The 144,179-nt window shown below is 43.0% G+C and overlaps 4 protein-coding genes and 1 pseudogene across 10 annotated transcripts in view; 2 read left to right on the top strand and 3 right to left on the bottom strand.

The window, feature by feature from the left end:
* Positions 1-13,714, bottom strand: part of LOC139749741 (homeobox protein aristaless-like) — a 297,440-nt gene extending 283,726 nt beyond the window's left edge. Inside the window, exon 1 of the mRNA XM_071663980.1 lies at positions 12,505-13,714. Coding sequence (XP_071520081.1) covers positions 12,505-12,712 — 208 coding nt within the window. The 5' untranslated portion in view covers positions 12,713-13,714. The remainder of the gene's footprint in view (positions 1-12,504) is intronic.
* An 18,740-nt stretch (positions 13,715-32,454) lies between these two features.
* Positions 32,455-38,387, top strand: LOC139747316 (uncharacterized). Of its 2 annotated transcripts, none has more exons than XM_071659611.1 (9): positions 32,455-32,945; positions 33,062-33,128; positions 33,523-33,663; positions 34,665-34,795; positions 35,012-35,188; positions 35,614-35,806; positions 36,914-37,135; positions 37,771-37,975; positions 38,069-38,387. In XM_071659611.1, the coding sequence occupies exons 1-9, from the start codon at positions 32,500-32,502 to the stop codon at positions 38,083-38,085; spliced, it is 1,599 nt and encodes a 532-aa protein (XP_071515712.1). In that variant the 5' UTR covers positions 32,455-32,499; the 3' UTR covers positions 38,086-38,387. The 2 variants fall into 2 exon arrangements, with proteins under 2 accessions (XP_071515712.1, XP_071515624.1); XM_071659523.1 differs by having other exon boundaries at positions 32,457-32,945; positions 37,750-37,975.
* Positions 38,388-39,495: 1,108 nt separating this feature from the next.
* On the bottom strand, positions 39,496-59,021 carry LOC139747189 (major facilitator superfamily domain-containing protein 6-like). Of its 3 annotated transcripts, none has more exons than XM_071659303.1 (11): positions 58,886-59,021; positions 54,316-55,221; positions 50,142-50,241; positions 49,049-49,491; positions 48,658-48,786; positions 47,784-47,884; positions 46,935-47,093; positions 43,662-43,836; positions 43,239-43,478; positions 41,966-42,124; positions 39,496-40,669 (listed from the first exon to the last, which is right to left on the bottom strand). In XM_071659303.1, exons 2-11 carry the CDS (start codon positions 54,371-54,373, stop codon positions 40,527-40,529), a joined length of 1,707 nt encoding a protein of 568 aa, XP_071515404.1. In that variant the 5' UTR covers positions 54,374-55,221; positions 58,886-59,021; the 3' UTR covers positions 39,496-40,526. The 3 variants fall into 3 exon arrangements, with proteins under 3 accessions (XP_071515404.1, XP_071515325.1, XP_071515490.1); XM_071659224.1 differs by lacking the exon at positions 58,886-59,021 and adding an exon at positions 58,180-58,236; XM_071659389.1 differs by lacking the exon at positions 58,886-59,021 and adding an exon at positions 58,180-58,227 and having other exon boundaries at positions 54,316-55,205.
* A 130-nt stretch (positions 59,022-59,151) lies between these two features.
* On the top strand, positions 59,152-78,240 carry LOC139747399 (galactoside alpha-(1,2)-fucosyltransferase 2-like; annotated as a pseudogene).
* Positions 78,241-83,605: 5,365 nt separating this feature from the next.
* Positions 83,606-139,591, bottom strand: LOC139747034 (probable G-protein coupled receptor Mth-like 3). 4 transcript variants are annotated; one of them, XM_071659002.1, is made up of 9 exons: positions 139,342-139,449; positions 106,664-106,966; positions 95,132-96,270; positions 93,074-93,152; positions 91,627-91,790; positions 89,451-89,583; positions 88,319-88,411; positions 86,461-86,542; positions 83,606-85,918 (listed from the first exon to the last, which is right to left on the bottom strand). In XM_071659002.1, exons 3-9 carry the CDS (start codon positions 96,195-96,197, stop codon positions 85,811-85,813), a joined length of 1,725 nt encoding a protein of 574 aa, XP_071515103.1. In that variant the 5' UTR covers positions 96,198-96,270; positions 106,664-106,966; positions 139,342-139,449; the 3' UTR covers positions 83,606-85,810. The 4 variants fall into 4 exon arrangements, with proteins under 4 accessions (XP_071515103.1, XP_071515008.1, XP_071514921.1 ...); XM_071658907.1 differs by lacking the exon at positions 106,664-106,966 and having other exon boundaries at positions 139,342-139,591; XM_071658820.1 differs by lacking the exons at positions 106,664-106,966; positions 139,342-139,449 and adding an exon at positions 130,471-130,508.
* Between the last annotated feature and the right edge of the window lie 4,588 nt (positions 139,592-144,179).

Below are 144,179 nucleotides of genomic sequence, written 5' to 3'. Positions count from 1 at the left end.
TAAGAACAGACAAGGGAAAGTATTTCCTAATTTTAGTGGAAGGGAAATTTTTGTCGTGTAGAATGTACCAGGCCATAGGTGTTAGGAAGGACATTGAGAGGGAGGGAGAGATAATTCCGAAAGCTTTGATATGTAGGGAAGGAAATAGTTATCAAAACGGCCCACCCTTGAGCTGCCAACGGTCCCACATTAATCATGTAACGCAGTAGCTTGCCGAGAATGCTTTCATCCACTCTAATTGGTAAATCTTTCCATATATTAACATTTCTGTTAAAGAAAAGGCGTGCACGGAATAGAGTGAATTGGAAAAATATGGCATACTCGGGTCGACATGCTGTCAAATGACTGAACCAGGGCATGTGCAACGTAAACCATGAAAGGTCTGTGGGGCCTGGTTGTGGATAGGGAGCTGAGGTTTTGGTGCATTACACATTACAGCTAGAGACTGAGTGTGAAAGAATGTGGCCTTTTTTGTCTGTTTTCTTGGCGCTACCTCGCCGATGCGGGGGACAGCGATGCTGTTTCCTGTGGGGCGGGGTGGCGCCGGGAACGGATTGAAGGTAAGCAAGTATGAATATATATATATATATATATATATATATATATATATATATATATATATATATATATATATATATATATATATACAGAACACCTGTTTGGTGGATCTATAAAGGCAGCAATGCGGAACATTTGCAGAATAAGTGGAGCGAGAGATAGCAGTAGGTGTCGCAACTGGCAATACTTGAGGAAAAATTCTTATTCGAAATACATAATGTAGGTCAAAGGTGCAAGTCGCAGGTCAGCTTACCAAGAACATACAGTTAGATAAATACTAAATACCAGCAATATGCAACAAGCAACTCAAAAACTAGACGAAACAGGAAGAAGAAAAGTAATGTGATGCTTCTATCTAACACATATTCGATGTCTAGATATTCTATACAGCAGGTCTATAATGGTCTATAACAGCCAGGAAAGTCAGACCGTCAAGAAATACTTTAAGAATTACGATGAGCTCCTTATTGTAAACAATGAACAGAAAACGGAGGTTAAAGCATTTGGGTAATGGATATCACATTACTTAATTGCAAACAAAATCTTTTTTTTTCCCTGTAATTCACTGAACTCCCCCTACGGCAGTAAGATGAACAACGAGTTAATATCAAACTGTCTTCACTTATTACCCAGGCCGATAACTAAACGATTTCTTCATCATGCTTAATTTCATTTACCCAAAACATTTCCATATAAAGAAGCCAACGTAAAACTTAGAGACACGATACCGTCAGCAACCCATTAAAGAGAATGGTTTTACGTTGTTGGAACAACTCCTGAAAAGTATTTACTTTCAGTGCCATATTATTTTTCACTCAAATACCCTGATTAATATAGGTTTGTACAAACTGATGGTTTACAGGTCTTTTTTTTGGCGTACGATGCAAATCCATACATCATATATGGGTACTGTACCAGGATTTTGACTGATGTACTTCTACAGTCCAGATCTCGAGTTCAATGAACCTGGTTAGGTAAGGATAGTCTTCGAGAGGGCAATATATTCCACTTGAGAAAAATCAAAGCCTTAAGAGCCTTGAAGAGAATGTAAGAATGCTAACGAAACTCCTAGAATGTCCGGCAATGTTGCTTGTACATAACCCTCCATAACTGAGTGCTGGGGTCTGCGCATCATGTCTGCAGATAACTAGGTGTTCAGATCTGATACAATCGAAAAAAAGGAGGAAATAAGCTTAGATATTATTTATCATTTCTTTTCTTTTTTAAGATACATTGATATCTTTACGTTCAACGTTTTCTTTTGATTATACGTTAGCTTGGATAATGTAAGGATGGTGCTCACTTAAAATCCCTTCAGATATGATCCATTAAAAAGCATTTTTCCGGAATATCTTACATGCACTTAATTTCCTGTGGTAGTACACCATTTCTGTTTTTTTTTAAATTGAAATACCGTCTAATATATGCATTTGTTTATAAACGTAACACCAAGAGTTACCAAAGAACAAAAGAAATAAAGAATAAACAACAACTGTAAAACTAGAATCTATTCAAACTCGAAACCCTTTTGCCTTTTTTTTCCTTTGGGATGAGAATGGCCTCTATGATATATGTCTTTGAAGGGATGTAGGCGTGTTATCTTTTTTCCCCATTTTCTTTGTCAGTTCCATCAATATTTGCTCATATATTACCCCCACCTGTTGTAATGTCCCGGCGAACCCAAATATTACACCCTTGTATTAAACTCCACCTTTCCGGTACATGATTGACCCACGCCCCCACCTGGAATAGTTACAGTTATTATGGCTTTATTTGTCTAATTATGCAAAGATAAAGTGTCTCTCTGACAGTTTAAACTGAGGGTCACATAATAAGGGGGATGGTTGTAGATGGGAATAATCATGAAGTGTACACTGAATATCTTGGAATAATAACAGGGATTATTTTCATGGGGTCATTCATAACCTGTGAGAGGCGCTGTGTAGATTTCGTAGCTGATGCTGAGGATTCTGAGACACTTGGCACTAAAGGTAACACTGAGCCCTTTGATAAGTTCATTGTCAATGCTGGTTGACTTAGGATAACATTGGATAAGCCAAATGAACCTTATTATAGATTATGTCTAACCCATATAAACCTTATCATAGATCATGTCTACAGAGCAGTGCAGCACTTGATCAACCATAGAAAACTCATTGGTACCGGTAGGTGACGAAAAAGCTCCAAGAATATCTAGAATATCTAGTGCTGAAGCCACTCCCCTTGTGCAAAGAGCACCGAGAGTGGCTACGCAAGCAAGCAGTCCAGTCTTCAAGCCAGGGAAGTAAGCTTAGGGATCACTTAACCAGCGACAGTGTTCAGGTAGTTGTGTGAGACGTGTTAGTCAATTGAATCCTTGCGAAACACGATTTGGGGTTCCATTTCCGATATGGAATTCACGAATTGAGTACTATGGTTTCGACAGTGTTGATGGCAAGGTTATTACGCTGGGTGACAGAGCACATGTACTGGCCAAGGAGGACGAGGAATCTCTCTTGTGAGGGGGAGCTACAACAGAAATCTTAAGTAAAGAGTAATCAGAATCAAGACCAAATTTGGGCACTCTGAATCGCATCTTGGAATGAAGATCTGACATGTAACCGCTCTATCTGGGCACACGACTTAAAAACCTAAGGTAATGAAAATTTGACATGTATATATTTCCAACATCAAAAGCAGACTTAAGGTCTATGAAAGCTGAGCATATATTCACTTACTGGTATGGCACCACCTCCAGTCAAAGAGCTACAAAGGCGAGAAGAAAGCTTGAAAGTACTTGGTATACAACGAGTCTGTTGAGGAGGATCCGGTCTAGGCCTTTACAGAATCAGGACGTAAAAGAAAAATGTTGGAATCTGTTCGAGTTGAGTTTGGGTATAGGTACCATGCCGAAGCACAAGGGAAGGAATCTTCCTTAAGGATTCATGTTCAGAGAGAATAAGAAAGAGGAACGTGTGCTCATAATATATATCGTGCGAATATGAGCGGTGCATGTATGAGGGAATGGCCCCTGCAGGTAGATGATATCAAGTGTGTTTTGTTATACGTACTGAATTATGTCATCAAGTCTGATGACGGCGTATATTCTGGGAAAATATCCGGCGCTCAGGTTCATATACCACCCAAAGTATATCAATCATACACAGCCTGACATCCCACTCAAGTAATGTATGTTACTTGTGACTGCACTATCCAATGAGGAATTTTCCAACAACTTCTGCAAAACTCTGAGGCTTATGAACCGCTACAGACTGAATTATCTTAAGGAGCTGTGGCCTATCACGAGTTTACACGCGTTACCAGGACTGGGCTCTTCGTGGGTTAAAGTGAGGAGAACATGAATACTAGTGGCAAAATTAGTTACCATGAGAGCTTGTTCCCCTGTATTATCAACTACTTGTTTTATGGGGAGAGAGCTTCTCACCCGTGCAGCTTCGTCTCTTAATTATGTATCGTGTCTTTACTCCAACACACACACACACACTCACACACACACACACACACACACACACACACACACACACACACACACACACACACACACACACACACACACACACACACACACACACACACACACACACACATCTACACCAGGTCCGCTTGTACGTTCGTTGCTGTTCTTGTATGACTATCACACTAGTTACGAGTCTTTCAGCCGAGTCTTCAATTCATTTAGGATAAAGATGCCAGATGCCGCTGAGATGTTCCCTGACTCCCTAATAGCAAGAGCCTCAGTAAGGGGGGAAGGGTAAGGTTAAGAGGTTGAACCTTGTCTTTGGTTACTCTGGGGTTCAATTAGAACCTGGCTGCTTAAGTGGAAAGTGTCTCTGTTTACCCATGCAGTCTCAATGCCAAGGGGTAGCATCTTCTGTTTGACATCTTGAGCATCTTTGACGAGAAGACAACGGTGCAGAGATGATATCTGAACCCCCACCAGTGGTTATATAACTTCAGTAACCACATCAAGATGCATGAGGACAGTACCTAGAGAAAGATCCAGTACCTCAACGGCTATAGAAGGGAGTGGAACCAAGTTCTTTGTGAATTTCTACGTTTGGGAGATTGTGTTTCTTGAGTAGCTACTTCTCCCTTCCAGGTCAACCACAAGGAGGTTAATTCGTCCTATGGCCAAAAGTATCGAAAGGACCTGACCCTCAGGTATGGTCCACCCAACCAGAAGTTCACGAGGGTATTGAGTAACCAGGTACTCAGGGAGCTCCCCTGGGTGGTGAAGGAAGACAGAAGTAACCCAGGTGCTTCTGGTTTATTCAGAGGCGATTTTGAGTGATCATGGAGTGGAGTGTGCAAGGTTCAAACACACACGTGAAACCCACAGAATCACGGCAAAGAGCACCTCCTGAGATATTAGGAAACATTTCTTTAATACTTTGAATGTCTAGCAGTCATTTCAGTCCCAGATGGGTGATACAGAGATCTTCAAAGGTTTCATGTGACGCAGAGGAGGTGTCACTGGTGGGGTAACATCTTCGGCGTCCGCGTCCATTTCTAGTGTCAGATGAGGTGTAGAAGTTGTTGCTTGCTCTACATTCCCTCAATTCTCATTTTCTGCTGTGCTCATGAAGATACTAAAAGTCGTCAGCAACAGTGTCGGGAATGACTGACTCCCTACTAGGGCAGTAAATATGGGAGGTAAGTGGATGAGATGGTCGAAACAATGGATCCCAACCTAGAAAAGGAAGCAACAAGTCCTCCAAAAACAGACTGAAGCACTGACTGAAAAGAAGAATAGAAGACGTCCTTACGTACGATCCACGGGATAAAAAGTGCCAGCTTTTCCCTAATGCTCTCCACGTCCGTTTCCCCTACAGACCTGAGCCAACAGTGAAAATCACTGCCTGTAGAACCAACAGGTCCCCTTCGAGGGATCATCATGCAGCGATGAGGTACTCTCGATGTCACACAACCGGCTTAGAGGTGTTGGCTATTTGTAACCATCCCATGACGAACTCAGACCTCTCAGCAAGCGACGCACAGAGACATAGATAATTCAACCAACTTCTTACAACCGAAGACCAGCCCACCTACAATATGTTACCTCACCTGTGGCCTCCTGTGATTCGCTTTCTAGTCGCTACCCAAGGTTCTTTCAGCTGTCACCTTTTGGGTCTAATTTACACGTAACCGGGGAGGAATATCCTACCAGCCGCTACATGATATTCATTTACCTTTCAGTACCTAGAGTTACTACACCCATCATCATCTAAGATCCTGCACAGAACACCACCTGACATTACGCTACTTGATACCAAGGGACTTTAACCCATCTGTCATCACCTGTGATCAACCATAATGAGATTACCCAACCCACTGTATTGCCATTTGAGTTTCGTGAACCTGTTGTCCCTTGGGATTATATATAAACCGTGTGGTCATACATGGAATATACTACATGTAAACATTTACAAATCTATCCATTCGTCCATACGTGAATGAATCATATGTATGTTCCTTATGTTTCTCTTTTTACATTTCTATACATTTGGTGAAAAGAGAAGAGGTATTTAAAGAACTGCGTAAGATGAAGGATGGAAAATGTGCAAGAATGGATTGGAATGCAAATGAATTTCATAAGAAAAGAGGATGATGGTGTCTGTCATTGATATATCAGGCTTATATTCATTGTATGGACCAAGGTGGGGCTCCTGAGGTATAGTGTCTGTATATAAAGGCAAGGTGGATAACGTGATTGCTCGAACTACAACGGTATACGCCTCTTGAGTGTGCATTGAGATGGATGGGAGAGTAGTTATTAACTGAGCGGTAGCATACACAAATCATCAGACCAGAGAGGAGCGAGCAGAAGCAGAAATATTGTGGACTAAGTGTTTGCTGCGAAGAGTCTGTGCGAGAAGTATTTGTAGAAAGTGAATGGCGTTTATCAGTATAGAGAAAGCGTATGAGAGGGCTGACAAAAATGCCCTGAGGAAGCTGCTACGAAGTAGATGGGAAGTTATTACATGCAGTGAGAAATTTCCACCAGGACTGTATGGCATGTGTGATGGTAGGAATGGCGGAAAATGAGATATTCTCGGTGACAGTGGGTTTGTCTCCATTTTTGTGTAAAGTGCTTCTAAATAGAGGTGGTGAGGGACGTTTAATGCAAGGATCGTAAAACGAAGGGACGGGCTATGGCATACTGGGGTTGGAGTGGGAGGGGAACGTGTTGGGTAGATCAGCTGCTGTTTGCAGATGACAGCTTTGGCGAAACATTTTAGAAAATAGAGACAGAATTTAGGAGAATCTGTGACACGTGTTTGTTGAGAGTGAATGTGCACAAAAGTAAGGTGATGAGACTCAGCAGAGTGATCAAGCAGAGTGACTAGGTCCGGAGGAAGTAGAGTGCGCTAGGTACCTTTGACAGGACGTGACAACGGATTGTACCAAAGGAGGCTGAGCTGTGTGTCTCAGGATGGATGACTGGCTAAGGTCTTGGGTGCACTGAAGAATGTGCGGCGAGAGAGAGAGAGAGAGAGAGAGAGAGAGAGAGAGAGAGAGAGAGAGAGAGAGAGAGAGAGAGAGAGAGAGAGAGAGAGAGAGAGAGAGCAGTCATTGTCTGTGAGAGCAAAGATGGGCATGTCTGAAGGTACGAAGTTAACGCAAGTGGGTGCACGTGTTGGAAATCAAGACTGTGGACTTCTTGGAAATCAAACACCTGAGATCAATATGTGGTATGGGTAGGGATGAGAAATCAGCGCAAGAGAGAGAGATGTGGCAGCAACTGGCTGCTGAATGAGAGAGCAAACATTGGTGTGCTGAAATGGTTGGGAACTATGGAAGAAAAAGATAAGCGAAGAGAGATCAACTACGACCTAATGATATCATCAGAAGCAGAAGGAGTAAAAGGGAGTGGACGACCGATGAGGAGATGAAGAGTTAGAGTGAGAGTGAAAGAGGCTTTGAGGCACTATGGTTTGAACATTACAGGAGGCTGAAATACGTGCTTCGGATACAAAGAATTGAAGCGGTGGGGTATGTAGGAAGCGACGTGATATATTTGGCCAAATGAAAGGCTCAGGGAAAAAAAATAAAAGCGAACGGTCTTTATAGGTTCATTATGGATAGCGAGCTCTGGTTTCGGTACATTTTTCATGACAAAGAAAGGTTGGATGGGTCTGTTTTTGGCCAGCTTTGGAGCTACTCCAGTGAAGCAGCGAACGGCATAAACCTATACGAAAAAACATTACATTTGTATGATATATATGCATTACATTATATATATACATATATATATATATATATATATATATATATATATATATATATATATATATATATATATATATATATATATATATATATATATATATATATATATATATATATATATGTATATATATATATATATATATATATATATATATATGCATATATATATATATGCATATATATATATATATATATATATATATATATATATATATATATATATATATATATATATATATATATATATATATATATATATATATATATATATATATGCATATATATATATATATATATATATATATATATATATATATATATATATATATATATATATATATATATATATATATATATATATATATATAACGTAAGGGTAAGAGAGATGTGTGGAATTAAAAGAGCGTGGTTGAGAGAGCAGAAGAGGGTGTTTTGAAATGGTTTGGTCACATGGAGAGAATGAGTGAGGAAAGATTGACCAAGAGGATATATGTGTCGGAGGTGGAGGGAACGAGGAGAAGAGGGAGACCAAATTGGAGGTGGAAAGATGGAGTGAAAAAGATTTTGTGTGATCGGGGCCTGAACATGCAGGAGGGTGAAAGGAGGGCAAAGAATAGAGTGAATTGGAGCGATGTGGTATACCGGGGTTGACGTGCTGTCAGTGGATTGAATCAAGGCATGTGTATGGGGGTGGGTTGGGCCATTTCTTTCGCCTGTTTCCTTGCGCTACCTCGCAAACGCGGGAGACAGCGGAAAAAAAAAAAAAAAAATATATATATATATATATATATATATATATATATATATATATATATATATATATATATATATATATATATATATATATATATATATATGCTCTGTGGATGGTATTGAGAATATATGGTGTGGAAGGCAAGTTGTTAGAAGCAGTGAAAAGTTTTTATCGAGGATGTAAGGCATGTGTACGTGTAGGAAGAGAGGAAAGTGATTCGTTCTCAGTGAATGTAGCAGGGGTGTGTGATGTCTCCATCGTTGTTTAATTTGTTTATGGATGGGGTTGTTAGGGAGGTGAATGCAAGAGTTTTGGAAAGAGGGGCAAGTATGCAGTCTGTTGTGGATGAGAGAGCTTGGGAAGTGAGTCAATTGTTGTTCGCTGATGATACAGCGCTGGTGGCTGACTCATGTGAGAAACTGCAGAAGCTGGTGACTGAGTTTGGTAAAGTGTGTGAAAGAAGAAAGCTGAGAGTAAATGTGCCTAAGAGCAAGGTTATTAGGTACAGTAGGGTTGAGGGACAAGTCAATTGGGAGGTAAGTTTGAATGGAAAAAAACTGGAGGAAGTGAAGTGTTTTAGATATCTGGGAGTGGATTTGGCAGCGGATGGAACCATGGAAGCGGAAGTGAATCATAGGGTGGGGGAGGAGGCGAAAATTCTGGGAGCATTGAAGAATGTGTGGAAGTAGAGAACATTATCTCGGAAAGCAAAAATGGGTATGTTTGAAGGAATAGTGGTTCAAACATTGTTATATGGTTGCAGGGCGTGGGTTATGGACAGAGTTGTGCGGAGGGGGTAGGATGTGCTGGAAATGAGATGCTTCAGGACAATATGTGGTGTGAGGTGGTTTGATCGAGTAAGTAATGTAAGGGTAAGAGAGATGTGTGGAAATAAAAAGAGTGTGGTTGAGAGAGCAGAAGAGGGTGTTTTGAAATGGTTTGGTCACATGGAGAGAATGAGTGAGGAAAGATTGACCAAGAGGATATATGTGTCGGAGGTGGAGGGAACGAGGAGAAGTGGGAGACCAAATTGGAGGTGGAAAGATGGAGTGAAAAAGATTTTGAGTGGTCGGGACCTTAACATGCAGGAAGGTGAAAGGCAAGCAAGTGATTTGGCACGATGTGGTATACCGGAGTCGACGTGCTGTCAATGGATTGAACCAGGGCATGTGAAGCGTCTGGGGTAAACCATGGAAAGTTCTGTGGGGCCTGGATGTGGAAAGGAAGCTGTGGTTTCGGTGCATTATTACATGACAGCTAGAGACTAAGTGTGAACGAATGTGGCCTTTGTTGTCTTTTCCTAGCGCTACCTCGCGCACATGAGGGGGGAGGGTGTTGTTATTTCATGTGTGGCGGGGTGGCGATGGGAATGAATAAAGGCAGATAGTATGAATTATGTACATGTGTATATGTACATGTGTATATGTATATGTCTGTGTGGGTATATATATGTAAACGTTGAGATGTATAGGTATGTATATTTGCGTGTGTGGACGTGTATGTATATACATGTGTATGTGGGTGGGTTGGGCCATTCTTTCGTGTGTTTCCTTGCGCTACCTCGCTAACGCGGGAGACAGCGACAACAAAAGCAAGGACTCGAACCCGGACCTCTTGCTTGGTAGGCGAGAACGCTAAACGCACGACTATGATTGCCCCTAATAGGTAAATGACTATTCAGTTGCTGATAATCGAATACCCTTCGTCTCACGTCCATGACAACGGGGTCTAGACAGTTCAAATCCCATCAGGCTCACATTACAAGCTGTCAGCAATTTCACAGAACGTACTATCAACACGGATGAAGTGCATATGAACGCGCGCTTTTCATAGGCAACGCATGAAATGCCCTCCAAGAGCAAGCATTTGAAACCCAAACCTTTTGCCTGGTAGCTCGGAGCGCTAACCGCCCAGCCATGATCGCCCCTAATAGGTAAATGACTATATATATATATATATATATATATATATATATATATATATATATATATATATATATATATGTATTGCAGGAGATCACTCACAATGGTACCCGTGATATGCATGAAACCACAGGAAAATGAAGCACTATTGGTAAACGCTACTGGTAAACAAGCTTGTTTGCCAATGGCGTCTTTGCTACGTCGTAGCACATCCTTGTTTCTCCTAACAATGTGATCATTACAAGAAAATACACACACACACACACACACACACACACACACACACATATATATATATATATATATATATATATATATATATATATATATATATATATATATATATATATATATATATATATATATATATATATATATATATATATTATCCCTGGGGATAGGGGAGAAAGAATACTTCCCACGTACTCCCTGCGTGTCGTAGAAGGCGACTAAAAGGGGAGGGAGTGGGTGGCTGGAAATCCTACCTCTCGTTTTTTTTTAATTTTCCAAAAGAAGGAACAGAGAAGGGGGCCAGGTGAGGATATTCCATCAAAGGCCCAGTCCTCTGTTCCTAACGCTACCTTGCTAATGCGGGAAATGGCGAATAGTATGAAAGAAAAGAAAGAAATATATATATATATATATATATATATATATATATATATATATATATATATATATATATATATATATATGTGTGTGTGTGTGTGTAAACCTAGTCTGCGATGATAGTTATGAAGGTGAAATCGCAATTCAGTGGCTCACATAATTTCATTCAAATTACATGTTAAATAAAAATTATCTGAAGCCCTACTGAACTGCGATTTCACTCTCATATATATATATATATATATATATATATATATATATATATATATATATATATATATATATACATATCTAGTTGATACTTTAACTGGGGCAGATTTTTTTCAGCGTTGTGTAAGCCATAATAGAAAAGAAGATTGAAGAAGAAAAAATGAATAGAAAAATTACATTCGTGTGTGCGCGTGTGTGTGCGCGCGTGTGTGTGTGTGTGTGTGTGTGTGTGTGTGTGTGTGTGTGTGTGGGCGGGTGGGTGTGGGTGTGATTGCTTTCATGAACTAATAAATTGTTAGATAACTGTTTTACTGAGAATACACAGTTGAGGTTATTACAGATATTATAGACCTGGGAGGTCACGATAGTTACTTGTTAACGAATCACGCAAGAGCTTAAGGTGAGGTGGTGTATTCCCACAACTTTAGACGTCTATACGTAAGAAACACTGAGGAGTATCCCACATATAATCCTGCATGGTAACCTATTCACACTGGCACCTTATACATACGCCAAACTTTTTATGTCTACACTTAGAAAGAAAATATGACAGGAATTGCTTTTAAAACGCCTACCTAGCCTATCCCAAGCGTTTGAAGATCGCACCAAATGCAATTCTTATCCGACTCGGCCATTTTCTGTACATCGAGTGATGATCTGTGTCTAAAAAGACATGAGCGAGTCAGTGACTAGAAATATCATCAACAATGAATGTTGCAAAAAGGGGGGAAAAAAAAGTATTCTTTTTATGCCTCTTGACCTCATCATTCTGATGTGTGTATGACCTTGCGTCTCGTATCTAAGAAGGCCTAGCCAAGACCTCACCCAGCCAAGACCTGTTTTATGCCACAGTGACCTACTGAATCGGCAAGCATGACACCCATGACATTGTCTTTGCTGACAGTGACCCATGACACTAGACCAATGACTGCTGAAGTGGCATTGTTTTATGACCTGCGACGATTGACAGTGACCTGATGTGGATGGCATTCGCTCATTACCTGTTAAGATGGCAGTGGTCCATGACCTGGTGGCCAGGGAGACACTAAACCTGTGACCTGACTGGCGTGGCACTGACCCTCGAAGTTAGATGAGGGTGGGAGGGGGAAGGTAGTGCCATCAGGGGGGGTGGGCGGGGGTAGGATGTGTTGGAGAGGTGGGGGGGAGGGGGAGGAGGAAGGGGTGGGTGGTGGTGTTGACCTGGCTTCTGCTGACACTGACCTGTAACTGTGGGCGGCGGGGAGTCTGAGTTGACGAGCGAGGAGATGGAGAAGACAGAGGGGGCGCTGCGCCCCCCACCGCTCATGATGCCGCTGTTGTTGGTGCCGCTGCCGCTGATGCTGCTGGTGGTAGTGACGCTGCTGAGCCCCCCGCTACTGCTGGTGGAGGAGGGGTTGCTGCCCCCCACCAGGTTGGGCACCTCCATCATGGCACTGTGTTAAGGGGAGGAGGGCCACGCCCACTGTGGCGGCCTCACGCACTCTCCACACACCACAGTCCTGGGCTGGGCGGGGTAGAGTGGCCCACTGAGCACGTGGTGGGGGGGGGGGGAGGGTTTGGCAGATGATGTCGCGGTAGCACGTGGAGGGCTGGACGTGCACCCAGGAACACGTGTATTCAGTAGGGTCACCGAGAACACGTGTACTTCGTAGGACCACCGGTAACACGTGCTGGCATTAGAACCACCAGTCACTCAAAGCGCGTCGTCGAGGCCGCTCGAAACACGTGCACGGAGCCGGATCGCTCGGAAAACGCGTGCACGCGCTGGAGCCGCTAAGAACACGTGCCCGTTCTTGATACGGTGCCGCCCCCCTCTCAACACTCGCAGGCCCCGCGCGTCGCCGCCACACCGTAATTGCAGGGCATCAACTGACGAGGAGACTCCGGCACGGCGCCCGCTACCTGATGGGCGGAGTCTGCCAAGCGTCCAGGCCACCACACGCCCCCACGCTCACCTCCACGCGGGTATTAAAGAAATCGCAGTTTTCGCCAGTGGACGCCGGCCATGGCGTTCAAGGAGGTGGCGGCGAAAGACGGAGGTGCCCGGCGAAGCGAGCGGACGTCGGCGCAGCGGGAGACGCGTCGAGATAGTCCCCCCACGCAACTCTTACAGCTCCGCGAGCGACGGTATGCCAGCGTTTAATATCACAGCGCCGCGTTCATTACCGCGGAAAGGGAGAGAGGGGGATGGTTGGGTGTGGGTTGTAATAACTAGTGCGGTGACCATCAGTGGCGGCATCCTCGGCAGGTCTGCGTCGCTCCTCGCTGACCGCAGATAAGCCTCAGATATCTTGCCGTATTTTTTGATTGCTGCATTAATTGGACAAGCACCTTGCGGTGGGTATTGGCCGCGGCTGCGGTTACAGGGGGATCTTGAGCGCAGGTGGTGGCAGGTGGGGTGTGGATGCGGGCCAATAGGCTGCAGCTGCGGGGCGGGGGTGCAGTGGGCGGAACAGCGTGTCCGTGTGTCAGCGGCGCCGCGTCCATTACCAGGTGATTGATGGTCCTCAGCGTCAGCCAATGAGCGGTCAGTGTGCACTCGTCCCGCCCCCATCCCCGCGCAGGTCCCGCCCTCGTCCCGCCCATCCCCTGCTGACCACCCACCTATGTCCGCCTGAGTGAACACCTGCCCGCTCAGGTAATTGATTCTTCGTATCACTGTGGCATTTAGATTAGGGAATTTAATCTGACTTGATATCGAGAGCGAGCACTTCAATTACCAGCAGCCGAGAGGCACCGTCCGGCCCTCCACGCCGACGATTCGCACTGGCCCCTTCCTTCCCTCCCTCCTCCTCCTCCTCCTCCTCCAGTGTTTTGCATACGAAGGCGGCGTCGTCTTTCACCAACTTATAATCACCGTGCGTAAGTGATTCTTAATAGGCTAATTCAGAATTTACCAGGACTCGAGTGGATTTGATAATACCCCCTCTTGGCCTAATCTGCTATGACCGCTTCGAGGCTAATAAGGGCTGTGAAATGTCAATTAATGAATGGTTTACAGATAAGGTGATATGTGATTACATGATAATGACAGAGGTTACCATGAAATGCTATGAGTTGGATGCTCGACCGAGAGTTTATTCCCACCCATGAGTTCCTCTGGGACGATCAGGTGTCGCAAGCCTAGCTTCAAGGACCGAACTGTTTCGTGTGACTATGGATCATGTCCCTCTTTGAAAAGGCACCAAAGGATGAGGACAACTGTCTGGGATACGTCATAAAACAACCCTGGTACGGTAGGATTCCGTTCTGGCACTGCGAAGCATGGCTGAGCCAGGCACCGCTGGACATGGCTGCTCCCAGCATCGTAAGACGCAGCTGACTGTCACCGTGGGACACCTCCAACCCTGGCACTGCAGATTACACCCAAACCTAGCACTGCGGATTACAGCTGACCGTGGCACTGCAGGTCACAACTGATGCCAGTCTAATCAGCTGTATTCACTGATAACATAATCTCACTTTTCTCTTGTTAGCCTAATAACCATCTCGTGTCATGATCGTGATTTAATAAAAGAAAAAGAAAAATCTGCTTTTATAAAACTGTTTTACACAACAGTAACCAGACGTGAGGAAAGTTATGAAAAAATTATGAAGTGTCACAAACATATATGTAAAAGACCTGTAAATAGAATGGACTTATTTACAAGCCTCCTTAAACCATACGTATATATATGAATAACTGTTTTCATAGATGTGTATTTCTATTTAACAGTTCATATGACGTGTCCAGAAGTGAAGTACGCAAGAAATGTATGTATATATGTCAACCTCATGTTAGATCTGAGATAGCATATTAGAATTATAACACTAATTCATTGAGACTGTGATGATACATACTAGAAGTAAGATATGATGTGTACGATAGATGACAATGGGTTGGAAATATGGCTACGTGTTGGAAGTAAAGGAACTTAGGTTAGTCGATATGACTATGTGCTATGAGAATGAGACCACAAGTATTATATATGACTAGATAGCATGAACCTGAAGGTTAATACCATGAGGCAGTATTATGAAATTATGATACAATTTGTGAGAAAAACGAGTCAGCAGATCCCATACATAACAGTAAATCGTTCGAATGCCATCATGTGTTAAGAACATAACCTATGTTAAAACGATAAGTTTGGGAACTTCCCGTGTTTCATTTTCCCCGTGGACTCATAGGAATATACTTGATCATATACTTGATCACGCGCAAAATTGTGATCCTTTCCAATATATATATATATATATATATATATATATATATATATATATATATATATATATATATATATATATATATATATATATAAAACGAAATCAAGATGGAGTGTTGAGGAGCAACAGGCATAAGAAGAGGTTGAATCCTGGAAAGAACGTATGGAACAGAAAGTTCCTGGCGATCCATATCGTAGCTTTAGTTTGAAGTCACTCACTGCATAAGCAGCATTGAGTGGACAGGAAGGTGGGTACGGAATGGCGCAGACCTAATCAACTCCTGTAAGTGGTCCAGGACAGCTTGATGATCTGCCTTGAGGCTGTGTGAGGGAGTGTTAGGTGCGGTGGGAGCCGAATAAAGTCACTGCGAAGACCGAGTCATGAGACTTACGGGTGTGAGGTGACTAATTAGTCCTTGGGGTAGGTTTCGCCATCGCCGCCACCGTCACTGACACGCTGGTGACCAAGAGACGCATCCGTCGTTCCCAAAACCCTCACCCTCACCCTCTACTGCTCTTCTCCATTAAGAAGTTAACAGGTGGAAAACACGGCGTTGGGTGGACGGGGGAGGGTAATGGCGCCTCTATGTAATTTCTTGAGTCTTCCTTCTATATCTTCTTGGAGTTTGCTAAATTGTTTAATGAAAAAGCTTCTTATCCTGCAGAGAAAGAGCTCCAAAAGTTTTGGAATTTAGACTTCTTATCCTGGAAAGAAGGAAAGTCAGAAGCTCTGGAATTTCCAGGTGCTCTGCTATCATATACGTTGACTGGAGCATCACCATGATGCTGGCGGGAGGAAGGCCAGCATACTCGATGCTTTTATACGTTGGCTCCTTCCCTGGGTACACCGTGGACGCTACAGCCACCTCGAGGCTGGCTGATGAGTTGCAGCATCCTGGGGCAGCAATCAGAAGTGGTTCACCCCACCTGCCTTAGCCTGGTCAGCTACTGCTACCTCCGGTTTAAGGAAGCAGGATCATGTGAGACTCCGCGAATTAGCGGCAACCTATTCTTTCTCGTACATTGACGAGAGATATGGATTGCTTACCAGTAGTCAGAGCAGGAGTCAGGGCCAGGGATCCACTTGCGAAACAGGCATGAGGGCATATATGACATTCCCATGATGTGGTATAAGGGATCAGGTAGCTTTTCTCCCCATTCACTTTAACTCGAATACGACACAAAGCCTCTCCGTTGACGTATAGCCTTCCAGCTTTGTGCAAGACTGTTGGATTTTTTATCATCTCGCTAGGGGTTAACCTAGGATACTGGTAAACGAAATAGTCCAGAAATTTTCAGTTCCTAGTACAAGATTCCTTTATGATGAGGAACAGAGAGGCAACTGCTCTATATTTTTTCTAGCTTTTCAACAAGATTGTGATAACAGTGGGCGATGCTCACAGACGGGCATTTTAGTGCCGACTACTTGACAGGAAGGAGGAAGTCAGATCTTTGGGTAGTGCCATGAAAAATTGCATCCTACCGCTGTTGAGTCTGACAAAGATTAAGGTGGTATTTGTTGGATGGCTGAGCTTAACGGAGCGCATCCTGACGATGAAGAGCACGATCGGCATCAAGTCTCTCGCTCGATAAAGCTAAAAGCGACCCTCAGGAGGCAGCCACCTGGGGTTGGATTGCACTGGTTGCATTCTTCCGGCCACAGGTGTCCATGGAGCATCAATAGAGCGTTGTCGCTGGCACTGTCAGTTTCTCCGGGAGTCCTAGAATATATCAGTATGTATTCGAAGCGGGTTACTTCATCCATAGACTAAGGAGAGTGTGGAGACGTAGCAAGTATCAGCAAATGGCAGCGGCAGCGGCGCCAAATACAGCGTGGTCCTTTCTTAGGGAGCCAGAAGCCATGCTCTTCACTACCATCGTCGGACACTTCGTTAGTCTGGTAGCTTAGACGTAAACCTCATTGATGTTACCCACGCTCTGTCCTCCAGCGGACGAGGTGAGGCTGATGTGCAACATATGGTATATGATGAAGTCTACTGATTCTCAACGTTGCTGGTGGTGGAGCGGCACGGTACAGCGTGCCGAATGGCGGCACAAAGCCACGAACTGTGAGTGTGAGTGCTGACTGTACACACCTTGTCCTTGCGGGAAGGAAGACGCACGTCTCCTCCCAATGGGTGTAAAACCAAAACTGAGAGAAAAAAAAGACAGACAGACAGAGAAGCGGCATTAGTGAGGAGTGCTCAGCGATTTTCAAGTCCCAGTGTGAGGGGGAAATCATGTATGAACACAGTCAGAAACTGACAAATCCCGTAACACAAAGGAACACCGCAAAGCAGGATAAACATATTTCTCATATAACACGTTTCTACATCACTACAAAACCTACGAGTTTACTGCATCATTCCACTGAGATAATAACATACAGAGTACGACTTCCTGAAACATCCAATGTCACAGAATCATACGACATGACATATAACCTAATACGTCCATTGACTTGAACAGATGTTGACCGAAACACCTGTTGTGTTTTCGTGCGTTTGAACTGTTCAAGAGCAGTAGGATCCTCTTAACGCAAAGTACCAATATGGCTTTTGCTAAATAAAAGAATTGGATTCATATGAGTAATAGAGAATTGTTTGTTGATGAATGGCCTTTGAGTGATGGATTGCCTCAGGCGAGATATAATACAGTGCTTGACCTCTTGAGCAAGATGTTACGGACCTTTAGCCCTTTAGGTCAAAGGTCACGCAATCATACCTAGGGCCCCATATGCCATGCTCGAAGGGTTAAGCATTTATGACCAGGAATTAACATTATTTTTGTGCGGGTCTTGAAATATGGGAATTTTTTAAAGTTCAAGCCAACAACACTGCATGAGAGATGGCGTTCTCTAACATCCTCAAGATAATATCCATGAAATGAACAATATCTAAAGATACGAGAGATGCAATCATACTTTCAATCGCACTTTTGATAACATTTTCCATCACAAATGATATTAAGATAACGCGATAGTTTTGTACAAACTGAAAATAGACAAAGTATCATTGTGCTTAAATAAGGAAAAAAAAAATTCTTACTTTAAGCGTAGAAAATATTGATGATTTTAGAAGAATACCCTGAGAGACTTTGATTTAGAGGCTGTTGGTTCCATCTTGCCTTCGGCTCTGTCGTTGGCACTGGCCTTCGTCGTCGTCGGCGTCAGCATTATCATCGTCGTCGTCGTCGGCGTCAGCATCATCGTTGTAGTTCTCGTCGTCAGCATCATCGCCGTGGTTATCGTCGTCTTTACGATGCTGGTCGCAGCGTTCGTCAGAGGGTTCGTTGCGACGCAATTTGACATCCGTGTGATTGTAGTCTTCCCTGTACGTTCCTAACGTTAAACACACAACATGGCCACATCAAAACTCTATACATAACTGCACATTGGTGGGTAACGCGTTATGTGTATGCATAATGCTGGCGTGTGATCAAATATGTATACATATCACTAGGATTTGATAGCATGTTTACATAACACTTATGCGTGATAATGATATATATATTTGTACCAGGATAATACAAATGTTACTTGTATGCATGCCATTAGCGTGTACTAACGATGTTTATCCATGCCAATGGGATATAACAACGCCGTGTATCACTTGGGCGTAATGATAATGAATATTGAGACTACGCGTGTACCATAACCTTGTGTATACATACTACTTGAAAAGATATGTTTTTTTCAAAATATATTTCATAATCAAATGATCTGAAAGGAAGGAAGAGATATTTATACCCAACGGCTATGTGCCGGTAACTTGACAAAGGAGTGAATGCACGACTTCTTCCACTTGCCAAACAGCCAATAGCCACATGCACTGCGAACAGCTACGTATAACCAGCCAACAGCAAATTCATTGCCTCACCATCAATAGTAATACTCCTCCACCAGCAGCACCAGCATCGTACCTGCGTCACCAGAATTTACCTCACCGCTTCTAACCCTGCCGCCACACCAGCAGCGCTTCCCTTGTATCTCCAGTGTTGCTTTCAGTACCCCCATCACCACCGGTGCTGCCCGACCTGGCTAGTAACAACACCACCACCACCACACTCCAACCGCTACGTCCTGACCACCCACACGACCTTCGCCACCACAGCCATTGTTGTGTCCTGACCACCAAGACTACCGTACCACAACGACCATCACTACGTCCTGACCACCAACACTACACCAACACCACCCACCACTATGACCTTACCACCAACACTGCCCCCACCACCAACACCACTACCTCCTGACCACCAACACTGCCCTACCACACTACAATCTTCACAGCACCGCCAAAAATTCCTCACTACAGACAGTACCATGTCATTACAATCTGACCTGCTCCATTATCACCAACACTGCCTCATCACGACCTACACTGCTCCACCATCACCAACACTGCCTCACCATAACTTGTACTGCTCTATCATCACCAACACTGCTTCATCACAGCCTGCATTTCTCCACCATTACCAACACTACCTCATCACCACCACATCACCACCGTCACCACTTCCCCATCAACACTGCCTCGCCACCACCAGAACTTCCTCATCAGTAACACTGCCTCAACACTACCAACACTGCCTAATCACCAACATAACTGCGCTGCCAACGACACTTTCCCATCACCACCAACACTGCAGCACTATCACTCGTACCGATCAACACGTACCAACACTTTCCTCACCACCACTATTACTGCCTCGCCAAAGTGTCCTATAAATTCCAATACTACACCACCACCACCACCACCAGCAACTCTACCACACCGCCACCAACACTGCGTCAACACCACCACCACCAATGCTGTTATTTACACCACTAGTATTACCACACCACCACAATTATGGCCTCATCTTCTGTAACATTGCCTTGACACCGAGAACACTCCTTTGTCACCACCATCACTATACCTCACCACCAACATTGCTGCTTCACTACCACCACCACACTAATTCGTCATCAAAACCTACCTCACTACCACAGTCACCACTACCACCGACCACCAAGTCTGACCCATTACCACGAGAACTGCTTCTACACTGGCATTACCCTACGATCAAGCAACACTGCCTTACTATCAGCAACATTGTTTTCTCACCCTCGGCAACACTCTCTAACCATGAGGAACACTGCAACACAACACGTAAAGCTACCACAACCCAAGCAACACGCTCTTACCATAAGTAACACTCCACCACAACCCGTGGTACTACCTCACCCTTAACAACACTCCCTCAACATAGACAACACTATCTCACCATCAACAACACTGCACCACCATCATCCCCAGCAACACTGCACTACCATCATCCCCAGCAACACTGCCTCACTATTAGTAACACTACTCCACCATCGGTGTCACTGTCCTACCATCAGTAACACTACCTCAACATCAGCATCACTACTCCACCATTAGCAACACTGCATCACCACCAACAACACAGCAACACCAACGGACGATCAAGAAACACTGCACCACAATCAAGAATACTACTCCACCGACATCAACACTCCCTCAATATCAGCAACACTCCCTCGCCAACACTACCCTACCATCAGCAGTGTTACCCCACCAACAATGCCTATCCACCACCACCAGAACCAGAACAACCCCTCCTCCCCCACCATTACCACCAACACCAACCCACCTACCATTAGCAATGCCTTAACGCCACGTCCCCACCACCAACACCACCACATCGCTTCTGTCTTACCACCACCACCACATTTTCCACACCTCGGGCGCTCCTGCTTCACTGTAATTACCACCACAACCCCTCCCACAGCAAGCAATGGCTCACTAGCCTTACCACCAACTGGGTATAATAAAGCAAATATATCACACTTAAAACCTGTGGCGGGGAGGGGGTTTTTTTCTCTTATACGTGTCGAAATTATTTTCTTTTTCTTTCTGAGTAGGTGTTCTGTATCTACATAGCCCTTCACTTGCCCAGGTTTGGAATACTCTTTCGCATAGCCTGGGTAGCTCTTCCTCTACGTCTGTCTTAGTCAGAGTGGAATCAGATGCCTTCCTTCTTATTAACTCTTTTGTTATCGCCTCCCACGACCATCTCTCTCTCTCTCTCTCTCTCTCTCTCTCTCTCTCTCTCTCTCTCTCTCTCTCTCTCTCTCTCTCTCTCTCTCTCTCTCTCTCTCTCCTTTAATGCTACTGTTTGGGAAGCCCATTATGTCGAAATCGACCGAAATCCAGACGATAAAGTTAACTCGAAACTAAGTGGGTGAGCAAAACGAGATCTGTGTCGAATGATATGAAGCATCTGTTACATAAGATTATATATGTGCATCACCGTGTGGATTACCTCTTCACCAACACTGCCCCAACATCGTTAATCCTACCCCACTAACGTCACTCTTCCACCACCATCAAAACTGCTTCACCATCAACAGTGCACCAACAAAACTCCACTAACACTTACAAAGCCCCATCACCGTAGGGACTATCTTATTGTCCCATCACTTCCCCACCACCATCAACGCTACAGCAGTACCACCAACATCGTTCTAACCCTATCAGTGTCACCGCTCAACCACTGACACCGTCGCACCATCACTACCACTGCCCCAGTGGGTCACATGAACCCACCACCCACAACATAACTACTCCATCTACTACCACGGCCTCAATACCATCAACACTACCCAACCATCGCCAACACCTCTCCAGCATCACCATTACTACACCACCATCATCAACCATCATTATCATCATTGCCACTATCCAACCATCTACTGTGCCTCAGCTCCAACACTACCTCCATCGTCCACATTCTCTACCACTGGCGTAACCCTCTACATATCTCTCACTGTGCCTCAGCTCCAACACTACCTCCATCGTCCACATTCTCCACCACTGGCGTAACCCTCTACATATCTCTCACTACTGTTTTGCTCTTCTATCCTCACTGGTATAGAGAAGGCATTCAGTCTGATATTACTGTACCTCGACAGATGATCATCTCATAGATCATCAGGTCTTCTGTTATCTGTCCTTCCTCATGTACGTCCCCAACGCAGTCAGCTTCCTCCCCCTCACAACCATCCTCTCCACGTCCACAAAAGTCCTAAAACGCCTTCTCGTTCATCCTTAGTTCTAACCACCCCTCCCTCTCCCAGAATCTTCACCACCACCACCACCACCACCACCACCACAGCTGACGGCCAACATACACACGGGAGTCGGGGCAAACCAGAGGCCGTCCTTCTGGCTGACAGCCCTGCTATTGTTTGGTAATTTGGGCTGGCCATTGCGATAGAACTTCTTTAATTATACAATTGGAGGCGTCTGCTGAATTGAAAATAGCGTTTTATATTTCTAGATCCACTATCACAAAGGGATAGCAGAGGCAAGCTCGTCGCCGTCACTCATTACAGCTAGAGTTATGGTGCCAAGGGCGTGAGATGGGTGCCGAGTCATGGAGGTCAGAGCTGCTAGTCCCAGACACCTCGAGTGCTGGCCTTGGAGGTTCAAAGTTTTGGTCGAGGAGGAACTCTTAGAGTTGTGAGTTGTCGGTCTTGTTAGTCTATAGAGATGGATCAAGTTTGGAGTTTCTGGATTTGAAGGTCTACTAAAGTGCTGGTTTTGGAGTTCAAGTGTTGTTTAGGAGGATGGTATAGGAGGTCTAATGTGTTTATTCTATTTTTTCCTACTTCTTTTCCTCCCTCACATCTTCCTCCTGCTCGCCTTCCAGTATCTTTCTAGTCTCATTTTTCTTCTCGTCGTTATCCTTCCCTTACCACTCCTCTTATCCTCTACCCCTCATCTTATTCTCTTCTTCCGCCCATTTGTTCCCGTCTCCTTCCCCCTCCACTGTCTTTACCTGCCCATTTTCAGCCTCTCCCTCCTCCAGTTTGTCCCTCTTCTACCTAAACCATCTCCAGTGTTCTTCTTCTTGTCCACCTCCCATTCATCCATCTTGTTCCCTTCCATCTACGATTCTTCTACTTTTCGACTCTTTCTCTCCATGTTCTTCCACCTCCTTCACCTCCCTTCACCTTCACCTCCTGAGTAAGTCGTGACGAGGAGGAGGAGGAAGGAGGAGGCGGTAGCAGCAATCTCACCCGCTGTTGTCCACCCACTGTCCGACTTTCCCCCACGCCCACCGCCCCTCCTTCCCCACACTTAGGGTTTAACCCTCCCCATGCCCAAGACCCAACACTCCTCACGCCCAACGTCATCGCATCCAAACCTTCCCCCCGCTGCCCCTCCACACACACACACACACACACACACACACACACACACACACACACACACACACACACACACCTTCACCATCTCAATCATCATAATTAACTTGAGAGAGAAGTGTTACATGTCTAACAGTCACACCAAGCACAAGATAATTCATGCTTGATACATAACACATGGCTGATGGGATTATGCAACAGATACAGTATTTTTAGGGTAATTCACATCAACTATGAATCGAATGTCCCAGACCAAGACAAATGAGTTCAAACGCAGGACAGAAAAGGTAATGAATCCACAACCATCAGATCTCACGAAAGAACGTACGATTATATCACGGTGTTGGAAGCATCAGTACCTTGTATGAGGTAACAACGGTGGAAGGGGCTGACGGCAGAGGCTTGTAAGATTGGGTTAGAATAGATGGGAAAGAGAGACGTTCGTACCCTTGCGAGGGTAGAACCATTGTTCTCAACTGCTGGGGTTGAGAGCAGCGCCAGGTAGCCAAGACAGCGGTTAACCCCTTAAGCTGTAATTAAGGAGTAAGTTTAAGACAACTATATGATTTGTTGAGGATGAGAAGAAAGCGAATGGATTATCATGAAATATATATATATATATATATATATATATATATATATATATATATATATATATATATATATATATATATATATATATATATATATATATATATATATATATATATATATATATATATATATATATATATATATATATATATATATATATATATATATATATATATATAACCTATCATCATAGTTTACTAATCTCTGATTTTGTTGTCACTCACCTTATGACTAAGTCCATCAGTTTTGAGTCCTCAACCTCTGTACCTCTTGTTTTCTCTAAAAGTCTTCCTTCCTACTAGCAAGCACTGATCCTACATGCTCTTCACTTTCCTAAACATTTCATTCACTGGATTGTAAATTTTCCTCATTGTTTTGTCGCTGACACTGTATACTCCTCAATCCACCACAGTTTCACTTGATCTCCTGGGCACCTCTCTTATAATGCCCCCAGGTTTCTGTCCCACTGCATTAGTGACAATGTTCTGAGACAATTGACCAGCCCTAGAAGCTCATTCTGCTCCTCCCCCTTGCCCACTATTTTCAATAGTTACTGTACCTTGTACTATGGGCATATTCTCTTGTTCAATAGCCTCAGGGATATCTAGAATATCTATGGGTGCATCGCCTTCTTCAACAGTCTGTAGGACATCTAGAATAGCCCTTTCTAACCTCTTTTCTGATTTGATTATCCCGCCTCCTTTTCTTTGGCAGTGTACTCTCTCATCCCTCTCACCTGATGCGTATCTGTTCCATGATCATTTATTCTATTTTCCAAATCCCTGAGTTCCTCTCTGATCCTATGACATCCATGGTGGCCATCTAATTGTGTTAACTTCTGATCCCTCTTCACTTTATCTATATCAAGTTAACACCTCCAAACTTCATTTCTCGGTGATTTATCTAATATTTTTTCTTATTGTCCTTTCCTTGCGAATCTAATCACAACTGACTCGTGTTGATATTTTCCCGTGTTTGAATCCTATCTAATTAGAATACATTCTAAAACTGTTTCTGTGTGTGTGTGTGTGTGTGTGTGTGTGTGTGTGTGTGTGTGTGTGTGTGTGTGTGTGTGTGTGTGTGTGTGTTTGCGCTCCTTTGTGAGCTGATGGCAATCAAGAGGTCGACTGAGTGTAGAGGGTAGGTAGACCTGCGCTCAGGAACCATTAGCACACAATCTACATAATGTTTGTTAATGATGTCCACTTTGTGCTGGGAGGCAGCGTCACCGGAGGGTCCAGGAGGAAGTTGTGGGTCCAGGGGTACTGGAGGTATTGTGGGGGAGTGAAGGGTGTGAGGGATGGTGGCATGTGACTGAAGGGCTTTGGAGACATGATGGTCAAGAGCGTGTGTGTGTGTGTGTGTGTGTGTGTGTGTGTGTGTGTGTGTGTTGGAGATATGGGAAGAACAGATGCCAGAAGCCTTGATGGTCTATGACTAGGGTCTCTGCTGATCTGCTGAAGGACAGAAATAGCATCCAACGATCGTAATCTCTATACTGATAACGAATCAGCTGGCAGGATAACAGGTATCGTATGGAGACAGTAAACAAACAGAGAGTTTCATGGGAAATGATGAGAATTGTACATTCTAATATCATTTCAGTCACCGGATATTGCAGCGTGGCTTTGATATATCAACTAACCTGAAGAGGAAGATGAGGGAGTAATACGCGCATACTATATGTTCATTCTCGAAGAAGCGTTGTTCAATGATAAACAGTATCATTAAACGTTTGTATCATATCCTCTTCCCTTGAACTTAAATACTTGTATTTCTGGTGCTTGTAGCTCTTTATAACGTGAGGGTGTGGAGGAGAGTTGGAGAATTGAGGTATGAAGATTACTGAAGGTCGAAAGTGTTGGAGATAGAGGGATTAAAAAGGTGTTAGAGGTGTGGGGGTTGAAGAGTGTTGGAGATGTAGGTGTGAGAGGTGGTATCAGGATAAAGTTTGTTGGAGGTGCAGGAAGAGAGGAGTGTTAAAGGCATTGTGGATGAGAGGTGTTGGAGGTTTGGCAAATCAGGGCAGTTGGAGGTGCTTGGATTAATGTGTCCTTTAAGGGGTGGATTTAAGGGGTCCTAAGTCCACAGGTGAAGTAGAACAGAGATAAATGGAGTGACTGAACACCAGGGGGCAAGGGTGGAGAGCAGGAAGGAAGGAAGAGATGAGGGAGGATAAGAGGAAGAGAAGGCGAGAGAGTAGTGGGATTGACAGAAAAATAGTACGTGGGGCGAGGCGGAGGGTAGGTGTGAGGGCCGATAGTAGGGAAAGAGGCAGGGCAAGATGTAGATGGTAAGGTTGGCAAAAGGGAGAAGGAAAGGCAGGAGGAAAGCTGGGAAGGAAGGCAGGGCATGAGGGAAAGCCGGAAAGTTCAAGAGGGAGGTTAAGAGGGAAGGGCAGGGCTGGGGGAGGGCAGGATGGACAAGAGTACATGGATGGACAGATTACAAAAACACCATATGAACAGCGACGGCATTATCTGCTGGAGGACACTTACAGATAACTTGAGTTCCTAATCTTGTAAGCGATAGAGGGTAGTGAAATGGAAAGCCCCTACCCACCCACCTCTCCCTCCGGCTCAACAACGGGAGAGAAAACAGCTAAGACGGTGCATCATGAACTGCAGGGAAAGTACACTGACAGGAAATGTGTGAATAGGAATGCTGAAGGTGGACCTCGCAGGGAGGGGGCTCAAATCTAAGATAGAATACCGGGGGAAAACATATGTTGAGAATGTGTTAACAAGAAACATTGACATGTGCTGTCCCCTCCTTTCCTTCTTCTTCCTCTTCTTCCTCTTCTTCTTCTTCTTCTTCTTCTTCTTCTTCTTCTTCTTCTTCTTCTTCTTCTTCTTCTTCTTCTTCTTCTTCTTCTTCTTCTTCTTCTTCTTCTTCTTCTTCTTCTTCTTCTTCTTCTTCTTCTTCTTCTTCTTCTTCTTCAACAGGGTTACCCACTGATTACTTTGTTATCAGCGAAGCATTCGTCTGCGAGGAGAGAGAGAGAGAGAGAGAGAGAGAGAGAGAGAGAGAGAGAGAGAGAGAGAGAGAGAGAGAGAGCTCAGCACCGCCACCAGAGTACACCAAGGCCGACCAGTTTGCTACCTCACCAGATAGATATAAAGTCCCCCTCCCCCCTCCCCCACACACCCTCCCTCCCTCCCTACCTCCCCCCCCAGAGGAGTACTGATAGCATGTACGGCCACCACGTCATGATGGCACGATATCACACACGAATTAAAACACCCCCCCCCCCCTCCCCCCCATAACCACGTCGATACTGACCCTTGGTGGCTTACGGGCGTTGAGCACGACTAGGGTCGGGCTGATGGGGGGGTAAGGGCGTGTGGTAGCGTTTCATTATCGTATATTCTCCCTTAATCACCGGCATTTACACGAGTAGCCGAGTTTACTGGGCCTAATGACTGATGGGTAATTACAGGTGTAATTGCCATTGCTTATTAGTTCATTAGATTATTTTCCTTTTTTTTTTCATACGAAATGTATAATTCAGCCCTACGTCTATAAATCATGTGTTTTGTCATATTTTTTTCGTATCTGAATCAACAAGTAATGAGGTAATGACGGGATAAAGAGTTATGAAGGAAACAAGTGAGGATTTTCCCTTCGCCTCAATCCTCTGTTCTTAACGCTAATTCGCTAACGCGGGAAATGGCGAATATGCATGAAAAAAAAGAATTATATATATATATATATATATATATATATATATATATATATATATATATATATATATATACACACTACAAATGAATTATGAATGTTAGTTGAACAGCAATCAAATCATCATCTATATCAAATTCAAAATGGATGCATATATATAACAATCATTGAATTTGACAAGTACGACTTACCCCACCTGTATGCTTGAACTAAAACACATTGCATTAATGACTATAAATATATACATTACACAGAACACATTGCATTAATGACCATAAACATTTGCATTACACAGACAAGCCATTTGCTACCACACCAGTTCTGTAAGTACTTCTTCCGATAGGGGTATCATTACTTCACGACGGAGGCGATGTAAGAATAGAAGGAAGAGTTGAGTATGATATCATCCCCCCCGCCGGAAATAAGGAAAGCCTAATTTTCATGTTAATATCAGATAGCAACTTGCCCCCCAAAGAAAATTAAGTGCACTGAAAGCCGTCAAATCATCTCCAGTGACGTGCTTCAGCTGGCCCGCTGGGAGGGAGACCTGTGTATATCGTCTTCAACAGAGGAGTTCAGATGTGGATGAGAAAACGAGGCCACGAAGGCTTCTTGTTGGAGTCGAGGCGACATAAAGTCCGCCTTGTGTCCCTCCACCTCTTTATTCAAATAAGAGTCGTGGGGCCCGCATCCAGCAGATGTTGGGGGACGACCGGATAATTGACGCCTTCATTACGAATGTCCGCTGATAACGCCGTGTGTGTGTGTGTGTGTGTGTGTGTGTGTGTGTGTGTGAGGAGGAGGAGGCAGATGTCCCGGACACCTCCTGCAGGGGGAAGACTTAGAAATGAGGATATAATGAAGTCAAAGGATGATGGAGAGAGATTAAGGTTAAGGATTAGGATAGAACAGGGTGAAGGTGTGATGTGGAGTTAGATGGGGAGGAGTCAACAGTTCTAAAAGAGAAAGCGAGTCGAGAGGGTGTGCGTACGTACGTATGTGTGACGAAGACGAGATAAATAGTAAAACACGACAGTTAGATGAGGTTCTAGGTCGTGGTGGTAATAAACATTTGGTCCCTCAACCCACATCTCTTACCTCCCATCATGCACTTAGCACATCAACGAGACGATGGGTTTGTTTACGAGTTGCGAAGATGGACGAAAGGAATGAGGAAGAAGGAGCATGAGGATCGGAGGATGAAAGAGTGATAGCGAAGACACACCTAGGGAGCAGAGGAGAGGGAAGGTGGGTTGAGGAATCCTTGGGATTAAAAGCTTGCTCTATACCAGGAAGATCCGCTCATCATGATAGAAAATCTGAGCAACGAGATGATTCGATCAAACCAAAAAATGGAACCCATCTTTGCTGTCGACACGAGTATTTCTTAAGCACTCTTCTGATTCGTAAGCTTCAAAATCTGCCTCTAAGAGATTTTACTGATGTCTCACTTTTTCACTTAATCTGGAAATTCACTGAAATACAAAGCTCATATACAATGAGTAGCCAAGATCGTATTTGTTTCTGGGAGGACTTGGGGATTCTGTGGCCTTCTTCGTCTCATCCTTGACTAACTGGGTCTGTATCATCACTCAACATTTCCTTTGGAAGTTGATCAATGTCACCTCACACATGAGATATGTTAAGTCATTCATGGTATCAAGTAACACTAGTTCTAAGGTCAGAGAATGGGAATCATCTTGATAAATTTCAGGCCTCTGGCCTTCATTAACTTCCTCAGATATTCAGCAGAAATTCTTATAGAAGTCCCTCTTCTCGTAGATTGTTTTCATAGTCCTTGTAAGCACATAGTACCGTCCTCCACCTGATCAATATTCATCATAATTCATTAGACAGTTTATCATGAACTGCTCTAATACTCCTCTCAGTTAACCTTCCCATTAATCCAGTTTTTATCAGGTTTCAGACGTACTTGACGTAAAAAAGGACAGGAAGGTCATGCGCATAGATAAAAGCAGTTGACAAAAAGCAAAGTTAAGATTGCATTTCTTTGGTTCTCCTTATCATCCAGTGTCACAGTAATGATAAGGGCATCAAGAGTGTCACTTTCAATGACAACTTTAGTTCTCAAAATCATTATCATCATTATCATTATTATTATTATCGTTATCATTATTATCATCATTATTGTTTTATCATCATCATCATCATTTTCATTATTGTTATTATTTTCATTATCATTATCATTATCATTATTATTGTTATTATTGCTATTATTATCATTATCATTATCATTATCATTGTTATGATTACCATTATCATTATCATTATTACAATTATTGTTATTATTGTTTTATTTTTATAATCATTAACATCATTATCATTATTGTCATGATTAATATCATCATCACAATGAAAGAAGGAAGACTAGCAGTGGGGATGGAAGCAAAAGTCTTGCCTCCATTTCGGAAATTCTCAGTTACGAGAAAATCCGTCTCTCGTTCGTCACTGGTCCTCAATGCCTTACATACGTGTAATCCAATCCTAGTTAGCAGCCACTATGGGCCACATGATCAGCGCGGGTGCACGTCGTCTTGGCATTATCATTGATTGACACCTGAAGAAGGTGCTAGAGACTTTCCATTTGGTGGATATTGCTTGACGTTTAATGCCATACTAAACCTGGCCTAAAAGGCCGAACAAGCAACTAACCAATTACAGTAAAAGCCAATGGACTTGTTTGAAGCCATTTAGTGAAAAAAAAAGGGTTGACTGCAAAAACCAATGGACTTGTTTGAAGCCATTTAGTGAAAAAAAAAAAAGGTTAAGGACCGCAAAAGCGAATGGACTGGTTTGAAGCCATTTAGTGAAAAAAAAGAGAAAGGTTTAAGTCCCCTTTTATCTAAATGGAATCATTACCCATCATTACAAGGACACACAGTTTATAGGACAAAGAGATATGTTAATGTCTTTAGCCCAGGGGGGTTCCGACAAATGGGTAGGTGATTACGGGTAATTCATTTGTTAATTACCTCCGGAATGAATTCTATAGGTCCACTAATGAGCACTCGACCACCTGCCAGAAGTCAATTTGCTCTCATCACTGGCTTCTAACTCAACCCTAACGTAAAACCCACTAGAAACCAGTTCGAGGAGTGTACCCCTGATATCACTCTCGATAGAAACCAGTTCAACATCAACATCAATAGTGATCAGTTCCTGCACACGTATATCCCTCTGAAGTTAGAATTAGAAGATGGTCTGAGTTGTGTACATTATCGTCAAAACGATTTGAAAACGATTTGAGAAGTGTATCTCTAATGAATATCGTTGGAAACCGATCTTAAGATTGTACCTGTATAATGAATACCATTAGAAAACAGGCCCGAGGAGTGTATGACTTTAGAACAAACATCATTAGAGATCGATTTGAAGCATTAGAAGCTAGCTCAAGGTTTGCACTATCATTTGAAGTGATTTTGTTGTGTGTCTTCAACAGAACACGTAGAGCACTTCCTCAAAAGGAAGATTCCTCCTCTGTGTTCGCCATTGTCTCGTTGGACATTTCTTAGAAGTGATGCAATTTAGTGAAGGATAGTTTGTCAAGTGTGGTGCTAGTCAAGGGTACGGAGGATGCAGTGCGACTGGGAGGTAAAGCAGATATGGTGCAGGTGAGTAGAACAGCATTTGTGATGTCAGTGAGGAGGAGGTAGGAGGTACAGTGCTAGTGAGGGGTGCAGCACATGTGGTGCCAATAAGGGGTATAGCAGGAGTGGTGCCGATGATAGAGCATCTGGACTGGTGCCAGTGAGGAGTACAGCTGATGGTTGCAGTGAGGGGCACAGCAGGTATGGTGCAGTGAGGGGGATACAGCAGGTATGGTGCATTGAGGGGGATACAGTAGGCGTGATGCCAGTGAAGGGTACAATAGGCGTGATGCCAGTGAAGGGTACAGCAACTGTGGTAAGAGTGAGGGGTACAGGCAGGTATGGGGCAGTGAGGCGGACAGTAAGTGTGATGCCAGTGAGGGATACAGATGTGATGCCGGTGGAGGGGAGTATAGCAGGTGTGATACTAGTGGAAGTACAGTGGATGTGATGTTACAAGCGGAAGGTTGATTATGGCACCAGTTAGGGGTACAGTAAAAAGTGTGCCAGGGAGGAGGCAGCAGGTGTAGCGCCAACGGTGAGAGGCAGCAGGTGTCATCTTCCGCAATCAGTAATGATAAGATTAAGGCAAAGAGGGAGATTATCTGTATCGTTCCACAAGGTGTTTCCCAGGCGCTGCCAAGACCTTTCTTATTTCCAACTTACGATGACTATATATATATGTTTTGTTTACAAACTAGCAATACAGTTTCATTCGCTTTCGCCATTCATCCATCATGAGTTCATCTAAAATCTATGTCAAAGAAAAATTTTCTCTTTTTCATTTAACTTTGAGGATATTACTTATTGGTAACTTTGCAGACACCAGTTAAATACGGGAATGAAAAGATCTACAGACGTTTTCTGTTTGAGTTCGTGGCTAGGGTCTACCAGTGTCGAAAAGGTCAATATGCATTTCTACCTTGTGTTTTTCGTAGCCAACACTGTCGCTGTGGCTCTCCACCTGCCTTTGGTCGAGCTTCCCACCTTATTACACGAGGAGCTGAGCACCGTAGACTTCATAGATGAAAGCTATCAGCCTTTGGTGATCAGCGGGTCCTTGGGGCTTGGCACAGTGGCCGCCCTTGCGCCATGGACGTTCGCGAATCTCAACACCAGCCTGGAAGCCACCACCACCTTCTGTATCGCTTCGACGGGCTTCCAGGGTCTTGAAGTCAAGTCAGGGGACGCAGGAGGCCATAGAGGGAAAACCACCGCGGGAGACGAAGGTAAAGAAGTGGACGATGATCAGAGGAGTGTGGATGATGGGGGCTCCCAGATGTCGCTGAGGAGGTTTGGTGTGGAGGGTAGTGGTCAGTGGCTCCATGCTGTCACCAACATCACTAAAGATATCGGGTAAGTTGCTCATCGAAGGGTGGGAAGGAGAAGCTACTCGGGAACGATATGAATGATTCATATTTATGACAGCTGTTTCCCAGCAACTATTTTTTGTTCTTTATTCTTAACTTCAGGTCAGTGGTGGCGCTGCCAAGGCTGCTGGACGACGCTGACTTGGCGTATGTTGACCTTACCAAAACAGTGAGTGTTTATCATTCTCTTCTATGTGATCATTGATGATAGCGCTAGAGGTTAGGAGAGACTCAAATGTTGATGTACATTCTGTCCTCATGGAACATCATAAAATTCAGTTAGTTGAACAATCTTATTTTAGGGACAATAAGTATATTGTTTACCAAATGGCGTCCTAGCTACGTCTCTTCGTTGTATATCAACTGACTGTTATATTTCTCTCTTGTGTTCTCCTCTGATGATGTGATTATTACACGAAAGTGCACTTGGGAACTTATCGTGTTTCATTTTCCCCGTGGATTCTTACATATATATATATATATTCTATATTTTCCTCTGTAACCATCATGTTATGCTCTTTATAACTCTACTTCCTCCTTCCTCCTCCCTCCATACCTCATAGGGACTCCACCACGTCCGTGCAGGGTGGACGGAACAGGTATCAGGTCGAGCCTCCGTCACCGGCGCAGCTGTGGTGTGTGTACTGGAGGGCCATGTGTCTCTCACCCTCACTCCTTACGAGCTGCCTTGGCAGCATCTTAAGGTAAGTGACGAGGGAGACTGAGATTTTCTACATCATTTGATGTTACGTATCATTATCTGTTGGTTTCCCCTATAAATTGTTTGTGTTCAGAACCTTCTGTTTTCATATATTTCTAACTACGGATCCTTCTTAATGTGGGTTCAGAATATATAGAATGCTTTTACAGTGAATTTGTAATCAGATGAAGTACGAAATACTATTAAATCAGTACCATGATCACTTTGTCTCATTTACAAGCTTCCTAAACAGTGAGAAAAGTTTTCTTCTTCTAAGATTATAAAGATATGATCACAATATTCGTATCTTTAGGTTATGAATTAGATTGAAATGAAAGACGTTAAATGAATCCCTCTTTTGTTTGAAGTCTTGCTAGAATCCTGTGGTTTGTATGGGAATCATTCTAGAAAATACAAACGAATCTATAACCCTCTCCATGTTGCTGACCGTCATCACAAAACTACATTAATGTTATCATCTCATGTCGAGATAAGCCATTGGAAGATGTCATACATGAACAGGACACTCAATATTTTTCTCCACTGTCAAATGAATTTACCATATAGTCACCATAGTAACCATCTACCTTCGAAAGATCACATTACAAACTGATGATTGCTACATTCACGTGGTTTTAAAGCAATATAACCTTTGATTTTCGGTCATTGTCTTTAGCTACACTCTCAGTTTCATGGTGTGGACTAGGTACATACAAGATCTCAAATCACTTATACATATATCTCCAACGCTCGACCCATATGCTACAGTAAAACTGAACTTCGTATGTTATATTATGATGATATGCTTCCACGTCCACAGAAATTTCAATTATGTTATAACTGCATCAAATATACAACCAGGTTGTAATCCTTTTAAGATGGAATCGTATGTGATAAGTATGGTAGATTTTCATGATATTCCTTAGGAGACTCCGTATCAATGTGTTCTTCCTAATGTATGATATACTCGTTGACATGACGCCTCTCTCCCCATGGTTACCCCAGTGTGCGGGGGAGTGGTGTGAGGTGCTCTTAGCCACAGAAGAGGGAGAAATGAACCTGGAGGATTACGCCAACGCCTTCGTCACCCAAGCGTCTGTCTTCGCCCGCGCCTGTATATACGCGCCCCCAGGGTGGTGAGTTAGTGTGTGGAGGATGTAAAAAAAAAAAAAAAGTCAACCATATGATATTGCTTTATTCTGATTAATATCTGTTTTTTTTCATTTAGTCATTTATCTCTCTACTTCATTTACGATTTGGGTCAGACGCAAGATAATGATAAGGATGATAAGGATGATAGATAAGGCGGAGCTTTGCAACAACATATTTGCCTCATCTTACTCCCGGTGTAGGCAGTGGTCCACCACCGCCACCCTGGACACCACCTTCATCTGGCTAGCCTGGAAGGAGGACGTGGTCCTCCGAGAAGAGGTTATCGACGGCCTTTTCCCTCCTGACGAAGAATCTGCTCCTAAAGTTGGTTACGAAGAGGAGGGGATCTCCCTGCGGAGGGATGAACACACCGTAAAGTGAGGTTCTTCATAGCATACCGTCGAGATTAGTTTAGGAATCAGTGATTTATTTGTGATTACAGTTTGTGATTACCATTTTTGTGTGTTATGGGAAGAGAGAGAGAGTTTTGTGTGTGTCTGTGTGTCTGAACAAAGGCACTAATATACTGAAATTCTGTGCGCGATTTATTATAGCTAGACCTTCCTTGAAATCGAATGATATCGTGTGAAATCATGTGTGATATCTGGTCATCATTTCATCTACGATTACTTCATATGTTTTCAAGAAAAACTTGAGAGTATTTCTTCATGACACGACAGGCAAATATATGAAATATATGAGTATCCCTTGGCATTAATGATGCAATATAACAGACTACCTCATAGAGACACAAACATAACCTGATTCGTACAATCCTGCAGCTCAGTGTGTGAATTTCCAGAACGGGTGGTACTGGAGCCAGCCATAGGCGTCGACGAAGGCGATCCTCGACACTGTGGGACGTGCTGCCGAAGAGCCCCTCGCCACCCCTGCTGCTGTGGGGTGACCAGAACCCACTGTTACACCTCACACGTCGTTACCTCCTCACTGACCAGGACTTCGATGTCCACGCCTTCCTAGACATGTTCCGTATTGTAGGTGGAGAGTTCTTTTTTAACATCAGGTGCTCCATATTCAATGGTGAATAGTTAACCCTTTATTTGTGACATTGGATGATAGGATCTGTCTGAACCTGCATGTTTCGTAGACAGGGGCTCCTGTGTTGCTGTATGGAGGGATGTTGCGCTGTTATATGTTGAAGGGTGGAGGTGTTCTCATCCGATATGTGTAGGGAGGGAATGTTTCTCTACAGCCGATTTCAAAAGTAAACGGTCATCTATTGTTGTGTTGAACGTAGATGTAGTTTTCCTTACTCTGTATTTTTCATTGATGTGTCTCTGAGTGTTCAGAGGGTTTATTGTGAACAGTAGATCTGTACGGTTGTAGAAGCATCTATACTGTCTTCTGTCTGCCTGTAAATATGCCGCAGAAATTGCCAGACTCACTATGACTAACCTCAAACACAAGTGCTAATAATTCATCAATTTCCTTAGCAGGAAAGAAATTACTGGCTAATGGAGGTGGTATACTTTTGGAAGATATTTTCGTTGTTGAACGGTAAAGCTGTGCCGTTAATATGGTAGGTATGAAGAGAAAAATAGCAGGATGGATAATTGATTATACCAATGAAAGAATGCCATTTCGCCGTTCAGGGTGTAGCCAGGGGAGGGAAGGCTGGCGATGGTGAGGGAGGGTGCAGTGGCGAGTAGCCAACGGAGTGGTGGTGGTGTGGGAAGTTATGACAGCCCTCCATAGGGATGAGCAGACAACAACTAATACTATCACTATTACTATCAACTATTACGACTACTACTGATGCTACTACTCTTACGACCAGTGATGCTACTACAATACCACTACGACTATTGTTCTTACTACCAGGAACGTGCAGAAGGGGAAAGGGAAGGGGTGAGGTTCATGTTACGACAAAAGTTCTCTCTTTTTTGTCGTGAAAAGTATTTCCAAAGTGCCTTTTGCTTCTTCTTCTCATAAGCCCCTTCTCTTTCAGGGGTGTTTTTGTGGCATTGTTCACACCCACCCTACCAAGGACTCCCTCACCTCTCACTATCTACACACCCAACAGACGATAAGACCAGCTTCGTTATACAAACAATAGACGATACAACGAACTCCTTCCGCAGGACCGCACACTCCTCCCCGACCTGGTTGACTGCCCTCGAGAGTGCGTATCTGTGGCCACTACCATCTTTGCCCTCCTCGATACGGACGCAGACGGGGTGCTCACTCCTGGCGACGCCACCTACTGGACGCAGGAGACCTTCGCGTCCCTCAGCCACCAGCTGGATGACCTGGTAGACGAACTGAAGGAGCTGTCGAGGGACCAGTGGGTCAACAACGTCGAGGTAGGGAGCCATATCGAAGATAAAAGTGCTCTTGATTTAGAAGTGAGGATTTTCCAGGTCTTTAAGACCTTTATCATTCTATAACTATTGCCCTGGTTGAACTCATATTGCTTTCTCGGAATCAGTAAATCTGTTGAGCCTCTTATATTTCTGTAGAATCTTATACCTACAACAAGGCATGCATAACCCTTCAGTACAATCAGCTCATGACTCAATCCTCCCTTCACTGTATCCATTCCAAGACGCTCCATTCCCCTTCAGTACACCCATCTTAGGATATAGGACCACCAAAACCAACTAGGGACACACTCTTTTTCCAATCACAACACCTAACCCAAGACACAGTGTCAGCCTTACGGTTTTCACCTCCCATATCGCTCACAGCACAGATGTATAAATATTCCTTTGGGTATTCTCACAATAGTTGTAAGTGTTACTTCACAGTGTAAGTAGATGTAGTGAGATATCAAGTCGCATTATAGGTGGAGGGAATCCTGGTGTTAAGGTTAGTTGAAAGTATATTTGTACTGAAGATAAAGCTGACTGTTACCGCGATGTGGTAAGCTTATGCAGGTGGAAGAAATTATCAAGAGTTGTTCACGTATTGTAACCAGAGCGACCTTCCTCCTCGAAAGCACGGTGGAGGCGACACTCGCCAAGCGTTCTTGGAGCGGGCTAAGGAACGCTTGACGGCGTCGGCTCTGGCGTCGGTGAAGCGCTGGGTTGCCGGAGACCTGGAAGACACAGACGAGCAGACGCTGAAGGAAAAACTACCGGAGCTATACGACCAAATCCTCGCCGCTAGAGGCACCTCGGCTAACATCACACCACTTTCTTCAGGTGAGTAGTTAGTCGGTTAGAGTAACCCAATAGTGAGACACACACTCTAGCAGATCATCCTGGCCCGTTAATGACACGTGTCTCCTCCTGCAGGCTCGGAGGAGCTGTGATGTCGCTCGGGGCTTGTTCCTGCCTCAGAGATGCTGCTCAGCTCCCTCTGCAAGGTGTTTGAGGCAAGCCTCGTTTCTATCATTCGTACTCACTTGTATATTTCATCATCCTTCGTGTGTATGTTTATCCTAATCACTTGACAGCTTTCTAATATAAACAAGTATGAAATTTTTTAATAGATTAGGATTTTACATCTTAATGAAAATATAAAAAAGTTTTGCACTTTACCTTATTCAGACAGAAAAAGAATAAAGGTACATGAAAGTGGTTATTGTATAAAAAGTAATAAAAAAACTAAAAATCTACATGAAAAAAGTTACTACTCCTATGAACATAATACAACAACTACTCAGTATAAAGACTTGATATTAGAGGTATCTATTCTCCAGACCATCGGCTTCCTATTGACGGACAGAAGAGCTTCCCTGCACTGCCATGCTTTGCATGCCAATTTCGTATTATTGATAGGTTACTCATCTCCAGCCTTGTCACTATCCAAGGAGCAGAAGAGCACAGAGTGACAAATGAGGGGCCCTAATGTCCAAAAGGAGGCTTGGGAATTTCCTAGGATCTCAGAAAATCTTTACATCTATTGAAGACTAGCATTTCACCCCTCTCTCACATCTTCCATACCCCCTTTTTTGGCCTTACAGCTCATGGCATAAAACCGTAATGGATGAAAACAGGATGATGACCAATGGAGAAGTGAAGGGAGCCCGAAAGAAACTTTGTACCCCGTGATAAAATTCCACTCAGAGGTCCTGCCCAGGCGTCTAGTGAGACAGGTAAGAATCTGATGTGGGCTGGTTTCCTGTCAATTGCCAGATTATTTAGGTCATCAGTGTCGACGGTCATATAAACACAAACTGAAATATGTTGAACACTTTCTTCATGTGTTAGTATGATTTAACGCCACACATACTTTCACTATATATAACAAATTACACAAGTAATAGAAATAGTTTGTAGAACATAAGAAATGTGGCTGAAGAGAAGCAATGCCTTGAACTTCCTTATAGAAACATTAATATATAGATATATGAATGGTTCAGAAGAAATAGAAACATCTTCTTGCTTTGGTCAGAACTTTCTAGAATTTCTGTTTCCACTTATCATGCTTGGGAACATAATACTCACGTTTAGTGCTAACTTGTAAGTTCTTGTTTAAATGTTATAGTCACCCTTATATATCATTTTCTGTATCATATAGACGTACTACAAAAATAATTCTTTCATACTAAACTAAACTAGAATGAAGAGCGAACACATGATTACATGCAAGATTTTTCCCTAATGGCAAGATTATAACGCGTGGCGCTCACCGCAGATAAAGTCAGAGTTACAAAGAAAGACTTGTCTAAATTACATGCTGTCCAGTGTCGTGTGAGGTGGAAAACACAAACGCAACAATTCAGCTTTTCTTTATTAAATTATTTTTATCATTCTCAAACATAATTCTAGATAATATAACTAATCATACAGTTTGTATTGACTTATGCAAGCGCTCTCATGATGGCCTTCATACAGTCTCGTCTCAGTGTCTCTCTTTGATAATGCTAAACTCGGTACTTTGCCTCTCCGAGTATGAATATTTTATCTCGGTAAAACACATAGTTAATCATTTCTTTTGTTCACGGTTAAATAAGTCAGTAATATTCTTATCAGTTGCATGGGATGTCTAATGACTTCACCTCGTTAGTTAAATGGCATTCTGAGTGTTCAGGATCGCATCTGGAATCCTTGGAAGGAATTGTGAGAGTCTATTCCAGACCAAAGGACTTAAGAACGTTGGAACAAATGCCATCACCTGCATACCAGGGCGGTCTCTTGCTCAATTTGATCCTTCCCATATATCATCTGCAGACCAGGGTGGTCTCTTGTTCAGTCTAATCCTTGCTGAACCCTTTACGATATTACTTGAAGCTTAGTATTACACTGAATAGGGTGGGAGAGACTGACTCGAATCTCTATCATGTATCAGACCTTGATGAAGCAATTGTTCAAGTCCACAAGACGGTGAGAGTATTTTCGATTCATAATTCCCTCACTCACTTGGCACCCTAGGTATTGTATATAGATGCTTTCACAACTTCGTACAACGAGTTGATGTCTCCTTTCGTTACGACGGAGAAGGTTGAACGCACTGGGCCATCGACCCCATTTCACAGACTTGAAGTAAGTCGATTATAACGTCTTTATGGACGTGTTGTTTGCATAAAGAGGAAGCAATGTTCTTTGACACCATTATGTTTGCCAATGGCAATTACATTCTAACAAAAACCCTTCAAGTGGTTTTCTTTTGTATGAATACATGTTGTTCCAGCTGATTAAATTCAGAGTTATCTCCTATCTACCTTTCCATCTTCCTCTTTTAAAACATTTCCAGAGTCTAAAACCTTTTACGAACATCATAGTCTACATGTTTATACACGAGGTTTTATCAGGTGGTCTGAGGGCGGGTCCTCGAGGTGTCCTCGGAGGCCTTCGTCAAGTTATCTACCAGCTGCACCTCCTCGAAGTCCGCCTCCTCCGCCACCACGGCCTCCCTATCTGCCTCCTCACACGCGGCTCTGTTACCTTCATCTGGAACAGGAAAACCTTCGTGAGGAGTGTGCGTCTCGGTGGAGATCTAGGAAGGTGCTGAGAGCTTGACTTACCTTGGCGTGCATACGGTACTGCGGAAGTGGAGCCTTCAGAAACGGCTTGCTGTAAAGCATATAGGCAAATCATCTTCAACAGCAATTATGGGATGATGTAGTGATTATGGATGATTCCTTATTCGACTGATACTTTCAATGTTATAATACTGGAGACAGGATTTCCTAGCGCTACCTCGCGCTCACGCGCGGGAAGAGGGTGCCATTTCATGTGTGGTGGGGTGGCGGCGAGAATGGATGAAGGTTGCATGTATGAATATGTCTGTATATATATATATGTATGTATACGTTGAAATGTATAGGTATGTATATGTGCGTGTGTGGGCGTTTATTCATATACATGTGTATGTGGGTGGGTTGGGCCATTCTTTCGTCTGTTTCCTTATGCTACCTCGCTAACGCGGGAGACAGCGACAAAGTATAATTGAAATGTAATAATATATATATATATATATATATATATATATATATATATATATATATATATATATATATATATTCTTTCTTTCTTTCATACTATTCGCCATTTCCCGCATTAGCGAGGTAGCGTTGAGAACAGAGGACTAGGCCCTTGAGGGAATATCCTCACCTGGGCCCCTTCTCTGTTCCCTCTTTTGGAAAATTAAAAAAAAAAAAAAAAAAAAAGTGAGAGGGGAGGATTTCCAGCCCCCCGCTCCCTCCCCTTTTAGTCGCCTTCTACGACACGCAGGGAATACGTGGGAAGTATTCTTTCTCCCCTATCCCCAGGGATAAATATATATATATATATATGTATAAGGTGACTAACATGTCTAAAGGGGCCTGATCATGCAGGAGAGTGCGAGGCGTGCAGGGAATAAAGCGAATTGGAGCGATGTGGTTTACAGGGTAAGACGCTCTGTCATTGGGCTGAACAAGGGCACATGAAGCTGTCGGGGAAAAGCACGTGGGGCTTGATTGGGTGATCTGATTTCGCTTCTTTATTCACGTCTGAAAATAAAGAGTATGCTTAGTATGTGGCTGTGTGAACTATGATGTCAGATTTTGATGAGTGTTGATTGTTGTAACCAACACCATTAATAACTTGCATCATGCTTTGAAAATACGAAGAACATGAATGATAAGAGGCCTGATCCAGACAAAGAAACACCAAATAAGCCAACGAATGTGAAAACTAGATACAGAGACCAGAAGATGGAATAGGAAGGGGGGAGTGTGTGAGAGGAGGACGTGCATCACTCACCGTGGGAGACGTGCCCGGGGCACTGGCGGCTGATGAGGGTGTACAAAGCCAGGAAGACCAGGGCGTACACGCCGTCGAACACGCCCATCGACAGGAAGGCCCACCAGCCTCCCATGATTTTGAACAGCCAGCCACCTACCAGACCGCCTAACCCAGTACCTGCCAGGGTTAACCTGAACGTTATTTTGGGATGGAAGTCTTCCACTTAGTACTCGAGTTTCAATTGTGACTAGAGAGTGAATCTACATATATGAAACATGTCTTCATTACACTCAAATCTACACTGCTTGTACCCTGCGGCTTTTGGGCTCAACTGCAAAGTGTTATCATGAAGGAAAGTTGTGGAAGATAAATCAAACTGTATGCAGTTCTTAGTTATGTCCTAAGATTTTGATTCATTGATATCTCATACTTCTTTCAAACGTGGCACTCCCTCAGGATGACCTTTCTTGCATCGTCATATGAGGACTCTTCTCATGTGATTATAACTCAGGGTCTGAAATCTGTACTGCAGAGATCTTAATAGAATGCTCTATCAGGTCTACAGACATCTTAAGTATATTTTCTCTTGAGGTTGTCTCTCAGCGCTCATGATGAAACAATTACCTTATAGTGACATGCTGAATACGACAGAGCCATTATGTCAGACATTACCAGACACTGCCTAACAAGCAAAATGTCTGTGTATTGGAAATGGAATATATGACGTTAACTTTTTCACTAAGAAAAGATCTGTGGGGCGTGGTTATGGACGGAGAGCTGTGGTTTTCAGTGTGTTATACATGAAAGTTTGCGAATGAGGATTTTCTTCGTTTGTTCCTGGCGCTACCTCATTAACGCGGGAAACTGTGAACAAATATGAGAGAAAGACCCTTTTTACTATATGAGAGTAACTTAGGGCTGTCCTTGGTAAACTGTGGCCGGTATAACATCAACGAGTTGTAGATCAAGTGTCAGGTCCCATGGAAATCAGGTGGAGTAGCTATTTTGGAAAATTATCGAGTGTACTACTGTCAAAACAGTATCATAACCATACCTAACGCAGAGCTAAAATGGCTCCTCATAAAACCACGTTCATAAAGAGATACAAAATCAATCATATTATGTATATGTACAGTGTGTTGTCTACTGAATGAGCAAAACGGGTTATTCTCGCAAACCAAAATGTTTTGTGTTATATCATTCACAGTTCTAATTATACAACTGCATTTTTTCCTCGAGCATAACAAGCATCAAGCACACTCCAATAAAAGTCAATGTCCTTCAGCCTCACCGCCGAAGAAGGCGGCGCCGAAGATAGCCTGGGTCGTAGCGGCGGCGCCCTTGGGAGAAACACTGTTGGCGTAAGAGGTGATGCTCGGGTAGGCGATGCCGAAGGAGATGCCATGGAGGAGATCGGCCGGCAGGAAGCACCAAGGGTTGGTGATGGCCGCGTATACACACAGGCGCACGGCGAACCCTACCAGGCTAACGAAGAAGGCGTGGACGTGGCCGATCCTCTTGATAATGCGACCTGTTGAGGTGGCCGCCGATGTGATAACGATAACGTATCATTAACATAGCATAATCACTATTACCATTACCATGATCATTATAGTCATTCCCAGTAACGCCATTATGCCCAATAAGGAATTTATATTGAGATTGAAATTGAAAATTATGCTTCTATGCTGACGATAGCTTATGTGCAACTAACCTGCCAGGAAGAAGAAGGGCGTCTCAGCCAGGAAACACTGGACGCCCATGACGAGGCCCAGCAAGAGCTTGAGGTGCGGGAACTGTGGGTGCCACAGGAGGGCCACATGCTTCACCAGTAGTAACTGGAATGTCCACAGCATCCCACAAGTCGTCCCCACCACCACTGTGCTTACCTGCTCCTCCCCACGGAATTGCCATGGGTGATTAGTAGTTGTCCATCATGGAGGAAGGGTTTTATACTCACACTACTCCACCACCTCCTAACTTTGTATACACACCTCTCATTATCCTTCTACCTTCGTGGAAAAATGAAAACCTTAACCCACATTCTCACTCAGCCACTTATAGTCATGGGTAACCCAAGAGGCAAACATCATAATGACAAAATACATTCATGCTGATGTTACACACCTGAAAAAAGCCACTTAACTCATTCTCGAACGCTGTTCCACCTTATGTACACCAATCTTAAACTGCACTCTCCAGCTAAATGCGAGTCACATCCTCACATGAACGATTTGGACGCCATCCATTTTTTCAGTATGAAAAGAATCGTTTCATTACAATCTCAGGCCACATAATACTTAAGATGGAGCTTCCACACCGAAGACAACAAACGCCTATTCCTTGATTGTCTTGTACTTCACTTTTCCCGTCCAAACAAACACACAACATCACTGTAACTTCATACTTGTTCACACTGCAACTTCATACTTGCCCACCGCTTCTTGTGTTTAGCGAGATAGCGTCAGAAACAGAATAAAAGGCCTCGCTCACTCACATCCACTCTCTAGCTGTCATGCATAATGCACCGAGACCATTACCCACTAACCACAGCCAAGCCCCACAGATCTTTCCGAATTCTCTCCCCTGATCACTCATAATGCCATGGTTCAGCACAGAGACAGCAACTTACCCCATGTATACCACATTGCTCCACTTAGCAATAAGAGCTTCTCTTTAGGACCCTCTGTCACCACGAGAATCATGTTTCTCCCTGTTTACCTAGAATCGAAGTCCTACATTATTAGAACAGTGCCATCTCTGAGGTGTGTATGTTTCACTGCTTGATGAACCTCCTAGATTTGCCCTTCTTCATAATCTTTGTGTATTGGTTATAGTGAATAAACATTGTTTGGAGGATTGTAGATCTACCTTGCTCTTTTTTCCTAACAGTTACTTTTTCCCATTATATGTATGTGTGTGTGTGTGTGTGTGTGTGTGTGTGTGTGTGCACGTGTGATTATTACTTGTGGCTGCTATTTCTGTGTTACGGGGGAGAGACTTTTACATTCATGTTGCTCCTTATCTTAAACTTGTCTCATACCAAAAAAAAAAAAAAAAAAAAAAAAAAATATATATATATATATATATATATATATATATATATATATATATATATATATATATATATATATATATATATATATATATATATATATATATATATATACCAGTCTAAGCAAGCCAGGTATCGATTTATCGACAAACCCGGAGGGTAAAATGAACACCTGGGCTGAATGTGTGCCGCCTGCTGCACCAAGGATTTACAGTTAGTAACTCTAACCACTAAACCACAGAGACCCCATGTGTGTGTTGTGTGTGTGTGTGTGTGTGTGTGTGTGTCACAAGACGGTACGAGGGAGGGAGTGCACAAAGCAACGAGACTGTTGGCCAGGATACAATACAGACCCAGGTATAAGGCGCATGACGCTGACGAAACCTCACCATCCCTACTCAAGTGTGTGTACAGGAACACTCAAATGGCCACTTGAAATGCTTAGGTCGTTAAAGAAGAGAACATTAGTGAAGGAGAGGAAGAGAATGATTGTGTGCGTGATTCTTAAAAAGGTGAGGGAAGAATAAATAAAACACTAACTGCCCACGATTATCCATTTAATTTTCAATCAAACTTTCGCCTTCACAGAGTTTTCAATAGAGAGATGGTAGAAATTGGGTCTTGGAGGCATTAGACTTAACTAGATTTCGTCTGCTCCATTGAGATATCCTGTCAAAGTCTGAGTTCAGTGAGGAAGCTGTGTGAAGACGAGATGCAGATCGAGCGAAAGAAGGAACAGAATTGAAGGATGTAGATAAATGCAGTGTTGAGTCGCCAACGCATGAGTGCATTGGATCATTTGTGGAGGATATAAAATCGTTGAAAAAAGAAGAGAAAATGTAGGGGACAGGACAGACTTTTGAGGGACGCCGCTGTGAAGAAATGATGTGGGAGATAGGCTGATCCATCAACAACCACAGAGATAGATCGGCCGGAGAGGAAGCTAGATATGAAGGAGCGCAGTGAGGGATGAAAGCCAAAAGATGGGAGCTTAGAGATGAGACTCTGATGCCAAGGGCAACTACACATGACTCCACAAAATTTTTCAGGGATGATGAAGTAGACATTTAGTAAGATAGGAAAGAATATCACCGATAGATCTCGCCTCACCGAAGCCATACTGGTGATCAGAGAGAAGACTGTGAATTCGAGGTGTCTAAGGATATGGGAGTTGAGGAGGGATTCAAAGACTTTGGAAGCGATAGATGTCAAAGCAATAGCACAATAGCTACTAGAGGGGTTTACCTGCACCTTGAACGAAGACATACCACGTGCAGCCTCATCCATATCATCTTCGGAGAGGAGCAAAAAGCTTGATACAATACATGACTAACCAAGAAGTTCATACGATGGATATCACGGTACATCGCAATCAACCGCATACACAGTACTTTACCGCACCGCTTATTTGATGCGATCAGATACCTCACTCCCAGTGTGATGGTATTTACCACACATTTAACAGGTTCCGTGCGAGACGTCGCTTTTATAGGTTTTCCCCTTCGGTGTGGGACCACGCTTTCGTAATGGTAAACTTCGAGCTTATAAAGGCACGCTGGTGGGGTCATCAAGAGCCATGATACATTTACCAATGTAAAAGAAAACGACCATAAGCTACCGCCTAGGAAGTTGATTCTAGTTTGTTTTAGCTATGTTTCGCACTGTACAAGGTATGTTTTATATTCCTGGTGATCCGTAGGTGTAGTAAAATGGGTATCCACGAGCCTTATGACAAATGTAAACAGTTGTGCAATAACAGTATTGGAATGTCTTAGACTAAGTCACCAGTACCGGCAGAACTCAGACTATCTCACAAATGCTAGAATATCTCAGGTTATCCCACCAGCACCGGAATAACTCTCAAACTGTCTCGCCAGCAGCAGAATGCATCAGGTTATCTGACCAGTGTTAGAAGGACTGAGACTCTCTCACCAGTATGAGGAGGACCTGGGGCCGCCAGAGTGCTCCGTGCACTGCCGCTGGGCTCATCTTGTCGGGGACTGAGAATTTGAGGCGGGCCACCACCACCAAGTCCACCAGCAGGAACACCGCCGTGATGACGTGCGCCGGCCAATAGTCCTTCTGCGACCCCTGCAGGAACAGCGCAAAGTGGTAGATATATTCCTCCTCCGTGAGTGGAAAATGGCATCAACTACGTGTGTACCACATACTTAACTGGAAGTATTGACTGTAATGATTCTAACTGGAAAGAGAACAATTCTACCTTTACTGAACCTTACAATTCTAGATGATTTTAGAATATTAGTTACATAACATCCCTTGTAGAAATTGTTAGTTAAGTGAACAGTGATAATCTAACACCAGTAATAGAAATTGTTAGTTAGGTGAACAGTGATAATCTAACACCAGTAATAGAAATTGTTAGTTAGGTGAACAGTGATAATCTAACACCAGTAATAGAAATTGTTAGTTAGGTGAACAGTGATAATCTAACACCAGTAATAGAAATTGTTAGTTAGGTGAACAGTGATAATTTAACACCAGTAATAGAAATTGTTAGGCGAACAGTGATAATCTAACACCAGTAATAGAAATTGTTAGTTAGGTGAACAGTGATAATCTAACACCAGTAATAGAAATAGTTAGGTGAACAGTGATAATCTAACACCAGTAATAGAAAGGTATAGTTGAGTGTTATTGATATCTTCATAGGTTGAAACTGTTCACATACAGTTGATCAGCTCCCCTTAAAGAGCCCTTGATTGATGGACTGACTCATAGCTTCTGCGTTTGGAAGAGGCCGGACATGAGTCAACCTACCACGGAGTACCAGTCGACGAGGGCGCCGGAGACCACGGCAGACAACCCCCAGCCCAGCGTGCCCCACAGCCGCTGCTCCCCGTACTTGTGGCGCGCCTTACCTGCAACCAATACACTGATCAGGACTCACGTACACACACGTCAGAGACGCTCCTCCCGCATCGACAGTCCAATCAGTAAATTGTGCTGTATTTTGTTGTCTATTTCTTTTTTTTTTTTTGCTTTATCAAGGTGCATTCAAGGAGGCCTGGTCTCAGCGACTGACGACTTCTCTCCATGACTGGAGTCTCTGACTTGTCAAGTGCTCCTAACTTAACAGAGTGACTTGACTTATCTTTCCTCAGTCTAACATAACCATTCCTCACCTGAGGTGACGCTACCCTACCTTATCTACTTCAGGGCTCGTTGTTCCACTGGTGTACCACGTTCTTAAGCGTGACATAGAAAAGTTCCCTACAACTGTAATGGTGGTGAATACGTAGTATCTATACTTCAGCATCTTACCAGAAATGTAAACGTAACCGAGATTTGGCTATGGCTTTATGATCTGACAAAGCTACTTCGAAAAAAATGAAGCATTTGTCTGATAAAATGCTACAAATAGCATTGGTCTTCGACAAAAGGAAAATGATTTTAGGGATTCATAAGTCTATATATACTAAGATGTTCACGTCACAAAGGTTACAGCTAATACTTAAAAGAAAAGGCAAAGAAAGTATCCTCAAACCAAGGTCATAGGCATGGGAAATCTTTGTCATAATTGACAACTTATGACAGTATCGAACACCTGGCTTGAAAGATGACAGAGGAATAAACCAAGTCTGCATCACACAAAACCTCAAGTAGATCACAATATCTCATTAGCTTGACTGACCGAGCATCTGGAAGCACACTGTCTCCTGCATGGTGATGACGGTGACGTGTCCCAGGTACTGCAACATCAGGCACAAGAAGAGCATCCAGAACTCGTAGTGGCCGGCCAGCTCCCCAGCAGAACGGTTCACTGACAACCAACAGGAAGGTTACCACCACCAGTAAGTGAAGTGCATGTACTCAACAGTGAAATTTGTGAGCAAAGGCCTTAATGTGGTTGGTGTTATATTCGCAATACTGATAATCAAAATATTCTATTACTCGCCTCTAATTACCTTCATACATCTTGTACTACGGTGTCAACACGTTTCATCTCCTTTGGTCAATAACTTCCTCATTTCATGCAAGTAATTCATTTCTTAATCATAACATTTTCTTCACCATCTCATTACCTGCGTGTGTGCGTTCTGAAGAGGAGCAAGGCAGAGTTCCTGCAGCCGCTACAGAGTGGTTGGAGAAAGTATCATTACCTAGGCTATACACAGGAGATATCCCAGGGGCATCATTGTCATTGCTTCTATCCTCAGAGCCATTTAGAACCCCTAAGGTCCCTGTGTCCACAATGTCCTGTAATAGTGCAGAGTCTCGAGACGTAAGAGTAGTACTCAGGTTCATACGGTCCTCCTCATAGGTCCTGGAGTCTTGGGAAGCCACAGGGGACTGGGGATGGGCGAAGTCCCTGACAAGTGTGTTGTTGGAGCACCGCGTAGGCATGTCGGGGATCCAGTATAACCCTGTGAGCGCAGAGAACATGAGAACGACGCCCCCAAGGAACACCACACGGTGTGCCCGCAGGCAGTCTGCGATGGCTCCTGCCAGGGTCTTCGTCACAGGGCTGTCGAGGGGAAGAATACATGTACAAAGGTGGCGGGTTAGAAATGCCACGTAATTATCATACTGGGGTATGGAAAGGTTATCTATATTGATAGTCCATTTCTTATAGATATTCTTTTTTCATGCTGGACCACGTTTGCAAGGAAGCGTCAAGAACAGACGAAGAAAGGTCACCTTCGCTCATATTCATTCTGGATTGCATGTATATACGTTATGCCCTGTGCAACATCAATAGGAATGTTGATTGTTTAACGCTATCATATTACGCTGAGAAATAATGAATGTATGAGCAAACATTATGGGAGAGGGGTTATGTAAATGCTGAATCTAGCCTTGTATACTCTACGGATCAAATCAATGTAGGAATACTGATATATGGTATTTTCTAATGCCACAGTAAATTTGTAGGGAGAAATTTTTGCAGACTTTCACTCGCTAGCCAGATACAAAGTACATAATCTACACATCAAAACCAGACTGCCTTAGAGAGTATACTGTCCCTCGTTGATTTAGAATGAAAGAAGAATCATACGAAGATTATTTAGAGCTGGTGAAAGAGGGTTACCCATCGCCATACCAGATATTTGAACGTGATATTCTCTGATGTTCACAATATTCCACCAGCCACCTGTACATCCACTCGGCTATTACCTGATGAAGGGCAGCACCGTCCAGATCAAACCCACTACCTCCAAGGGCACCCCCTTCTGCTCAGCTATCACTGGGAGGAAGGGTGTCAGCGGCCCCGTACCTGAAAGAGAGCCGACCATTTTATTGTCCTGCTTCGTGGCTGTCACTGTACTACAAAACAATAACAGAAAACGTACCATTTCGAAGAGGGGATATAGAATAGACAACCCATATCCCCTTTTTCCTCCTTCTCTTACGCCCTTACCCATGGAAAGAGAAAAGAAAAGAGGAATAGAAAGTTCTACCACGTAGGTACAACTGGCCTGAGATATACACAGTAAGCTAATAGCAAGCAATGCGTCCGAATATGTTAGGAAGTGAGCGAATGAACCGTGGTTAACAGGTTTAAGAAAGAAAATGTACATCAAACGTATATCTCTAATGTGTATATAAGTCATGGGAGGCAGTGAAGCATTCGTCTCCAATGAAGTTTCGAACTGTGACATCATCTCTTGTGGGAGAATTATAATGGCCCTACTAAAGACATTAAGTATAAGATTAAAAGAAGAAAAGATGGTTCAAAGGATATTATTAGTCAAGCTGACCAAGCTAAAGGTGTGTAATATTTCACAACAGATTACTTTTGTTCGTTGTCGTGATAGAGAGGAGATATTTAAAGGAAATTCCCGCAGGAGGTGCCTACTGCAGGAGATGCCTCCTACAGGAAACTCAAGAGGTTGACTGAAGAAGGGAGATATATGAGAGAGCCTCACTGTAATGGCTGATATTAATGGAGTAGCAGTAAAAGAGTGAAGAAAAAAAAAACGCAAAAAGTGAGTCTTGGCTCTTAAAGATGGGTAACATCCACACAAATGAAAGCACTGAAAACCAACGTCTACAGCTGAACATGAAACCCGGCAGAAGCGTGTTCAAGACTAGCAATGCCGAAAATATAGCAGAAACTAGAAGACAAGGAAGGATCTCTCAACGTGGATGTCCAAGATCTCGACATCACCATGAACATGATAGACACTTGGTTCTTGGGGACTCGTGAAATCGTAAAGCCCTATAAGAAGCACCAATCATCCAACACTATCAGCTCTTTCTAAGGCAACGTACAGCATCGCTGCTACGCAGGCGCACATCGTATTACAACAGTATGAAAATGACCCCCAGAAATACATCTTGAGCAAAACACTCACTCAAAAAGCTTTATACCATACACCTTTTCTCTTTAGAACAAACTTCTACTTCTTTGATTAACACTCTCTATCCAACCTCCTCCTTGTAACCAACTAACCATCCAATTAAAAGAGAGTGAAGGAGGCGAGAGGAACCTGTAAAGCAGGAAGAAAGGTTTAGAAAGGGATTAAAATGCTTCGAAGATACGTGTTCCACTGTGCATCACCATTTTAGGTTCATCCGTTTCAAGAGCTCAATCTGCAACGTCAGTGTCGAAGGTCATCTCTATCTCAAGCACCTTCATTTGCGAGACGGATCTGCCATTCACATCCTTCACAAAATACTCGATAGATCGATGAGGTATGAGGGTCATCGTTCCAAGCGAATGTTCGGTTTGGTCCTGTGAATCGTCAATGGACAACGGTGCTTCTTAGAATTGGTTTAGTTTTGCCGTTAATAGCTGTTGTTTTACCACACTCCAAGCTCATCCTGTAAGCTGTGGCTAAGAAGAATTATAAAGGCAAAATAAGTCTTTATCACACATCATTAAACTCTAGACGTTACAAATTTAGATCATTGTATTACCTTACGTCTTTCCATATCCTGGACTCATATGATAGATGCAAAGATTGGGTACAGCCTCAAGAGGACCACAGCTGATTATCCAATTTCTCGGCTTTTCACTTCACCTCTGTGTCTGTTTGTCACCACAATACCTGTTCTCGGCAGTCATCCCATTTTACCTAAATCTTCAAATCCTTGTCCTCCTACAGTTCCCTGTTTGTACAAGGTAAGATTCTGTCCTCAATTCGTGTCATTCCTAGCGTGATTAGCTTAACTAGCAGAAGGTAAAGCTGCAGGAACCTCTGCTGAACTCTCGGAGGATGTGTCAGGATCCATTGCTCTTGGCGTCTGACGCCCCACTCGACGGTGCTTGAGTCGGCCCACTCACATTAACAAAGCCCAGTCGAGCGGTCGCCTTGTGCAATACCGCAACGTCACCTGATACCTTCTTGATGCGCTCATCAAGAGTGGCCTTAGGCTAGAGGGATTTTTATCAGCTCCCGACATACACTGTTGCAGCCGCTGACTACCGCACAACCATCGCCAATAGGCAATGCGTGCTGTTAGCATTCCTATTCATAATCATAGTTTGAGAATCGAGAATCAGTGCATGAGCTTTAAGATTGGAGCCACACAGGGATTGGTGCATCTGTATGTAGCCTTTCCTATGAAGACCTATGGATCAAGGTCGATATAAGAACGTCTTTCAAAGAATTTCGACATCATGTTATTGATCATTCCAACAGGATCATCGATCGCTGACCTGTATGTAAGACTTGGGTTAGTAGCAGCTCTTTCACGTAGTGGGAGTTTCCCCAAACATGGTGCACCAGATGACCAAATGGTAACGCCTCAATATAGGGGCTTCTCGCATGTGAAGTAGTGGGAGGGATGAAGGATTTATGATTTCAAAGATCGGGTAATGTGGGAGCTAACAGTGGTGTGGGTTGACGTGATACGCATATGAAACTGCCACAAAAGCTGTACATTCGATGTACCTCAGAATAAGCGGAGCCAGAAGGAGAGCTATTTCCTTCAAGTGTACCGAAAGATGTTGAGAGCAGATGCAAGCAAGAAGGGAAGATTTTTCATGTCTGAAAGCACGAGGTATTCCCGACACTGTAATTCTTTGCACGGATGAAGAAAAAGCTATAGACTGAATTGTGAGGTAGGGTCATGAGAAAAGTGGCGAAAGCTGGAGATGCTGTGGGAGCCTTTGCAAAAAAAAAAAAAAAAGGATGCACTTATGTGAGGAATGTGCTAGAGAGACGCACTAAGGACTACTTGTGCCATCTCGTCTGCAAAAAAAAAAAGCGAACATTAATTAACCCTAATTGAGCAAGCCTCGGAGAGGGATAATTAAAAACGTCAGAGCAACTGATCTGAAAGAAAAAAGATATGGTAATTAGGACTGAAGGGAGGGGTCGTGGATGAAGAACAGAGACATGAGTGAGAAACATACGTGGGTCGAGGTCGTCATGAGAGAGTGTCATGAAGGAGAGCCTGTGGTATGGGATATGTCGGAGGAGAGATTAGTAATGACGGTTGATGAAGACGATGTTGAAGATGGAGAGGCTAAGCAGACGCCACAAGGGACAGATTGTAGATCAATTTTCTGTCAAGGTCTAGTTGATATCTTGTAAGATGGCGTTAATGGAAGGGGAAATGCACCGTAGAATTTTCCCTTTTTTTTTTTTTTTTTTGAGTGAGAAGTTCTTTGATGAGACTGTTACACTCAGTGACACGGCCTCGCCAAAGGTGACTTTTCACTCGCGGTGTAATCCGCATCAGCAAGGTAGCGTTAAGAGCAGAGGACTGAGCCTTAGAGGAAATATCCCAGCTTGGCCCCCTTCTCTATTCCTTCTTGATGAGGGCTTCAGTTGTCCGTGCCGTCTCACCTGACATCAAGACAAATATGAACAGTTCAGTAGAATTACATGTAAGATCACAATAACCAAACAACAAAGTCTTGATGATCTCTTGAAAGTCATTTTCAACAACATTAGGTACCCACCAGCGTGTGGCGCTTGCCCTGTGACCCCAGGTATGTGTGGTATGGTAGACTAGTCCAATGGTCGCCACAAAAGGGAGCATACTAATCTACCATATAAGATCCAGGTTATCTATTTGCAAAAAGACATATATGCATTTCTATTCCCATTACATATGACATCTGTAGACACGGTAAATATTTTGGAATTATAGACCACATTTACCTCTAATCATAATCAAATTGATATTACTACCAGTCCTGTATCTACCTATCTTCATCTTGTGTTAGTATCACTGAGACAAAGAATAATCATGAGGACTATTCTCATAGACAGACATGAATGAAATACAGCGAAACGAATATTCCTGAAATGAAAATAAGCTTCCAATACAGTTAAGTAATAATATTCATTCATTGTAATATTGAATTTTTGGAGGGGAAAAAATCGTGACTTACCTGCAAAACGCAGGAAGTAGTGGAGTTTCATGGGAAACATTTTCCAGTCGATGTTCATGGTTGCTGCTCTTCCTTCTTGCCGCTGTGCACGAAGTCGTGTCCTGATCGCCTGGTCACCCACCACCAGTCAACATGAGCGTGTGTGTTGCTGATCCATTCGACACCACGACGGTTTCTCTCCTCTTTCTTTTCTCATGCAGGAGGATACTTTATCTTCATGAGATAGTCACCATGATACAGTGTGCTGACCACTATAATGTTATGTTAAACGTTCTCATTGCCATGAATGTATTTAATTCTTCAGTTTTTCCAAAGTGACATTTGAGTCACCTCACTATTGTGTGTTACTGCACCAGTCACCTCACCACTGTGTTGTAGTGGACTAGTCACCTCACCACTGTGTTGTAGTGGACTAGTCACCTCACCACTGTGCTGTAGTGGACTAGTCACCTCACCACTGTGTTGTAGTGGACTAGTCACCTCACCACTGTATTTTAGTGAGTCAGTCACCTCACCATTATGTTTCGGTGCACCAGTCACCTCACCACTGTACGTCACTGCACCAGTCACTTCCACACTGTATGTTACTGTACCAGTCACCACGACTCTATGCTAAGTGTCACCTTTTACAAAGACTTTGGCACTTCTTATCAAGGAGTCGGAGGGACAACATGCACAAAGATTTAGATAAGTTTGTGCTACCTTTTCGTTTTCTTGTCCCCACTTGTCACAAAAGATGGTTCCTATGAGACAAGCTATTGTGAAAGGTAAATCACCAGAAAATGTTTGTCGGTGACACATAAAGTACCATTCATTAATCTCTTCACTTATTTAGGATTTCATACTCATTCTTTACTTCCTAGGAAGAAACCTTAGTATCTTTGCGTCCTCTGCAATGATAAGAAGCTGAAGAAAGATTACACATATGTGTGGGTACTTGTGTATTTTAAATTCAATTTGTTCTCTAGTATATCTAAATATTCTAGAAATCAAACGTTTCAGAATAACATAAGTGCATGACATGAAATCTGAAGCTCCACTGTGTAACAGAGTCCCTTCAAAGATCGTGGCCTATCGCCAAATTGAAACAAATCCATTAAATGTGGACAGTGTACATGTATAGTTTACTATAACTTATGTGGTACAGATTTCATTAGAACAGAGAGCAAATAATGACAAACGAAAAGATGAAAGCGAGTCACCAAGCAAATATTTGGTTCAGGTTTAAGCGTCCACAGATCAGATTAATACAGTTTTAATCCTAATCTAAACTTGGATGCGAAAAAGTAAGAAACTACCTTAAAACTTCCCACTTTTCTGTGTGTGTCCATACAGTCTGATGTTTAAGACCAACCAACATTACTGAAAATAGGACGAAATAGAAAACGATACATTTCCAAGAAATGTCAGAGAGCGCAATACATGTTAAAAGAAGATTTAAAAGATATAAATCTGCTCTTTATGGTTGCCATTCGTATCAGAAGACTTAAGAAATTATACTCATTGATGTTTTCTATTCGTAAACCTGTTACCATCTGATATCTCCATGTTATCCCTGTATTGGTAAACCTCTCACCATCTGATATCTCATGTTATCCCTATTTTGGTATACCTGTCACCATCTGGGATCTTCAGGTTACCCTGAATCAGTAAACCTATCACCATCTGGGACCTCCAGTACAATATGTTGTGTGAGGTGGTTTGATCGAGTAACAAAGCGACAGGAGAGAGGTGTGGTAATTAAAGGAGTGTGGTTAAGAAGGCTGAAGAGGTGGTGATGAAATGGTATGGACATATAGGGAGAATTAGTAAGTAAAGGTTAAAAAAAAGAGGTTATATATGCGTCAGAAGTGGAAGGAACAAGGTGACGGCGGTGACAAAATTGGAAGGGGTAGGATGGAATGAAAAAGATTTTCAGCGATCGGGGACTGAACATGCGGGAGGGTGAAAGATGTATGCAGAACACATTGAACTGGGATCATGCGGTATACAAGGGTCGACGTGCTGTCAATGGACTGAACCAGGGCATGTGAAACGGCCATGGTGAACCATAAAAAGGTCTGCGGGGCGTGTTTGTGGACTGGGAGCTGTGATTTCTATTCATTGCACATGACAGTTAGAGACTGAGAGAAAATGTGACCTTTTTTCGTCTGTTCCTGGTGCTACCTAACTTGATACAAGAAATGACGATCATATATATATATATATATATATATATATATATATATATATATATATATATATATATATATATATATATAATTTCCTGATCTTGAAATCTTGGATCCCCTTTTATGGTGTTCCGGCAACACTCAGGGTTCTGCTGACTTCCACTGGACGGGCGCACGGGTAAAAAAGTATGATGTTGTTGATTGTGTGTTTGTGCAACATGTACACAGGACAGCTGGGAGTTTGTGTTTCGTGTCTTCAGTATAGATGAAGCATCTTGAGAATGAGAGGTCGTGCGATGCGTTTGATTGGTGCTTGTAATGATGGAGAGATGGATGGTGTTCAGAACGTAGACGAGAAAGTATAACTCTTACATGCATGTGGAGGGTACTTTTAGATAGGTTTGTGTCTGTCAAAAAAAAGAGAAATATATATATATATATATATATATATATATATATATATATATATATATATATATATATATATATATATATATATATATATATATATTGCAACATCGTACAACCTCGTCGAACGACTTTCCATTCCAAACAAATCTACGATTTCCCTGCAACCGATTGTCGCGTAGTCATGAAGCTTTCGGGTTATGTAGTCGAGTCTTTACACACACACACACACACACACACACACACACACAAGGACAGCAGAGCTTAAACCTTCCTGGTAACTAATTTCCTCTATATTAGGTCGTGATTTCCACTATATTAGGTCGTGCGGTAGACCAGGACAGCATCAGAGACCAGATCCGGTCGCTCTTGTGGCTAGATCTTAGTATCAAGTTCCACTCCAACACCTGAAAACCTGATTCCTCCTATCCCCCTGTCCATTCATCGAGCGAACACACCTCAGAATTTTTGTTTTTTTTCCAAGAGCCAGATTTTCGCTTTTCAGTATTTTCCTTGTGTATGAATGCCTTTGTTATCATTTTTTCCTTGGTGTTAACTGAACAATATTTTCTGCAAAGGTGTTTTTCTTCACAGCCTCTATCTTCTTCAGTCTATGCGCCCTTCATCCTCACTATCACGTAAATGCTTTGTGGACAAAGAGTGTATCTAGTTACGTCGCGCGTGGAAGAAAAAAAAATATTAACCTCGGTAACGTTGCATCACTGTCAAAATAGAAAAAAGAAAAAAGAAAATCTCGTCAATAAACTTTTCATTCCTAGGGAGTCTATTATTTCCCTGCTACTGTATGTAACGCAGCTTTGAAACTGCATCCACCCCTTCAAAGGGATCCTAGGATTATATGATAACAATAGATAATAAAAGAGTATCTGATCAATATCATGCACTGCTGTTGAGAGCATGTTATCAAAACAAGTCACATTACACACTTCGTCTACATGTACACAACTGGTGCTTGGAAAATAGGTAGTTGGGCTAATGTGATGATCATATACAGTGCGTGTCGGTCTATTGCTCTCACAATGGGTGGTAGGGCCACTCCCCTGCCTTATTCCTACGGCAGTTACTTCGTGCATTAAAAATGGAGTTTAGATTTCTTCAATGAAACCTAATGGTTCTAATGAAATTCAATGTTCAAGATTCGACATCACTATCCACCTTCGTTTTACATTTTCTAAGCAAAATCATCACGTGTGCTTATCATTCACCTCACAGCTGTAAACACCGAGTCACATTCACAACCACAATTTAAAAAAAAAAGAAATACCACAACGCCGTGGGGTGTGTTACGCTACCACCCTCACCAAGCTATACCCAGCATCTCGAGGCGAGGCAAGCCACAGCGCCGGTGTGTGAGTTCAGTTATTAGCTATGAACATCCATCCAATTACAGGCTCTTTCATTTTGCTACATACCGCATACCCAACCCATCTCATGATCACATTTATACGACGATCATCCCTGCATTTAGTAATAAATGTACTGAACGACCAGAAGTTACTATTTGTTATAGGATTTTAAAGGAAGAAAAAGGCTAATAGGCAAGTCGACCCGGGCTTGCTTGGCAAATGGGCTGCCCTCGGCTATCAGAACAGGAGCCCACTCGTGGTTGAGCGTAAAGGGTGAGGAACTCTTAATGTACGGCGGATGTTTTCGAGTAACTGTTGCACCAGTGACCATGATCTACGTACACCAACATAGTCAGTTCATGTGGCAGTCATTGGGACACAGTCGTCCACTCTCATGCCCTCTGTCTAGACCAAATTTATCCAGAATACTACACCTATTAAGGTGTGATGGATGGGATTCCTCGTTTGTACACTATACTGCGTAGACACGTCCATAGAATCACTATCCACCATTTCCAGATTCTATTTGCGTCGGTCATCTACCATTATACACTGTAATCAATACATCTAAAGTAGATAACTGGTGAGAAAATAACTGAAAATAATCTTGGATCGACTGGTTACTAATTTTCGTCCAATTTTCCTCTGTTGGAGACGTCATATATGGCAGCAATGCTGGCTGGTTCCGTCCTCGCCTCCCTTAACGCTCAGTCGTGTCAGGTCGGGCTCACGGTTCCCTGTGGCCGAGCGCTTTATAAAGTGGACGCCCGCAGCTAGACGACGCCTCCTCCACCACCGCCTCCACGGGAGGCCTTTCTTCGTCCCTGGGAGCAGCAACCCGGTGCAGCCAGTTGAATTAGGTCAGCAAGTGGGACATTAGTTTTCATAAGCTAGTTTGCGCGCCACGAGTGGTATACAGTTGAAAATCCCGGTCCAACTCATGGGCTGACGGCTTCACCCATGTGCCATAGCGTTGATGTGAGGATGACACCGTAAGAATAGCATCGTAATGCCCCGGAGGCCGTTTGGTGAGTCTAAGGGGCTCCTCTCCATTGTTCTTTTATGTAGATATTTCACCTGTTTAATGGACTATACCTATGTGTTTTTAAAGTCTTTTTTCAGCTCTTTCTTTTCACGTACAAAGTTGAAATACACACACACACACACACACACACACACACACACACACACACAAACACACACACATCATATTGTATTTCTTTAATGTATCCAAAAAAGACTCATACACGCCCATGAATCCGCGTTCTTGCTCTCTGTTCACGAACCGCCCTGAGCACATGCTCGCCCAGTAGCGTCATCAGTCACCAACACACCAGAGACCCTTCGTCATAACCCTGTCTTACCTTACACACATGAACAAAATCAACGTAACCAACACTATCACGGCTTCGTATCATGACCTGTAACCTCGGCAGCGGTGCTTTGAACGAATCACCAGTTACATGCATATTCCCCCATCCCATCGGTGCATTTCGTCACACAGTCACCAGTGGATAAGAAAAGAAGATAAGAACAGAAGTCGTATCGGTTTCAACCTCTGAGGATTTTTTTATGCACGTGTATTCATGTCGACGGACCAGACCAAGGCCACAGCAGCCGAGCAGTTATGATGAGGCAACGTGGAGATTCAACAGATGTTACATAGTGTTGTCTCGTCAGGGTGCTGTTGTTCGTGTTATGTAGCTGTAGACACAAGTGCGGGGGAGGAAGGAGGATGTGCAGTGATCTGTCGCAGATGGGTATGACGACTGAGACTAGTTATCAGATAGGGTTATGAAGGACAGTTGGATAAGTCGTAGTTATCAGATTGGGTTATGAAGGACAGTCGGATAAGTCGTAGTTATCAGTTAAGGTTTTGAAGGACAGTTGGATAAGTCGTAGTTATCAATTAGGGTTATGAAGGACAGTTGGATAAGTTGTCATAAAGGGGTTAGGGAGGATGAACTAAAGAATAGAAATCCTCTATGTCATATCGTAAATATACTGTAGTATAATGTAAGAGAGGAAAAAAAGACAATCAAATCTCTTTAATCATGAGAGACACGGAACTGGCTTTATATCACTTCATGCTCAGGCTGGGCGAAGCGAGCCGTTAAGGACAAAAAAGTGTGGTGCATGATGTAAAGAGCCTTGAGGATGTACTAGAGGCTTAAAACAAGTTGTTACGTCATGAAACGTGAAGCTTATATCGTGGAGTCTGATCTTCCTCAGAGATTGAATGTCATACGAGGCAAGAATACTAAGCATATACAAAGTGGCATTCGTATATCCAGGGAGATATAGACGAATGAATCTCTTGTGTTCTCCTCCGCAAGCACTCCTTCCTCCATTGTCTGGCTCTGTGGTTGGCACGGGCCGTTGTCATACTGACGCACTCAAGCACCTGATGGAGCGAGTGTTGCAGCGTGTGATGGGTTTTGATGGTGGCCCGGGAGCAGGATGGAGGGCTGGTAATCAACACCTCAGCAGCGTCACTCAGTTCCTAGTACAGTGGTGGTGTGGTGTGGTGTGGGCGAGTAGAATACGACTCTCCACTCATCCACCGCTCGATATCCACTCATGCCACCCCTTCTCTATCCACTCATGCCGTCCCTATTATCCACTTTTCTACTTCTCTTCTACAAGTGCAGCTTCGTCTGCCCGTCTCCATCAAAATTCTTCCCCTCGTGGTCCACTCATTCAGCCTCGCCGCCCCCATATCTACTCACGTCAGCTACAGCTCTACGCCACATTCGCCACCCACACTACCTATCTCACCCGCGCCTCCTTTTCCACCCGCACTATCATAACCGCCCGCGCCACCTCTTCAATCCGCGCCATCTCTCCCACCCACGCCATCTCTTCCATCCACACCATCTCTCCCACCCACGCCAGCCAAGCAGAGGTCGTATGGGTAAATGAACTCATCTGCCAAACCTCCGCGTCTTTTACGTATCACCTTCCTCTTCTCTGTGGTTCAGTATTGCACAATAGGGTCGGCTGACCGCTCACTCTCTGCTGGTCCAGCATTCTCCCTGTGATTCAATGCTATTGAATATATAGTACTCACGTCACCTTTCCACCTGAATCTCCATGACTCACTGCACCGTCTCCACCTGACTGCGACTCAGTGCACCGTCTCCACCTGACTCTCCTTGACTCTACCCTCCACCTGACGTTCGGTGAGTCAGCGTCTGACGGCCTTACTCAGTCTTAACTGGTCACTTCCTGCCTCGGTGGGTGACAGCCTCACCTGAGGACGATTGCGCTCCCACTCTCTTGTACCTCCCCGTCCTTAGTGTGGACATGGTGGATAAGGGGGAAGAGACGAAGAGAAGTAGTTAGACAGACGATGATGAAACAGGTTAACAATGGAAGAGATTTCAGATCTTAGAGGTTTGAGCGTTTTGTTTTACTAAGGTAGTATGGTTGGTTCGCTGGATGAGTGTCTTGGGTGTTGTATGTATACACCCCGGGGATAACTAGGGGTGTATATGTAGTAATGATAGTGTCTGCTGGTTTAGAAAAGGAAGCTAACAATACGAAGCTCAAACTATCGAAATCTCTGCCTCCACACCCCTCCCTCAACACTCTCCCAGCCTTTGCCCTAACCCTGAATAACGCCCTTCACCTTCAACCACCCCCTTCCACCCTGAACATTCCTTCAAACTCCTCCTCGCAATCCTAATCAAGTACTTGTCCAATCCCACCACCCCAAATCTTCCCTCGTCTCGATCACATACCCCAACCCGATCATCTTTGCCTCACCACCATCATCACTGCCCAGCCTGAAGGCTGAAAACCATTGGTCTCCACACACACACACACACACACACACACACACACACAGGCGCGCGCACAAAGCGTCATCATGGCCCAAACCGTGGTCGGACCCGCATGGGTTCGAGTCCTGGGTGTGGCAGTTGTCCTACACCCAACCCAGGTGTTCATCCTGCTTCGCAGCTGGTCGATAAATGGGAACTTAGTTTATGAGGGTGTGTGTGTGCGTGTATGTGTGTGTGTGTGTGTGTGTGTGTGTGTGTGTGTGTGTGTGTGTGTAATCACAGGAATAGAGACAAGGTACATATAGACAAGGTTAAGAGACTGGGCAACACGAGTGTAAAATTCTTTCCCCGTAACATACAAATCGTAATCGCACACACACACACGAGAAAATGTATATGCACGAGAGAGGCAATAAGGTCTCAGAGAAAAGATATTAGATTTAACATATCTTTAAGACTTGTATAATAGAGTCAGCTCTATTTTGAGTCACAAAAGATGGATGGGTGTATTGTGTGTTCGTGAACTTAACAGAAACTGGATGTCTTAGGTAGGAATGAGAGGGAGAACTTCGGTAGATTGAATATCGTCTTAGTGGCTTGTAACAAAGGACGTAGGTCTGTGTGTGTGTGTGTGTGTGTGTGTGTGTGTAATCACAGGAATAGAGACAAGGTACATATAGACAAGGTTAAGAGACTGGGCAACACGAGTGTAAAATTCTTTCCCCGTAACATACAAATCGTAATCGCACACACACACACGAGAAAATGTATATGCACGAGAGAGGCAATAAGGTCTCAGAGAAAAGATATTAGATTTAACATATCTTTAAGACTTGTATAATAGAGTCAGCTCTATTTTGAGTCACAAAAGATGGATGGGTGTATTGTGTGTTCGTGAACTTAACAGAAACTGGATGTCTTAGGTAGGAATGAGAGGGAGAACTTCGGTAGATTGAATATCGTCTTAGTGGCTTGTAACAAAGGACGTAGGTCAGAGAAACGCTTTCTATGTGGGTCAAGGGTCACCCCAGTGGAGTGCCACAGGGTTCGGTCTTAGGTCTAGTTTTTATCATTCTTGATCTGTGTTGATTACTCTCCAGAGCGACTAGTAGATTCATACGTGAATATGGTCGCCAACAGTGAGAGAAGGAAGGAGTAACCATGCTTGAATGAACCTATTAAGAAGGGACTTAGGTTTTCAGAGATGGTCAGACACATGGATGATGAAGGTCAAACAAAGGACTTTGGAAAAGAGCGAAGATAGGAGGACACAGTGGAAGAAAGCTCTGATATGAGTATAAGCTAGCAAGTACCAAGCTATATAGTAGTGTGTGTGTGTGTGTGTGTGTAAAGGAGCTTGAGGGTGACCGACATGATATCCAAAGCCCAAAAGTAACGCACTTAGGAAAGTAATGAGATTAACGATACATAGGCTTATCTTAGAAACGTATTGAAGTATGTGGATAGACATGTGTAGACATCTCACTTAAAAAAAGAAAAACATAAGGATATGATATCGAAGGGCAACAAAACTAGTATGTTATAATCTTACTTTCTCTCATTTCGTTAGTTTTAAAAGGTGTTTGCATACCCTCCTATTTATGTACTCAGATGTATATTCATTACAGATCTGATTCCGTAATTATTTTTTTTTTTTTCGTTTCTTCGCTCGGGTTCCACGTTGTGCTTGCTGCCAGCGACGTGGCATATAATAACCTTTAAGGGCGTTTGGTAACGCAAGGTGACACCAGCAGTTCTGCCTAACTGAGTTCTTCCTCCCTCCCCCCCTTCTTTTTTTTTCGTATCTTGACATTTCCGAAGATGGAGCTGTGTCGTAGTGTTGCTTCTGATTAAAATCACCACTTCATATCTAAAGTTCTTTCTCATATGGTTTCCAAAATGGGAAGGGCAAGAATGTGCCCAAGTCATGGCTATTTTCGGTTGAAAGAAAAAGAGAAAGACGAAAAAAATATGAGTTAGAACTGCTCATGTGTTTGTAGACCCGACTCTTCAACGTCAGAATGTAATGTGAAGAGGGAACACAAGAGAAAGAGGAGAATTCCATAGTCTCGATATCTGAGGCAGGAAGGAGATAACACAACGGTCAAGCCTCGGGTGACCGGCATAGCCATGCGAATGGAGACTGAATCATGAATATCCCAGGAGTGAGAAGGGGCGGGAAACTTAAGAACAGTGGTCCCGACTTGGCTATAAGGCCCGACGAATCGCTTGAGAGGAGCAACATCAGAATAACTTTCTTGATTGTTGACTGGAGGGTCGCGTCTCAAGAGCTGGAGGATCAAGGAAGAGGTTTTATTAAGGGTTCTTGGGTGTGTAATGATCAGAGAGAAGGTTAGGATAATAAAAGAACAGAGGAAGCTTCATAAGAGTTTCGAAGCTTCGATCTCAACCAATGTTTTGTGTTTTTGTGCAGTTTCACACAGAGAACACTAAGCTGCCTGAATAGAACTCTAGACAATCTACACTTCAAGAGATATGTACGCACATTCCCCAACAAAATTATCCTTGCAGTCGACGTACATTCAACCCTACCAGTATTTAGGGCATTATGTAATGTTATTCGGTGCAGCTGGCCTGGCTCTGATGACGCGCGCTTCGTGAAAGTGACACGCTACACCAGCAGTTCAGGCAGATTAGAAACAAAACACTGAGGCATACGCAGACCACAGACCGTTGGCCAAGCTAAACACAGCAATCCTGATGCTCAGTGACATCACCCGTGAATCATTCTCATCACTCCTAAAAAGAAAAAAAAAAGATCACAGGAATTTCTAACAGTCGTTTGTTGGTTTGCTACGGCAATAACCCATTTCGTAGAGGCATCCTGCACTGCATCTGTATTTCAAGCTACAGTGTCGACAGTGTTTTGGTTCAGACCTAAAATTCGAAAGACTTTGTGGATGAAAAGGTCTTCTCGCGACTTCCCTGCGCAAAGAGAACATCTTACGACATTCCCTTCGTTGAACTTGGTCGTCATCATATTACATGTGATCACTGGAAGCTCTCTCGTTTTTATCTATCAATTGGTCACCTCTCCATCCTGCCTGCACCTGTCTGACTTGTCTGCCGCCGTCCTCCGTCAATACATCCCCCTCATCCGCCTTCGGCCGTCTCTATACCTCTTCCTTCGTATGCCCCTCTCTCCCGGGACTAAAACATCCCGTCTTCAACCCAGTGCTCCCAGAGAAGGATAACCTCTCTCTCTCTCTCTCTCTCTCTCTCTCTCTCTCTCTCTCTCTCTCTCTCTCTCTCTCTCTCTCTCTCTCTCTCTCTCTCTCGCCTTGCGCCGTGACAACTGAAGCTCCCTTCCCAGAGGCTCAAGTCTCACTCCTCCCCAAGCATGTCTCGCCCCAGGGAGGCGTATGCCACACCTTATCATGCCGGCTCACTGCACACAACTCCACTGCCGTTTCATGACCGCGTAATGGGCGGAGTGTAGAACAAATCTACACACATTTCTGTGGCATAGAAAAAAAAATGATTCTATCTCTAAGCTTGACAGCACCACCTCCCTTCGTTACTTTCTGCTGTTTAGTTCCTCGAAGGCTTGACATCGTCACTGTTAGTACTTGCCGGCCACTCGTTCGCTCGCTAAAGGACTAACAGCCCTGTAAGCCTCCCTAAACTACCCTTACTTCACTTTATACTGGCTTGAAAGCATTGCCCTCATTCGCCTCATCCTGTTGGCTCAATCCTGGCATGCTCAATAGACAATATCGTCTCCTACCTTTGCCTCCTCTACCTCCCACTGTTCATATCTTTCCTTCATATCCTCCTCCTCCTCCTCCTTCTGCCTCCTCTCCCATTCCTAATCACCCTCCCCCCAGCTCTTCCCTCCTGCCGTGCTCTCCTTCCGTCATTCATCCTCCCTCACGACTGCGCCTCCTCCACTCTATTAAGCGAGACGTAAAAACTACATTTACATCGCCAAAACAAGGTAAGAGGACTATCTCGCCCTTCATCCTGGCGCCTGTTGTGGTGTGTGCTGTGGAGCCACTCCCTCACACGTTATGTATGCATGTATAAGACGGAGGAACCATGTCGGACAAAACTCCATCACTATCCTTATCACCAAAAGGACTCACTAAAAAACTCGGGACTCCTCCGTCAGTGCAATGAACCACAAAATCAACAGCAACCAGATCTTTACCTCCTGTCCAGCCCAACCCACACATATGAGGCACATTAGGTAAAATATTCCACTCGCTCCAACACAACAGGGCTTGTTACTCAAATCCTCCGCTACCATATTACACACAGACCTCAAACAAAATGTCGTAGACGGCAGCACACACACACACACACACACACACACACACTGAAAACATAAGTACACACAGACACCAGGCAGTGCTCAAGGTTAAATTACCAGAAACGGAAAGCTGGGCTAGGCATTCCGCACGACTGAACCTACTCGTAGGCAGGACATGTGCTAATTGGTACATCAAGTTGAACTTCCCTTCTGCCGAATTTTCCTTGTTGGTGATGATGGTTGTGCAACCCTTCGCGTGTTGCACTTTCCCTCAGTTTATCTAATTCTTGGACTAGGTCTTTAGATTTCAGGAGGAGATATTTGCTGAAGAGGAGAATGAGGTTCAACGATGTTTTTTTTCTGCTTAGTCTGGTGTGTGTGTGTGCGAGTATTCATTTTTGTGAGACGATGAGACAATGTCACACTCGTGTTGGTCTCTTAACCTTGTGTATATATACACCACACACACACACACACACACACACACACACACACACAATAAGCCCCCGCCGGGCCAGTAGTGTCTTTGACACAATCATAGATTTTGCTTCAATATACGTACGTAAACGCACATACCTACAAACACACATAGGGTAGAAGAATGATAGTGATAATGGACACTTTCGACCATAGTAGCTCAACAGCTTGAGACATATACTCACTGCTACTTCACAGGTCCTGGGTGCGGGCGGTGGTCGTGGTGGTTTCGATGGATGAAGGTGGTGGCGGCTGTGGCAACGCTCTCCTGCCTCCCGCTTATTTTGCATCACCTCCAAGGTAATTAATGCCTCCTTCCCTCAGTGATGGTCAGTGGGCCGGTACCTGGCTTAGCCTGTTTATGTGTGTGTGTGTGTGTGTGTGTGTGTGTGTGTGTGAGCTAGATGGGGGGAAGGTAATGGCTGTATTTTCTACCGTTCATTTGATAAGTGTCTGAATTTTTAGGATGATGAAACTTCAATTGCAATCACAGTTCTCCACGATGAGTGGAAATATCAAATTTCTTTTTGCATTCTTTTGAAATGTGATGTACGTGCAAGGAGAAGGGGATGTAGTTGTAGTCAACAGTTAAGGGTATAGTATACATGCTGACCGAGGGATATATGTTATCAAGGACTTACAGAATTACAGAAGTAGGTGGATGGTGGTTACAGGAATTTGTATATTGAGTATAGACATTGGAGTACCTTTAAATGATGTTGTACCATTCAAATGATAATATATATATATATATATATATATATATATATATATATATATATATATATATATATATATATATATATATATATATATATATATATATATATATATATATATATATATATATATCAAGACCACTAGACCATCAGTACCAAGTGAGTCATTATGAGAACTTAGGTCCGAACCAGAGGTAAACGACACATGAAGCGGCTCGATCCCCTGTGCTCCAGGTTCGAAGTGGACGGAGGTGCTGACGGTGAAGGCCATGAGGAAGAACTTCCAGGTTCTGAGGAAGGATCACACCACTACAGTTAACACGACCACGGATCATACCCCTGTGGGAGTTGGTCACTCGGTGAAGGACTATCTTCAGTACGATGAGGTGAGTGAGCTGTGACTTCATAGCTCCAGGAGTCACAATACCACTCCGTGAGGTCAAATCCTAATGCAAAGGCTTAGAGAAGAGATTGAAACACGATACATAGTTTGGATTCTGTATTAGATCACTCAAACCAGTGCCACTCACAGAGAAGCAGTTCTCTCTCCCTCCCTCTTTGGTCTCTCTTCGTACACGACCTTCCATCCCCTCACGCTGGCCACAGTACGATGGTGCTTTCAAATACAGACAACCTTACAATCGCAACACTACACTCCATGCAACACTACATTACACAATTGGAACAGTGGCTCACCCTGAACAGAAGGTCTGCATCTCCACAGACATCATCTGTTACCTCCTCAACCTTATACAAACACGAATCCAACTCGTACCCTCCTGGCAGCTTTGATGGCAAATCGCTCCTACTTAAAGTAACCAACAACAATGGACACCACATATGACACACATTCACCCTCCCCACACCAGAGATATCAACAGAAAAGCTGCAGGTAAAGTAAATGTCCTCAAAACGCTAACTGTTATCAGATCTAGACAAGAAAAATAAATCCCTTTGCGTGCTTTCTTTAAGCAATTCATCCGGTCCATCTTAAATGACGCCTAACCTGCCTGGTCACCAACCCTGCTCTAACATGAATACTGGAGACGGGATGACCTCGACCCCCTATCCCACACAAGCACCTCGTTGCTGAACATAGCACTGTAAACAGAAATGGAAAGATATGATAAGCATACCATGAATGATTCACGAGGCTGGAGGAATGGATAAAAAAGATTACTTAGCCATATAAAGAATAGCAAAAAATTTTTGTTAAAGATCAAGTTAAGAACAAGTTCTGCAGTCACAGCAGTTTGATTCCACATGTGTGCAGGTGTTCTCCAACACGTCCTGGGTCCAGTGGCCACTGGTGGTGTTCTCCACGATGGGGCGTCTCGGAAACTGCCTCAACAGCTACGCCACGGCCCTCACCTTCCACGGTGCACACAACGCCACCATCGCCGTCACCGAAGGCATATTCAGGGAAGTCGTCTCTCTGTTGGCTCGAGACGATCTGATTCTTCCTGTCGTGAGTACGTAATGAAGCCAGTGGGTGTGTGGTGTTGAACACACATCAACATGTGATGTGTTAACTACTATATTTCTGCTTCCCAGTGGAGCTCTTTACATTACAGGTAATCTTTTTTCATTTTCTTCGTATTTAGTATTTGGATAAGCAAATATTTGCATTTTATGAAGGCACTTGATTTAATATAACACGACGAGGATCGAGACACAGAGAGTAATTTCTTGGCTATCCCTCCATGTTGACGACAATGACTAAAACAGTCTGGCCGAAGTGTCCTTGATTCAGATGTCTACTCAGAGGTGATTGTGACCTCAGAGACATCGAAATCGCAGGTAGGGATGTCCCTTACCATATGACACATTGTGCAGTCATCCTACCTACACTAACTTCAGACCATCAGTGTGTTAGAAATTTTGAATGCATGTTATTGGCGATCGTGCATCAAGATTTGGTGTTTGGCAGATAGTCATTAGTGGAAGTCTTTTTTGACTAAACCCCCTCCGTTCTCTTGGGCAGGCCGGAAACTGCTGCTGGAGATGCAAGACATAGGCATCGCTGAGCAGGTCGATCCTGACTACCTCAATAACGACATGGTGAGCTACCTGCTGCCCACCATCCTCAGGGCTGTCAGGGAGTACCAACAGAACGGCCAGGAGAAGGTCTTCATCCTCGAAGGTCAGTTGAGATGGGGGAAGAAGGGGGAGAGGAGGGAACTGGACAACAAATGGCATGCGTCAATGAGGGAAAAAAGGAAAATCTTTGTGTTGGAGAGTCATTGGAGATGGAGATTCATGGAAAGGATAGGAAGATTAATGGGAATAACTTTCTTTTTCCTTTGAAGGCCATAGGTAAGAGGTAGTGTTCTCTTGTTGAAGGTGAGATGTTTTCTTTGCTACAAAGGGCGATCATATAAAGTGTCTTGAACATGATAATACGACAATGAAAGACATTCTTTCACTGGTTCGTCACAGTACCTCGTCTGGTTTCATTTTCTATTTCTTTACGATTTTGCGAAGATAATCAGTGGACAACCTGTCAAGTTGGTGGCATGACGGGGTAGTGCATGGATGGAGAGAGAGAGAGAGTGAATGAAAGTGTAAGAAAAACGGTGCAAGTAGATGGACCAGTTACGACGACTTGAAGGCGGACGACCGCCTTCTGTAGCACCAAACCTTCCAGCTACAGACTTTTGTTATCATCACGCTGAATCTGTGTGGTTCAAGGTCCCTTACCAATGAGATATGACCAAATGGACACGGCCTGAGGAACTATTAGTAAACTGGTGACAGTCAAAGGGGCTGGGACAGTGCGAAACATTCTGTGAGAGTGGCAAAGAATAATGAGCGATGTGTCCAGATGTTAAGCAAAACATGAACAAAAAACGGTGATTGGAAACTGAACAGGAGGATGTTGAAAGTTAATGTGAACAAAAGCAAGGTTATTAGGTTTATCAGTACAGGCTGAAAGATTACCTGAGGTGTGTGTTTGGATGGAGAAAATTTGGATGAAGAGAATTGTTTTAGATACCTGGGAGTGGACATGACGGCGAATGGAACCATGGGAGCGGAAGTGAGTCATAGGGTGGGTGAGGGGGCGAAGGTTAATGGAGCATTGAAAAATGTGTGGAAAGTGAAAATCTGTATGTTTGAAGATCCCATCGAACGTTGTATGAATGCGAGTCATGAGTTATATAGTTAGGAATGTGTGGAGGAGGCTGGAGATTTTAGAAATATATGGTGTGAGGTGGTTTCATCAAGTCATGAATAGTTGAGAGAGCGGTATGGTGATGAGAAGCTTCAGTGTGGCTGAGAGTTGAAGAGGGTGTGGTTAAATGGTTCGGACATATGGAGAGAATGAGTAAAGAGAGGCTGACGAAGAGAGTATTTATTATCATCATTTTCATTACATTTATAATTATCAATATTGTCATTATCATTATTATCATTATCATCATTATCATTATTATTATCATTACTATTAATGATATTATTATCATCATTATCATTATTGTTGTTGTTGTTGTTGTTGTTGTTGTTGTTGTTTTTATACATATTCGCTATTTCCCGCGTTAGCGGGGTAGCGTTAAGAACAGAGGGCTGAGCCTTAATATTATTATTATTATCATTATCATTATTATTATCATTATTGGAGTTACCATTTATTTCATATATTTCCATTATCATCATCATTATATTCAAAGAACACGTCAGACGAAAGTTCAGGTAACGAAATGTTGACTGGAAAAACTAGTTTTCTTGTGTCGTGAGTTCAAACCAGTGTAGGAGGAGGAGGAGGGCTTGCGGGTGTGGTAACGTGAAGGGAATCCTGACTTCAGGAATGTCTCCCATTGCCGGCAGGCTACCCGAACCGGATGAGGATCCTGGCCCGCCTACCACCACAAGATACGCCACAACTTTAGGATCCGACCCGACCTCCAGAAAACAGTAAGATATTCGATCCTCTTTTTTCTCTCTTGTCGTAACCTCGTTATCATCTTCATTGTCGCACCTGTTTCATTTATTGTTTTCTTATATTCGAACTCTCTTACATACTCAACTTGCTTTTTAGTGGTACTGTTCTGAAGTAACATAGAGTTCAAGTTCTTATTGTTCGTAGTGGACTAATATTACCTTCATTTAATACAATACAGAAATTCCAGGTTTTGTATACTATTTCCGTAACTGCGATGCTAACTTGTCACCTGCAATAACTATTTGGAGGTTAGGTAATGGACAATGAAGATCTTAGTGAGATTCGAAACCCAGATGTCTGTTGCTGTTTGAATTCCTTTATATTCCCTTCCATACATTTCGAGTGGTTGAATATACTTCATGCTTCAGACTTCGGTTCGAAAGTATATATACGATAAGCATAGTGCTTTCATAGCTGCTTGAGGTATAATAATTCTCATTGGCATCTGAAGCGGATAAGCTTAACATGTATTTCGTAGCAGCAAGTTCTCCATGCCAGGGTAAGACTATCTAGAAAGACGTAACACAAAGCTAGGTTAGTGTTTGTTAAAAAGAAGAAAAGCTTGATAATTACTTTTAACGTTTCCAGAGAATTGTATATGACATGAAATACACCAGCAGACACCTGCATCTTTAAATCTACGAATGGTTTTTGTGTCTCCATCATCTGGAAAACCTTTTAGGAATAGATAGAAATCCAGGCTTTTCTCTTGTGTTAACATACAAAGCACCAAAGAGAGCTGGGTCCTTTGTCCACCATCAATAATAGTCTTACTGCATTTAAGAATAAGGCAGCATCAGTACAATGCTGGTGTCAAGCAAGAACCCAGAGTTCTGTTTCTGCAAATGTAAGACCTTGGCCACTCTTTTGACTAGAACGACCCTCAGATAATCATATCATGTCCCTCAGTTGTAGATGGAAGTGTCATACAGTTCAGCATGATCAATTACAGCTTAAAAGTAGTCACAGCATCAGTCTAGTCATATACGGAGTCTTATGAGTTAACCCATGACCAGACATTTGCCTTTGATCACCCGACCCTTTTTTGCCTTGTGGTCACCTGACACATGGATTTGTTAACCTACCCCTTACCTTTGCTGACCCCGATCCCTGTCTCTGGTGTTTACTTTTCTTATTTGACCTTTCTGCATGACCCTCACCTGACAAGGTCATGTGCCTTGTATGCATATATGTGTGTGTGCGTGTGTGTATATATATATATATATATATATATATGCATGAATTTCATTAGTGTCACAGGCTGTCTTTCTCATGGACCTCGTCAGTCACTCAGACCCTGTCAGTCACTGTGGCCTCTTCGATCTCACAGGCTTCTTCGTTCCTGGACCGAGTGAGGGCATCGAAGGGCGACAACGTGACCTTCGTTGGCGTCCACATCCGTCGTGGGGATTACCTTCATTTCATGAAGGTCAGTTTCACGTTGACCTGTCAAAACGTTGAACGTTTTGTACTCTACGATGATGTCATTGTAATTGCTGATTGCATTGCTAGGTTGACTATACAGCTCAGGAATGTGTGTCAACCTCTATCTATGAATCAGTGATGTTAGATATGACACATCAAGTTTCCCTGGACGACAACGTAAATTCTTAAATACGATAGCATAAGTTTCCAAGAGCAATAGTTTGATCATCTGAGTATAATGTGAGTCGTGTACACCACGTGCGTTCTTGACAGACCAGCGCCACTTCTTTACCAACAAGTATTCGGTTCTTACACCCAGTCTCCCACTCTTACACCCAGTACCTCACCCCCACACTTAGTATCCAACCTCTACACCCAATTATTCCACTAAGACACCTGATATCCAATCCTTACACCTAGTATACTCCATAGTATCCCTCTATACTCCACTCGTACACCAAGAATACCAGTCTTACACCTAGTACTCCACATTATCACTCTTTACTCTACTCGTACATCTGTTACTTTACTAATACACTCATTTCTCGTCTTATACTTTTAATACCTCACTCTTTCACCTACTATAAAGTTCCCTGAGAAGTCATCACACTCCTATACCAAGTTTCACACTGCTTCACCCAGTGCCCAACACTCGGACATCCTACACCATATTCCCGCTCCGTCGACTGCATCTATCGCTTCCACTAAATTCCTAAAAGATTTCGCAACATTCATTTCTAAATACCCAGCTACAAACCTTTAATATATCATCGTGCAACTTCGTCACAATCGCTCCGAACTCATTCATCAGCATCCAGCACCCTTCGTCACACTTCCACAGACCTCATTATACTTCATTACCCTTCATTATTCTCATATACTCTTAACCACTTGTCACCACCATCCACCATATTCTGTGATCTACCTTCCTGCACACTTTGCCGCGGTCTATAACTCATCACCAACTCTCTCAATCCCGAATAGACTCCCTCACTCTTCACCATATTCCATCACTCTTTACCAGGCTCTCACATCCCTCACCAGGCACATCTTCCCTTCAGAATCCAACCGCAGAGCAAATATCGTCAAACTGATGGGGTACTTCTTTTTCAGCCCACACTTTCCTGTAATTTCTTGAACTGTACCATCACTCACAATTTCCTTCAGGCAGTTGAGCCGGAGGGAGAGGTGGATGGGAAGGTAACTTCCGCTTTGCAATCCTGTTTCTACCACTATCATTAGAGCAAAACAGATAACCTTGTTATGAACCATCAGTTCTCCTCTTATCTGTCCTTCCCATGTCCTGCCATATACAGATACCTTGTGTCCCACACACACACAACTGACTAACATGGCTGTGTGTTGGTCTCTCACGTCTCCTCAGAACTTCTACAAGTGCAGCCTGCCGTGGGCAGAGTATTACTCGGTGGCCATGAACCATTACCGGAACTCTCTGTCCAACCCGGTGTTCGTCGTGTGCTCCGACGACATTCCTCACGCTCGAGAACACCTCCAAAACGCCACCGATGTCGTCTTCTCAGGTAAGTGGAGTGGTCGTGTTGGGTTACACGTTCTCGCTCATGTCTTAGGGTCTGTCATGTATCTTTTGGATGTGTGTAGTGAGGTAAAAGACGGGCTAAGAGAGATTCGGTCGTCACCTCGTTTTCAGATCCGAGAAACTGCAGTGCCAGGTCTCTTTGACCCATCGAGTCAACCATTCAGAATGGCGGGAGTGCAAAGGTGAGCAGATGATATGATTCTCAAAAGAGAAAGATGGGTAAGACAGGTGATCTAATACAGGTATTCGAAAATATCAAAGGCTCTAATAACCTAGGTTTGAGCAGCTATATGAGGCTACTAGAATTGTTAGATTTCATTCGTAGTGGTGGATACGAACTCGAGGACAAACGTTTTCTTTCGAATGAGGCGAAGTCCTTTTACTTCAACAGGATTAATAACGTATCATAACTCTACCAATTATAGTAGTTGGAAGCAGCTCTATAGCTACGTATAAGAACAGACTTGATACATATATATATATACTTCGCCTCAAATCAGCGTGTGACATTTTCGTTGTTCTTCCTTAGCTATAAGTGAAAAGCTACAAGTTATTTCTTGTGAAGTTATCCCATAAGCTTTTCTTCTCTTACCACAAAAGAAGTAGTCTATATTACGGTGAATAAGAGCCCCTGTGGATATGGCATAGCGGCTCACGAAAGAAATAACTACGGCGCTTGTGCAACACTCACAACTTTGGGAAAGGACATCTTTATTTTCATTTCTCATAATCTTGAGTTTCCAAGATCGATTCGTAAGATCGGTTGCTCGTCAATTCTGTAATGGGAGTCACTGTCGGACGTAAAGACATGATTTTCGAATAATCTAAATAAACATTCAGGTAAGGACGCTCGAAAACTCCCCCCCCCCCCTTAGTTAAAATGTACCCTCATGTCTCCAGTCCCAATTCGTGGACGAAAGTAGAGCACTATGGAATTAACACATTTTAACGATAATGTTTACAGTTGTGTAAACTAATTCCCAAAAGAAGTTAAGGGAAATTTTCATGAGGGGGTGTTTGTTTATTACTAATTCTAATTTCCGTATTATCTAACATTTACCTCACATTTTCCCTCATGTTCAAAGCCCTCCCCGCTTACCAGTCATGTTTTGGTAGGGGCAAGGTATAAGCGGTGTGTAATTTAAAACCCAATGTTGTTCATGTGCTGTGTGTAAGCTACCGTTCCTTAACGATGCAATTGTACTTTTACCCTTTCTTATTCTTATCCACACACACGCATACTTACGATATATTGATCTTTTTATAAGGAAATGATTATGGTATTTTTCTTTTTTTTTAGGTAACACATTCTTTTTTCATATGTTAGCTCACTAAGAAATCTAATCATAGTCGTATCATTACTTGCTTAGGAATCTGGGCTGGTGCTTTCATTGTGGTATCACATGTTTGGTATATCCAAGACCCCCTATCTCTATGAATGGAAGGGGGAGACCCCTTTTGGCCCCCTGGGATCACCCTCTCGGTCCCTAAGCCCATTCGGGACCACCATTCACCTTCTTGTATGCACTGTACTGTATCCACTGTACGCTCTGTATCAATGTACTGTGCTCTCTACTTGCCCCTACCTGACTTGTATTGAAGTGCTTTATCCATGTATTTCTTCACAATCATTTTTTTCTTTAGTAAATGAAAGTTAAAAAAAAAAGTGAGGTAGTGAGGACGTGTATATCTCCCGCAGACCTGACGCTTCCTCAGGAGAGCATGGCCCTGCTGGCGGCGTGTTCGCACTCCATCATGACCGTGGGGTCCTTTGGGTTCTGGGGCTCCTACCTAGCCGGGGGACATGTGGTGTACCCACTCCTGAAGAACTGTTCCCGGACGCCCTTCGTCCACCCTGAGACCTTAGGGCCGCAAGGATACAGCAACTGGCTCGCCATCCAAGTCTAAAACCCATCGTCTTAAAAGCCATGAGAGTACGCTTGCCTGAGGATGAACTGCTATACAGATACTGAATATCGTTACATACAGCAGCGAGCGGAAGTCTACGTGCAGGGGTATACGAGCACATGTGTGGCGACTTCTGGCATCATACCTGCTGTTGCTGGGTCCATTCGAGAAATGTTCCATTATTGTTAGAAAGTCACGACTCCTACACGTTGTCCCTGCGAGGTAAACTACGTATGGGGTGAGTGGCGATACCAAAAGCCAGTGTTACAACCGGAGCCATGGAGTGCAAATGCCGTTGTTCAGAGCCAGTGAGTAACAGAGCCAGTGAGTAACTTCTCTGCAGAACTATCATTGTAACTCTTCCTCTTCGTCGTCTTCATAAGATTTTTGTATGCAGTGGTTTTTTAACTCAACCCCAAACTCTTGACATTGATGAGAACATTCTTAGATCAACGACAAAAAAAGAAAATACACAGCCCAGGATGAGGAAGAACACTGTGACAATGTTATATAATGATCTGCTGAGAACATGGGAAGAGAGTTTGATGACTATAAAGAATGTAATTCGAGATGACATTGTTTACCATCTATGATGAACGTTTTCCTTTTTCTTTTTTTCACACTCTTCGATCTGTGTGATGGGCATATTCTTGTTTTCTGTTGCAGTTTTCTCAGTACTCTTTTCCTTCATTAATGTTCTGTCTTTCTTTATCTAATATAGTTCCTGCCTTCTCTCCCTGGTACGTTACTCCCTCCTTCGTCTCCTTCCTCAATCATTTGCTCCTCCGAGGGATCAGTATAGATGTCTTCATCAACTCACATTTCTAAAAGCAGATTCCCCGTGATACGCTCTTCTACCTATGCTTTCAGTTTCTTGCTTTATATCTATAACTGGTGTGGATTAGTGACGAGTTCACATGTTTTGCAGACATAAACTGGTGGTCTGAGTTCATAGAGACATCAGGGATCACCACTTGCCTCATCTGCCAATCTTATCTCCAAGGTTATACCGCTGTGTATCATCATGATTCCCCTCACCCCCCCACTTTTTTTTTTTTTTTTTAATCAGAATTCTTGGTATTTCTATTGCAGCTGTATCTGGTGCAATTACGACTTGCCTCTGGTACAAGCAAACCATTCGTGACTAGGAAGAGGTTTTACAAGAACCAGTTGAGTGATATATCTTTTTCCTCGTATTCATCTTTCTTTTATTTAGACAGATGATATCTTTGTTATCATTTGCATTGCCTCCTACTCTTTCCCATCACGTCTTCTGTTGTGTTTTATCTTCTCTCCATCTATCAGTTTCTCCCACCAGCTGTTCATAAATCTTTTCTTTCACTTTTCTTTTGAATGTATTTCTGTTCTCTTGGTTCTTGCGTTAGTAGATTTAACTACTCCGATGAAGCGACTATTGCTGCTTCCGTTTAAGACGGCTTCACCATGCATAGAGCCCTTCCCTCGTCGACACTATAAACAGAAGTCAACAAGGAATCCCCTCGAATTCTTTAACATCATCTGTATGTCTCACTTCTGTTCCAGCAATTCCTAAGAGAGTCATATTTCTATCCTGTGTTTCATTAAATCAAAGAGTTCATCTTCCTACCCTTTAACTATTCCAGTACAAAGTGTTCCAGTTCATGGAATCATCAAGAAGTCATCGATCGTGTTCCAGTACTTTAAGTCTGACGTGTAGTTGGGTTTTCTGTACGTCTTCAAGGGCTGTTTGCACCATCTAAGGTCCTCGATCCCTTACTCACTGGGAGCGCCAGAGGTTATATTACTTATTGCTCTAACCTCCAAAATTTGTCAGATGAGGAAAGCTTCTAACAGGGACTGTGTCCCGCATGTAATATTATTATTATTATTATTATTATTATTATTATTATTATTATTATTATCATTATTATTATTATTATTATTATCATTATTATCATTATTATTATATATTATATATATATATATATTATATATATATATATATATATATATATATATATATATATATATATATATATATATATATATATATATATATATATATATATATATATATATATATACGTCTTTCTTTCATGCTATTCGCCATTTCCCGCATTATCGAGGTAGCGTTAAGAACAGAGGACTGGGCTTTTGAGGGAATATCCTCACCTGGGCCCCTTCTCTGTTCCTTCTTTTGGAAAATAAAAAAAAAAAAAAAAAAAACGAGAGGGGAGGATTTCCAGCCCCCCTGCTCCCTTCCCTTTTAGTCGCCTTCTACGATACGCAGGGAATACGTGGGAAGTATTCTTTCTCCCCTATCCCCAGGGAGGTATATATATATATATATATATATATATATATATATATATATATATATATATATATATATATATATACACGTATAGACAGATAGATAAATGGGTTCGTCGATGAGTAGCCAAGGACAGCAGCAATAGGAACAGATGCATGGATATTTATAGAGACAATTTGAAAATGTGCTGGCTTGGCTTTTCCTTGGTCTTTGTACATAAATTCATGTCTGAAATGAAACAGACAGGAATACAGAGAGAGTGGATCGAATATTCATTATATACTATCCAGCGTGTACGATAACACTCCCTCGGCAGCGAGCGATAACGTTGCCAGATACATGAGAAGTTTCAGTGATCCATTACCGATCACAATATGTCTAAAATGGTCAAAAGATTAATATCACTCAAACATTAACTTTGAATATCTCACGTCCATCTTGTGGCTTTGAATAGCCTTTATGATGACGAATAATATTATCCTAACACAGTAAGAAACTAAGAATTAAATCATGTGAGGGCAGGGGGGTGTGGTAAGGTTACAGCCTCGTCATTCATAGCTGCTCATGACCCTAATTTGTTTGGTAAGCAGAGAAGCCTTCACGTAGTTCCCTGAGTCTGGCTGTGACTGCTCTGCTGTTTAGTTGATTGTGAAGGAAGTTATCGCTCATAATCATGGCTCCTGAATTGCAGTGGTGTGGCGACGGGAATGAATAAAGGCAGCAAGTATGAATTATGTACATGTGTATATGTCTGTGTATGTATATATATGTATACGTTGAAATGTATTGGTATGTATATGTGCGTGTGTGGACATGTACATTTATATACATGTGTATGTGGGTGGGTTGGGCCATTTCTCTCGTCTGTTTCCTTGCGCTACCTCGCTAACGCGGGAGACAGCGACAAAGGATAATATATATATATATATATATATATATATATATATATATATATATATATATATATATATATATATATATGTATATATATATATATTCGTACCTACATATTCGTATCTACTCGCCTTCATCCATTCCTGGCGCCACGCCGTCCCATAGGAAACAGCATCACCACTCCCTGAGTCAGTGAGGTAGCGGAAGGAAACAGACGAAGAAAGGCCACATCCGCTTGCATTCATTCTCTAGCTGTCATGTGTAATGCACCGAAACCACAGCTCCCTGTCCACATCCAGGCCCCACAGACTTTTCCATGGTTTAACCCAGACGTTTCACGTGCCTTGGTTCAGTCCATTGACGGCTCGTTGACCCCAGTATACCACATCGTTCCATATCACTCTAATCCGTGCACGGCTTTCACCCTCCTGCATGTTCAGGCCCCGATCGCTCAAAATCTTTTTCACTCCATCCTTCCGCTTCTAGTTTGGTCTCCTGCTTCTCCTTGTTCCCTCCACCTCTGACACATATGTCCTCTTTGTCAACCTTTCCTCACTCATTCTCTCCATATGTCCGGACCATTTCAACACACCCTTTTCTGCTCTCTCAACCCCACTCTTTTTATTACCACACATCTCTCTTACCCTTTCATCACTTACTCGATCAAACCACCACACACCACATATCGTCCTCAAACATTTCAGTTCCAACATATCCACCCTTCATTTATTTCATACTTGATCGCCATTTCCCGGATTAGCGATGTAGGGCCAGGAAAAGACAAAAAAAAGGCCACATCAGCTAACGTCCACTCTCTTGGTGTGTGTGTGTGTGTGTGTGTGTGTGTGTGTGTGTGCATTTTGGTATTCGTTTGCATCTCTCTCTCTCTCTCTCTCTCTCTCTCTCTCTCTCTCTCTCTCTCTCTCTCTCTCTCTCTCTCTCTCTCTCTCTCTCTCTCTCTCTCTCCATAAGAAGCGCCGCTCCTAACTGACTTAACCTCAAAGTTCATGGGCATGAAGAAGCTCAGACAGAAGCGTGCGACATTCGGTTTCAGCGTCTCTAAAATTCCAGGGTATGGGGCTGCACGTCCTGGAGGTACGCACTCCTCAGTACAGACTCAAAACATTTAAACCCGTGGGCAGCAAAATTCCCCAGACACAGCCTCTCAATAGACGAGTCACTGATATAAGAAGTCCCGGAGCGTTTGCCAGCCTCTTAAACCGCTGGAGGGGGTTTTGTATCTTGGTGTGTTTGGCCGCTGATTACAAGGTCAGCGCACTAAACGTTTACTGTTGATGGTGTCTGTAAAGCGTTAGGAGAAAAATACTATAAATTCAGTAAGCGTGGGTGGCAACTAGACTGAATTCCCTGTATTGTGGTTTTCAAACGCTTAAAAAGGAATTGAAACTGTCTTGACGTATCGTCGATTTTGAGCGACAGGATGTTCTGTGGCAACCCTCTCGTCCCTCACCATGACGGCTGCGACACTGAATCAGTCCTTCTGGTTAAACCACGTCACGTCCTCATTACGTTGTCAATGTCTATTGCGTTATCACTAAGGATAGGATGAGAGAGGCCATGAACCGAGGCATTATAGTGATATCAGTCTTTCCTGAGTTGACTGATTGATTGAGTCTAACCGGTGTATATATATATATATATATATATATATATATATATATATATATATATATATATATATATATATATATATATATATATATATATATATATATATATTTATATATATATATATATATATATATATATATATATATATATATATATATATATATATATATATATATATATATATATATATATATATATATATATAGTTTATGATCAACTGACCATGTGTGAAACACAAGACATCAGGAGACATTACAATCTTGCTTCAACCTTGTTCAGTTAGTTTTCGACATGACTTGTTGTCACCTCCTGAGGACCACATTGTGAAAAGCTCCACTCACATGCAGACAACCTCACAATCTCCTCACAGCACCGTGACACCACCCAGCCAACAACAAACGTGTAACACTACGCAGTCGCGCACCCGGGAGGGAGGATGAGGTGGGCTGGAGTCCCTCAGGGGTCTATCTTTGGCCCTCTCCCACCCTCCCAGGGAAGATGGAGCCCATGCGACGTAGACTTTTTGGTATGTCGGAGTTTAGCAAACTTCAATGACACGTCTTATCACTTGATATGAGCTCAGTAAGAGAGCTATGCTAGAAGTCGACGAAGATTGGAATGAAAGAAGAATTTAGCTTTCTTCTGGTACAGGAATGATCTCAAATATGTCGTTAAGCATAAAAGGTATTTGTGTGCCAATAGTAAAACCAATTTTCCTTTCGCGATGCTCAATCAGGCCGCCGAAGATGTGGAGGTCAGTGACGTCAAATCTAATAGTATTACTCATGTCTAAACCCCGTCCTGAACTGAATGATGTTTATACAATTCTTATGAATCCAATCTCATTTTTCCGTTAGAGTTAGTTTAAGAGTTTTAAGAATGATCCTGCTTACTGGTATGATTGCTGTAACTGTGCTCTTTTGTTTACTGGAAATTATTACAGTGATGATACAATTTTATGAAGCGGAATAATTACTGCAATTGTGTGATTTCGTTAACTAGAATGATTAACGTCTACTGGATATGAATCCATCCTGCTTCCTCCCTTCCAATCGTAGAGGGGTCAGTAAGTCATTCTCACTCAACAAATCCCCAATCACTCCTGGGCATGAACACAGAGCACATACGTCAAGTTCACTCCCTATGCCACAAGCATCAACACCACAAGATCCATTGATAAACAAAACGACCCAAGAACACTTACTGGCATCAGAATTGGACAAGAGAGAAGAAAAGAAAAATCCTTCGGTACGCCTCTACATACAACTCATCTACTCCACCCTGATATAAGCCTCATCTGCCTCGGCATCCCTCATGTCAAGTGCAGATACAACGAAGCTACAAACCACACACACACACACACACACACACACACACACACACACACACACACTACATGTAATAGTCACTGGTGGCTGCCTGGCAACCAAAAGCATTCACCACCTGCACAATGAAGCACAAATGCTTCCATCACAGGCTCACTTCAGTGTGCTTGATGCTACTTTCCTTTGCAAAAGCACTGGACTCTTCTCGTCCAGGCATGCACTTCAGTACTTATACTTGCAGACCTCCCTCTTCCCTCAGCAAACACGATACATATATATATATATATATATATATATATATATATATATATATATATATATATATATATATATATATATATATATATATATATATATATCCCTGGGGACAGGGGAGAAAGAATACTTCCCACGTATTCCCTGCGTGTCGTAGAAGGCGACTAAAAGTGGAGGGAGTGGGGCGGCTGGAAATCCTCCCCTCTCGTTTTTAATTTTCCAAAAGAAAGAACAGAGAAAGGGGCCAAGTGTGGATATTCCCTCTAAGGCTCAATCCTCTGTTGTTAACGCTACCTTGGTAACGCGGGAAATGGCGAATATGTATGAAAAGAAAAAATATACACAGATCAACGGGAGTACATAACAAAATACTGAACAAAAGTCGAGTTAAAGATTTACGAAGGCAGCCCTCTGGTGACACGGTGGTGGGTGAGTGGATGTGAAGGCGAGTGATATAGAGAGGGTTTAAGTAATATGGCCCCTATGAGCGCAGAAATCACTCCGCCTACTGCAAAAATATGGAGTTAACTAATTCCCAAACACATACACACACACACACACACACACACACACACACAAACACTTTTATTTCTGTCCATTTCATTCGTTCTTTAGTAATGTAAGTAACTTTTATGAAAACTAACCACTTGATTTTCTGTGTGTTCACTTACCCTTTGCTCATGCCAGTGGCTGTGTAAACAATGACTCCGTACATGTGAGTGTCTAACATGAATATCCATGACACGAATGTAACTGAGATCGATTGAAATGCCTCTCCTAACTTCCTCCAAAACGTTCATTGGTCTAGAAACTCTTACACATTAACACTGGGGAAACAGATGTTAGGAGAGATAGGAAACTCTTGAGTGTAGCTTTATTATTGAAATAGTATATTTCTATCTTTTTTTTTTTACATGAGCATATAACTTATGACAGGCCTTAGTTACTGTCATAAAGCACTTTGATTTGGTTTGTGTGGAAGTATACACAGTAGTCTTACATAGCTAAATATACTGCAAATATTTGGATAGAGAGAAAATATATCTTTTTAAGAACTCTGTCATATACAGTCACATACATTAAGGCAAAAATAGTCTATAGTATTACAGGCACTGGTTATATGATATATATATTTAATAAAAAATATATATTTTTCTTATCTCATAGATGCTTCTTAAGTATCTTTCTATATTGCAGTTCTATTAAGTGTACAAACATATGCATCTCCTTTGCATCGTAAGTACAAAGCAAAACAAATACGCATTTATGACTTCATAGTCTTGTAGTTCATATTAATCGTTCGCTTGTAGTGTTGTATTAGTCATTATGATGTCAGAAACAATGCTTGATGTCAATGCAACAGAGCCAGGCACCATCAAGTTCTCATTCAACATTAAAGAACTGTAAGCAGGGACGATTATGCAAGTCAAGGTCTGAATCAACAGACGGGCTGTGGTTTGAAACCCCCAAAAGAACAGCGCTATGAATAAGACGTTCACCCCAGCCAGTTTGATGAACACATACTTCGTGGCTGAATGACTTTTGTTTCTTTTAATTCATTTTAGAACGGTTGCTTTGAAGTGGTATGGGCATTCCGATACCCAATTACAGAGATGATAACAATAATTAATCGAAACAATGCAGTGAAGGTCACATAATCAATTTCAAGATACTGAACACGAGAGCGTGCGAGAACTTCTTGTCGCGTTCTACCATAGCACTCCTCTGAGAGAGCACATGAGAAACTAGTATAGGGTGAGGGTGCTGCCATGTATCTACCAAAGGAGGAGGAGACGTTGATCGTAAGTACTCCGTCTATGGAGGAGACAATCAATACTCCCACGTCATCCGTCTATGGAAGAGAGGATTAGTACTCTAACGTCATCCGTCTGTGGAAGAGAGGATTAGTACTCCTACTTCAACAATCTATGGAGGAGAGGATTAGTTCTCCTACTCATCCATCTATGAAGGAGAGGGTTAGTACTCTCCACGTCATCCATATATGGGAGAAACAAAAGACTTCCAATTTTTCTTTCCTATCAAATGTCACTATGAATTCTTATCAAGACAACCATAGCCAACAGATCTCTCAGAATTCGAGACACTCGCCTTTTGCGCCCCTACACCACAGTAAACGAGAGCCCATCAAAATGTAAATAACAACCAGGATTCCCACACCAGATGAAGTAAACTGCGTGCAAGAAAAAAGAAAAAAGGAAGGTGGAAAAGTATAGAGTAGAATCACGAAGAACAGTGGAATTGCATTATATCGATAAGAGCCGAGTCTGTATGACAGACTTTTTTACTCAATGACCAATGACTGATGAACACCAGAGAGTGTGTGGCCATGGTGACAATGTTCATCCTCTGCTCCGATATCCTTAAACTTCCCTACCAAGCAACATAATGATTCACTTCATATCAACAACACACAGTGCTTACAGTTCATCTTTTCAATATCCTGCCTTTTGTACTCATTTTGAAATCTACAGATGTACTTATGCGAGTCTATAACAAATGACCATAAAGGAGACTAGTAGGCGAATGTGGTGTTGGAAGACACGGGGGTGGGGGACAGAGGTGCCATTTGATCCTGACTGCAAAGGTTCAAGACCAAAGCAATCTCTGTCTCCGTAAAGGACGTGGTGGTGGGGTGGTGGGGGAGGAAGACTATGAGAAAGTGCTTATACATGACACATTCTCCGATCCAGTGAGACAGACTGACTAGCTTTATATCATGGTCTATATTTCATCCAAGACCTTACTACTGCTACTACCTACATCTAGTACTATCCTTAGCATTCGCTTCTTTTTTCCCCCCTCTCGTTTTAGAGATTCGGATCATCCTTGGCTGTTATTTCTTTTGTCATTTTCGCTTAGTAAGTCTACAGCTCCCATATCTTGACTAGATTTCAGTCTGTGCTTGATTATGATATCTAAGAGCACTTAAAGGTATTCCAGACGATATCTTCTCTCCGCGTGGGACATACATGAGCTCTGCAGCATACGTGGCATTCATCTGTTATTCACTCGTTCTTCACTGGGCTCTGAATCACTCCTGGCATTCAATCCTTGCGCGGTGGGGCCTCCATGAGATCTGTAATTTCAGCAGAATCTGAAGCAACGTGACCTTCAGTGTCGGTAGCCAGCTGAGGCCAACCACAGTGGAACACCTGCAGGGTGGATGAAGAGGAGGAGGAGGAGGAGATTAGAGCATCGTAAAAAATATATTGACTATGTCATTGTAATCATATAAAACTTATATTGAGAAGGGTTGGGGGAGGAAGAGTGATGACTGCTTTCGTAATATGTAATTCAAGTATTCGAGATTAACTTCTCGAGGTGCGGGCTATCAAGGGGAATTACAAAATCATGTAGTAAGGATCCTATTATATCCAGAAGACACATGCCTAACTCCCTAATACCTTGTTCTAAACCTTCTCTTTCAACCCTTACATCGTTTAACCATTCTTTATCCCATTCAACATCACTTTTCCAGCCTGGAGTTTGGATCTCTCTCTGGACGGCGTGGACAGTATTATCCTAAATATCCCTCTTTCCTGCTTGTCTGTCAGGGACACCATCCATTCTGCCTCACAACACGAGACACCTCACCAGTATTCACCCAGTTGCCTCCTATCAAGGACTTTCCAGCCCGGGTACCTTTCCATGAACACCTCCTCCTGGCGTGAACATCATCCACCTAAGGCCTTACCTTGAGGTCTTTCCTGAAGCAGACACAGACAAGGAAGATGTAGATGCCCTGAAGGCTGTTGATGATGTCGAAGATCACGACCCTGCAAGGGATGGGAAAAGGTTAGATAAACTGTGTTATAAAGTGATCGAGAGTGAGCCCAGGGCTAATGAAGGTTTGAGGCCAAGGTTGACCAAATAGTGAGACTTACGCTTGATGACAACTGAAGCCAAGTGTGCCAGAGATTGAAGAAAGTGTGTGGCTAAAATCTCAACCAAAGAATGTTCTGTAGTAGGATTATATAAACTTATATAAGTGATCTCTTAGAGGGCAGTGAGGCAATATCTATCCACATGTTCTTTTGAAATAGATTGTATATTTTGCTTGTTAGTCACTGTGTAGGCTTGACACCTCGTATTCACTTCTTTTCACTTCAAGTGTTAAGTAACATCAGCTCTTACTCAAGTCTTCATTCAATGAAACAGTTTTTTTCGGAGTGTTTTTAACAGCCTGTTATAACAGGCAGTCTTCGAGTAACACCTCAGCATTGAGTTATACCCTGAAGGGGCATTTCTGTCTTTAGTGTCTTCAAATAAAGCCAAAGTCCCTTAAGTGCCTTTGAGTAACAATACTTTGTAATGTTTTCACGTAGCACAAACACCTTTAGCACTGTCTTCCCGTACCACTGTACCGTTGAAATACCATAATTCGAAATGCATATCATTGGCTATCCTTCTAAAGAGAGAGTATTGCCCTTAATTTATATTTCTAAATTAAATTTTGATAAGGTTCTTATGTTTTCTTATATATGGCTCCTATATTTCACAATCTCAAGAGATAATTGACATTTACTTAGAACAAACGAATTCTTTATGTTTAGCACCCATTTGTAACCTACTTAAAAATCTCAGGTAATCTAGAAACCAGAGAATTATGGTCTAAACACAGTTGATGTCCGTAATTTATATGAGTCACTTACAAACCACTTACTTGATAAGTCTCTAGAAGTCCCTGGATCATTTCAGAGAATCCTCGAGGTTTTCAGCAGGCCTCAGCATGCCGTACTTGTAGAATATCAGGACTAACTTCAGGCTGTCTAAAAATACTCACCAGAAAATAAGTGTGTTCCAATCTTCCGTAGTCACCTTGGTATACAGTGAAGGTGCTTTCAGCCCTTCCACTCCATATACTGGATACATTAGGTGCTTTCAGCCAGCTGAGGTAACTGAACAGATGTCGTAGATGCTCTTACCTTGGCAGGAACCTATCACACACACACACACACACACACACACACACACACACACACACACACACACACACACACACACACACACACACACAGACACACACACACTGGAGGTGACTCGTCCCCTCATGTCACAGAGCAGACACAGCAGGTGCCACACACCCAGTCCCGGATCACTCACCAGATAATATGGCTGTCCATTCATTCTGTTCCATTCATCCACCACTCTTACACCATAAGAGTACTTCTTAACATCTTTTTTTTAACAAGTTTCTTGATTAATCTCATGACATGTCCTCTGGTTGCTCTATACCTTCATCTCTTCGGAATTTCACACTTGTGAGGCTGTCTTGTGAACATTCTCGACTGCCATACAGCTTCATACATTTTTGCTTCCCTAAGACCTCCTTAGTCCTCGAATCTCTGAGTGTTCCAAGTTACGTATTGCTTGATGATGCCTTCAACCTCTTTAGTGTTGGATCCTCCACTCGACCACCTACCTCATGCATTATCCATATTACTCATCATTCCTTTGGAGTGTCCTCAGCTAAGGGATCCTACCCTCCCCATTGCTAGGCTATATGTCACCTGCTATAAGATACAAGATGCCGCCCCCACCAGGTGACTTACACAATCTGACACTGGTTGCTAGCTTGCCAGGTGAAGATCTCTGTGGTCCACAGAACGCCAGTGATGATGAATATCCTGAGGTACACCCAAGCACTGCCGACAAGTGAAGGAAACAATTAGATACACACACAGATGTTACTCAGAGTTAAAGAAGTCACTGATTATATTCACCTGTTGAAAACATCGTCAGTGATTAAGAGCTATTTACAAATCAAAAGCTTGTTCTTTTGTTTACGGTGTCAAAAATATAAGTGTAGTTTTTCTATTGACATGTGGGAGGAGTGTGGGATTTTTTTAAAGCTCTTTGATTCCCTGTGCCAAGAAGGGTAGAAGTCTTGTGAGAACGAAATTGATCAGACTTTGGAATATCAGCACCAAAATTCCCTTTGACAAGGATGTTTCTCATATCCTTTTCTCACTTTGTAGTCACCAAGTGTGTAATTATCTTATCTTTATACCTACTTAAAACCTTACGATAGGACATGGCTCACTCGAGCAGCAGTTGTACATTTTTAATCACAGGGTTAGATTTTTCCTTTCTCTTATCTTCTTCAACACCGCTCTTCACCTCACCTATGAAAAATGATCAACAGCAAATTAACCTTCTATGTCCTTATGTTTCACACCACAACTCTGAACTGATCAGGCTAAACTTACTTCCTGGGATACTCTTATGTTCTGGAAACGTCATCCATCATCTTTAAAATTTACCAGTCCCTGACCCCTTTGAAATTTTCTTAACCCCTGGAGCGTTCCTATACTCTAAAAGGTTCCTGGAAATCTCTATACCCTGGACGTTCCTTTCGTTTCAGTGTTCCCAGTGGCTGGAGGACCACACCTTTAGTTTCAGAAGAACATTCACTGGACTGCCATTTAATTCCGAAATGCATCTCATCTCCTGAGATCCCTTAAGCTTCTGTATATATATGCCATTTGATTAGATCTATTTGGTCCATTTAGGTGCTGTTAGACCCCTTCACCGTCAGAACTTGGACATACCCTTCACTTCTGGAACGCTGGAAGTTTCTAGCAACCACTCAGTCTAACAGAAGTCTTGTGGATGTTCTTTTTTCTCTCCTTCAGCGTCTCCAGGAGCCTCCTCGGCTCCTAGACCTCGCCCGTGGGTACTCACCATATGGTTTCGGTGTGATTGCCGGATCTCTGTCTCTGCCTCAGCAAGGCGACGGATCCCACAAAAAAGAAGATGTTGATGACGATCAGGATCAGCATGATGCCGTACTGGTACAGCCACAGCGCCACCTGGTCTGGAAGAGTAATGGAGACTGTTAGGTCTGCTCGCGTAGCTTATCTGATGAACCATAATATACCGCTTTTTCTTGTACAGAATCGTTACCTTCATCACCATTCTTCATGCCGATGCAACCATCATCAACTGGTCGTAACTACAAGCCCTTTTGATAACGTCGAATCTGAAACAATTACAGTTGCTGACGCTGTAATTATGAAACAACAACATACAGAGTAAAGGGAAGATCCTTTAGAAATATTGATCATTATAGCTTTTATTTGTCTATATGTTGATAATGATGATGTATGCGTGTCTGTCTATTATTAGTTTTTATTTCTGTCTCTATTTCTGTCTGTTTGTGAAAATAGATAATCTATCTTTCACTCAATCCTTAAGGGTTAGATCCAAAGTCATTGGTATCGAGGGTGACAGTGATGGAGTTGCAGTGACGAGAGTCGTAGCAGTGAAGATTAAGGTGTCGTTGGGTGTCGTTGCACTGTTAAACACCGTTCCTGTGATGAAGGTGTAATGAAAGGTTGGTAAGCTCAAAAAATAATCTCATCTATGAACACGAATATAGTGCATATGGAACGCGCACTTTCAAAGAATACTTAATACCCTCCAACTGCTAGGATTCGAACCCAGGTCCCTATGCGTGGTAGGCGGGATCGCTAACTAAGGGGCGATCATAGCCTAGCAGTAGCGATCCCGCCTACCACGCACAAAACTCTGGGTTCGAGTCCTGGCTGTTGGAAGGTATTATGTGATATATATAATGTGTGTGTGTGTGTGTGTGTGTGTGTTTTTGCCGCGCACCCTAGGATCGAACTCGGAGTTAACGGAATGCCAACAACTGAACAACGATCGTTACGCCACTCTGACTGGACAACAGCTCTCCATCTCAGACCACGTTTTCTATGAGCCACAAAGTGGGGTATGATATCCCTGCCTCCCAGCAGCCCAGGTGGCGAAGTTTCCTCTCTAGATAGACGCAAAGCACTCCGGGGACATCCATGTGTTCTATACATTGTACTAACACACGAAATACAGTGTATACCATCTCACTCAGTGCATTATATCGTTTCAGTGAACTGCTGGCCAGCCATCCCATAGCTTTCGCTATCTCTGGTGTTCATGTTGCCTGACTTTGTATCTCAGCCATAGAGAGTGTGTGTGTGTGTGTGTGTGTGTGTGTGTGTACATTGCAGTGTGATCATACCATCTATTACTTAACTCTTCTAGTGGAACATGAGAGCCTTTTCAACAGAGAGCGTTACCAAATTTTAATGCATGAAAATGTTAGATTTTCAGTGGTCATTACTGTAGATTAATGAGATTATAATCGGAAGAATTGAGCTTTGTTAATTAGTGGACATACTTATGATTGTGAGGGTACGTTAAAAGACCTTTTTTTATTTTCTTCGTATTTAGCAGTCGAGCACCATGAAGAAACTGTATATCGACTGTTTATCCTTTCCTTATAACCTGGATGTGTACATCTTCTCTGTCTAATAATCCAGCAACAAGAACAGTTTTGAAGCCAATGTTGTTCACATTGGTTCCTCAAGCACCCCCTCCCCACCCCTCCCCCCCTCTGCCTTACTACTACTACTACTACTACTACTACTACTACTACCTTTACAAAAACGAACTGTGTGATTGTAATGGGTAGACTCTGAGAACAAGCCATAGGTTTGACGTCTCAACCCCATCACTCGAGCAAGCTTATACAAGCAGGGTGCTCCGTGGAGTGAGGCTCTCAGTGGAACTGGGTGCTCCATGGAGCGAGGTACTTTGGTGTCGATAGTTCGTTCCTTCAGCCTACTCGTGAAAGGGCGTCGTCTGAACTCGGGTCATGAAGCAGTGGCTTCGTGTTCCCTACGGATATCGAGTCATCCACAATGACGGTACGACCCTTGAGCGCGACGATACGACCCTTGAGCGCGACGATACGACCCTTGAGCACGACGATACGACCCTTGAGGCACGTCTTCTACGCCCAAAGATATCAGAAATGAACCAAAAGAAAGCAATAAAAGATATAAGAAGGCAAACTTACTGGGAAACCAGCAGTCAGGGATCTCGAAGTGAGGACGTATGAAATCCGCCTGAGTCGCGTCCAGGATGAGGCCGATGAGCGCGACCAAGAGCGAGGAGCCCCAGGCATACAGGTTGTGGAACAGGAAGCTTCGGATGTTCTCCCGCTGATAACTGTGTGACATCCTGCTCCGCGCCAGCAACCACAACCACCACCACCACGGCAGAGAGAGAGAGAGAGAAAAATGAGATAATATCACATAGCCACACACGCACACATATTTATGGATGTAAATAGTGGAAAAGATAATGAACAATTATCACCCAGTTCAAATAAGTTGGCGATTTATTACTATGAATAAAGAAGATAATTACTTCCCCACTCTAGTTCATGAAGACTAAAAGCATGCAATAAGGATAAGATGTGGGGCCCCTCGAGAATATAGTTCTCTCCCTCGATGCATAAATAAGCTATAAAACACACACACACACACACACACACACACACACACACACACACACACACACAAGACCAGAAGGGTGTGCAAGCACAGACGAACTTATGTGAGGAGATTAATGCAAAGTTCTTAGACTGTGTTCTTCAGGGGCATATTGTCCCTAGACTACCAAGATAGTTCACAGGAGGAAGCGCTGAACCCATCAGAAGAGATGGCTTATACGTCCACGATGGATGGACGCTTGGACCAGAGGTTACATACATTTCTACCCCTGTGTGTTTGTGATGGAATTTGAAACTATACTCTACCTCACCCGTCCTCTCAATAAGGCTTGGTGAGCGTGATGGCATTATGACAAGTGACAGGAACAGTGCCACTGTTGGCTCCACCTATTGCATTATGACAAGTGGCAGGAACAGTGTCAAATGAGGATCCGATATAAGGAAAGCACTGCTACCAATTGAAAGCCAGATATGACAGCTTTGTTCAGAAGTGATTGCTGTTTTGTCGTGGTGTTCACTACTGAAGGGATGTAAGAAATTCATGGTCTGACTCTACATACACCGACACACGTAGTGCCTAACATCTCGCCCTAATGGTGTGTAACGCCTGTTCCTGTTGGTATGTGACACCTTCCTCTGATGGTATCTAACACCTGTTCCAAATGGTACCTGAAACCTGGCTGTGATGGTATGTAAGAATTTTCCCTAGTGGTATCTAACAACTGGTCCAAATGGTATCTAACACCTGTTGCGAGTGGTATCTGATACCTAGCCTTAATGCCGTTCTAATACCTTTGCCTGATGGTCTCTGACACCTGGACTTGATGGTCATCTCAGTGACTGGCATCTGTAGAGAAGGAGTGCATGTGAATGGGAGTAATACAAGAGATAGCAACAGGCAGGCAGGCAGGCAAAGAAACGCTGTGAGACCTATATGGAAAAAAAGAATTAAAATCATCACAAAAAAAGTTGTGTGTAATACTTTACTCAACGGCTCCTCGTAACTTACTTGAGATGACAGAAGATGTGGTAACTCATGACATTCATCCAGAAGAAGGTCGCCAGGATACTCAGATGAGTCAAAGTAGCTGAAACATTGCCACACGTGAGTAAAACACGTCACAAGAGGGAGGAGGGGGTGACAAAACTACTGAGTTCTTGGGAGTAACGTCAACAGAGAGGAGAGAGAGAGGGACTGGACGAGGAAGTAAGATTAGAACAGATGGCAGATCTGGTGCCAAGAGAAATTTGTGACTTCTTCGAAAATGGGTGACCTGCCGTAACACCTCATGATTAGGTGATGATTAACAATTACTTGCGAAATATTTGAGAGAGGAAAATATATAGGTCCGTTAATCTATTTATTTCACGGATCAGAAATCTCGCTTGACACAGGATCAAGAAGGCGGTGGAAGGAGAAGATTTTACTTAACAGTGTTAGATACACTTATATTTTCTCGGGTGTGTTCTGTATCAAGTGTATCAAAGTCTCTTCCTCTTGGAGATGATTCATTCCCTACGTCAACCTTACCGAATTAGTAATAACACTTTTGACCACTTCAAGGTCGTTGAAGTCTTGTTAAATCGTTGGATAGGTCATCTAACCAACACACACTCCACTCTAGACTTCATTCCAGTCATAGAAATTCAGGCGTTGCTGAATCAGGATGAGTCGAAAAATCATTTATTCTTTCCTTTTCATTTCAATCAGACTTTCGCTCAAGGAGCAGAGTAAGATCAGGTAGGTGAAAACGCAGTCATTGATGTGTGTGGGATGGAGAGAGAGAGGAGAGAGAGGTGAAGGAGAAGAGAGAAGGAGAAAGGAGAGGGAGAAGGATGAAGTGAGAGAGAGAGAGAGAAGAGAGAGTAATAACACTTTTGACCACTTCAAGGTCGTTGAAGTCTTGTTAAATCGTTGGATAGGTCATCTAACCAACACACACTCCACTCTAGACTTCATTCCAGTCATAGAAATTCAGGCGTTGCTGAATCAGGATGAGTCGAAAAATCATTTATTCTTTCCTTTTCATTTCAATCAGACTTTCGCTCAAGGAGCAGAGTAAGATCAGGTAGGTGAAAACGCAGTCATTGATGTGTGTGGGGAGAGAGAGAGAGAGAGAGAGAGAGAGAGAGAGAGAGAGAGAGAGAGAGAGAGAGAGAGAGAGAGAGAGAGAGAGAGAGAGAGAGAGAGAGAGAGAGAGAGAGAGACAGAATCAGGATTCGTTCTTCACTGATTTGTACAGATGTAACGGTGTCTAGATATCTCTTTTTCTTTATTTTCTTCACAAAGTCATCTGTTTACTCTCTTAAAAAGTCATTTGTATGGAAACATATCGAATGCTCACGTCAGTCACATCTTGAACGGCTGATGACTTCGATGGCTTAAAGGAGAGATACTTTGTGGTGATCTGGCCCTTTAGCGGGTCCGTGCACGAAATCAGTGTCAGCAATCCTAACCACAATGTTAGGGTTGTGTCTTTGGTGTCATTAATCATTTCCACCTCATGCACTCTTCGTGGCTCTACTTCACCTGCTTCTGCATCCCTTGATTTATCCTCGCCAAACATTACTTGACTTTTCCTCATAAGCTCAGAAGTTACCTTTACTGAACCCTCCTCGGCTACACTACACATTCATCTCCATTACACCCCCTGATACCACTGACCTTTGTCCTCACTATTACGGATACTTTTCACGAGGTCATCTTTATGAAAGGGATACGATTGGTTGAGTTCGAAGGAACAGAGCAGGTTACCAGGTGGGGAAAAGCTGAGAAAGAAGACACGAGAGTGCTTTTCTTTTTTGCGATCCTTTGGTAAGGGAAGCATCTCTTGCCGGGTCGCTTAGAGTCTTAAAATGAAAACTCAAGAACCCAAGTGAGACGGTGAGTTTGACCAGGAAAAGGTAATTGGTGATACTAAGGGGCGTAGAAACAAAATGAATATTAGATTTTTTCTGAATGGAAGTTTGTCTAAACTATTCAATTCCCTTTAGCTTAACTTGATTACTCTGTGATCACCGCTCTTAACGTTACATCATAGAATTACACTAGAGGTGTTGTCCTTACCTGTGATGGTACACTGGACTGCAGAGAACCCCTCTCGATGATGTTTGAGGATGATCAGCGTCACGAAGGACACGAACATAGCGCTGACGAAGGAGATGATAAAGCGGCCCATATTATTTCCCCTGAGGAGGGGCACTGACACGTATATGATCCAGGTGATGGCTAGGAAGACGCACGAGATGCTCATCAACACAGACAGCATGACATTCTTCCACGGGCAGCTCCACGGCCATTCGTCCGCTGCCGAGCATATCAGCGCCATCTCCTCCACTTCCTGAGTGTCTGTTTGATTGTTGTAGTCGATGCAGTACTTGTGCTGCGGGAAAAGCAACCCATCCGCGCTGACCTCCCCCGTGTCCAGGAGTATGTGGTCGTTGTATACCAGTATGGTTTCGCAGATCGGAAGACCGTGCACAAGCAGCAAGTCCGATGGTGGCGGAGCGGGAACGATTGAATCTCTGCTGGAGGAGAAACTTGGTTGCCAATCATCGGCCTCAAACACAGGCGTGCAAGCCATCTTATTCCTCAGAGACTGGTGGAGCGGGCAGCACTTCCGCACGCAGGATGCGCCAGCGCAAACGATCTTGTCCCTCTCGAACCGGGCGGCAGCATCCATGTGACAGATCTTGGCCACGTAGCTGACTGTGGGTAATGGGTCGGTGCTTCTTTCCATGGCCAGACAATAGTAATCGTGCTGCTCGTAAGGTTGTCCTTGCGGAGGGATCCACAAGAGATTAACACCATCCGACATCTGTATAAGCGTTGCTGGGTCGTTCACCAGACTGACGTATTTCTCCTCACCCTCTCTGTCATCGCAGGTAAAGTCCACCACCTCTTCCGTTACGTTTAGCGCAACCATCAATTCCCCTTTGATCGCGACCTCCGGCTGGAAGTCCGGCAGAGGCATCTGGATGCACTTGCGGGAGGGGTCGAAAGCATAGCCATCGGGGCAGCACCGAGGTATATGCAAAGGCTGGGTGTAAAAAGCCTGCTCCTCCACCTCCGACGTCGACCCCACGCCGAGTGCTACGCCTAGCAGGACACATACCCAAAGGCCGCTACCCATCCTTCTCTCGTACCATCCGAGGAAAACGCTACAGCTTAGTTTCTTGGACGACTCGTGTGGTAACTCTTGAGTGCTGCGGAGGGAGAAAATAAAAAGGAAATTATTGATTGTAAACACACTGACCCATGGGGTGAAATTATGTTTTTTCAGGATACCAACAGCGCCTGTTATATCAAGACATTAGCATCATTGCATGCTACGCAATCTGTGTAAGAGAATCATGTACTGAATAATAACAGAATTCAAACCCAAGTCATGGATAGACATCAGACATCACAGGACATTTAGGAAATATCAAGAGTATAGCACCATATATAATCAGAGTCACTTAAGTTTTTACCATTGTGTCACCTGTACAATCATTATGGAGACTGTTACTTACAATTATAAATGTACCGTGAGCTCACTAATGCCACTACATAAATGATGATAAGAGTGGCTAAACATCTCGAAATAAACGCCATTACGTAAAGCTACTGAAACCTATGAACTTTCTCATGCTTACTTCCTTGTACCTGGTGTTTCGAATGAACATCAGATACTTCAGCACAGGTGCAAATTAACTGATGCCCAGTGCCTAGTTACTATTTCCTAGTATCAACGCCTTGGTCTTTGTTACCAGGTGCAGAGGCGTGTTGTGCTTTAAAAGAATTTACAGAGCTCTTCGGCCGGGCCCGACAGTGAACTGTACCAGATGTCATAGAACTTAAGAGAGAGATTCCCTACTGAATTTCGAGGTGGGACAATGCTGTATGTTAACGCAGTTTATAAATATAAAAGACTGAATCTCTAAAGGTCTTTCTATGATATCCCGCGGAACTATTTTCTTTTTTTTTTTTTTTTAGATACAGCTACGAAAATCTCTCCATATCTATATATATCAAGGTTGCTAGCTTGAGTACGACCTGCATCTCATAGATATTTTCACGTAGGTAAAGATATCTGTGGTGAGCTCATTAAATGTCTTGAGAATACTGAAGGCATTTGAGGAAATGGATCAACAGACATACTACACAACTCCAGTAAACAGAGGACTTGTGTGAGAACTTGGAGGATCAAGAATTCTCTGCGACATAAGGTAATCCTTTCTTATAAATAAGGTAATCTAATGCTGCATTATGCAACCTGATGGTGTAATATAACTCCACAACAACATAAACATTCATGAGGAAACCATACGATTATATCCAGCCGGGAAATTCATTATTAACCAGTTGTTGATGAGGAGAGAGAGTGGTCCTCGATTCCTTCAATAAGTGATCTTATTACAGGTTATGCAGGTCTCCTGTTGCGTCTTCTTCTTCTTCTTCTTCTTCTTCTTCTTCTTCTTCTTCTTCTTCTTCTTCTTCTTCTTCTTCTTCTTAAATAGCACAATGCGTAGCAAAATATCACAGGGCTGCTCTTGGCAAGGCGACAGCAAGCGCTGTTATTAATGAAGACTTATCCCAGTCACGGTAGTTGGTCTTTGGAGAGTCACGACCTGACACGTTACACCACAGCAGCCACGACAAGGGAGGGAAAGGGGTCGAGTGAGGTGCCTCAACCACTGCCGGAAGCCAAGGGAGACTCCGCGAAGACGGCGGCGACAGACGCATCGGAGATAAGAACACTTAACGACGACGGACGGCGACATCCAACACGACAACTAGGGTGACATCAACGACGCCGAGGACATGGACGAGGACGAGAGATATGACAGCGACAATGATGATGATGATGAGAGCAATTATGACAATGACGACATGAGAACGACAGACGAAGACGCCGACACTTAACACACACCTTCGACCACATCTCACTCTGGGGAGAGGGTTTAACAAGGCGCTTCAGAAGGCTGTCAAGTTTCACACCTTTGACCCCTAGGTGTTGTCTTTCCTTTTCGGCCTGACCTGCACGCAGGGCTGTTGGCATTCAGCCTACACAGACATACGTCCTCTCCGTCACACACACACACACACACACACACACACACACTCGTTTACATCCAGATACTCATACATATACATAAATACATATAGTATAAGACTGATATTTACATACACACATGCACGTCATAGTCCCCGAGTGATGATTTCAAACTAGGTCATATGTGGGATGGTAGGGCGGGCACAGAGTCAGGAAGCCTCGTACTGTATGTTACAGCTAAGAAACTATGAACCTTGACACAGTAAAATTGCCTAAGTAACTCCACCCGCCTCCACACACACACACACACACACACCAGTCATCATCTAATCCTCCCAAAATCTGATATCTCAGTTCGCTGAGCTAATAAGGATTATTTGTACGTTCACATTTTGAGAGGAAAAAAAGAAAAGGGAAAAAGAACCTGAGGAAGAGAGAGAGAGAGAGAGAGAGAGAGAGAGAGAGAGAGAGAGAGAGAGAGAGAGAGAGAGAGAGAGAGAGAGAGAGAGAGAGAGAGAGAGAGAGAGAGAGCCGAATGGAGGTCACAGGGACACTGTGTCTTGGCATCCTGGTTCCACTCTCGACTGTAACATCACCCTCAACTGAGCTTCTTCAAAAGACGAGACGACGCGAGGAGAGATCCTTCCATCTCATGTTCCCCTTGACGCTGTCAATCTATCTCTTTTACTCTTTCTTTTCCTCTCTTCTTTTCTTTCTCCCCGCCCCGTCGTTGTCTTCTTCTTCTTCTTCTTCTTCTTCTTCTTCTTCTTCTTCTTCTTCTTCTTCTTCTTACGTTGCATGCAGCTAATGGTAAGACTGGTTTAACAAGAACAAATCCACCTCCTCCTCCTATTACTCCTCCTCCTCCTCCTCCTTAAAAGAACAGTCACTCAGATCTACCTCCTCCTCTGCGCGCATGACCATTCAAGACACACCTTTTGACGTGCACCCTCGCCAGCCTACTTACGCTTGTGGGAGCTGCGCACGGAATCACTGCGGGAGAAAGGAAGAAATCCTGAAGGACAATCAAGGGAAGACTTGAACAGGGACGATGCGTAGCATCAATCACCTCGATCAACGTCTCGCGAGATTCGGTTTCAGGTGTCAAAAGTTTAGAGAGAGAGAGAGAGAGAGAGAGAGAGAGAGAGAGAGAGAGAGAGAGAGAGAGAGAGAGAGAGAGAGAAAGAGAGAGAGAGACCCTCCCCCTACTCCATCCCCATGTGTCTGATTTCGTAGGCTCTGGCCTTAAGTGTCAGGTCAAAAGGTCACGCCATATCAGGCCCGAGAATCGTATTGTCGTGTTCAGGGGATTAAGCCTCTCTGGGGGGACTAGCTATTCCATCTGGACAAGCAAATCCACTACGACTGCTTTAGGGATCTATTGTATAAAAGAGAATGTGAAGGAGCGCAAAAAAAAAAGAAAATGTACCAAGAATAATCGTAAATTTACCGTTCCATGTTCTCGCTTCAGTCACTCGTTTATGGGAAAGTTAGTTAAAGTTGAAATCATAATATGATTTGGTTACGTTAAGGGGGAACTCATCGGACATTATGAATAAGTTGCTTTCAAATACAGACCAAACCTTAACTGAATATGTTAAAGGTATGACAATATGAGAATCAGGCAGGGTTGTTCAGGATCACAGGCTTGTAGTATACCCGCATACCCTTCCGCATACTTGCTTTAGGCAACTCTTTTTAATTATCCAAACTTGTTCTTGATGTTCTCCACTGGATAGTCCAGAAGGCCTTTAGTTAACATTTACAGCCATAGGGTTAAACAGTCTAGGGCCGCGGATGCTTACGTGTTTGGTCTAAGGGAGTGACATTTTCCAGACCTGACTTGCTCATGAACTGAGTACCATGTTTTTTTTAGGATTTTCCATGAGACCCATGAAAAAAATCTTCCCACCTGCTTTACGTAGTATATCTTCTCGGCTGCTTCCAGTAGCCCTGGTTTTAGACTACACAACCCCCCTTGGGTTGGGGATGATTACGTACTTTAGAATTCAAACCAATATCGCCAGTTTCATCTATAAACTTAGCCTGCAACAATATCATACTCTGGAAAGCAACCATGTATTATGGTATACCATCGCTGCTGGTCTTGCCTTTATTCGTCTTGTAGGCACACAATATCCAGCCCACCCATCTGCCTTAAAGCAGCAACGAGGACAAGGTCAAGCAACCACCTCTAGGGAAGGTCATTAGACATAACTTCTACATCTTGTACTACATGTTAGTTCCATCGTAATGCTCCATCGTGTTCGGTAACCTGAAACACTTCTTATTTCTTCAGCTCCTAAATTTAGCGTCTATTAACCACCCATACCAGTCGCACTGTGGAAACAGTGAAAATAATAGAAAGAAGGTCAGCAGAAGACGTCTCATAATGATACTATAAGCTAGAACACAAGTAAGTCAGCGAGAATAAACGACGCAACATAACAATAAAAGTATAAGTGATAAGACCAGGAGCTACGCAGCAATAGACGTGAAACAAGTGAGATTAAAATGAGGTCTTGTTTACGTGCGAATGAATAAGACCGTCTAAATTGTAACCTTAATATAAGACCATGAACACCAAGCGGCGCTACAGTTAATGGTGTAAAGTAACGCGACATTTGTTATTCAGATTTGATTTCTTGTGTTTATACCTAACACCGTCCAGATCTTTTACGATGAATAGAATAAGTATCATGCATGAAATGGGATAATAGGTATCATGCATTAGAACATTCACACACCCCGAACTGACCAACCAGCGAGGCTCAGAAAGACACAAACACACTCACAAAAAATATATATACATATATATGTATACGTAGATATATATATACATACATAAACATAACAGGATTTACGCATGTGCAGAGTCAACTTATAGCCTGTGTGAGCCGGCTAACGTGATGTGGCCACTCCAGCCACGCTGTTCCTTTTAACATAGCACTATACCACACGCCTCCCCACCATCACCACCCCCACGTCTCTTCTTACGCCCTTCTCCGCCCACTCCGCCCTCCTGTCGACGGCCTCCCAGTGTTGGATCTCGAGAGCTGAACAACAAGAGACCTTCTCATCCTCCCTACTTGCGTGGCTGCAAGTGGGCGTGGATGAAGAAGACCACGAGAGCGAAGAAGAAGAAGAAGAAGAAGAAGAAGAAGAAGAAGAAGAAGAAGAAGAAGAAGAAGAAGAAGAAGAAGAAGAAGCAGAAGAAGAAGAACAACAACAACAAGGTGGAGAGAGAGAGAGAGAGAGAGAGAGAGAGAGAGAGAGAGAGAGAGAGAGAGAGAGAGAGAGAGAGAGAGAGAAAGAGAGAGAGAGAGAGAGAGAGAGAGAGAGAGAGAGAGAGAGAGAGAGAGAGAGAGAGAGAGAGAGAGAGAGAGAGAGAGAGAGAGAAATAACCAGAAAAATGACAAAAAAGACCAGGTACTTGCCGTCTCCTTTGCTCGTTCATGTTGTCTGTGTGATTATTTGTTGTCTTACAGAGAAAGAGTTTTACACCCGTGTTGCCCCGTTTCTTAACCTTGTATTTACACACCAAGTTTTTACTTATGTGCATGTATGCATACACATATACATCCAAACTTAAGCCAGGTATCTATTTATCGACCAACTCCAAGGGGAGGATGAACAACTGGGTTGGGTGTGGGCCGACTGCCACGCTCAGGATTCGAGCCCATGCGGGCCAGACCCCGCTTCACCATATGTGTGTGTGTGTGTGTGTGTGTGTGTGTGTGTGTGTGTGTGTGTGTGTGTGAGGATGCATTCGAATGCATGAGAATGTATGTGTGCATTCTTATGTAACCTCTTTTCAACATTTTTAGGTATACATATTACTGAACATAGTACGTGTCGACAAAGTAAATGCCCTTTGAGCCAGGACACATGTAATAAACGTGTCACATAGGACACATGTAATAAACGTGTCACATGGGATAATTTTCTTTCAAGCGTGCCCTGCAGCCCTTCCAACTATGTCATTATGGTGGACGCGAATGTAGCGCAGTAGGGGGGCACTATTGCTGAATACTGGCCTGCTGTTGGTAAACAAGTGGTTAGTCTGAGTGGAGGATGACGAGAGAGAAAGATATGCCCTGATTAAGGGGGTCTACCACTGAGTGTTGTAAACATTTGTAGACATTAACTTTCCCCCTGGAATGACGGCATGAGGTTATGATAATCCTGGGTGAGCCGAGTTGCCAGTGTGTGTTGTGAAGCCTCGTCCTTGGAACGGCATCTCGGAAGATCTGAGTCGATTTGGCACCACATTAGTGGAGCACTGAGTCTGCTGTTGACCGTTCCTTCGTGGGATGTTAGATGGGTGGTGCTTTGATTAAAGTCATACGGTGATATGTTCACACGAATGAATGAGCTTCTCCTACACTCCTTTACTTCATGCAGTGAACATTCACCTGCCTCAGACTTTTCTCGATTTTGAATTGCGAGTGACTTTTAGTGGGTGCGAGCAATGTGGATCAGACTGGTGTAGACACTGGGTCAGAAGTCTTCCTTATCCTTGAAACACTCTTGAGGAGAACTTCATGTTTTGTCATGGGTCATTCCACAAATGGCTTTCATCACAGTTGGATGTGCACACGACACATGGATGATGTAGCTCAATTCGTGGTTGAAACCCAGACAAATGTAAATGCATGTGCGCAATACGTTATAGAGTGAATGTGTTGTATATTAGATGTGTGAGGACAGTATGTGGTGTGATTGTCGAAAGAGTAAGATAGCATGGGAGAAATGTGTGGTAATAAGGAGAGTATGGTTAAGAGGGTAGAAGTTGTGTTGATATGGTTTGGATACATGGAGAGAATGAGTGAGGATAGGTTGACAAAGAGGATATATGTGTCAGAAGTGAAGAGGTCAAGAGAGATGAAACTGGAGATGGAAGAATGGAATGAATAAGAATCTGAGTGTTCGGGACCTGAACCTGCAGGAGGGGGGAAGGCGTGCACGGGATAAGGTGAATTGGAGCGATGTGGTTTGCATGGGGCGACGTGCTGTCACTGACATGAAACAGGGAGAAACCACAGAAAGGTCTAAGGGGGTCTGATTGTGTATAGGAGATTGTGGTTTCAACGCATTGCACATGACAGCTAAAGAGTGAATGTGAATGAATGAGGCTTATGTTTTCCTTCTGTTCCTTACGCTACCTCGCAAGACTATCGTGTATCATTCATTTTTCCCAAGAATTCTGTACTCTCATGAATCACTGAATCCTTTTTCTAACATGAACATCGCAATAAGTTTGTTGATTTATACTTCTATATCTTTACCATCATGGTAATTTTGGGAAGACTCATGTTACCGTCCATTTAACTCGGTAAATTATCATCACTTCCATGCCCCTCACCCTATCTGATTGCTCTTCCCTCACCCACAAGGCTCTCCGCCTCGAACCAGGGTCCTTTTTTATTTTGTTCCGAAGTAACAGAGACAGCGTTCCGAAGCACTAGTAACACGCCCAACACCTCATGTTTGATCATTATTTCTTGGAGCATTTAGTATCGAAACGTACGTAGCCTGGTTCTGAGAGGCAACACCTATATCCACTTGCAATTGAGATGTTACGCGCACCCGAGAATTTCCAAATGTCTCTTTCTCTCTCTCTCTCGTCTGTGGAGTCACAAGCCCGTGGTTCCTGGACCTCTCCAGGTAGTATAGTGGACGACACTGTTATATTCTTACACTTCCAGCGGCCCTGTGAGGTGAGTAGAAGAACCCCAACTCTCCCCAGTGATACCAGCGTAGCAATTACTCTCACTTCCTTCCCTCACTCACCCCTCTCACTCCCCTCAAAGCAGCGGCAAATTAATTCACTAGTGAAGAGAATCTTCTTTCCGTGCACTTTATGGGCATTTCACCGCACATTTCACTGATTACGCTATCAACTACATGTTTACATTTCACTAAAGAAAATGGTATTAAGAAACTTGCGCCGACACTTAGACAGATATTCAAGCAAGCATCAAGTGTGACTTCTCTTGGTGTTTATGCTTCGACGAACAAACAATGTGTGTGTGTGTGTGTGTGTGTGTGTGTGTGTGTGGTGTGTGTGGGTGTGTGTGTGTGTGTGTGTGTAGACCGTGTGATTACCACGGACACACCGTAAACAGATTCTTTATCGACCCTAGCACACGTAACCACTCCTCCCTCCCTCCCTTAATTCGTACACAATAGTGGCGTTATTCCTCATCTGTAATGTTCTTTATGGTAAGAACTCTCTCAACAAGATCACGTTACTGAGAGAAAGAAAAAAGAAAGAAAACAGATGATAACAGAGATGCCATTTTTTTGAATCTCTTGCTCCCTCTTGCATCACCTTTTAAGACCAGACCATGTCGACTGCCAGCGTCTCGTCTGACTGAAATTTTTACATGGAGTGAACGAAGACCATCTGAACACTGCTGTCACTTCTCATCTTCGTATAACCAAGTCCGTGTCTAACAGAGATGAATATGACCTATGTTCGTTCTAAGCAAGTGACCCTGAGGGACGGCGGTGTGATCCTTGAGCACGACGAGATGACCCTTGAGCACGAAGGAAGGTACGACCCTTGAGCACGACGGTGCGACCCTTCAGCACGACGGTACAACCTTTCAGTACGACGGTGCGACCCGTGAACACAACGATACGACCCTCGAACACGACGGTACGACCCTTGGGCATCAAAGTTCAACCCTAACACACAAGTTTGATGGCCTGGCCTCTGTTTGGCCCCTTAGGAGTTATTATATTAAAGACGGCGCCATTACGTCTAAGAGTCGCACCCTTGGACTCAGGAAGTTTGAGTGAACGCGTCCCCACTCCCTATCACAGACGTATCAGAGGTACAATAAATTTTAGCAAATGTCGTACCGATGAAAACCATCTTAAAAAAGATATTAGAAGTCCCCGAGGAGTACTCCCTCAAGGATTCATCAAGATCCTTTCACTGAATCTTAGAACACGAAAGCGGTTGTACCACGCTCCCATTTTCTTCTACTGGCCAAGGACTGGATGAGAAGCTACCCATTAGAAAATGAGCTATCAATGGAAAGCAAAATGCTCACCCTTCTTAAGAATTATATACCCTTGCGACCAGCAGGAACCCAGCGAAACTCTGTCCCTTGATTTCAAAAGCTGACACCGATCATCTCCCTCAAGGGAAGTACTTCATATGAGTGATTTATAAGTGGATGTTGTTTGCTACACTTATCGGCGACTGTCTGTGAGTGTTTGGTCATGAGCTGCTCCTGTCATGCCTTGTGTTTACCCCGTCTGACTCCTCGAGAGCCGGTAAACGTTGTTAACATTTCAAAGCCAACCGAAGGGAATCGCCTTCATAATCATATGTGTCCATAGAAAATCATGGGTAACTTTAAGAGAAAAAAGAAAAAAAGAAAATAGACGAACTGGTTAGCATGAGGCGCAGTACGACCGTTCTATAAACTTCATAAACGATCCAAAAAAAAAAATAAAAGACATAAATGATGAAATCAGTCTTTATCTGGGAATCACCAGCAAATTTATACAATGAATTATTAATACATGTTAAGCCACACAAGATGTAAATTACCATCTGCGAATTATCATTTATAATCACACATGTCAACATCAGCTTAGATTCTAACGGTACAAATCCTAACGCTTTTTAATCTAACATCTAAGTACCGACAATGTGGGAAAGCTGCTGCCAATCTTTCGCATTGCTAAGTTAGACCGTGAGCATCTGGTGATGTGTCGAGGTGTATCAAAGTCCCAAGTGAGGCGGGAAGACATCTCTGATCACAGAGCGAGGAGGGCGCGACCAGCCAGCAGACAGGGACAAACTCAAGGACAGCCCAGTGGCTCTGTCACACCAGACTTAATATACATATATTTCTTTTTATCGCTGGTGGGTCCCGCCACGCTGAATGGCTAGGTGGAAGCCTGAGGACAGGGAGAGGGAATGGAAAAGGATGATCATGTTGAGGAGGAGGCAACTATAAGGAAGGAGGGATGACCCACACACCATTCTTCGTCTCCTCACCTCTCATCCACCCACTTGGTCTCCGGCGCATCCATGCACTATTCTCATCCACCCATACACTACTCTCATCCACCCATGCACTACTGTCATCCACCCACTTGCTCTGCAGTTGCAGCTATGCACTACTTTCATGCATCCACTTGGTCTCCAAAGGCACCAATGCACTACTTTCATCCACCCATTTGGTCTCCAGGGCACCACTGCGCTTCTGTCATCCACCCACTTGGTCTCCGGTGCACCTGTGTACTGTCGTAATTGATGATTTAGGCTGTACATGAACTAACGATTGACCTAGACCCTTCCCTCTGAGCACACGACCAGCAAAGCAACTCAAGCAATGTTCGTCTTCTGTACGGGTAAGAGGTTATGTCCACAGCACAGATATTCAGTGCATTTAAAAGCAGTTTATGTCGACAGTGAAGGTATTTATGATATCTAAACAAACCGAACATAGAGATCCCGTATAGCACTCAAGGCTCATTTAAATCCCGCTAAATAAGACTAACAAAATACGTAAAAAAAATGTAAGCAGACTTACTCTGGGAAGTGTTTACTCTTAAAGCCAGAATATGCTTTAGATATTGCACGTAAGAGATTCAGCCAGTGATGTCAAAGTCTGCCATTTGACTCTAGTAAGGTATAGTCTTAGCTGACCCAGGCTGCTACCACCGCACACTCACACCGTCCACGGCCACACCACCAACTACTTCCTGAAGTTGTCGCCTCTGTGAGAGAGTGAGGTGTGTGGATCGTCTGTATCTAAACTGTCAGATCAAGATTCTGGGTCACCAGGCACGAACACAGGGTAAGACTCCTTCTGAATGGCGGATGACTGTGCTTCCTGGAAGGAAACAAAGGATTCTTATCGGAGGATCCTTCTCGAAGTGGATGGACATCACTAGTGAAATGCCCTTGCCAGAGGATATGGACTCCTGACTGAACGTGTTCCCAGATGGCGCAAAGGTCATGAGGGAAGTAGAAAGTGTGGGGGATCGTCTCAACATACAAGGACACTTACATGAGCTCCAGAATTGAGTGTCTCATACGTGGCTGACGAAGTTCAACCCGAATAAAGTCAGAATAATGAGGATACGGCACAATAAAGGGAGGGCTTAAGGTGAATATTATCAAGCGGGATATGAGCTTCCAGAATCTGTGTGTGTGTGTGTGTGTGTGTGTGTGTGTGTGTGTGTGAGAGAGAGAGCTGACATCGTCCCTAAACTGTCGCCAGAGTCCCTCACCAGGAGGATAGTATATGAGACTTCGTTCCGCTGGCGAGCTGTTTTACATCTAAGATATGGCCATAACTAGAAATATACTTCATAGTTCTGGTTACCACACCTAAAGTAGCTCAAAGAGCTAGTAGAGAAGGACTAGAGGAGAGCATGAAAGGTGATATTAGAGCTAAACTAAAACAGCTTGGTTACGGGGAAGCATAAAAAAGAGTCAGGGATAAAATGATCACAAGCTTTAAGTTCTCAGAACAGATTGATGACTAAAACAGTGAACAGTTCTTCGAAAGATGTAAGAATAGAACAGCTATAGGACATACCATGAAATAAGGGAAGAAACTTGTTAGAAAAAAAGATTTGAAGTTTTCTATTGTATATATGAGTGGTGGATGAAAGGAGCAAATTAAACGAGTATGTGATAGATGCGGACGTAGAAAGAGGAATCAAAAACAGGTTATAACACACACACACACACACACACACACACACCTCGGTACAGCCCGGCGGTTTGAATCGAGGGCGTGGCAGTCGACCCACACCCAATCCAGATGTTCATTCTCTCCCTCGGGGCGGGTCTATAAATGGGTACCTGACTTAGGCTAGTGTGTGTGTGTGTGTGTGTGTGTGTGTGTGTGTTTATACAAATGGTGATCATACTAAAAACGTTACGAATATAGATTAAGGAGGAGCAAAGATACATACAAACATTTGATAGAAATGCACGTAGACACAAACTCTCGTCTACAGAAAAACATGCATGTATATATATATATATATATATATATATATATATATATATATATATATATATATATATATATATATATATATATATATATATATATATATATATTCTCTTGTTCAGGTTGACTGTGTCCTTGAAAACGGCTTGAAACACAGTCGAAAGCTTGGAGCGTATGTGTTTATTTTTCCAGCAAGTTAACTCATATCAGTACTTCAAGTGTGTGTGTGTGATTTCCTATAATAACTATACATACATGTATGCATGAATGAGATTTACCCGAGATCGAACCAACATGGGTTCAAATCCTTAGTGTTGCAGTCAGCCCAAAAGCACCTACAGCTATTCACCCTTCCCTTCGGGTATGGTCGGTAAATGGGTACCCTTGCCTGGGTTGGTGTGTGAGGATACATGGTGCATGTTTATCGAGGTTTGAGAGCAGTTCGTGTCATATGTATTTCTGGTGCCTTACTCTCATATCCCCCCCCCCCCATGACATTTTAGAGGGGGGGTCGTCTCTGTAGCTCTGCCGTCTGGCATCGCTCCCACCCTGGCTATCTTGTCTCCTCCCTCCCACCCAGGAGCCACAAGGAGGCCCTTCACGATGTTCAGCTGACAGGAAGCCACAGAGAGAGAGAGAGAGAGAGAGAGAGAGAGAGAGAGAGAGAGAGAGAGAGAGAGAGAGAGAGAGAGAGACAGACAGACAGACAGACAGACAGACAGACAGATAGACAGACAGACAGACAGACAGACAGACAGACAGACAGACAGAGACAGAGAGACAGAGAGACAGACAGACACAGTGTCAAGTGGCTACTGCAGGGCCACTTTGTTTGTCTTCATTACATACATTTCACTTGCCTCCCCTCATCAGCGCGGATTAGCAAGTTGCAGATAGCCATTAATATCCATCATCCACCAACAATGACGGGGTCTGTTCTTTTCACCCGACCAGCTGCGTTCTTGATGTTTACATTAAATTTTCGCTCGGCTCCGTCACACTCCCCTCCTCTCCTCGGCGGCGCCCTGTTTGGCCTGGGTCCTCTCACCACCTCCAGCGCCTCCTGCTGCTCCTTTTATCGACCGCGGATTACCAGACCGATTCACGTCATCCGTGTTCTTATGGCTGCACCAATTTCTTCTTTACTCCTCCACGGCATTACGAATGCTATGGAAATGCCATTCGCTTCACTAAGCAGCTGACTGCATTACGAATGCTATGGAAATGCCATTCGCTTCACTATATGCAGCTGACTCACTCACATTCGCAGATGTTGGTGGACAGTGTTTGAAACCAGGGAGTTATTAGCGAGGACATGGGCATGCCAGGCTGGTACTGAAGACAAGTCTATTTTCTGGAGCAATATTTGGCAATAGACACGCTCTCCTAGGGAAAGATGGCTGACACAGCTACGACGCAGCGAGAGAGTACGGTAACACCATGTGACTGAAGAGATAAAGACAGCGCATCACAACGTTATCAGATTTAGATCAGTCCAATGTTTCTTTGATAAGTTTACGATGGATATGAAGAAAGCTTAAAAAAGCTTTACTAAGAAGGAGACTGATCTCATGGATGATACCGAGGACCACTTCAGTATGTTATCCTCTTGAGTATGTATATTCCACCGTGTCCTACATTCTCAACAGATGCTGGAGAGGAACACATCAAGTTAGATGTGTGTCAAGCCTGAACCACTAACTTCACCACACACCCCACATGACCCTTATATATATATATATATATATATATATATATATATATATATATATATATATATATATATATATATATATATATATATATATATATATATATATATATATATATATATATATATATATATATATATATATATATATATACATATATATATATATATATATATATATATATATATATATATATATATATATATATATATATATATATATATATATATATATATATTATCCCTGGGGATAGGGGAGAAAGAATACTTCCCACGTATTCCCTGCGTGTCGTAGAAGGCGACTAAAAGGGAAGAGAGCGGGGGGCTGGAAATCCTCCCCACTCATTTCTTTTTTTTTAATTTTCCAAGGGAGGGAGCGGAGAGGGGGGCCGGGTGGGGATGTTCCCTCGGGGGTCCAATCCTCTGTTCTTAACGCTACCTCGCTAATGCGGGAAATGGCGAATAGTATGAAAAAAAAAAAAAAAAAAAATATATATATATATATATATATATATATATATATATATATATATATATATATATATATATATATATATATTATCATTTTGCTTTGTCGCTGTCTCCCGCGTTTGCGAGGTAGGGCAAGGAAACAGACAAAAGAAATGGCCCAACCCACCCCCATACACATGTATATACATACACGTCCACACACGCAAATATACATACCCGTACATCTCAATGTACACATATATATGCACACACAGACACATACATATATACACATGCACACAATTCACACTGTCTGCCTTTATTCATTCCCATCGCCACCTCGCCACACACGGAATAACATCCCCCTCCCCCCTCATGTGTGCGAGGTAGCGCTAGCCATTGGAAATGCTTTAGAAAGAATACCAAAGCTTGGCAATTAGGGACAATGCCATTGACATCCACTAACCATTATATCATTACTGAACATCAAACCTTTGTACTATTTGACATCTATGTATTTCTAATTCACTTATCCCATGGTACATTATCATTCAACTCCTTTTTGCTAGTCTTCATTACTACAGAGCTTCTTCATGATCTTATAGCAACTGTTCTCTACATATTAACTAAAATAAGTTTCATCAGTTACATCCTTAACAAATTCCAATTGGGTGAAACTAAAATTCTTGACCTTTAGTGTACATACGAGGGTAACTTCCCTAATGCTGTCGCGTTTGATGATAACTTGGCTAATGATTATATTCTCGTCTAAGACAAGGATAAAGCAATTTGCCCGTCATGTTCTGAAAGTCCGTCTACCATTAAGGAGTATAATTTCGAGAGATACCACCCATCAACTCGTAATAGCTACTCACACTACACTGCTCCATGGAGTGGTATGGACCAAAGAAGTTAGATATGTTCTAAGATGAAAACAATCTATTTATAAGAGGTACTACGTCCATGGGGAGGGAAATTTTGCCGACATTACGGGCGAATTAAGTGAACAAATGCAGTGATGAAGAGTGGCAGACCATCCACATATGGAAGGTAGGTTTGTGAAGACGTGCGTAGGGAAAGTAGATGCAGATAGTTGACCAATAAGTTATCTTCCATCGAGAATGTTATCTATATCTATGATCACCAGTGGCGTCCAAAGTATGGGAGAAAGGTTACATATTGCACTAAGTAACGTGAGAAAACTGAATGTTTTTTCTTTAGCATTCAGATGTGAAATGATGGACGCTACTCGACTATCAATCTTTATAAGGGGTGTCTACTCGAGCTCTGAAATTACAGTGATGTTTGAAAGAGAGAGAGATTACTGTCTCGATTAATTTTGCTCCTGCAGGTGGCTGAGTGTATAAAAAAAAAAAAGGCAGAACTCGAATTGTAATCAGATGAAAATTGGGACAGCCGGCGGTGCAAGTAATATCTGGGAAGTAAAACTGGTATAGCAGTTAGCGTTGTTGACCTTGCACATGTAAGGGCCACCAAGGTTTGAGTTCATGGATTCGATTCCTAGTCGCGGCAGTTTGTCCTCGATTAACCCAACTGTTCATCCTCCTTTAAGGTTTGGTCAATAAAATTTGTACCTTGCTTAGGCCAATATATATAGATATATATATTCCGTCTTTACCACAAGGAAATGAAACACGATAAGTTCCCAAGTGCACTTTCGTGCAATGATCACATCTTCAGGGAAGATTCTGGAAAGAAATATAACTCAGCTGATATACAACGAAGAGACGTAGCTAGGAGGCCCATTTGGTAAACAAGGTACTATCCGAATGGAGGGCGAGGACGTTCAAGCCTGGCAAAATGCGTATCATAAAATTTATCATGCTAAGTCTTATGATACGCATGTTGCCAGACTTGAATATATATATATATATATATATATATATATATATATATATATATATATATATATATATATATATATATATATATATGTATGTATGAGAGAGAGAGAGAGAGAGAGAGAGAGAGAGAGAGATGATAGACAGATACTAATGAAAAATATGGCCTTAATTAGGACATTCAGCTGCCCTTGCCATCTAAAATAGAATAAAAAAAATGGACTGACGTTAAATGCTACACTTCCTACGCAATTTTACCAGACCACCCCATCAGCAGGCTGCCTTTTGTAGCAAGAGTCTCTCGTGGGTAAAATAAGATAATAATAATGAGTGGTTTTGCATCAAGCGAGAATTTTAGCCAGCATCATTTTGGTCTGAATCATGAACAGCTGCAAGAATTTCTACTGTCTGAAATAAACGCTGATTATAATGACGCGTTGGAGTGGGCCGAAGTCATGTGGCTTTAACAGAGGTATAGTTCTGTGAAGGTATTTCATTCTTCGTCATATAAAACTGATCTATTTCTTATTGTTCTTCGACTGAAACTGACGTCATTCTTGTTACTCTTCGTCCTGAAGCTATCACTTTTCCTGTTGCTTTTCGACCTGAAACTGATATCGTTTTTGTTGCTCTTTGTTGTGCTGATCTTCTTCATCAAATTGATATCTTTCTCATTGCTGTTCGACCTGACTCTAACATCATTCTCATTGCTCTTCGTCACAAAGTTTATGTCTTTCATATTGATCTTCGTCGTTAAATTGATGCCATTATTAAGGAACTTCCTCATGAAATTGATATGCTTCTCATTGATCTTCATGAAAATGATATCTTTCTCACTGGTCCTCATGAAACTGATATCTTTCTCATTGATCTTCGTGAAATCGATACGTCTCTTACTGATCTCATGAAACTGATATCTTTCTTTATAAGAAGTGGGGAAAGCCACGAAGCCTATTATGACACTGGATGGCATCTGGAATTTGGCGTTCATGAATGATTCAACCAAACATTTGAACAATTTGAGTCTAAAGTTACAGGACAAAGGAAAACTGGCATCTGACATGTAATGCCGAGGTTTGAGGCATTTTTATATAACAGGTCAGGAAAAGGTGATACATTTCTTCTCACACTCATCTTGATATTAAGAACTTGATGTTTTGATATAGACTTGCATTAATCCTTCCCAGTGGCAGATACACTAATGCACTGACCTTTCTAAAAGATGGAATTGAAGAGAAGGTCCAGCAATTGCCAGAAGAGCTCAGTAGATAATGTATATATACCAGTTGGAGCTGATGATTGTTCCGCAAGTCAACGATTTTTTCAGAGAGAGAGAGAGAGAGAGAGAGAGAGAGAGAGAGAGAGAAAGAGAGAGAGAGAGAGAGAGAGAGAGAGAGAGAGAGAGAGAGAGAGAGAGAGAGAGAGAGAGAGAGAGAGAGAGAGAGAGAGAGAGAGAGAGAGAGAGAGAGAGAGAGAGAGAGAGAGACATATCTCCAAGGGAAAGTCACCTCCTGAACTTCTAGTCATACCTCACTGAAGTATTTGTCCATTTGAAAATGCTTTGCCACTGGCCTGTCCACAATCTTCTGGCAAGCGTATTTGGCTTCCGATGAAGCTTTTGGAAAGGCTGAGGATGGGAAGTCAAATTTTAGGTCATGACTCGCTGATGAAATAGTTTACACAACAGTTTAAGATTGCCTGCCACTAAACGTTGGCCATGATATCATCAAGACTGCTTAGTTGGTTATTTGGGCTTTTAGGTCCATCAACCACCAGGGTCATTCATGTCGTTCATGTCAAGCTCCTCCTCCATCCACCCAGCGAGAAATCTATTAACACCTTCTTCAGGTGTTAAGGAGAATGAGAAATCTATTGACACCTTCTTCAGGTGTTAAGGAGAATGAGAAATCTATTGACACCTTCTTCAGGTGTTAAGGAGAATGAGAAATCTATTAACACCTTCTTCAGGTGTTAAGGAGAATGAGAAATCTATTAACACCTTCTTCAGGTGTTAAGGAGAATTCTTAGACCACATACACCCTTGGTGTATAGGTTAGCCATGCTGATATCGATGCTATACCAAGCAAAGTATGAAACTTCGAGGATCATATGAGACATTAAGGTAATTGCTTGCACGCTCTCAATTCTTACCTCTTCAGCAGTGATATTGTCGAGAATTATTATTTCTGCTGTTGTTGTTGCTGCTTTTGTTCTTGTTCTTGTTGTTCTTGTTCTTCTTGTTGTTGTCTTGATATACTGAACTTTTTTGGGGGATGAAAATTTTCATGATTTTATTGTCATACTCTTTTTCTCATACTGAGTACTCAAAGTTAGCTGTATTTGTGTTCTTAAAAGTATAATCATTTCCAAGTTGATTTCCATCTCATCAAACTGAACTTCATCATTCTTGCTCCTGAATGACAGACGAATGATAAAAAAAAAAGAAAAAATCATACGTATCTCTGTTATCCTTTTCCTATTCTTATCGCTTCAAATGGCGTATCCCCCTCGTCCGTCTTCCACTGGATAGTTCAATGTGGCCTACTCGTGCAGCAAGGCTCGTGGATGACTGCTCTGTGTCACTTGATAAGGCGAGAGCACTCGAGATTCATTTCTTTTTTTTCTCCCAAGGGTTGCTCAAGTGGAGTGCACGCCCAGTCATAGACAGACACTTGTTGGCATCTTATCAATTTATTAAAGTTAGCCTCGAATGAACTCAGGAGGATTGGCATCTCAAAAGAAAATAGGATGTTTGATTATTGTTATTATCCTCGCCCACCCAATCAGGCAATGGTGTTCGTATAGATTTTTTTTTGTACCTTCTTTAATGATAGTCGTCTACCTTGAGCTTGTGTCACGCGAGAGAGGCGGCAATTCAGGGGATTATTCACTTGGGGTGTGGTTTTCCTGTAGCTTCGAGGCTGCGCTCCATAAAGGAGTAGGGTGATGTGGTCTCCGGTTAGGGAAGGGATGTTCTTGATGACACCGTACTCCTTTCCGTCCAAAAGAACTTCTCGCTCGCGTTGTTATGATTTGAACATACATACATGCACGTGCAAACGGACCTCCGCATTGTAGTGGTTAACGATGGGCCCGCATGAGTTCGAATCTAAGGTTCAGTCATCTGTCCTTCACGCTACCTCGCTGTCGCGGGAAATGGCGAATATATATATATATATATATATATATATATATATATATATATATATATATATATATATATATATATATATATATATATATATATAGTGTGTGTGTGTGTGTGTGTGTGTGTGTGTGTGTGTGTGTAAAGGAATGCATAGAAACTGGCGTATGAACTTGGATAAAACTCTTCTTCCGGCTTTCTTTCAGCTTCATCGTTGCTCAGAATCATTGTAGTTATCTTCACCAACAGATGAATACCACTTGTGTCCATCATAATAACTTCTCCCTCCACAGATTGATCTGTCTGGCTACTGGATGCAAATATATCTGGACTGCTGTCGATCTCTACCATTCCTTCTGTTTCCCACATTCCCAACTCTAGGGTTGTTTTAGCTTGATAGTAAAGCCTCTCCTTTTTGTGTGTCTTTCAATGGTTTTCATTCTTTAACGTTGAAGACTCCAAGTCATGGACGAGAATCCTCATTAAGACCGGGCCTTAATTGAAATCCAGAGAGGATTTGGAAGTCTTCTACTTTGCTGTGTTAATGCCTCTGTAACTGTAACTGACGGTAGGAAGTTATGGTACTGCATGAGTGTTCTTTATCACTGCCTCAAAATTCGTGTTGCTGCTTTCTTGTGTAAAGACAGATGTGAAGAACTTGTTCAAGGGCTGTTGTTGCTCTGCTTTTATCGTCGACAGTGAGGTCCGACCCTCTTTCACTAAGGATCCCATCCCATTCCTCTTGTGTTTCTTATTTCTAATACATCTATGAAACAATTCATGATCTCCGTTACTATCTCTTGCAATACTCTCTCTCTCTCTCTCTCTCTCTCTCTCTCTCTCTCTCTCTCTCTCTCTCTCTCTCTCTCTCTCTCTCTCTCTCTCTCTCTCTCTCTCTCTCTCTCTCTCTCTCTCTCTCTCTCTCTCTCTCTCTCTCTCTCTCTCTCTCTCTCTCTCTCTCTCTCTCTCTCTCTCTCTCTCTCTCTATCTATCTATCTATCTATCTATCTCTCTATCTATCTATCTATCTATCTCTATCTCTCTCTCTTCGCTTTTATTATACGTCATTCAACGTGGCTCCTTATTATTGTGCTGTATTGCTCTGTAATATCTGGGTCACTGGCCGATATCTTGAGTGTGTTGGAGTTATTTCTGCTCCGTGTGGCTCTTGCAACGTCTGGTGAGGACTATTCAAGCTTGTTCTTGATTTGATTGTTTCTGTCGCACATGGGAATGAATGAGTCTTGTTGGCGCGTAAATCGGCGATTAAAACTGGCCCATGAATTCCTCTGGGCATGAACCAACAAGGGTGAGATTCTTTCATGCGTCGCGCAACCCAGTAAAATCTACACTTTTAAAGCTAGGGGTAATAATAGTACTGGTTTTAAGTGAGTCAGCTTTGATATCTACGTCGACCCTAACCATGTTATAGTCACAAGTGCCTAGATGCTCTCCAACACGGGAAGTTAGTTACTAAAAACTCCTGGGATACAAGAACTAAATAAGTATATTGTCTCCCCTTCGTCGACCTGGTGATGGTTTGGTAGAGCAAATTGTTTTCGACAAAGCTGATAAGACTGGCAGATTCACTTCCCACACTTGAGAGCGTTTGCCACTTGATATCTGGAAGATTAAGATTTCCCAAGAATGCTCGAGTCTTTATCTTGTATTGCTAGTTTTAAACTCTCGTACACGAGTGTTAATATCTGCTGGCTGAATGGAGTGTCTATGTACGTTCATGGAAAGTTTGGACAATTTTTTGTGCCAATCTAAACACACAGGTTTTCAAGAGCAGCAGATGTTATTGCTAAGGTATATATATCGCCTCTGCTGTTTAATTCCTTATCTCCTATGAAGTCAAGCCATGGGTCTACCGAGCCAGTTTTAGCATCCATACACAGGCGTCTCAGTCTCTCATTTACACCTTGAGCTCTTCTTAAGACGAAGTGACCTACATTAAGTCGCGGGGGGAAGGCCAAATATAATAATGTGATCCGATCTCTCTCTCTCTCTCAGGGTGGCAATCAGCTCGTTGTATTCATCTAGGATAACTTCTGAATCTGAATTATTATGGTGCGCGTTTTCGTTCCCAACATTCACCGCTAAGCAAGACCTTTTTAGTTGACACTTTTATGTCTTTAACCTTCTTGTATCAAGTGGGAAGTCTGGGCACCGGGGTAGCCATGGAGCGTTCTCTTACCAGGATGCGTGGTTGAGGTGTCACGATACTTGGAGGAGGAGGAGGTTATGGAATTAAGACGAGGGAGGGACTTAAGTGGAGGGACGAGACTGGAGGTTTGGGTGAGGGGTGAGAGGAGGTAGCACAACGGGGAAGGGTGGAGTGAAAGGTAGGGTGAATGCGATGAAGTTTAGAAGGGGCTGTGGAGGTATAGGCTGTGGAGGGAGGAGTAACAGCGTCGGGAAGAGGTGGGAGGGAGAGGTCACAGCGTCGGAAAGAGGTGGGAGGCAAGAGTAACATGCGTCGGGAAGGGGGTGGGGCAGGCACTGGACACTGAACGGATGTCGAGGAAAACGTTGTGTAGGGAGGGAGGGAGGGTGCAAGCGAGCGAGGGATGGGGTGGACCATGATAAATGGAGGGAGGTAGAGAGGAGGAGGAAGGTCACGGTACGCCATTTTGAACGCTGTGACTTGTACCCAAGTATCAGATTTTCTGCAGTTAATTCTCGCAGTTGAGGTTGTTAATGCCGCCTCAATTTCTCTTCAATCACTTGGTTCAAACTTTCGTTCCAGATCACTACGGTTTTACGCAGATCAAACAGTACCTTCGCCCGCTCCGTGAGGTCCCGTTATCCTAAAATCCTTGATGAGACCTCGACCACAGCTGATGTACAGTGGGTAGCCAGTAACTGATGCCAATGCAATTACAAAAGAAAAGGACACAAATGTAAACTGAAGGACTGATAGATATATATGAAATATAAAGGAACATTTAACTGTAAGAGAAGCATTTATCGATGGTTACTGCACTGACATCTTTCAGGTGGCTTGTTGGCTAGGCGTTGACCTGACTGGATTGACCTGACTTGACCTGACAACAACTGGGCACAGAGGTATTACGTAATAAGTTAATGACGTATTAAGTCTTGAGTAGTACTGGCAGTTGACCACCACCAGCGACGTAAGGAGGGGCAGAAGGGAGGAGAACAACAGGAATATATACGCATCACGCCTGACACACACACACACACACACACACACACACACACACACACACACACACACACACACACACACACACACATAAACACAAAACTTAAACACACACAAGCGTCCCGTCAAGATCTCTTGATATCGGATTCTTTTCGACCCTTGAAACAATGCACTCAACCTCCAGCCACACACACAAAAACAAAGAGGACACTGTAACATTAGAGGCGACGGTAATTCACATTCACAAGAAGACACACGTCTAAGAGCGAAGGAGGTAAAAACTCCCCTTGCTCGATTCCACCACACGCGACTTATCAACGTTATGTTCGTGATGAGGTTACCAAGTCAACGGGTTGGCAAGATGTCAAGAACTGTGCCAAATCACTGAGGACTGACTGACCTGTCCCTCTTAATCCTTCCTCCTGCTGGCCAGACGAGACTGCTGCTTCTAAGAAAGGCTCCCTCGTTTTCAGTCGGAATATGGAGTCAACAGTAGTCTTGACGCCCCTCCTCCACCTCCTCCTCCTCCTCCCCGCCACTCAACTTTCTCACATTTCATCGCACTTTTTCATCACGTTAGGAACAACTGTCGAGCATCATACACACCCTTGAAGTTCCTTGCACGATCTGCGCGAGAGATGATCTTACGTGTGGCAAGTAGGATTACGATCCTGTTTTCAGCCAGGCACCTGAACCTGCACTGTGCGAGAGGATAGGGCAGACACATACACACTCTTACACACACACACACACACACACACACACACACACACACACACTCGCTCCTCCCACAACTTTCACTCGACTGACCTTCACCGAGGCAGCGGCAGCAGCCCCCTTGGCGTCCATCTAGCCCCCACCATAGCTCGGGCACAGCAACTGCCAAAGTAGCTTTACAACCATCCCTTGTTTTCCCGTAGCAAACCGAGAGAGAGAGAGAGAGAGAGAGAGAGAGAGAGAGAGAGAGAGAGAGAGAGAGAGAGAGAGAGAGAGAGAGAGAGAGAGAGAGAGAGAGAGAGATGCGACGTCTTTAAAAGGTTCTGTTTGGCAGAGTTTGTTGAAGTGGATCGGTCTCGTGGGTGGCATAACTCTACGTGAACATGATGAGGAACATCGCTGTACATTCGTCCGGTGGAAAACAACAAACTGGCCTCGCAACATGACCGTACAAATAACACAGAGCGAAAACAGATATCCACAAACGTATGATGCAACCAGCACTCTCTCTCTCTCTCTCTCTCTCTCTCTCTCTCTCTCTCTCTCTCTCTCTCTCTCTCTCTCTCTGGACTCTGTCTCTATTTTTCCTTAATGTTCTAAGCTTCCTCATGGCATGAGAAATACTTAGATGCACTTTGAATCGTGGTGATTTAAGCAGTTGGCGTTCAGCTATAAAAAGAAAAAAAAAAGTGTCGTCTAAGAAACACTCCGTAAGAAAATGTAGAGAAATATCTTCAATGGGCAATGGGTTTTAACCTCACGACGAGAACATAAACAGACCCATCGCCAGCTCGGCTGACGCAAAGTCACAAAAAGCATAAACACCAGTTTGATCACCGTAGCTTAGAGCCACCACAAGCTTGTGACCGACCGTGGCCGAGCACAGCAATGATATAACCACCCCTTATAAAAGTCAAGTAGCCTTCAAAACAAGCTGTAAAAGGAAAACGGACGAAGAACATCGACGTAAAATTCATTGGCAAAACGCCTTCAAAACAAGTTGTAAAAAGAAAAACATCGACGTAAAATTCATTGGCAAAACGCCTTCTGTTCTATTCTTTGTTCTTGTTGTTACATCCGCCAGGGAGAATGCCCGACAAAGCTGTTCGTGTGTGGTGACCCGTTCATTGTTATGTAGCTCATATTCAAGATGGGTCGGGGTAATCCACAGTCATGGTATGTGTCATTAGCATGGTTAAGTCAGTGTGACGTATACAGATCTTGATATAAATGAAGTATTAAGATATCGTAAGATACAAATGTTGAGATAAAGATGTAGACTTAATTGGTTGCTAGCAAAGATTTGGGAGATGAAGGAGATTATAATTATGAATGACAATGATAGCCCGTAAATATGCCAAACACTTGTATTAGATTTTCCAGCAACACAGTCTACCGTATTGTGCCCAAACACGGTGAAATACATCACACGAAAATCACCAGCTGATATCACGCTGCACTTTACTTTGTCTAATGAATAGACACAGTTGTATCAACTCGATCTACAAATACAATTTAGAAATCCAGGCTAAAGTGGCATAATTTGATCACCTTGCAACTTGTCAAGTCAATCGTGTATGTTATCAACCTTAGATGGAGACAGAAACACACAGACAGACAGACAGACAGACAGACAGACAGACAGAGATAGAACGCAGCATTCACCGTTAAGAAAATCCTGGGCCATGAAGAACAAGTTCAGTGAGCTATATGTTGTTAAGTACTACACGGATGTGTGTGTGTGTGTGTGTGTGTGTGTGTGTGTGTGTGTGTGTGTGTGTGTGTGTGTGTGTGTGTGTGATGAAAAAGTAAAGACAGCTTCCTGGGTCAAAGGAGTAAAATCTGACCGCCACTGAAGTGCTAGCTCAACTCCTCAGCTCTCTCTCTCTCTCTCTCTCTCTCTCTCTCTCTCTCTCTCTCTCTCTCTCTCTCTCTCTCTCTCTCTCTCCTGTCTCTATTAGCGTTAAGCCTGGACCACCTCGCTTGGACCTTGGGTATGTGTGGCATGAGTATCTACGCTTATGTAACTCTCTCTCTCTCTCTCTCTCTCTCTCTCTCTCTCTCTCTCTCTCTCTCTCTCTCTCTCTCTCTCTCTCTCTCTCTCTCTCTCTCTCTCTCACACACACACACATATCTTCTACTTCACACCTGAGAGGCAGTTAGGACTTAGATTAAGTGGTTTTGAGGAGGAAGCATATGTTGGACAAGGAGGAAACAGAAGGTGGCTTCAAAGTTTAATATGTGCTGCGAACTCACTGACCTACGTGGGATGTTTGGTAGGTATGTATTATAGTGTGAGTGATTGTGTGTGTGTGTGTGTGTGTGTGTGCGCGCGCAGTGTTTAAACATGAAGCTAACCCCAGTGCGGCGTATGTCGCTAGGGGTATGACCCAAGTTAGCTCATGGTCATCCCACACCTCACTCATGCATCAAGAGTTTACTGATTCAATATATATTGTAAAATAATTTACCCAGTCGTGATTAAAACTTCAGATTGTAAGAATAATGAAAGTGACAATTTAAGTGACAACGAAAATGTGGAAAGGTGAACTAGTGGAGTAATTAGCTAAGGAAACTAATATAATTATCTTCGTATCACAAGAAATGACATCCTGCATCATGCAGAACAGAGGCGAAGGGGATCAGTGAGTATTTGACCTCCAGGGAGGCAGTTTACCCAGCCCGGAAGACATAACGCTACTACCATCTACCACGAACATCGGTAAGCCATACCTCGCTCTGTTACACTGGATGTCCTTGCAAAATGTTCACCTCTCGTCCCCACCTGTAAGGGTAACGAGCTAATGATAAGTCTACGAGAGACACTGATAACTTCAACAATTCTAACAGGGCCACGGTGAGGTGAGGGAGGGAGGCAAGGCGAGCTACAGACAGCATGGGCCGAGAGTGCGAATCTTCACAGTGTGTGTGTGTGTGTGTGTGTGGACGGAAACACTGAGCTGCACCGGAAACATTGAGCTGTACCAAGGACATACGGCGCCGCGCTGCGCGTGTATCGCACCTACAGACCGACTTCACCGTACGGATATGGTTCGTCCCTGAATAAGGATTCCCGTAAGCTCAGTTTCCCCGTGCAACCTGCTGTCTATACAGCTAAGGACAGGTGTGACCAGGGAAGAAATGACACCTCTCATTTATTCCCTGCGTGTCGTAGAAGGCGACTAAAAGGGGAGGGAGCGGGAGGGCTGGAAATCCACCACCCCAGCTTCTTCTTTTCCAAAAGAAGGAACAGAAAAGGGGGCCCAAACGAGGATTTTCCCTCTGGGGCTCATACCTCTGTTCTTGACGCTACACACTCCCCCTGAGTGTAGGTATGAATGCCTGCACTCACCACTATGCCAGAGTTGAAGTGAATGGAGAAATCAAAGATAAAGATACAGCAGAACACTCTAAGACACAGAGGCGGACGTTCCCAGATTTGAAAGGTCAAGCATCCCGGGGATTTTTCAGGATCGAGAGAGGAACGGCTGACTCGGACCATTTCCAAAAGGTCAAGTGTAGGAGTGCAAGGCCCTGACGAGCAGGGGGCATAAAAGGTCAGATGTGAGGGAAGAACATTAGAGTGAGGAGAACAGACGTAAGGCGAGACTCGGAGTGCATGAATGTGAAATGATAAGAATCAAACGGAGGGACAGCTACATGAGGCTATGATCTACAGATGGACAAGACATTAAGCTTAGGTTCACTTTAAGGCTTTCATACCTGGCTTTGGTGGCAAGGAACGTGAACAAGGCATTTTTTTCTAATCACTTTAAGGCTTAAATACCTTGGCAAGGCATTTTTTCTAATCTCGTTGAACGTCACTAAACCCAGAGTATTTCACGATGGAGGGATTCAAACCTGTTCACTTGGGACTGAGAAATATCGCCATTATCTTGTCCAGAAAAATCTCACTAATTCTCTAACCAAGTTTAGAAGATTACCACAAAGCACTGCATCAGCAGCAGCAGCAGCAGCACTTTTCAAACTCTACACATTTTACGAAATATTGAATACTCAGTCAACCAATTTCTTTTTATATCTACACATCCTAAAACCAATGGTAAATCTTCCATAGTTAAGTTATTATCTCTAACGCCACCTTCACTCCTCCATATCTGAGATATGTTAATTATGCGTTGAAGGTGAATCTTGACATCTTTTTTTTTTCATTTTGCTCCAGTGACATCTTTAAGATTATTTCGAGGTCAGTGTATCTGCAAACACATTCAACACCTATAGAGCAATTTCATAATGAACCTTGTATGGTTTAAGACCTCTTGGTATTCTGTTCATTCTTTATTCTCGATATGTAGATGGAGGGATAGATAGATTTATATACACTACGGGTTGGATTCGAACCCTGGGTTTTAGGGCATTCAGCCACCTAGGCCTCAGGGAGATTAAAAGACACAGACACCAAAAATTTGTCCCAGCCTCTGACGGTATGACATATATATATATATATATATATATATATATATATATATATATATATATATATATATATATATATATATATATATATATATATATATATATATATATATATATATATATATATAATATATATATATATATATATATATATATATATATATATATATATATATATATATATATATATATATATATATATATATATATATATATATATATATATATATATATATATATATATATATATATATACGTATGTATATATATATATATATGTATATATATATATATATATATGTATATATATATATATATATATATATATATATATATATATATATATATATATATATATATATATATATATATATATATATATATATATATATATATATATATCATTCCATTTATTAACTATCATAATCATTTATTTGTATTTCTTAACATCTATTCTGACACGTTTCACAGCCTAGTTACTTGAGACTGCCTCATCTTTATTCCATCTATGTAACTTTCGGAGAACTGGCCCTCTGTTAACATCGTCAATTTAGTTAAGGAACTTGAAGGCATGTGATCGGATGACCGCTTCCTTACTTCTCTCTTCCTATAAAACCTTGGTCACAGCTGTCCAAACAGTGAGGCTTTGTGTGTGTGTGTGTGTGTGTGTGTGTGTGTGTGTGTGTGTGTGTGTAGCCCAACAAACAAGGAACTACACCCTAGTGAGGTCAGACAATCACGGAAGTAATTCTAGTCAGGTTACAGACGATGTATGGAGAGAACAGACAGCCAAAGGCACCTCTCATCATACTAGATCTCATGTTAGGTCCAATTTCTGTGAAGCAAAAGTACTCACTCGTACTTTAAACCCGAGAGCATCTACGGCTGATAACGTCGACCATGGTAGACCTTCCCTCAACATTTATGGCGATAGCGTATGAGCGGTCGAGAACACGAGACCCTAAATAGTACGATACATATATATCTACGGTATATTCCAGCGTGTGTGTGTGTGTGTGTGTGTGTGTGTGTGTGTGTGACAGAGGACAGTTAAGAAGAGCAGCTCCAGCACCCACTCAAGCAACCCACGTCTGTGCGAGGGCAAGTAATAGATATCGACAACGGTGTCAAGGGGCGAGGAAGAGCTACTTTAGCTAGCTCCTCTGGGTCACCGGGTCACTACCTTCATTAACTGCATCCCTCACTCACACCGCCCTCTCCTCGAGTCGAGCCGTGAAGTGCACGGGCAGTGAGGGGGGCTTAATGGGAGCACCGCCTGGATCCACGTCCCACACCGATGATTATCTCGCCTCAAGGCTACGTAATCCTTTGATAAGAGACCGAAGGTGAAACATTCTTTTCCTTTTTCGTAGTAAAACACCGAATTAAGGCTACTAATGTCATCTATGACCTAGATTATCATGATATAGTTCCAGAACTTAAAGTTATGTAGAGCAAAACGGTGCGGTTTCGCTTTGCGTTCGGTAAATTAGTGTTAAAAGAGACACAGATGAGTGGCCTCGGCATCTGCAAGAACGTCATATCTGGTGATTTCGGTGAACTAAACTTGCAATCCAGTAAAGTGCAGAAGCTGCGTCCTGGTAAGTCAGTATCCGAGGACGATGATAGATCCAAGATTGACAGTGTCATATCAATGCTTGGGAGATGTCTGGGATGTCTGATCATTACCTGGTGGAGGCGAGGGTTAAGATTTGTTGAGGTTATCGGGCAAGTGGAAATCATATGGGTAAGAAGAGGAGTGTGAAAGTATGTGAGGTTGGAAAGGAGACTTGTGTGAAGAAGTGCCAGGAGAGATTGGGCACAGAATTACAAAAGGTGAGAGTAGATAGAGCCAGGGAGTGGGTGAGGGATAGAAGGTATTAAGGGAAGCAGTGTTGGCACATGTAAGAGAAGTGGGTAGCTTGCGGAAGGTGTGCAGGCGAGAAAGTGTAGTGGTAGGATAACGAAATAAATTTGCTGGTGAAAGAAAAGAGAGAGATGTATGGGTGGTACTTACAGGGAAGGACTGTGAATGATTGGGAAATGTACAAGGGAAAACGGCAGGTCAAAAGGAAGGTAAAAGGGCTGAGAAAGAGGGCAACAGAGAGTCAAAGGTGAGTGAGTACCAACAAACCTTAGGGAGCATAAGATTTTTGAAAGGTGCTTGATAGTATGGGAAAAATAATTGAACAAATGGGAACATCGGTGAAGGCGGCAAATGGGGAAGTGCTAAAAGGTAGTGACAGTGTGAAGGCGAGATAGAGTGAGTACTCTGAAGGACTTGAATGTGTTTAATGATAGGGTGGCACATGTAGGATGTATGCGAAGTGAGAAAGTCATGGCAAGTGATTTAGTGAAAAGAGAAGAAGTGGTGAAAGCCTTGCGTTAGATGAATTGTGGCACGGCGGCTGGAGTGGATGGTACTGCAGTTGAATTTCATAAGAAAGAGAGTGATTGCGTTGTTGATGGGTTAGTTAGAATTTTCATTATAGGTATAAATCACGATGAGGTGCCCAAGGATTGGCTGAGTGTACGTATGGAAAGCGAGTGTTTTAAATTACAGACGTATAAGTTTGTTACGTGTACCTGATAAGTTGCATGGGAAGATAGTGATTAAGAGGGTGAAGCCATGCACAAAGGATCATATTGGGAAGGAGCAGCGTGATATCAGAAGACGAGTCTTGTTCTTATACTTTATTTGAGTTGCTTCAATCTAACGTAGAGATAACAGTGCAAAGAATGTAATGCACAATGGAGAGGTACATTCATCTACTGCATCACTTTGACAAGTCGTCAAATTGATTATTTTAGTATTAGTACCACAACAGCATATCAAACAATAAAATGCATAAGATGCTCTTCCTACAACACTCGGATGAGAAACACTTAATGTGACAAGAGGCGCGACAGAGAAGCCATAGTTACGGTATCACATCATCAGCAGAAACAGCAGATAACATCACTAACAACTTTAAGACTTGAGTACATTCCTGCCTTCCATGGTCGTCTTCTACACCCTCTCGCGCTCCTGCCGCCTCACTCCGACCCAGACCAGTTTTTGTAAAGATTCCTGACGCGTTTGAGACCCCAGCAACCATCCCTACAGGACACACTTATCTCCCATACTTCTCTGGTCTTTAACATCGTTCAGACACTACCATAGTCTTCCTTAGGTGGTAGCAGATGACGGGGTTTTCCTTAAAATCACTAAACAAGGAAAACGTCTTCATGTCTCTTGTCCTATTGCATAAATATGACCACCAGGGCTATTTATACTGGTAGTTTGGGGGGGGGGGGGGGGGGCGCCTCTCGCATCGGCGACAGGCCTGCGTTGCCTCACGCGCCAGATGCAGCTGCTGTAACAATACAACTGAAGCCCTGAAGACTATTCAGTGAGTGACGGGAGGGGTCTGTCCTGGCCTCCTCACTATCAATTAGAGTCGGGTTCATCGCCGTAGTTAATGACAAGAGTTGTTAGCCAGCGACAACACATGTTTGAATGAATAAAAAAAAAAAAAACGGAATGCCATTTAAAGAGTTACCACTTTGAGATACACGTTAAGATATCTTAGAATTCATGTGATTTCAGTCATGATCTGCCGGCAGGCCACTGATAGCTGAAATGCCTTTTGTCTTCAAGCTCACACGTTGCACAATGGGCATACCGCCATGGAATTAGATACGCATGCTTCCACAATGTCAGCGAGGAGCAGTACAGCTGCCACTCCCTGGTATTCGTAAACATACACAGACCACCACACGCAGGGCATCAACAGCAAGCCACAGTCTCTGGAGCGATGAGGACTACAGCAGGAGTCTGTTAGTGGTGTTCAGCGTGCTCACCCTCCTCTCTCTCCCCCCCGTTGTGACAATGCTCTTTACTGTTAATGGAATGGCTTGCAGCCTGCATCTCCTCTGCTTGTATAACAAGCAATGAGCTGTCGATTCTGCTTCTCGTGTAGATTCATTTTCTTTTTTTTTTTTTTTCTTTCGTCTTCGTCATGAAGAGGTTCTTCATCGTCCCTTCTCCTCTGACCGAAGAGGAGCGATGGAGGTGGATATCTTCCACCAACGCGTATGTACGTTCCCTTCAGGGTCGAGCGTTAAGAAAATAAAAGCAATCCGTCCTGAATCCACACCCTAAATATCAGGCGAAACTTGTCATCACACTGAGGCGTGTCGAGGGAGTCAACATGCACCAGGCACAAAAGGCCTTGTTAAAGGCGTGGTGGAATGTGTCTAGTGATCTGAACAACATATCAATTCCCCTCACTACCACCTCATCGCATCCTTGAACCACAAAGGCGACTTGGTGCATCTTGATATACATTTCAATTCGGCATAATCGGAGAGAGCAGCAGAATCTGTAATAGGGCCTTTGTGTATATCCGTGTTCCATATGTTTACTTAAAAGATTTACTTCTTCTTTCTTCGTCATTTTGTTATATCAGTTGATGAAAAAGACGATTTATATAAACAGGGAAATGATCTTCGCTTCTATCTGATCCAGTTTGGTCTTTCATGCAGAGTTTTCACTCACTCTAGCCTTCGTAGAAGCAGAAACAAATGAAAGAAGAAGAAAAAGCACCGTGCATCCAGACAAGTCATGCGAGGGGACTCGACAATCATTTAGGTCTTACGTTAAGTCACGTCAATCCTCTCACTTGAGACACGGATTCTAATCACAGCAGAACATTCGCTAGATATTTGTAGCTATCAACACCTCTGCCTTAAGACTGACAGGTAACAAATACAAAAACTATCGCAATATAGCCAAAGTTTTTCCAACACTCTGCCATACCATAGCAAGGGGTCTTCATTACTCTACCACGACATAGCCAAAATTCTACAGTACTGCCACAGTGTTAAACGGCTGATTGAAATACGAAGAGGAGCATTATTTCGTGGGTGGGTACACGCCAGAAGGGGGGGGGGGAGCCTCTGGAATTCATTTGGGCGTCCTGAGAATTACAGGCTACCTCCTCCTCCTCCTCCATGGACGAAGTTGGGTGCACCCAGAACAGACACCCCAACATGCCTACACTTCCATAGATCTCATGGAATAGGTTAAAAAAAATGAGGACGTCTCTTAGGAAGGGGAGGATTTGGCTCTTCCTACTTTGGAGAACTACGAAGAGGAAACTCAGGTGGGAAAGTGGAGGTGATAGCCATCGAGATTGCCCAAAATCAAGATGACAGACGAGAGATTATAAATGCGGCTTGTATCCTGAACAATCTTTGGCTGGAGATGGTGGAGCGCCACGGTTTTATGGACGAACAACGGAGTTCCCAGAAGCAATTTGTTATGGAAGACAGTAGAGGTGAGACCCTCTGGAATTCTTGGAATAGAAAACCGTTCTGTGAATGTGTGTGTGTGTGGAGGCCGATATAGCCACGGCCAAAGCTATAACCCAAGTTCATATGAAGGATTACGCCCAGAGTGACTTCTGTGGTGATAACACCCTTGTCCAGAATCGACAGCGACGGTCAAGTACGTGTTCGACTACTGGACTTCGAGGAGGTATCGTCGGCAGAAACGGTCGCTGTTACGATGATTCGTCCCTTGAGGCCAACTTGTGATTACCGAAGGATTTGGTAATTTCGGGATGCTCACCAAGAGGAGGAAGAGCATGACGAAGATAATGATGAAGATGATAATGAAGAAGAAGATTCTGAATGAACAGTTACCTTCTCCTTCATTTACATAGGGACTGCCACACAGGGTTATGAGTTAGATTCTTATCACGTCTCGTTCATTAAATGATCAGCGATTTATGCCAGCAACCACAAGTGAACTCCATAAAGGATTACGGAGACCTTTCTTAGGCCTCAGTGGACTGATCTTATATTCATTAATTGCTAGAAATTGGATGATTACGTAATCTTTACTAGACAGTATTTCATATCTTGTTACTGATAAGAGTCTACAACACTGTATCACAGCGTAGAGAAAACCTGTAGAAGTATACGTATGGTAGAATACAACATTTAGAGAGTCTACAGTTCGTAGTGTCATCCTACATAGAGTCTACAGCACTGTGGTACAGTACACACGCAGCCCGCAATACTCCCTCTGTTCCAACATACACGAAGTTAACAGAACTGTACCAAAACACGCAGAAAAATTATGCTTCTGTGTTGAAACATACACAGATTCCTATACTACCATATTGCAGTATATATAGTCTAGAGGGTACCATCCCATCGCACACAGTCAGCAGCACTGTGATAACACATACACAAACACTATACACGTCGTAACATACAGAGTCTACAGTACCATACTTCGTGAATACTTTTCCATGTCTCTTTCCCATTCGTAGTCCTCTCTGGATTTCAATCAAGGTCCGGCCTTGATGGGGACTTTTGCCCTTGACTAGAACCTTCAAAATGAAATAGATATATACTACAACATAAGCAGAGACACCAACATGTACGGCAACAGATACAACTTACAATGTTCTGTAAGAGCACACACGGTTTACAACGCTTATCAATGTACACCACACCATTCGACACAATACAGGTGGTATACATTGCCATTACTCCTGGGCAAACAATTGACGCGGCTGGTATCCCTCGTCCCCCTCAATTATTTTTACTTTTATCCCCAGGAATCCCTTCTATCCTTATGGGGCTCCTGTAGCACTCAGGGTGCCGTCCACGTCCACCCGTCGGAACAACAGGGTCATAAAAATGTTGAGATGTTGTTGTGAGTGAGTCTGTGTGCAGAGAATGCAGGGCATGTGAGTAATGAGCACTTACTACCTCAATTGGCCCTTATCTCTCCTCCTATGCTATGAGGCGGTCGCTGGTCTAGACTTCGCGTTGCACCACGACAAAGTCCAAGATCTTCTGACATCACGTCCCACTTACCGCAGGTTCGACGTAACCACCATGCGAGTGCCTTACGAGCACAACAGACACCACCACCACCAGCAGGAACCCCAACCCAACACCCCCATGTGTAAAACAGTGTATGCCCAGATCTCATGATGATGGCAATGTATGCCAAGGGTAAGTGCGCAAGAGAAGTTGTACCCCCAGCGAGTGATAACCCGACATTAGCATTATAAAAGCCACAATGAAAGCAGTTATTAATCTGTGACTCAGCTGGAACCGCCCATCTCATACCAGTTAAGTGTTACAGGGTGATGTTCTTAATTCAAGATCAGCCAAGCATTAGTCTAGCCCCATGGCCCCAAGGACCACCCTCCCTTTTATCTCAGACAGGGATGGTCGGACGGTAGGAAGAAAAAAAAAAGGGTGGGACAGGGGAAGGGATGGTATGAAATGGAAAAGAAGACTAAAGTGTGTACAGGTATTATGGTACAAGTTTTTTTTTCGATGCATGTGGATGATATTATCTGGAAGCATGTGTTTTTGGTGCCTTATTTATACAGCCCAGGGCCAGACTAAGGACGTGCATAAATTTGTGTTGTACCATTTTTTTTGTGTTCTGTTTTTCGAGGAGATTTATTAGGCTAAGCTAACCCCCCCTAATCATATGACGGCCTCCTTGCCCCGTTACCCAGTCTACGTACGTGGAGCTGCGTAGTTGCCCAAATGCTAATGTTCCAAGGTTAGAGTACACCATACATGGCGTTCCCAAGTCTTCCATAGTCAATTGCCAGAGATCGTTCGATATTCATGTCTTCCCCTGTAAGGGAAGGAGACATACTGATCTTCCTATGGTTCTCTTATTTCTCTTTTCCCCCTTCCAACATGTATAATTTTCATTCGTATCCTTTGCCCCCAAGACGATTGTCTGGAACACGGATGGTTCACTTATCTTAAATTTAGATCAACAGTCTTATAAAACAACGTAGGTCACAGATATCATCTTTCGCAACGTTTCGGGGTAAAACACTATAAACCAACACAGTCACTCGAAAACAGCTGGGCAACACGTTTGCCTCCACTTTGGAAATGGATGCATATGTAGACTCATTTCGGTCCGCCCCGCCCCTCCACCTACCAAAACAGCCACTGCAACAATGTTCAGCCACGTGTGATAACTAAGGGAGGATGTGATTGTATTGCCCCATCGTCTAAAGCTCCGTCAAGGCGTCAGTGATGATAGACACAGGGATAATGTCATCCTGTCTCTCGTTACAACATATATATATCGGACAGGAAAGGAATGCTTACCATTCAGTCAGCTTTTGAAGCTGTACATTATGCTTTTGCCATACATATACACACGTGTATGTCTGACTCTCTGTAGTATGTGCGATTATGTGAATCATTATGAGCGTGCTTTCGTGCAAGTGTGTGTGTGTGTGTGTGTGTGTGTGCGTAATTACGTATTTGTACTGGACGGGGAGGGAGTTTTACACTCGTGGGGCCCCATCTCTTCAACATTCAGTACTGCCATAAATCGTAAGTTTATGTATACTGTCTGCTTTAACCATGTCTACATTCATTTTACACCATTCATCCACCACTCTTATCCCATAAAGTACTTCTTTACATCTTTGTAACAAGTTTTTTGCTTAATCTCTTATGTCCTTATGTGCATGCGTGCGTGCGGTGTGTGTGTGTGTGTGTGTGTGTGTGTGTGTGTGTGTGAGCGTGTGTTTTGTCCATGTAATTACTTGTATTCAATTACCTACACCCTACCTACCTGCAGCCACAGGGAGGGAGAACTAACGCGTGTGACGCCCTAAACTCTCTCTACTGACATGCATATCTTCTCTTCCTTATTTCAGTTTGTAGTCAACATTCACACTCGCTTCACTATCATGTTTAATTCACCTGGACATCTCAATGCTCTAACTATACAAGTTATACAAGTTATAAACTATACAGTTTCAAAATGTCTCGTATTATTTTGGTTAATTTCATCAATCGATATCATATGTCTCCCTCCTTTCTCCTCACATCCAGGGTGAACACTATGACCCTAGCCTCTCCCTGTGACTCTCCCTCGTGGATTCAGTTACCATCATCGTTATCATAACTTTCAGGTCTAAACGTTTCCTCGGATGGCTCACCCCATCTGGTAATGCGGGCTGTAATTTTGGTATGATATATATATATATATATATATATATATATATATATATATATATATATATATATATATATATCATTGTAGATATTCTACTGGACGCTGCATTGCCCATGTCCTTATATGCAACATTGACTTCAACTAGAATGTCATTTGTCTCCTTGACAGTTCTCCTAATACTGTCTTTATGGGGCGAGTGGTGAAAAGCCAAAATTATTCTCATACATAGCTTCCCAAAGTTGTCGTTTGTCAGTGGATAGAGATTACGAATAACTATCTTTCTGATGGTCTTTTCAACCCTATAAACAATCGGGTCTGGTGAGAATTTATTGTGTCTAGCCAAAACTGAAGCTTTATCTTTTTTTTACTTCATGGATCATCATTGTCCTTGACAATTTAACTTCCCCCATGACTCGAACGTCATCTGCCAGTATGTTTAGCTATGATTCACGACCCTTTTTTTGCATTTCATTTACATAGATCCACAATAACAGCAGCGCCAAGACAGAGTTAAGTGATACCCAATTGGTTACTTCAACATAGCTTGAGAATACACCTCCGACATGTGTCCTGTGTTTCCATCCACTCAGCTAGCATTCCGTCCATCGAAGACGTCCTTCGAATCAAAGCCATCTTGGGGAAAGAAAAAAAGAGAAAGAGAAAGAAAGTCGATATTAATTAGGGTTTCTGCGGATGTCTGTAGACCTGACTCTGAAAGGAAGAGGGGAAAAACAGAAGAAGGAAGAGAATTCAACAGCACAACTGTTCCAGGGTAGAAGCCGGCATCATAACAGCCAATTCTCGAGTGGCTGGTCTACACAAACAGGTTGTGACAAAATGCATGTCGCGGGTTCAAACCTTTTTTTTTCTTTCTTTTTCTTTAATTCATTTAACTTAGATATTCATGCGTTTGTACACGTTCTTTGAACACATCTGGTGAGATTTTATCGTGTCTACAACCCTTGTATGCTACAAGAACCTTCAGTACACAACTTGCATATCGTCTGTACAAATACTAATGCTTCCTATGGCACTCTTGCTCAGTACATCTCCATGACGTTGAGGGCAAAGGTGTCGTCCTTCATAAAGTTTGTCATTCACCATTCAGCTTCTTACACATACCCTCTTCTGTTTCAGCAGCCTTGCTCTCTGAATTTCCACGTTTGAAGGAATGCTCTGTTACTGCTGATTCGTTTCCGACGAACTTCTCTTCATTATTCTCCTGTTATCCCTATTTTCCATCATTTCTTGACGTTTATCAAACGATTTCTTCCTCCTTTCCCTGAGCCTACGTCTTCATTTTTCTCTTGTCAGTACCCAGGTTCTTTAAAGATGGCTTTCACAGACCTTTCATCACCATTGTCCTGTGTGGTAACATGACTAGATGAACAAAGACGGTTTTACTGAATTCAAGCCACCATTTGGCTGATTTAGTCATACAAGAGCTTATGATCAAGGTGGGTCTGGATACTACCACCCTTTGAGCAAGCGCACGAGCGATGTCTGTCTACATGGTAGAGGAAGTTGTACGGAGCCAATTTCATGGCTTATGCATTACACATCTAGTGGTGATCAGTTTAACATTACGTGATATAAAGTTACATATGGGTTGCACTGCCGTGATATTGTTAACAAACATTATACGTTTAATGGTGACTATGAAGTGATGAATAATTTCACGATGATTGCTTTACGGTAATGTTGATAGTTGACATACACATAATTATGGGAGACTTAAACTATTTGCTTGCTAAACTCTGCTCTTGTTTAAGGATTGTCAACGACATTCACATTAGTAGGTATAGGCCAGTTCTTGTATCCGTACAGCACTGGTTAGTACGAGGTTGACTCTGATAACGGACGGGTGTCGGGTGATCGCTCCTCTGACCCTCGAGGAAACTGTTATTGAATCGCTGGGGGTCACCTGGGTCACAAGTTCAACGGTCGAAGAGCCACAAAAAAAAGATATGGCAGGTATGTTTACACTGAGGCAACTGCAGCTCTCCCCACATAGGTCTCTCGAGAGGAGACTGAGACTGAGTTACTGGTTTTCTAGTTCACTGGCAAAGGCATCTCACATCTATATGTCTTTCATGATCCAAATCCTCGAAGGTAGACACTCCTTAGTGAAGATGGTTGGTTCTAATCAGGCGTCATTCAGGTATCGAGCTGGGGGAGAGAGTGGAGAGAGAGAGAGAGAGAGAGAGAGAGAGAGAGAGAGAGAGAGAGAGAGAGAGAGAGAGAGAGAGAGAGAGAGAGAGAGAGAGAGAGAGAGAGAGAGAGACTTTTCAAGACATTTTCCATCCTGTAAAGGTACTCTATGGGAACCTGGCAGGTCGGGCCTACTAATGGTTCCGTATGTATTACGGGTACACCAGTCAAGTCGTCGGCATATCGGGAGTAGTTTTGAAGGTTTCTACCCCATTAACCCGTACAACACACAAGCGCAAGAACAGTGTCATACGAACCCATTTATCATGACGGTACGACCCTTGAGTATGTTGGCGTATCTTATGACTTGACCCTGAAGGATTGGGTCGAACGCCATACCATCATAATCAAGGGTCGTGTTGTCACTCTCAAGGGTCATGTCATCGTCGTCCAGGTTTATATATATATATATATATATTTTTTTTTTTTTTTTTTTTATACTTTGTCGCTGTCTCCCGCGTTTGCGAGGTAGCGCAAGGAAACAGACGAAAGAAATGGCCCAACCCCCCCCCCCCCATACACATGTACATACACACGTCCACACACGCAAATATACATACCTACACAGCTTTCCATGGTTTACCCCAGACGCTTCACATGCCTTGCTTCAATCCACTGACAGCACGTCAACCCCTGTATACCACATGACTCCAATTCACTCTATTTCTTGCCCTCCTTTCACCCTCCTGCATGTTCAGGCCCCGATCACACAAAATCTTTTTCACTCCATCTTTCCACCTCCAATTTGGTCTCCCTCTTCTCCTCGTTCCCTCCACCTCCGACACATATATCCTCTTGGTCAATCTCTCCTCACTCATTCTCTCCATGTGCCCAAACCATTTCAAAACACCCTCTTCTGCTCTCTCAACCACGCTCTTTTTATTTCCACACCTCTCTCTTACCCTTACGTTACTTACTCGATCAAACCACCTCACACCACACATTGTCCTCAAACATCTCATTTCCAGCACATCCATCCTCCTGCGCACATCTCTATCCATAGCCCACGCCTCGCAACCATACAACATTGTTGGAACCACTATTCCCTCAAACATACCCATTTTTGCTTTCCGAGATAATGTTCTCGACTTCCACACATTTTTCAAGGCTCCCAAAATTTTCGCCCCCTCCCCCACCCTATGATCCACTTCCGCTTCCATGGTTCCATCCGCTGACAGATCCACTCCCAGATATCTAAAACACTTCACTTCCTCCAGTTTTTCTCCATTCAAACTCACCTCCCAATTGACTTGACCCTCACCCCTACTGTACCTAATAACCTTGCTCTTATTCACATTTACTCTCAACTTTCTTCTTCCACACACTTTACCAAACTCAGTCACCAGCTTCTGCAGTTTCTCACATGAATCAGCCACCAGCGCTGTATCATCAGCGAACAACAACTGACTCACTTCCCAAGCTCTCTCATCCCCAACAGACTTCATACTTGCCCCTCTTTCCAGGACTCTTGCATTTACCTCCCTAACAACCCCATCCATAAACAAATTAAACAACCATGGAGACATCACACACCCCTGCCGCAAACCTACATTCACTGAGAACCAATCACTTTCCTCTCTTCCTACACGTACACATGCCTTACATCCTCGATAAAAACTTTTCACTGCTTCTAACAACTTGCCTCCCACACCATATATTCTTAATACCTTCCACAGAGCATCTCTATCAACTCTATCATATGCCTTCTCCAGATCCATAAATGCTACATACAAATCCATTTGCTTTTCTAAGTATTTCTCACATACATTCTTCAAAGCAAACACCTGATCCACACATCCTCTACCACTTCTGAAACCGCACTGCTCTTCCCCAATCTGATGCTCTGTACATGCCTTCACCCTCTCAATCAATACCCTCCCATATAATTTACCAGGAATACTCAACAAACTTATACCTCTGTAATTTGAGCACTCACTCTTATCCCCTTTGCCTTTGTACAATGGCACTATGCACGCATTCCGCCAATCCTCAGGCACCTCACCATGAGTCATACATACATTAAATAACCTTACCAACCAGTCAACAATACAGTCACCCCCTTTCTTAATAAATTCCACTGCAATGCCATCCAAACCTGCTGCCTTGCCGGCTTTCATCTTCCGCAAAGCTTTTACTACCTCTTCTCTGTTTACCAAATCATTTTCCCTAACCCTCTCACTTTGCACACCACCTCGACCAAAACACCCTATATCTGCCACTCTGTCATCAGACACATTCAACAAACCTTCAAAATACTCATTCCATCTCCTTCTCACATCACCGCTACTTGTTATCACCTCCCCATTTACGCCCTTCACTGAAGTTCCCATTTGCTCCCTTGTCTTACGCACCCTATTTACCTCCTTCCAGAACATCTTTTTATTCTCCCTAAAATTTACTGATAGTCTCTCACCCCAACTCTCATTTGCCCTTTTTTTCACCTCTTGCACCTTTCTCTTGACCTCCTGTCTCTTTCTTTTATACTTCTCCCACTCAAATGCATTTTTTCCCTGCAAAAATCGTCCAAATGCCTCTCTCTTCTCTTTCACTAATACTCTTACTTCTTCATCCCACCACTCACTACCCTTTCTAAACAACCCACCTCCCACTCTTCTCATGCCACAAGCATCTTTTGCGCAATCCATCACTGGATATATATATATATATATATATATATATATATATATATATATATATATATATATATATATATATATATATATATATATATATATATATATATATATATATATATATATATATATATTCTCGCACTTTAACAGACGCACTCCCAAGCACCAAAACAACACGAAAGTCACGTCACAAGTCGTCGCCAGGGTTTGGTTACAGCACACTTGAGCCGCCACACTCCAGGGCCTGCTTCCCACTTCACACTTACTGAACAACCAGTTACAGTATCTCTGTGTATGCGACACCCTCACATCAAGGTTAGTCACGCTTTCGGAAGCCTAGCAGTACATGATGCCTGGATGACACGGGATTGCTTCATCAGCGCGTGATGAGTGATACATACTCATCGCTGACTCATGGGTCCTTCTTCAGAGAACGATACGTCACCCAAAAAGGTCACTTCTTAAGGTAGCTCGAGTCTAAGTGGAGATTCCCTCAGTACCTCCCTTGAACAACGTGGACACCTGGGAGCTCCTCGTTATTCGCAACTTACAGAACTCTCAGCTTCCAGTATCATAAGAGAGCGACAGACGAAGAAGCATCGAGGGAGCCATCCCAACTCACTACCTCCCTCCCTACAGAATAACATGAGCCAGACACCTTCCCTCCTCACATGCGTTACAGCATACTTCTCGCCTTACAACTGGTGGTTATTATTGCCATCCATCTCAAACGCATTAGTCCTCGAGAGAACCAGTTGGCTAATAGCGATATTGACATAGGCACGCACAGGATATGGTCAAAGTGATTTATAACGCAACTCTCAAAGCTTGTTACAGTATCAATAAGCATCAAACTGGTATGAAAGTTGCTCCAGCGTATATGTCAGTGGTCTGAAGGGCTTCGGCCAGCTAGCTGTCAAGGGTGCAGCAGATCTACGAGACAATGCCGAGGGACTGTAGTAGTAGTCGTCGTGGTGTGTGGAGTTTTGCAGTCATGTGAATCCTATGGAATACATACAGCATTGGGTTGCACGATGGCTTGTGTCCCTTTCTGATTAGATATGACATTTCTTATAGATCTTGGCTGTTGGTTTGCGAATACATGATGTCTATGAACCCTACGATGCGGCCCATCAGCATAACGCTGATCACCATAAGAGGGAATTCAGACAGAAAGATCATGGCATATGAAAGCGAAGTCCCGACTCGAACTCCCTGTACGCTCCTCCATCACTTGTCACGGACGCTCTTTTGCCAAACATGTAACAACCTGACAATTGCTGACGATAAGGGTATCACAAATGACAAGGTTAAATCGAGTGTGTCGGGTTATGCTGATGGTTTAAATCAAGTGTGGATCGACTCCTAGATAGGTATTGAGTAAAGGTGTGTAATGGTAAGCTACACTTCAAATTCCATTTCACGTATACAGACGTCTCCACCGTCCTACCTCTATGCTGTCCGAAAGATCCCACAGTACCTGGTCCTCTCATCCTTATACTACTTGTCTTGCAATCAAAGTCACTCTATATCCTGCTAGAGTCACTTTGTACCCTGTTAGAGTCACTTTGTATCCTCCTAGAGTCACTTTGTATCCTGCTCGAGTCACTCTGTATCCTGCTCGAGTCATTCTTAATCCTGATAGAGTCACTCTGTGTCCTGCTCGAGTCACTATTTATCCTGCTCGTCACTCTGTATCCTGCTAGAGTCACTCTGTATCCTGCTCGTCACTCTGTATCCTGCTAGAGTCACTCTATATCCTGCTAGAGTCACTCTATATCCTGCTAGAGTCATTCTGTATCCTGTTCGAGTCACTCTGTATCCTGCTCGAGTCACTCTGTATCCTGCTAGTGACATAAACTCAGAACAACGGCTCTCTGCGTCCCTCACCTGTATGGGTCGTCGTCGTCTTCGTTTTCTTCCACCGCAGTGTTGCTGCTGCTGCTGCTGCTGCCCACGACCCGCCTGGACCACCACTCCTCCGGCACTGGAGACGACGGTGGGTTGCGGCGCCTCACACGACGGCTGGGGTTACCAGCACGCAGGAAGTCTCAGATATTTCTCCTTGGTAGTTGTTTCTTCACTCCCTCTTGCCATCTCCCTGGCCAGGCCTTGACCACCTGCTTTAGAAAGAGGTTTCCTACCTTTGATACCGGAATGCTGCACATTAGACGCCTTTCTCGTAAGACTATGTCACACAGAGTCAACATATATTGTGTTTGCATGCCACTCGTATGATATATATATATATATATATATATATATATATATATATATATATATATATATATATATATATATATATATATATATGTGTGTGTGTGTGTGTGTGTGTGTGTGTGTGTGTGTGTGTGTGTGTATTAATGCACTGTATTACTATTTCTTAACTCTGCTTGCGTTGCAAATCACAGACATCCCAGCCATCATTATCAGAATGAGTCAACTGCGAAATGAATCATCTTCTGCACGTGTGCAGAAACACAACACAGGAGGGCTGCTCTGTCTGGCTCAGGGGCAACACCGTGTGGTCTCTCGTTCAGTGAGGAGGGTGTTGAGGACGGAGACCTAAACGCAGGAACATACGGAGAGTGAATGTGAAGTTGCATTGGCTATTCCTCTCTCTGTATTTGTTGAATTCATTCGTAGAGAACGGGGATATAGTGATTCTATTAGCCTTAATATATATATATATATATATATATATATATATATATATATATATATATATATATATATATATATATATATATATATATATATATATATATATATATATTATCTCTCTATGAAGATAATGAACAGGTCTCTCTCAGTACCTCGTCCAAATCTTTATATGTCTTGGACATACGTGCGTACTTCCAACATCTTTCTAAACATCTTCAGGTTTGAGGTTACATGTCTTAGACTCTCAGAATGATATTGAAATGACGTACAAACGATGAAATGAGATTTGATACCATGAGCAGTCGATAGGGTCGCTTGAATTACTTAAAACAGAAAGTGTGAGATGAACGACAAGAAGAAGTAGGAAAACGATATATTGGTTTCGTAGGGGTAGACCCAGCTATTTCCGTAAGGTTCATTGAGTCAAGAGGTGGAATTACAGAACCGTCAAACGTGAGGAGAAAAGTTATGAGGAAGTTTCGATAGAGAGATGGGTAGAAAGTGGCTCATGGAGGCATCAAACTTGACAAGATTTCGTCTAACCCCACTGAGATATCCTAAGTCTGAGTCTATTGAGAAAGTTGTGTCGAAATGAGATGCAGATCGAGTAGTGAGAAGGAGGAGGTTTAAAGGATGTGGAGGAATGCAGTGATGAGTGTACATCAGTGTGGAGCAGAAAACAATATTTTCAGTATAAGAGAAATAGATTTGATAGTTTTTTGGGGTTTAATGACCCAGTGCCGTTAAAATATCACAAAGTGCCCACAGATGGTTCAAGATAAAAAGTAAAAATTCTGAGATCAAGAAATATGAGTACACACACACACACACACACACACACACACACACACACACACACACACACACACACACACACACACACAAATATATATATACCTCGCAAACGCGGGAGACAGCGACAAAGTATAAAAAAAAAAAAAAAAAAAAAAAAAAAAAAAAAAAAAAAAAAATATATATATATATATATATATATATATATATATATATATATATATATATATATATATATATATAGATATATATATATTTGCTGAGAACCACGAGGAAAATTAAACACGATGAATTCCCAAGTGCACTTTCGTGTAATAATCACATCGTCGAAGAGTTAGAAAACTCATTTTATGTACAGAGAAGAGGCGGAGTTAAGATGCCGTTGGTACACAAGTATTTCCAATTGGGGTGTTCGGGTCTGGCACCTTTCCAGGAACATCATCACTCTCATGAATCTGCTCCTCTTCAGTTAACTGTACAGCTCGATAAGCAGGAGTCACACACTGCTTGTGTATGGGGTACAATGCGCATGCTGGCCTGACTCTATCATCGAACACAGGCAGTATCACAGTCATCCGCAGCCGTGTGTTTGTATGATCGTCGAACAAGGCGTACTGTCAAAACCAGCCCAAATCCAAATATGTTAAAGGCAATTGGATCATCTTAAAAGAATTGACAGCCTCTGTTGTAAGGGCAGATTTCATCTTCATTTTACGCCAGTCAGAAACCAATTATTTTTTCCCCTTTAAGTAGTTGTCGTCTGGATTAAGGCATTCGGCAGGGCCAATAATCATCCACCTCTGATCGTATCTTTCAAGAAGCTTCACACCAAGTCGCCGGACCATTCAACATAATGTCGTGTCAGTCGGACTTCAAAAGGGAATCTGTATGCCGGAGTTGGTCCACCTTTAGATCGAAACTGCAAATGTTTTGTACTAACAGCCATGCAGAATAGTCGTTGATGAACTTTTCCTATAACTGCACTCAACCAGAGCTAGATGACCCTTTATGTAAATGATGTGAAGATGAAAATGCTTTTACACGTCTCTTGGAAACAAAATGCTTCTGTAGAGTCAATGATTTTTTCAAACCTCCAGGCAAAGCTCTCCTAATCTCGTCATGTAGTGTTTCACAACGCTGGCTAATGTCTTCATCCATCAAGTCCACCGAATTCTACGAATCTTCACATCGTTAAACGCGTGTGTAAATCTTGGAACCTCCAACTCACTGTACTTGAACATGCAGGAGGGTGAAAGGCGTGCACGGAATAGAGTATACCGGGGTTGTCGCGCTGTCATGGGACTGAGGCAGGGCATGTGAAACGTCTGGTGTAAATCATAGAAAAGTCTGTGGGGCCTGGATGTAGATAGAGAACTTTGGTTTCGGAGTATTACACATGGCAGCTGGTGTATGGATGTGAGCGGGTGTGGCCTTTCTTCGTCGCTACCTCGCTGACGCAGGGGGCGGGGTGGCGTCGGGATTTACCCAAGGAAAGGCAGAAAAATAATTTCGTAAGTTAGTCCACTTAACCTTGATGAGGTGCCAGCATTTACTCTTAAAGGGGGCAGCTGGAAGAAGGTGGTACTGTTAAAATGAATACATTTGTGAACGTGTGGTCAGATGAACCAATTACGGTTATGATATTGTGTGTTTCCAGCTTGAAGGATCCAGAATATTAGGAGAGTGGCCATAGCGTTCAAGAATATAAGTAGGGTGAAAGATGATTTGCTCCAGATGAGCTATTGGTAATGTTTATAATGGGTGGAAGAGAAATGTTACTGTGACAGTACGCATGAGCTGGGATGTCTTCGGCGTTGTGTGGTGCTGAACTACACTGCACTTAGAGACAGGCGGATGTTGATAGATGACAAGCTTAGCAGAAACTGGTGGCATCACAGGACAACTAGAGCTATCCATTACAATGGTCGCTCCCCCCTGTTCATAATTCGAAGGTACAGAAATGGTTGCTAATAGCGATTAAGAAATTCTCTCCCATTAGATCAGTAGATAGTGAACTAGATGAAAAACAGAAGCGTGAAATCTTCATGGTAGGAGACGGGGACAGTTACCACGTAAAGCATAAGAACAAGAGGCTCCTTTCTTGTAAAGTCTCAAGAATTATTTCCATAGATTATCCCACTCTCCTTAACATGTTAATTCAAGACGTGCTAGTTGTCGTCAACCTTAATATGAATAGTTTCCCTTGAAAAACTTGCGGGTTTCAGAAAATGATGCTTTGATTTTAGATAGAAAACGCTCCTAGGTGGGAAGTAAAGGGATAACTATTGATAAAAGAGAATTTTTATGCAGAGGAGAATACGTAATGCTTGCTAATGTCACAGTCTGCATTGGACGACGATACATACACTTTCTGAAGACTGAATATGCATTTGTGTGTGTGTGTGTGTGTGTGTGTGTGTGTGTGTGTGTGTGTGTGTGTGTGTGTGTGTGTGTGTCAGTGTAAACCCCGGATGATAACCAGGCACCTTCAGATAGCATTATCTGTTCCAGCACCTTTATTATGACATTTGGATAATAACACCTTCATCAATAGCACCTTATACTATGAGTATCACTTCACTTCACCCTAAAATCACCCAGAGTCAAACACAACAGTGGAGGCAACTTTAAAATAAACAACTCCATTAGTTACTAGCCTCGAACTCGACTCTCTCATTTACAGAAATTCCTATTTCTAACAAATATGATTTCCCTTCATATGTGGTAATTGTATACACTTCAGTACTATTGAGCATATTTGTTACCTCATACTACTAAGCGTGCCTCTTGGCCCCCCTCCTCACACTGGTCGGAAATAAACACACTATCTCCCTTCAGTATATGCACAATCTCGTGTTCCATAGTACAATTCTCACTGTTCACCTGTTAAACTAATGTCTACCATCTTATGCAAACTCCCTTTTCACTTCTAAGGCTGACAGGACTCAAATATCCCCGAGCATAACCTACAAACATAGCGTGAGGCGTCTGTCCTCACCTCACCCGTCCTGCTATTTTGAAATATGTTTTCCCGGGCGGCGTGAAGCGTCTTGGATGGACATGATAGCATTGAGTTCCGACCCTCTAAGTGCAGTGATCAAGCAGACCTCTATATAGTGTAGTGGTTAACGTCATTGACCGTGGAGCATCCACGAGCCACCTGGGGTCGAGTGCATAGGTTCGATTTCTGTTTGTGGTAGTCAGTCCACAGTCAACCAAGTTGGTCATCCTCCCTTATAGTGGCTGGTAGCGTTAGTGAAATGGCCTTAATT

This window comes from Panulirus ornatus, chromosome 1 (genome assembly GCF_036320965.1).
Source record: "Panulirus ornatus isolate Po-2019 chromosome 1, ASM3632096v1, whole genome shotgun sequence".
Lineage (NCBI taxonomy): Eukaryota > Metazoa > Arthropoda > Malacostraca > Decapoda > Palinuridae > Panulirus > Panulirus ornatus.
Note: the sequence above shows the minus strand (reverse complement) of the source record. Positions and strands in the feature narration are given on the sequence as shown.

What these genes read in the sequence shown, in the direction of transcription:
- LOC139747316 (XM_071659523.1), top strand. Translation starts at nt 32,500, where the DNA reads ATGCATTTCTACCTTGTGTTTTTCGTAGCCAACACTGTCGCTGTGGCT. An exon ending in AACATCACTAAAGATATCGG is followed by an intron (nt 32,946 to 33,061) that starts GTAAGTTGCTCA and finishes TCTTAACTTCAG; the next exon opens with GTCAGTGGTGGCGCTGCCAA. An exon ending in TGCCTTGGCAGCATCTTAAG is followed by an intron (nt 33,664 to 34,664) that starts GTAAGTGACGAG and finishes TGGTTACCCCAG; the next exon opens with TGTGCGGGGGAGTGGTGTGA.
- LOC139747189 (XM_071659303.1), bottom strand. Translation starts at nt 54,373, where the DNA reads ATGAACATCGACTGGAAAATGTTTCCCATGAAACTCCACTACTTCCTG. An exon ending in GCCCTTCTTCTTCCTGGCAG is followed by an intron (nt 43,479 to 43,661) that starts GTTAGTTGCACA and finishes CCACCTCAACAG; the next exon opens with GTCGCATTATCAAGAGGATC. An exon ending in CCCCGGGCACGTCTCCCACG is followed by an intron (nt 40,670 to 41,965) that starts GTGAGTGATGCA and finishes TTCCTGTTCCAG; the next exon opens with ATGAAGGTAACAGAGCCGCG.
- LOC139747034 (XM_071658820.1), bottom strand. Translation starts at nt 130,493, where the DNA reads ATGGTGGTTACGTCGAACCTGCG. An exon ending in CACATCTTCTGTCATCTCAA is followed by an intron (nt 91,791 to 93,073) that starts GTAAGTTACGAG and finishes GGCGCGGAGCAG; the next exon opens with GATGTCACACAGTTATCAGC. An exon ending in AATCACACCGAAACCATATG is followed by an intron (nt 88,412 to 89,450) that starts GTGAGTACCCAC and finishes ACTTGTCGGCAG; the next exon opens with TGCTTGGGTGTACCTCAGGA.